Genomic DNA, 144,179 nt, shown 5'->3' on the forward strand with positions numbered 1-144,179 from the left:
TACACTTCTGCCTCCCCTCCACCGAGCGATTCAGCAAGAAATCGCGGAGGTCATTCCTGAATACCACCAGCCGCCTCCAGTGCCTGCGCCACTAAGCTACGCGCGAGCTGTAGCCAGGCCGCCCCCAGCGATTCCTGTGGCTGGCCCGCGAAGTTACGCCGAAGCCGTCGTCGGACCCCAGGCCTTCGAAGCGGCTGTGCCACCCACATACGTCGACGTCGTCCCCAGGACCCGACTGCTGCCCACAATGCACTCATATCAGCAGCCGCCTCGTCCATCCCGTTCTGCGACATGGATGGGACCCGTAAACCGCTGGCGCACTTCCGACAATCGCCCCATCTGCTTTGCGTGCGGTTGCGCCGGTCACGTCGCACGCTACTACAATCGCCTGCAGCCGCCTCGGGTCGCATCAACCCTCACCAGCCCCTCAAGCCGCCCTTATAATGACCAAGCGCCGCCTATGTCACCGACGTCCCACCCCGCACCGTCTACCCACCGTTCACCGTTTCCACCAGCTGTTAGGTTGCCAGGCGGCTCCCTTTTCGTAACCGGGGTAATTGTAGAGAAGCATTGGAACGCTGTAATGGGCAGTCCTCTCGAGCGCCTTCTAGTGGGTTGCCCTCTTCACCTCTTCTCGGAGAGCACGCCCCTCGTGCTCGTGCTCGTGAGAGTCTGCGCTCTGTGGTGACTGTCGTCGTTGTGCATCATCGCCGTCAATCCCGCCGTCAATAAACGCCTTTACAATTATAAAAATAGGATGCTTTGGAAAATGTTTGTTATATCTGGATGCAGTTTCAAAGGATTGCATAGGAAAATAATAGGAATGGGTTGCATAGGAAAGTGCACCAAAATATGGTCGTTACAACCAATTGTTATATCTGGGATCGTTATAAGTGGGTTTGACTGTCAACACTTATAACAAAGAATATACATAAACACACAGTGATTGCACTTCACGTCAAGTGGGACATTTGAAATAATGCATGTATAAGCTATATGTAAGAAATAAAACAAAACTGCACTCGTGCATTCAGACGTACCTGGGCAGCAGAGAGGCCACTGGGAAACGCACCAGGCACTGCCTGGCTCTGTGAAAATGAATCTCTGGACAAGCCGCGGTCACCAAACACATCTGGTGAACGCTTTCGCGGCGGCCCACTTCCCCACTGTTCTCGCAGTGGAGACCGTGGCCGGTGTGGAGAATGACGTGGTGACCGGCGTGGAGACCGACGAGGTGACCGACGTGGAGAACGGCGTGGAGATCGGCGCGGTGACCTTCGGCGCAAGGGAGGCAGTGGTGAGCATGACCGTTTGCGGCTAGGCAGGCCAGGCTGCACATAGATAGCAAAAGCAAATGGAAGTAGTTGCACAGGTGGCCCTACTTAACCTGGAGGAAGGAAGATTTGGGCTTGCCAGTGCCTTATTGCAAAGAACACAAACGAACACATTGTGGGAATCCATTTCACTTGAAACAGTTGGCCAGTAACTGCATAACCCATGCTTTGCTGTGGCAAGCATTGTGCGACTTAGTGCAAACTGCCTGCAATTTTTTATTGAAACAAAGTGTAATCAGCATTCATTGCTTTGAGTCATAAGAGTACACATGTAAGTGTTTGTGTGCTACATTAAAATCACCAACCCCGACAAACGGTATGTATGCGTTTCTCTTCTTTAATCTACGCAAACTGTCTGAAAGTTTTCAGTGTCACTGTCCTGGGTTGATATAGACTGAAATCAGCAGAGTGTAACAATGGGCGAGTTGGCGCATAGCTTAACAAAAGACTTGAGGCGCGAACCGAACAAGCAAAAATGGTGCCCTATCCTTTCCCTCGTTCTGTCTGTGCCACAAGTTTTTTGTTAACATAGACAATCGCCTGTGGCACCCCTGAATACCACGGGCCGTGGTAAGCGGCTATGCAGTACACATGACTGAGGAAAAGGGTTTCATGACATATGAGACAGGCATGTCATGTTATCCATGTCCTAACCTGTCAGTCCTGTTCGTCATACTAGAACAAGGGGGAGTGCTCGGAACGAGCTTTGAAACATGAAGCCAAAGCAGGGTCACGCCGCTTGTGGCGTTGCAACCAGTAGCTGGCAATATGTTGTCATTTAGGAGCCGCGTGTCACTCTACCAAAGTGGTGCAGAGGTAGAATGCCCGCTTGCCACTCAAAAGACCGATGTTCCAGTTGCGGCCAAGGTGGTTTTTTTTATAACTTGTTATGTCTTATTGCTTTTCTTTTTTCGTTTCTTGAAAATCACTTCAGTTGCTACGCACTGCCAGAAAAAGCAATGCAAAATGTCAAGGAAAATGAAACAAGTTTAACAGTGAACGTAAGTATTCATAGTGCCACCGCACGGCATTCAAGAGAAACATAACAGTATGGCCTCCAACATTTTTTTTCAAATACGAGACTCAGGCGCATGTCTATTTCTACAACAAAATCCAAGAAGCCTTGCTCAACTTTTGTGACCACAGAAAAATCGGTTGTTTTTGGGTAGTCCAGTACATTTTTTTTTTACTGCAACAGAAATTAATAGATGCTAAAGTATAGGGTATCATGACGCTAAAGTTTAGGGCATCAAATAATAGAGGGAGAATTGGTCATTCCAACAGTATTAATTTCAAACAACAGATTTATTTCAAATGTTATAAAAAAATTCTCAAAACAAAGAAAAATGCAAAAAAAATACACAAAAACATCAATGCTACTCTGCACAAGGTAAACAAAAAAATCGAAATATACATTTTGATCATAAGGCCCTTATAGAATAATACTGCTAATATATACATATGCAATAATATAAGCACTCGTGTCTATCATGCCACTGCGCGAAGCAGTTCATTGACGCGGTGAAACAAAGGTTGATTGCACATGTTTTGCAGAAAAGATTTTTTTCCTGCTCAACTTTCCTTTCTTCGTAGCATAGTTCGCAGTTCTGGTATTTCTCAGTTTTTTGTGGTTGGTACTGGGGACCCCGATGCGCCTTCCCGTGTATAGGCACCGGGCGGCCGTCGTAAGGCGCCAGCTACACCTCTCCCGAAAAGCGCCCCAAGCGGCGGCAGGGACAGCACTGGCATGTGAAGCAGACGACGCGGAGCAGGCTCTGCTACTTTCGGCACGTATTCGAAGAGAAGCGCGGCGTTTCTTTTCGACCAATTCGAAGCTGTATGCTGTTGCGCTTGTTGCCGAGAGGCAAAGAGAAGCGGCAGCAACAGTGTTCTTTTGAACAATGCACTAAGCGCTCGACTCTCGGACATGTGTTCAGACAACGAGGCCCATCGTCGGGCTTCAGGCAGACTCCTGCGCAGTCAATTGCGGTCGTGGACGCGTTTAATGGCCGCCAACCAAGTGATCTAGAAAGAATGACACGGTGTCCCTCTCATGTCCACACCGATGAGCACTGTCGGAACATCAAACGAGTCAGCTTCTTTGCGTGGTGCGTTTGTTTTCGTTCGGAGACGGACCAGAGTGGGCCTCCTCCCTTTCGGGACTGCAAATGAGGCAGGCCCGAGTGGCGACACGATGTAAAATAAGCATCTTTGCATCCTAACTGCCGAACTCGCTGTTCCTCATTATTGTCTGGAGGGTCCCTGGCGCAGAGGCGAGTCCTGACAGCGCAAGTGCACCCATGGCGCTGCCAGTTTTTTTGCGCTGCAGTTTCAAAGACTTGACCAGCTGGCGTACGCGTTTTCGTGCGTGTGCTCTAGAGAAGGGTCTCCGCTTGCATGAAGCAGGTCACGTGCACGACATCACGGAATATAAAGGCGACAACGAGTGCAAATAGCGTTGCAAGTGCGCCCCGCAGACGAAGCTTAACGCGATAAGCTACGATGTGTAGCTTGATGTAAGTAGCACCATTTCTATTTTTTAAATGCAAAGCATTTCTTAACGAACCCTAGACACTTTGAGCGTTTCTATCTAGGTATCTGTTTATCTAGCCACCTACGTCTGTGTGCTCTCGTGATCGCCTCCTTAACTTGGTGTAGACCAAAATTGGCATGGGAGGGCAAGCGGAATTTCACGAATATGACTGTCTGCTCATGACATGAATAAAGTGAAAATCCTGTCAGGTACGTCGTCAAACCCTTTCCTCCAGACACGTGTGGCACATACCCGTTTACCACGGGCATCGGTGTATGGGTATGCGCCACAGGTAATTGACAGTTTATATCTACCCAGGAACGGCGAGAACAGACATTGGTAATTAAAATGCGAGAGCGTTAAGAAAAACCGACAACGTCAGCATTGACCCCAAATGCAGAGAATAAAAATCAGGATCCCAGCAGGAATTGAACCCAATGGTTCTGCGTGGCAGTCAGGTATTCTACCACAGAGCCACGCCAGGTCTAGAACCTGCTTTGGAAAAACACCCTTTGCAGGCGTAATGTCGGTGCAACGTCAGTTGTGGTTGTGGTGCTGGCTATCTAATTTTATAACAAAGCAATAAACACTACATATGTACTCCTATGATACAGGCGTCATGTCAGGTTAACGTCTGTGGTTCCAGTGTTTGCCCTGCTTTTATAGCAGTGTAATAAATGGTACATTTGTATTCCTATATGATTCAGCAAGCTATATTCAAGCGTTTCTCGACCCCGGAGGAATACGCAAACGAATGTTACGTATGATGTTCACATAATCGCACCGTAAAGCGCACTTCACTGCGAAAATACTGACGTATGTGCTGTAACGTGGGTGCTGACGTAACGTCAGACCATAAGTTACCCTTTGAACGCCAGCGTAGTCGACGTGCCTGGTAAGACCACGATGTGTACACAACTACTGCACTTACAAAAACACGTAGATCAACATCATAACGCTTGGCTCAACACCAAAAAAAAGAAGCAGAGAACTACTCGCTGACTGATTCGCATGAAACCGATTCCCACAAGGCGTGGGATCTGCCGAATATTTAATACCTTGTTATTCTGTCTACACGTTAACATTGCCTCCCAACATTTGAAAAGGATACCCTACGTCTCCTATTCGATTTTCGGCTTTCTTTACGCAATGCTTGGCCGATCGCACATGTTGTTCCTCCGTTGTACATCGTGCAAAACTACTGTTCCCGTTTTGCATTCCTTTTCTTTTCGATGCGTCGCCGATTCTAATATTTCAACAGCTATCTTCAGTCTATGTACTTCATGTAGCTTGACGCAATGAGGGCCGTCGTTGGCGGCCGGTGCGTGGTCAAGGCCGTCGGCGACGGCGATTGCCGACGGGAACCGATGGAACTGGATGTACTCACCAGCTTTATCCATGTTTGCATAGCTGTTTGTGCAGCCTGCAGCTCAGCCTGTCTGCTCGGGCTTGGTTCCAGAGGCCTTTCGGCAGCGCAGGACACAAGCGACGAGAGCACAATGAAGCGTAGCCAACATCCAGCACCGCGTCCCCGCAGCAAGCGCCTGCTCCTTTCCGGCACTCACATGCCATTAGTTGTGCGCCTCCACCGAAAGAGGCGCCAAGACCCGCCCCGCGCCCTGTGCCTATATGTTGAAATGAATTGTGTACCCTATTCTGAATCTCCTCATTTGACCCCGTTGTCCCTCCTGTACTGCCGAATACCAGACTGATGCCCCTATCAGATGGCCACCACCGAATTCCGTTAAACCCCATGAATGTGCAACTCCATTAGAGAGTTCGACATGGATGGAGTTGTGCCCATGTCACACAGCAACTTTACGAGCTTTGGACAGACGCCGCAAGGGGTCCATTAGGTGCTGCTGCACCTAAGTCTGCATGCAACATTTCGTGTTTAATCATGCCGAAAATATTCTCAATTGCATGTGTGATTATAAAAACCATAATTTAATCGCATAGAAACAAAAATGTCTTGGCTTTTATCACAGAAACGTGCACCTGCAAGCACTTTGGCAGTAATGTTGACAGGTGTGCTGGTAACACTGCATGTTTGTTTTGCTACGCGTTTTCTCTAGTGCGCTGATTGTCAAACACATTGAAACTTCTCGCTTTGAAGTTGTGCTACCCCTTAGATCACGTTGTCCTTTCCAATATTGGATGAGCACAGGTCTCACCTTCAGCCCACGAAGCCCTTGCTGCCGATGGGTCACACAACAGTTTGCACGTACTGCCGGCACTGCCATTGTTGACGAAGAAGTAAGAAAATCTGTGTCACTCAATGCTATGGCTTTTGGTAGTGTTGAAGTAGTATAAAGAGCACCGCAAGAAGAAGGGAGCGAGATGCACAGATGTAAACACAACGGCGTGCATGAACACGGAGACACTTCTTCAAAATGGTGACACGACGGCTTTTTGCGAGGCATGGTGTGGAGATTACGTCCACTTGTACAAGTATTTTCTTTTCGTTAAATACATGTTATGAATGGATTACGCAGTGAAAGAACTTTACTAGTGAAAATTGTGTTGACTGCAGCTGTTTTGTGTGCAATTTTTCCCGTAACTACTGATTACTAGGGACGAGAGTACTCCTTTCCGCTGCTAACGGAGATCACTGAACTCCCTTTGTGAAACGCTCCGTTTAATCTCCTTAGTGTAAGGGAGACCGTGTGACACGGACTGCATCTCTCTTGGTGTAATGACGAGGGAGTTAAACGGAGTTTGCGGGTGCCCGTGTGACAGGAGTATGGCCTTTAGGTTTCAACCTTCGTTCATCCACCGAAAGGTTCTGACCAGTTGAAAAAATAGTGCAGATGAGTCGTTCATGGGTTGCAGTAGAGAAGACGCAGTGAAACTTTTCGCGGAATGTGACGGTCACCTTCTCCAGACCAGAGACACTCAAGAAGGCCTGGAAATATGTGTCGTTGACTCCAACAGCAATGCAGGTGCGAGACTTGGACGATTGCATCTCCTCCTCAGTGACCTCCATCTGTCCCTCTCATTGTGCGTTGGGTTTTCGAAAATATGCATCCACGCATACTTATTTGTGTGACGACTTCTGCTGTGAGAAACAACACTGCGAGAAGCCACCATGCGGCACTCCGGAGCGCTAGATCAAGGTTCCGTCTGTGCAGTCTTCGCGGACAGAACTCCGCTCTTTCTGCAGCCGGCACGCCAAAGGCTCCTGCACTAACGAAGTTGACACCTTACAGGTAAGAGCTGTGACGTTTAGTATGCACCGTATACATTTACATCAACGCACTGCAGAAATAAAACAGCCTGAGGAGAGTGCGAAACTTACCGGCAGATACCTGCCGGTGTTCCGGGGTGGTTTGATGCACTACCGCCACCCGTACTGAAGTCTGACGTATTGAAATCATATTCCGTGTCTGTGCTGCTACCATCATCTAGACATTCCCACTCAGATTCATCGGAATCCGTAGAAATTGTTTTCGTAGAGCACCCGCGAGCGACGTCGATATTATAACCAAAACCACGAGCACTCACGTCCCCGACTGCGAAGGAGCTTTAAAAATCCCCCCGCGGCGGAAAAAAGAAACTCAAAAGCGAAGCACATAAAATACTTCCTCTTTTACCCTTTGGAATGCGTTAGCTGTCCAGAAGCACTCAGAGAGTGCTGAAATTTGAACTTGAAGTCATCGATAAGATACTATCGATGGTAATTGAAAGTGTTAAAATTTGTCAGAATGAAAGGTTAATGTTTGAGAACGTCTAAAATGTCAATATTATCAGTAGCAGAGCTCTAGTAATTGAGAAATTAAGGTAAATATAGGATACTATACACGCCACCAGTGAGACATTTTGGAATGAGGCCGATGATGTCAAGAGTCCCGAGTACAAATTATCACTATTATTCGAGCTACTCATGATAAAAAAAGAACATTCCGAGCATTGCAAGCCGTAATAAAATGCTGCTTGTGCGTTTCTGTTTGATTCATGGAAAAAAGAACTTGATGTTAAAGTGAAGAACGGCGCGGGTTGTGCAAAGGTTCCATTTTAGCAGGGTTGCGCTCTGTTCGACATATTTGCACAGCGCTAAGTGAACGAAGACGTATGAAAGGGCACAACATGCGTCATACGACCTTGTTCACTTAGCGCTGTGCAAATATGTTGATTATGAATCACCAACTAGCCCATGCTGCCGCTCTATCGCGCTCAGCTCGCGCGGTCGTGCCTCAGTGGTAGTTTCATTATCGTGTACTGCTGCATGTGACTTGCATGCTCATGAAAGTAGCTCTAGCAGGAAGTTTGACAAAATGCCGTGTCCATGTGATGTTGTGCAGTGTGCCCTTCAGAGCAGAAACCACAGTGTTGGCTGCCAGGCAGTAAAGGTGGGCAACGTTGGGCAAGGCATATGCTACATCAGGAGGACTTTTCAGGCGCACGATTTGAAGTGCACTATGCTGTACATTAGTGCACTTCAAATCTTTAAATCGTCAAATCTTTAAAGGGGCACTGACACCTTTTTTTGAAGGTGAGTTTACTCTGCCACGCATATCTCCTGTATGCAGAGATGGCTCTGACCAAGTGTGAAGCTCAGAAAATGCTGACAAGATATTTTAATTTGACATTAAAGTCAATTTTTCCATGGCGCACCCACAGACATCGACACTAGCGTGACGTCCGGCTACAGTACAAATTCTGGTGACTTCACGCAGCAGTTTGGCTAGTTGTGATGACGTCAGGTACCAAAACTTCCAAGATGTCCGCTTGTGCGTCATCAAAACTTCCAAAATGGCCGCTTGTGTGTCACCAACAGAGTCACGGTGTGGAGCGGCCGTAGAAACGTCACTATATATTGTGCGAGCACGTGACGAGAAGCTCATACCGTGTTGTTACGTCATGGTACAGTAGGAACCGAAACTAGCTTTTAAAAACATACTGTAATCACTTTTTCAGGCCGCACTCGCGCTTAGAACTACCTTTTCTAGGGTCTTGAGGGCTTGACCCTTCATTTGACGCAAAAAAAACTACAACTGAAAGTATTCGTGTCAGTACCCCTTTAATGGTATGCGTTAGTGCAGAGAACAAGGTATTGTGTGCACCCACATAACACCCACATAACGCCTTGTTCTCGTTCAAGATGTAAGACATGTAAACACCTTCAAGATGACGTTATAGTTAAACACATCGTAGGTGATTTCATCACTTCCGGTGCTTTTAAACGGGCCCCATGTAGAAGAAACAAACTCAAGAAGTGTATGTATGCACAAGCCTGACTGCCACGACGACTTGTTAAACAATAATTCTCAGATTTTGACTAAAAAACGGCATGTATCCAAGACTGGTATTCACGAAAATCTCAGAGGCTCCATGTTTCATGTTTTTGTAGAATCCTGTATGGTGGCGCTACAAATATTTACATTCACTTTCAAGCTTGTTTTATTTTACTTGAGATTTTGCACTACTTTTTCTTCCGGTGCATAGCAAGTGAAGCGAGTGTTTAGAAACGAAAAAAGGAAAGCAATACAACTGCAAGTAACACTAACTAATGGCGTATTTGGATGGTCATTTTCAAGCGCTCTAGAGGGCTCTGAAAAGTGGCCGCATGTTCGGGTGGTAGATGTCGAGCTCTCGGACTACATTCGGATGGTTCTTTCAGAGCGTCAGCCTCTGACTCGGAGCGCACCCAACCACTCCCGACTTCGAGGTGAGAGCATTGGCAAGATCTGGCTGAGAGGACATGCGACGTCACACTATATAGACGCCATGGTTGCCGCGGTTGTTGACAGGTGACAGCCCCACTGCACGTTTATTTAACATTTACACCTGCTGGAGTTTCGAAGCGAAACATTGTTCGAAACGTCGTGCGGGTTTGTTGGATTGTGTCTGTGCCGTTTTCATGCATTCAACAAGGCTTAAGGGGAGATGCTACTCGAAAAATGGCCTTTTTTGTGAAAATTGTCACTTTTGACATTTCACTTGTAAAATTATGTTTGGTCATTAAACTTTTATTTCGCCAAGTATCAAGGCTCAATTCAGATTAGAAATTGGTGAAAAATCTATTTTAATCAGGCAATGTCACTCTGGCCTCAGCCACAGCAGGTGCTGAGGCCACAGTGTATGGTAAGTTGATGTGGTAAAGGGGAAAGCATGAACCACGTGGCGAAGCACCATGGCACGGCACTTCGTAAACTGCCATTACCACCTCCCTGTGAAGATAAGTTGAAAGATGATGCAACACAAGAGCTGCAAAATATTTACGAAATTGCAATAACCATCCACATTAAATGTCCAGGAAATGTATCTTGCCATGCGAGCATCCTACTTTAATTCTAGTAACATGGCAGGAAGTCGCCAATTCTGTTCAGGAGTGACTTCCTGGTGTAAGCACGGGCGTGCCAGAGCTCTTTGGGAGTGCGTAACAGATTACACTCTAATCTTGACCAACAAACAGGTGTTGCCTGCACATCCAATATATAAGCACCTCACAGTTGAAAAGCTCTTGGTTCACTGTCTACAAGGAACGATGCAAGGTGTTGTGGACTTGCTCAACAGCAAGGTCTGGCTTCTGTGTCCAAAGACAACGCTCCCATCCTGTACAGCTGTGGAAGCTGCAACAATGGCTACCTAGTTCTTCAATAAGGGATATTCAAACTTTGAGCACATCCTTCAAGAGCTTGATATACTGCCACCTGAAGAACTTGTCACCCTGGGCCACTCACATGACCAGAGGCGAATCAAAATAGAGTCTGTCTGCATGCAAAACAGCCGAGGCATGGGCTCATCACTGCCACATGGTGAAGAGAGTGCACCTTTATGGCTAAATTAAGGGCTGGGAAATATTAACATATGGAGCCGGATGTTTTTAAGTGCGCTCGCTGTTTAGAGTGTGGATTGTTCTATGCTCTCACAAAGTTTCATGCTAATCGCACTGTATATTGATGAATACACACATTCATAACTTTCAAATGCATTTTTCTCAATTTCCATTCTGAGGCAATTCTGACATGTTGTGCACGAACTTTCATGCACTTAAAATAGTTCTATCATAACAAAATTTTGCACAAAGCTTCTTCAGCCACTCTAAAATACAGATATCTATATGAAGTAGCACTATACATTACATATTTTTGGTTTCATAACTTGATATGCTGATAGGGGAGATGTAAAATATACATTTGGTACCTTCGATTTTTTTTTAAAAAGGTAGCAAGTTAAGCAGACATTTGAGGTACTTTTCAGTACTGTACTGCTCATGTGCAGCAAAATGAGCTATTTTTGGATTCTCTGTGAAAATTTTTAATAAGCTAAAAAGTGTGCACAAAACAACCAATATTTTGTTGTCAATGTTGTAGTAACTCTGGAACTATTACAGTTATCAGAAAACTAATTACAGTTTTGAAATCAGCATCACAAACTCTACTGTTACCTAAAATTTCAAAGTTCTAAGTCAAGAAATAAAAAAAAATCGTTTTCGAGTAGCATCTCCCCTTAACAGCATCACGTCGAAGTGGACGCGGCTACATAGGTGCAAGAATCATCAGTGCTGCTTTTACAGCACCTCGCAACCCATGGCCCTAAAGGTAGCAGCTTGGATGACAACGATTTCTGTATTGATGCAAACAAGTTTGCGGAGCTGTCGCTGCATTGGGTTACTTCAGAGCTGGACTTGCTATTTGTGGACGTCGCGCGCGATTGTTTGCTTACACGGTGGCTTTCCGCGTTGTCCGCGCATGGCGCTGCTCTGAGATCATTGATGCATTCGGTTGGTACACTGTGCCTCCCGCTCAGATTGCGAGCTGCGCTCGGATCTGCCGACTTTGAGCCAGAGGACCAGAGCCTCAACCGAATATACCATTAAAAAAAAATCCGGCAGATCCCACGCACTGTGGGAATCGATGTTATGCGAAGCAGCCAGCAAAGAGCTGCATACATCGCCTTGTTTGTCTTTGAGCCAAATGAAATCATTCATGCCATGGCATCTAGTTCACCATACAGTAAAAGCTCGTTAATTTGACACCCGTTAATTCGGAAATTCGGATAATTCGGACGGCTCTATTGGTCCCGGCCAAAGTGCATGTTAATCTATGGGACCAAACCTTCGTTAATTCGTCAGAATTGGGCTCCGCACCGCTTAATTCGGACAAATTCTGACGGCTGCCGCTACAAAAATGTATGGTAAAGCAGCGCTGGCACCACTGGGGCGAAACCGAAACTTGAGTGACATCGCCATCGTCATCAACTAGTGGGGGCGATCGCAGCGTCACCGAACGTCGGCGTCGTCTTCGCTCCACTGCGCCTCCGATGCCATTTTCCCTTGTGTCGTGTCGGCACCGTCTCTTCTTGCAGAGTTCTTGTTTTTTCCCGTTGTGACCGTGTTTACATGTGAGGCCCGAGCATGCGGCAGTAGCCGACGGTGGCATCGACGAGGTGTCAGCCGAGTCCACCGACGGTGACTGCCCGACCTTCGATGCTGTCCTTCCCACAGATATGACCCTTCAGGACTACATCGCGATTGATGATTGTGTCGCCACGACTGGTCTCCTGCCCGATCAAGAAATTATTAATGATGTCGCGACCTCATCGCACCTCACGGGAAGTCTCGGAGGCGCTTTTGATATTAGAGGGCGTTTGCCTGAGCACTTCCGACAGTTTGCGTGCTGTTGGCCATTTGGAAAAGTTAAGAAAAATTGTAATGTAAGCCGGAATCTGCGTGAAAACGCAGACGACCATTACAAAATACTTCAGCAAATAAAGGTATGCTTCTCCAACTTGATTTTAATGTTGTTTTTCCTGTTCATTCGTTAATTCGGCATTCGGTTAATTCGGACATTTTCTCCGGTCCCGTGAAATCCGAATTAACGAGCTTTTACTGTATATCGCATGTCTGCCATGCACGCATGCATGCACAATCTGGTATATACGATGCTTATGAAACGTATATTCTGGTATATACAATGCATGACCTGTCATTTATGTTCACGCACTCGTGTCATGCCATACACTTTTTGGTATATATCCAGTTAACAAAACGGCTGGAAGCGCACCATGATAGTGTCATGTAAATCATACCGTACATGACGCGCATATAACATGATTCGCATGTCAGGACCTGTCATTTATGTTCGTTACAGTCACATCGCACAATACCAATTTTTGGTGTATATCTAGGGTATATCAAACGAGTGAAACGGCCGCGAATGCACAATGAGCGTGGCATCTAAATCATGACATACATAACATGCATGTCATGGTTTTCATGTTACCTCTCATTTACGTTCGTCGTAGAGTCGCGTCGCGCATTACCAATTTTGGTGTATATCAAGCTAGCGAAACGGCCGCAAATGCACCATGAGCGTGGCATGTAAATCATGACATGCATGTCATTGTTTTCGTGTTACCAACTGTTATGTTCTTCATACAGTCACATCGCGCAATACCAATTTTGGTGTATATCAAGCGAACGAAACTGCCGCGAGCGCACCATGAAAGTGTCATGTAGATCATGTCGTACATGACTTGCATGTCATGATTTTCATGTTACCACCTCTCATTTACGTTCGTCATACAGTCGCGTCGCACAACACCAATTTTGGTGTATATCAAGCTCGCGAAACGGCCGCGAATGCACCATGAGCGTGGCATGTAAATCATGACATACATGACATGGTTTTCATGTTACCACCTGTTATTCATGTTCTTCACACAGTCACATCACGCAATACCAATTTCGGTGTATATCAATCTAGCAAAACGGCCACGAGTGCGCCATGAGCATGACATGTAAATCATGTCGTACATGTCATGATTTTCATGGTACCACCTCTCATTTACGTTCGTCATACAATCGCGTCCCGCAATACCCATTTTGGTGTGTATCAAGCTAGCGAAACGGCCGCAAATGCACCATGAGCGTGGCATGTAAATCATGACATACAAGTCATGGTTTTCATGTTGCCACCTGTTATTCACGTTCTTCATACAATCACATCGCACAACACCAATTTTTGTGTATATCAACCTAGCGAAAGGGCCGCGAGTGCTGCATGAGCGTGGCATGTAAATCATGTCGTACATGACATGCATGTCGTGATTTTCATGTTACCATGTGTCAGTTATGTACGTCATATAGAAATGTCTCGTCATACCATTTTTCTTATATATCCATTCATTTAAACGGCCGCTAGCGCCCCGAGACCATGTCATGTACATCATGCTGCCCATGACATGCGTGTCATGATTTGCACGTTGGGACTTGTCAATATGTTCGTCAGGAACGCTTGTCATGTCGTACCAATTTTGGTATATATGAACTTAACGGAACAGACGCAAGAGCCCCACGGCAGTGGAATGTAAATCATGCTGTTCATGACATGCGTGTCATGATTTTCATGTTCTGACCTGTCATTTATGTTCGTAATACGGTCATGTTATGCCATACCGATTTTGGTATACATCCGATTAACGAAATGGCCAGGAGAGCACAAAGTCGTAGGCAGCTAGATAGACAGATAGATACGCTCAAAGTTGCAGAAGTTCGCTAAGAAATGCTTCGCATTTAAAAAAGACAGGAAACACAATTACAGCTGCAACTCGAACCTGGGTCTTTTGTGTGGGAGGTGGGCATTCTAGCTCTGCATCACTTTGGTAGAGCTGCATGCAGCTCTTAAATAACCACATACTGCAGGCTACTGATCGCAATGCCACAAGCAGCTTGACCCTCTTTGGGCTTCACTTTCCAAGAATTGTTGGTGTGGCTGTTCCGTGCACTCCCCCTCGTACACTGTAGTCATACCCTTGCATGCCAATTTCAATATATACCAAGTGAAGGAGATGACGACGAGAGTGCCCAGAGAGAGAGAGAGAGAGAAAGAAATCCTCAAAGTGCCTTTGCTTCGCTTAGAAATGTCTTGTACTTAAAACAGGGACTAAGATTAATGTTACCACTGCACTGTAGTTGTTGCCTTGGCCCATGTGGTACTTGAGTATGTGTGCATTGTTTTCTTTCTGCAGAGCTAGCTGGCACTTTCAAGTTCCCCAACTGATCCACAATTCTCCCTAATTTCTTTTTACATACATGACCCCCAAAGTTTTCGCATTGGGCAACAATTTTCAACGGAAACAACCTCTGTAGCATCGTGTGGTTTCCTCCAACAAAGAAGCCCTGCATGGAATTGCCATACACGGTCCACAAGGAACAGAGTTGCCCCTTGCTGCACTCTTCCGTGTAGGAATGTCACGTCTTGAGACTTTATTACAACCACAGGAACAACACTAACGAATGTCAGAATAAATTGTGTTGTCTACTACAGTCACTTATGTGGATATTTGGATGCTAATAATTCATACAGTTCTGCGCCAGTAGTGGCCCCATAGACTTAAAGGCCAACTCCGGCGATTTTTCGAGGTCAATGGATCTCAATGAAATTCGCTGGGTACGTTCCTTTGCAAGTTTCCGTCATTTATGCCAAATTACAGGCTTGAGACATGCACAGATTGTTTGCAAATGAATTTTAAAGATTGTCTGCAAACGCCCTCCTGGCTTCCACAATTATTGGCAACATTGCGTCTGTGACGTCAGTGTTGGGAAGGCGGCGGAATTGATGCAGCCGAGGGCACCGCTAACTTCGGCCGCTACAGCGAGCGTCTGCTGTGCACAAGGCGACAGACAGCGTTGGTTTGGCCGGTGCTTCGCTGGTCGTCCCGGCTGTCACAGTTTTCATACTCCGCGCCGGCGTGACCGGCATGCCTTGCCAGACTTCCGGTTCGTTCGTAACAACGTCTACGTCATACGTAGACAGTACACTCAGTTGGGTTTCGGTTTCGGTATTGCACTTTTTTGCTTATTTAAAATTATTCTCTAATTTACCAAGTATTTCTGCTAGAGGTGTGCACGGGCTCCGGGTAGCCCGAAAGCCCGAGCCCGACCCGGCCCGCGGGCCGGGCTCGGGCGGGCCGACGTATTTTCACCCTCGGGCCCGGGCCGGGCCTCGGCTACTTGCAGTTTTATCGGGCCGGGCTCGGGCCCGGCGCAAAGCCCGACTCAAGCCCGAAATGTAGAGAATGAGCGGAATTGTTTTCTAGCACACATGCAGCGCCTTTTCAGCGAACGCCCTTTACCGCTCTTCTTTTCCATCGCTACTTAAACAAAAGGGGAGCAGGTAAACCACTGCCCCTGTTGCAACCCCGACAAACAGAGAAGTAACACCACTTGAGCTAGTGACAGCGCCACGCGACTGTTCGCGTTAGATTTAAGGCCAAATCCCATATGAGTGAAATGCACCGACAGCGACGAGGGACCCAACGTTGATCGCCTTCGTGCAAGCTGACGCGCTGACGCTTGCATGGGCATACCCCACACACGTGACGGCTTTGGCGAGCGGTCCTCCATTGTCCGCTGGCATGAGGCCGTCTACTTGTATAGCAAAAGTGCCGCGCTGTCGCAGGTATCAGGGCGTAGCCAGAAATTTTTTTTCGGGGGGGGGGAGGGTTCAACCATACTTTATGTATGTTCGTGCGTGCGTTTGTATGTGCGCGTGTATATATACGCAAGCAAAACTGAAAAAAATTTCGGGGGGGGGGGGGGGGTTGAACCCCCCTCCCCCCTGGCTATGCCCCTGGCAGGTATGCAATGAAAATAAATATTTGTTGCATTTTGGTACGTAAAACGTTTACCATTGTCTCGCAGTATTTTTATGTGCACGTGCATAATTATTACGTTATTTGTTGGTGTACAGCTGATGTGCTAGTACCGTCGCTGATGTACCTTCGGTTCGGGTGTTTTGTGATTTCTGGGTGATGAGAGATGGTTTCCAATGTGAAAAAACCGAGCGTATCGCGCGAGTTCGACTACGCGATACATCACGGAACGGCCCGCATGCGAACCTTCAAAAGCCGGGCCGGGTCGGGCCGGGCCCGGGATGGTGTTTTAGTACGTCGGGCCGGGACGGGCGGGCTCGCAGCCCTTTGCCGTCGGGCTCAGGCGGGCCTTCGACCAAAGTCAGCGGGCCCGGGCCGGGCTCGGGCTCGGAAATACGGCCTGTGCACAGCTCTAATTTCTGTTATTGGGCCGTGACAGGAGCGCCTCAGGAACAGAAAGGCGCCACTACTTGACACGGTCAAAATATCGCCGGAATTGGCTTTAAAGGCCAACTGAGGCATAAAGGAATCTGAGCGTACTGTCTTTGCGTGACGTATAAGTTGACAAAAACTGGAAATCGTGCAATCCCGGCAGCTGTAGTATGAAAGCTGCGGAAAGCGGCTAAGAGCAGGCGCTCAGGAAAAGTGGACACTGTCGCCACAGTCGTACCATGTCTGTGACTGACGACTAGCCATGTGCACAAGTCCTTGGAGCTGTCGCAACGACAGCTGCGATACGACACAGTGCAGGCCAACTAAAATCGCCACTCCTCTTCGATTATGTGGAAGACACCTGTTTAGTTCTTTGCTTGCCTGACTGCGCATTCCCGCCAGATGGTGCACATGTCCGGGCAGCTCAAGTTCGTGGGGCCACGATTGGGTAAAATGCTATCGCTGAGAAATTTGCGGGCTAACTAAAGCTTCTTAATTTTGCTATGGGAATGCACAAGTTTGGCAATAACGGCGTTCCACAACGCATTGGTAGGGCCAAAGAATTTTAATATAAGCCAAGTACGAGTCACCTTTCGCACCAACGACTTGATTAGGTTATGCTGTTTCACACGACACGTAGCTCACCGTATTCTGATAGGCCCAGTCACAGTGCACCCTGTATACATTACGGAAGGTTTCCGTACCGTAGTGTTAACGCATGTGCACTCTTTAGCCGGTATGGTATTACGACCTTTCCGTGCGGTAAACTGGCTTGCTAGCTAAAACACTCTAATTAAAAGACGCAAGGTAATCCTTAGGCGAGTGTTCGGAATGCCAAGGTGTAAGCCAAAGTGTTTCGTGACAGCCAACGGGGAATCGGGTGCCGCCCGCAACGCAACACCACTTGCCACCCATCGCATGCACACCCAAGGAACTGAAATTCGCACGCCCAGCCAACGAAGCACTGGCCAAACAACACGATTGTTGCCTTGCAGATAGCCAGACGTTGAGTGGCCCCTCGATTCAGTCCCTTCCACTTTGCCAAAAATGACGTCATGCACACAATGTTGCCAATAATTCAAGGAAGCAAGGTGGGGAGGCGGGGCAATCAACAAAAATTCATTTGTAATGAATCTGCGTATCTCTAGCTTGTAATTTGGCAAGAATGACGGCAGCATGAAAAGGACGTACCCAGTGAATTTTATTGACATCCATTGAGCTCGAAAAATCGTCGGAGTTGGCCTTAATGTAAAAGAAAATTGAAACTTGAGACGTTAATGCAGCTTGCCTAGCAATATTCATAATCGTGACCAGTTGCTAATTTCCCCATGAATTAAAACATAAATTTTAGTTTTCATCATCGCCAACAGTGTTTACAACAGTGGACTCTGAGTACATATGGAACAAGTGCTTCTGACAAGATTGCCGTATTTATTCGATCTAAGCCGATGTTTTTTTTTTTTTGGAAAACGATGTGCGAAAGTGTGTGTGGGGGAGGGAGGGTCGACTTAGATTCAAGCACAATGATTAAGTTTTTTTTTTTCTGGCCTTTCGAATTTCGGGGGTCGGCTTAGAATCGGGGCCGGCCTAGATTTGAGTAAATACGGTGGTTTCGTACTTGTTTTCTGCACCCTTGTTCATCTTTCAGTAAATGGAACATTTGGCTGGTCCCTTCAGGTTCTGTTTGAGTGTACTGTAATTGAGCTGCAGGCTGCTCCCAAAACAAGCTAAGCCAGTCAGTTCAAAGCTAAATTTGTGCGACTTGTCAGATGAGTTTTTTTTTACACGTCCAGCACTAGTCAATTACATGTTAAACAGCGACACACACTATTGTCAACTATGTACTCAATGTGTGCACACAATGAGGGTGGATAATGCCTGCTGCAAAGGAATATCCAATTACTTCTTGGCAATTTGCAGTTACATTTCTGGGAACCAAATTACAGTTCATGTATTTAACCGTTGCAGTGATGCCTTTTCCTTCAACTTGGTGCTGCTCTTATCCATTGTTCCTGCTGATAATGCAAACACAGTGTTGCTATGACCACTGATGAAGCGCGAAAAGCGTTAAAGGGACACTAAAGGCAAATAACAATTTATGTCTGAGTGAAAGCTCAATGTATGACAACATCTAAAACGGTAATATTATCAACAGCAGTGCCCTACTTACCGAGAAATTAAGCTAAATGTATCACACGATGAGTGCCATGAGCGGGACATTTTGAAAATTATCGCGATGACGTGAGAGAATCTGACTACAATTAATCACTCATAATCAAACGTGTTGCAATAAAAAAAGAACCTTCCGTGCATCAAGAGAAGTAATAAAATGCTGCTTGTTCGTTTCTGTTTGATTAATGGAAAAAAGAACCTCTTTGGCGTTGCCATCGGAACGGCGCGCGGGGTTGAAAGGTTCTGTTTTTGCCGAACTGCGCTTCACCCGGCGCCCTGCTTCCCTCACGCGGTCGCGTCTCAGTGGTAGTTTCGGGATCGCGTACTGCCGCGTGTGTTTTGCGTGCTCGTGAAGTTGCTCTGACAGAAAGTTCGACAAAATTCCGTATGCATGTGATGTTACCGATGCCCGAATGGTGCATGCTGCCAGTGCACGCTGCTACGCAGTGAAGGCGGGCAACGTTGGGCACGGCAACAGCGACATTAGAAAAACCACTTTCAGGCGGGTGATCTGAAGTGCGCTAACGCGATGCGGACCACTAAAACGCGATTTTATTTCAAAATAGGCACTTCCTTGGCACAAAGTAGCCCTACGAGGTTTCTGGACCGCTATTTCCACAATCAACGTCAACTTAATATTGTCTTTAGTGCCCATTTAAAAGAACAGCATCAGACAATGCATCCCTGGAAAACTGCACTCACACTGTTTTGGCCAGGAACCACTTCTCCATGCCCTCCTCGAAAAATGCCGCCCTATCCTTTCTCGCGATTTCCTATTGCATTTTGGAATCATTTATCCGTTTCTGCACTATAGCCACCCGCTTTCCCAAAATTTGTATTGTTACCCACTATTTGTTTTTGTGCCCACTTCAATGAGGACTCGAATATATAAGTGGTTGAATAAAAAGCATAAAATTCCACCCCGACACTCAGTAATCTGGCCTTTGGGGAGCGCCCCCAGCAGCTTCTTGTGCAGCTCTCCTTTGATTAGGAACCACATATGCTGCCTACAGGAAGCAACTGTAGGTGGACGTATTTTATTTAACTGAAACCGAAATGTGTAGCACCATAATGGCGACACAAGCTGCAGCATGGTTACATTTGTTTCCATGCACAGCATGCAATTACTCTGTTGCACTTGTTCTGAAGAAAGAAAAGACTGGGAAAGCAACATCAACCCTCCCACAACAGGGAGTGTTCATCTTTGATGGATCGTCTAACCAGCAGTGGCACGACATCATGGAGCAAACCGAGTCCAAGCAGAGAGCATCATCCTAGGATGGCAGCCAGCCTCTCAAATTTTGGGTGGGCACTGCGACAGGATATTTTCACCAATTACCAAAGCAGATTTCTCCAACCACTTGTGGCTGCTGCCTCCTGGGACTTACAGGCACAGGCACATCTGTGTGCTACTCCAACAGTTTTGCCTCTGCCTGCTATCAGTGGCTGAGAGTGGAGGTATTGCCAGAGCATGAGGGGCAGTGCAGTGGCATTCTTTTCAAGCGCAAAGTTCGTCCCAGAACTCCACTACCTGAGGGTTGGCCTTAAATAGCGAACAGTGGCCATTTCTTCAGGACGTACCGATAACTGATGGAAGATTCTCTTTTGGGCTTTCTGGCATGTCTTTTTTTATGATGGCAGCACGCTACCACTGTGCTTGATCGAAATTGACATTAAGGCCAACTCCGGCGATTTTTTGGCCATGTCGAAGTAATGGTGCTTTTATGTTCCTGAGACGCTCCTGTTACGGGCCCGATAGCAGAAATACTCGGCAAATTGGAGAATAATTTTAAATAAGCAAAAAAGCGCAACACCAAAACCGAAACCCAACCAAGTGTACTGTCTACGTATGACGTAGCGTTACGAACGAACCGGAAGTCGTGCAAGGCATGCTGGCCACGCAGGAGTATGAAAACTGTGACAGTCGGGACGACCAGCGAAGTGCCGGCCAAACCAGCGTTGTCTGTCGCCTTGTGCACAGCAGACGCTTGCTGTAGCGGCCGAAGCGCCGAAGTTAGCGGTGCCCTCGGCTGCGTCACTTACGCCGCCTTCCCATACTGACGTCACAGATGCAATGTTGCCAATAATTGTGGGAAGCCAGGAGGGCGTCTGCAGACAATATTTAAAATTCATTTGCAAGCAATCTGCGCATGTCTCAAGCCTGTAATTTGGCATAATGACGGAAACGGCAAAGGAACGTACCCAGCGAATTTCATTGAGATCCATCGACCTCAAAAAATCGCTGGAGTTGGCCTTTAAGTCACACATACTTCCAGCAGTTGCTGAAGCGTCACAAATGAAAAAGAATTGAGCAGCAAAAAAAAAGTGACACTTGCATAATGATACCAATTTCACAGTTTTCTCTACATTCTCTACTAATGAATATGGACCATAACTCCAGTGAAATATCGGAAAGAAATGCGAAGAGGCATAACTGACGGCAATTAATGAGGCACAGTGTTCCCCGATATCACACCCCATGAGAACCCACAGCCAGGCGATGCGTCCGAGAGGCAAAGTGCTGCTCCGAGAGGCAGGAGAAAAGAACACCACTTAGTCACCCCACTTTGAGGAGAAAAGCACAAAGACCATGCAGCATTGCCTGTGACCACACTTGTACAAGTTGCAGAAAATAAGTAATGAAGTCGAGGCTTTGACAGAAGCCCGTGGTTGGGAAGTAACATGAAAGAATAAAAGAAAGACACCAACCATGAAATAAAGTACAGAAAAAGACGTTTTGGTTCCCCTGGCGGAAGCCTTGTTCACAATCCTGAAACGTCTTTTTCCGTACTTTATTTCATGGTCGGTGTCCTTCTTTACTCTATCAGAAATAAGTAACCGGTTACAATTACAGTTACTTCCTCTAAAATGTCATTGATTACAGTGGTCAATTACAGCCTCAGTAAAGTAACTGAGCAATTACAGAAATGCAATAGATTACTTTCGCGTTACTTTCCTTCAAATTTTATTGCCATAACACAATAACACAAGTTCACTCAAACTACAACGAACTACCGTAAAATTCCGAGCAAGTGCCCCCTCAACTTCACTAGCAATTTCAAATATCCGCGCCGTTTCAGGAAAGCCCCCCCCCCCACGCTCCATGAAAACGCGCCCAGGCAGCAGTGGCCTGCCACATCCAGTTGACAAAAAAGTTTCCGTGGATTTTTCTACAAATATTGTTGTTTTTCGTGGTCCTGACATGCTTTACGTGCCTGCGGGCGCACGAGCATCCTGCAGCCTGCTGACGTGTATTGGAATAAGCCGTTGAAGTCCACCTTGCGGCATTTGTGGGAGCAGTATATGCGTGAGGAAGCACGAACACCGAAAGGAAATTTGAAGAAGCCGTCGTGGCAACATGTGCTCGATTTTGTTGCCGAGGCGTGGGCCGCTGTACCAGAGGAGACGGTGGCACGGTCCTTCAAGGGATGCGGCATTAGTAATGCGCTCGATGGCTCGGAGGACGGCGACCTGCACAACGGACTGGCCGATGTTGGAGCTGTGGTGCCAGCAGAAGACAGCGGTGGACTTCAAGCGGAATGCTGCGACCTGTTTTTTGCAACTGACTCGGAGGAGAACTTGCGTTTGGCCTAGTTGGTGCTTACTGTTTGACATTTTGACCGCACAAAAAGACAAGGACAGAGGGAGGTACGACGGGCGGTCCGTGTCGTCGTACCTCCCTCTGTCCTTGTCTTTTTTGTGCGGTCAAAGTGACTCGGAGGAGTCTTTCGATGGTTTGAAAGCGATTAAAAGCTACAACAAATCCTGGGCCTAAATAAAGTTCGCTGTAATAAAATTTTAAACCATGCGCACTGCGTTTTTTTTCTGGCGCGAAATTTGCCGCCATCATGAATTTCGTGCCGTTCTGAGATAGCGACCCCCCCCACCACTTTGCAGAAATTTTGACTTCGTTGGGGGGGGGGGGGGGGGTGCTTGCTCGGAATTTTATGGTACTGTGGTTTTGAGCACTGCACGGGCCGATTTTTCCGGCCTGGGCCCGGCCCGGCCCGAAAACGCCATGCTCCGGCCCGCCCGAGCCCGGCCCGGTGTTCTTAAATGTGGCCCGTACCCGGCCCGGGCCCGAAAGGTTTGGGCCCGGCCCGGCCCGTTTCAGCTAGTTATGCCTTGAGCATAAAGGAGGCACTGTCCAACCTTCGGTTATTGTGAAGATACCTGCCGCACACAAGATATTTTCTAGAGATTGTTTAGGAACTTCTTTCAGTGTCACGACTTTCACTGGTGCTGTGTATACTTTCGGTTAATTACGCCCGTAACACTCTTGCGAAATAATTGCAGGGCAATATAAAATATAATTGGAGTCATAGCTGGCTGTTTCATGTACGCACGCAGTGCTAAGCACGCAATCTTATTTTTGCATTTCAAAAAACTACTACAAAATATACCTCCATAAACTGAAAAAAAAAACATGGCAGACATTTTTAGTTTAAGTTTTACATCAATTGCATACGAGCTAGGGCTGTTGAGTAAAAGTAGCAAGTTTGTAAACTTCATCTATTGCACAATGCAATGAACAAAATAACGTGCTCTAGCTGCTTCTGGTAGGAATACACCAGGCTGGGCAGCGTTACATAAATCAAAGCTGTCGTGTTGACTCCTTGGCAGGCAACTGCACCCAACGTACACAACGTTTTCGTGTTCAAAACAAGAACGTTCTTTGTCCCACCCTACTTCCCCGAGTCACCGCCACCGCAGTGCCATATCTGTCAAAGCGAGGCACACCCGTTAGAGAGCGAGCCACCGTCCTCGCTGTTCCCTGAAGATGGCTGTCTCGTCGTCTTCGTGTGACCGCCTTCGATCTTTGAAAATGTTACACCTTAAAGCGAGACCGGACTAAGGGCTTCCAAAACAACTATTAGAGCGCCGAAGTGAACCAGCCGGCGGCCTCTTTAGCGATCCCCGTCGACGTGACGCGTCGGGTGTCCGGAGCGTGATTATACAGATACGTATGATATCCGGGCCTAATACGGGCCTGGCTCAGGCCCGAGCCCTACCCGAGCCGAAGATCACGGGCCCGAGCCCGGCCCGATCCAACAATCCCTTACCCGGCCCGGCCCGGCCCGCGGGCCGGGCTTGGGCTTTCGGGCCGGCCCGGGCCCGTGCAGTGCTCTACTGTGGTTTGCATGGTAGAGAGAAGACTGGAGGTTTGCTCCGTGATTGCTTGGAGGCTTACTATGGCTTCTATGATAGTGTTCCACGTCATTAACTTTCAACAGGAGTTGTATTTCAAAGTTGTCGTCGCTGATTTTTGCACATTTCTTCGCTAAGAGGTCAGCTGCTACACTGAACACTCTCTCAATCCGTGCGCTGGAGGGATGGGTGGTATTATAAGGTAGGAACACCCTGTGCACCAGCTCGTACAGTGCTTCAATGCTAGTGTTCATGTCCTCTATTAAGCGTTGCACCTCGCTGTTGCTGGCGCTTGGGTAAGGTGTTGCAGGTGAGACTAAGGAAAGGCTAAAAAAGTAGGCTCTGTAGAAACACCCTGTCTGACCTACAGAGCAGTCGCATATTTTTCGGGACGAGGACAGCCATAGAAGACTGGTTACAACTTGATTTTGGAGGAAAAAAGTAACTGATTACTGGTAATCAGTTACAAGAAAATTAACTCAATTACCCAAAACATTTCAAAAAAGTAATCGATCAAATTGCAAAATTACAAGAAAATTTAATTGATTACTTGTAACGCACTATGTACAACTCTGCCTGTGACAAAAACAAAAGCATCTATAGCATTTGTTCAGCCACCAAAGCGCTCTTGAGTGCTCAATGATGCACCAAAATTGGCAGCAGTTAAATCCACCTACATTAAGTGGTAAAAAACAAGCTTCTCTTCAATGCAAGAACTGCATATACAGTTCTGACTATTTAAAGGGGTCATGAAGCACTCCTCGGGCTTGGCGTGAAAACACCCTGGAATGAGTCGGACTCTTCCCAGGAATATACAGCCGAAAGAATTTTTCGAAAAGCTTAAAGAGACCGACAACTGGCCAGAACGGGTGATTAGATCCTGGTGGAAATGAAAAGGCCGTGAATATAGTCACAGATTCCAGAATACTTTTCGCGATCTGAGTAGGATTTATATTTTTAAATCGCATTTAAAAGTAACAAAAACCGGCATGTCGTGCAGCCTAGCGCGAGCGCCATGAACCAGACGTATGCAGTCTTAAGCACTTTGTTGTACGTAGTCTAATGCTTTTACACGCACCAGAACGAGGGCTGAAAATTTGAATATGTATGTTATTGTCAATTCCCGTTTGTTTCTAAGGTAAAGAAGTAAAGCATGATGCGGCGCTGCTTTCGTGGCTTCCAGTGAAACGGAGGCTGCGGCGCATGCGCGCGGCGTCCGGCGGCATTTCCCACGTAGCTCGACTCTCGTCTGCTCTCGTCGTATCAGACTTTTGAAGAGTAGCACGCGAGTTTGCGCTGCTGTTCGCAAAATGCCATCGACTTACTGATCTGTGGAGGATAGCTACCACTTCATGAACAGCACTGCTGGTGTATCCTACCGCTTGTTTCTTTTTCGAAGGCTTAGCTTAGCTTGGCTTGACTAAAATGTGATAAAGCGACCTGTGTACGGCCAAAGTACTTCTATAAGAAGCCCCAGAAGAACGCTATAACTATTGTAAAATAATTTAATAGGCTAGAAAGCAGTAGTCGCGGCACCGCAGGCTTACAAACGTAACATTGCCTTTTTATACTTAGGGCATAACTTGTCACCACTGCTGGCGTATAATCGCTATCGCGCTCACCTCTCACTGTTTGCAGCATGTGATATTAAGACTGCATAATCGCTGCAGATCGAAAACCTCTGATTACAAATGTTTCACGGCGTTCTCCGCGTTACCACTCCGTGATTAGAAGCTCTGACCGGTAAGCTTCCCATTGCACTCAAGAAAACGGGTACCACAAAATTGGTTGTCGGTCCCTTTAAGAAGGACCGGAGATATAGCGATCGCAATATTACCCTCTCAACTCCCTCTCAACTCGCTTCATTCCGGAGGAGAGAGGGAGCGCCGTTCGAGGAGCCCCGCCCAGCGCCATACGTCCCCTCGCTTCAATGTTTGTGGTTTCCTTTCCGCGTAACCTGGCGGTGTTGACGGCTGCTGCTGGAAACTAATAGTTCCAGTCGGCTGCTTCTCGCACCGCGGCGCGGTCTATTGCATCTGCGTTGTAAGCGCTGACGCGATCTATTTGCATTGATACTATAGTTACTTCGCTTATGTCGTTTTTCCATCAAATCAAAATTAAACTAAAAGGAAAAGCCGGCAAGCCCTCAATGCAGCCGATTGGGACGTCATGTAGTACACTCAGTATACGCTTTCAGATAACGAACTGGCCAAGGCGGCCTGCCTCAAGGCGAAATAAAATCCTGTGCAGAGAAAATGCGATGCGAAGAAAAAAAAACGCGATTATTTTTAAGCGGCCGCTGTGAACGGGAGGAAACGAGATAAAATGCCCTTCGACCTTCGGACGGCTGCAGCCGGCCTGCCCGTGGGCGAGAGCGAGGAATCAGACAATCACACGTGTCGGAATACAAGCGAGGTTTGAAAAAGTGTCGCGACGTATGCGTGCGCAAAGGGGGAAAAAAAGCAAACGCGAAAGAAACGCGAGTCGTTTTAGCTGGCCCCAGCAGCATGCGGAATGCCTAAGCAAAGCCGTCATGGGAATACCTCGGCCTTGTGAACGTCGCTTCTGAACTGCCCAGCTGTGTCAGCCGTATGTGCGCCTTTTGTGCCTGCTCTCGCCGCTGGACGTGAAATGCGTGGTTTGACGACAGTGCAATATGCCTTATTACCGTGGGTTTTACTGTGGGTGGGATATGGTGCGACAATGTCCCAGCGACTCAAGCGAGCCTGCCGCTGTGTATACTACTACCAAACAGATGATGGGCATGCTGCGCTCACGGTACCATTGGGAACACAATGGTAAGTATGTGGCGAAGCAATTGGTACTGTTTAACGGTTGCGCTCCAGCGGCTCTGAGTGGGTCGTCCTCTTCTGAACGCCACTCGTGCTCGGAGCCCGTGCTTTTGCCTTGACTTTCGCCATAGCGCATTGTCGCCGAGTGCCGCCCAATAAACAGCTTAACAAATTGGTGGAGGTGCTTATGTTTCCTCTGTTCGTGCGTCCTTATCGTCGCGTGAAAAGTGCAATGAAAAATCGAAAAAGAAAGAAAGAAAAGTCATTAAGCTCACATAGCGACGACGTGTAATGCGTGTTTAGAAACTCTGTGAATATAGCACATGCTTCACACGGCCAGCCAATCGATGCACGAGAGCGCCTTGAAAAAAGATGTTCGTACAACATAATTTCCTTCCTTGCAATAAAGCATAAATGAAGCAGAGTGTTTTCAAAGAGTAATACTAAAGCAAAAAAAAAAAGCCGCTATTATCACACCATTATGTAATAAAATGTGCACTGAGGCCAAATTTGTTTTCTGTTTATGCTGTATTCATGCTTGATTTGCTTGTCTTGATCCTCTGTCTCGATGTCAATTTGTGCGCGTTGACATGTGGCATAATCGTCACATAATTATGACCATAAGATGAAACATAATTATGGCCATAGATGTGACAGACATCCGCAAAGTGACAGTGTGTGTTGTGAAGAACATGCATTTTATGGTATTGTCACCATTAGTCACATATCAGCACTGGAACTTGCCAGGGTTACACATGCATATTTATAGCCTTCAGGAGATGTATTAGTTATGCAAGGCTATTTTAATTACATTGATATAAGTCAGCTGAAAGTCACTTGAACCTGCTGAACCACCTTGTTGAATCACCTTGTTGAATCACCGTGTTTCTTCCTCTCGTTATTTTGTTTTGAATTATGTTGCCATAGTGTTTATCATCTGTACACAGTATTCTCACTGCTGACACAATTTGTCTTCTTCTGTCCTCATTACAAGTATGCTGTTAATTTTGTGCCATGAATCAATACCAAAGTTGCCCAATATTCAGTCCTAAACAGAGCAGCTGCAGTTGATCAAGAACCTAGTGTCCAACGTGTTTAAATACAAAAAGTGAACCTCACTAAAATTCATGCCCCTTTACACTATAATGCTAACATGATTGACATTGAAATCTACCCGAATGGTGGTACACAGGACAAGAGTAACACTTCTGGTGTTGTTTCGCATTTCTTTACCTTCGTGTATTTTTCACCCTGTGTACTTGAAAAGCTGACAAGGAACTACACAGCAGCCTCACAATTTTCCATTTGTTTCAGGTTTTATTAAAAGGTCTGCAATAAGTATAGTGAAGTGCGAGTCCTTGGCGAGAATTCATTTTTATGGACACAGAAAGCTTAATGAACTTCTTTTTTGTATCATTTTCAGGAAGACATTTCTGGCAAAGCAGCAAGTGTTGCTCGCCCACTGCTTGTGTACGAGACAGTGTATTGTGGGAACACTCCACTGTGCCTCACTGTACACTATCTCGAACATTTCTTACATCTTACAGCATTTGGACAAATACTGGGATTGATGCAGAGTGTTATGCATGATACTGCGTGCAACCTTTCCAGTAGCATGTGCATTTGAAAATTTCACACTGTTCAAAATGACACTTAATGGAACCGGCTTTATTCAGCAAATTTTATCCTAAAATGGACAGTTGGGCAAGTTGATGCGTATTCATAGTTAAAGAAAGTGCGGGAAAAACCCCCACAGCACAGAGAAATGAGAATGAAAGGCACAGGATGATGCGCTACTAGCAACTGAAGTTTAATGCAAACCACAAAAAGATATACACACAGTATGAAAAACTACAAAATTAAAGAATCACACAGTCGCAGAAAGAGTAAAAACATGTCTAAAAAAGCCAAGCACTTGTTAAACTTCAGTTGCTAGTACTGCGTCATCCTGTCCCCTTCATTTCTACGTGTGTTTTGGTTTTGTTTTCCCGCTTTCTTTTACTGTGAACTTAAGTCCTGACTGCTTTACAACCTCTATAAGTGCGTGGTCAAATTTATTCAACCTCATGGCATATCAAGTCCTAGGATCCAATGTGCCAAGCCATCAGCCACTATTTATAGGAAAGTTTTCATTTTGGGCACATAATTGCCGAACTTCAAGTTGATCTCGAAGCCATAATGCTGGGCTTAATTTTCAATGTGGTAATTATGCATAAGCCATGAAGTGAGGAATTAAATATGAAGTTGCAGATGGCACTAGCTGGCATGGGTATATTGTAAACATAGATGTACTAATTATGCATAATAGAAGTATTGGTACATTGTAGTCATGTGATAACGCCGACAAGTTCCTAAGCATAATTCCAGAAATTTACGTTAGTTTTCAGATATCTGTGAGCAAATATGTGCATCTATATATGAAGGCCGCGTTGTCATTTTGTGGGCATTGCTGAATGCTTTTATAAATTGGGGTAAGTGAATCTACAATCAATTTTAGACTTTTCTGCAGGAAACTCAACTGTATGATCATGTGCGGCATGTTTTGATGCCATAGTGCAAACTAATGCAATAAAATACTAGAACATGCCTATCTGCATGGTTGCGTATTTCTCAAAAGTAAAGCTAGCCTTACTGTACTATTTTAGTTGCCTTCATGTGTAGGCTGACACCAAGTTCCTTGTGCATCCCATTTCTTTGGATTGTGCTTAGATACTGTCACAGTGAAGTGCACATATCAATAGGCATCATGAGGAGGTTTTACACACTACTTTCATCTTGCTTTACTGCTGTGAATTATATATAGCTTGGGCTGCACTGTATATGTTGTTCCATGTGTTCAGTATTGGGTGCAGGTTCTGTGCACAAAATGGAAATATGCATATACTTACACTGACATGCAGCTCGCGGCAGAAATTACTAAAATTGCCCCACAGCATACGCCCATGGAATGCAGATACGTTCGGCCAAGTGAAGATACCTCTGTCACGCTGGTATCCACGAATTTCGGGCAAGCGAAGCATTCTCGATATATGGAGAAGCACCCAAGAGGGCACACGTTTATCATTTTTATAATGGCACGACACGACGAACCGAAGAATTCGGAGCCGAAGGTGTTCACTTCGGCCAGCATGACGCCCCACAAATTATGTAGCTTAAACACTTGTTCTTTGAAGACGACTGTAAGCAAAAGTACTCTCAGTGAGTTGACAGTGGAATTCAGGTTGTATTATTTCAACCTTACCGCTGAATCCATCTTCGGGATATCTTTGACGTGAAGTGTATTATCCAAAGGTTAAATGATCGTGCGCATTCTCTGTCATAGAATAATAGTGTTAAAACCCTCAGCTATAATCCAACCCTCATTGTTCACGAGGGACTGCTCTCGGCCTGTTAATTAAGAACTTGCTTGCAACTCAGTCTGTGCACGCACTGATCAAGTCAGCACGACATCCGTGGCATTAGAACTCAACGCCACACACAACTTTTGTAAGATTTGAGGCCAGTTATGGTATTCAAAACTAATCGAAACAAGCGAGGCACAAGAGGCTGCGATACTGAAAAGGCAGTGTGGCCAAATTTAGGTTACGCTCGAAGGTGGGCGGGCGCTGAGTTCAGCAGAGGACAGTTGGCCTCTACCGAAAGTGGGTCATCTCTTTGAAAACTCGCAACAAAGTTTTTCCATATTTCAGCCTGTTTATTTAACTACAACAACTATTGTACACAGTGTCAACGGGAACAAGCGCATCTGATCCAAACACTGCTTTTGATTTATGTCGGCTATTGGCCAATAAGCATGTTATGTCTCTTGCGACGTGAACAGGCAAATCCAAGACGTCAATGGGCAGACGCCCGCCCACTGACGAGAGTGAGAACCGGCCTCTGTTTGAAAAGAAGGTGCCTGAGGAAACGGCAACTTCGCGCTCCGCTTGTGGCCTTTACGCGGCGCGCACGACTGTAATATTTGGCAGAACAGTTCATAGCTGTGTCGGCTTTCCGCAGGATGTGTTTTTTCAACAAGCCCAAGGGGTGCTTCATGACCCCTTTAAAACACAGTTGCTGTAGAGTGCACAGAGTCCCTTACAAGTCATCTTCTTTCCTTCTACACTGCAATGTGTGTTTTTTTACAACACATCACTAGTAATGGCGCAGGAACCAAATGGCACAACACCTCTGCATCATTTGTGTGTTGTGTGTGTGGGGGTGGGGGGGGGGGAGGGGAGGGTTCAGAACACCCCCCCCCCATTAGTACCGTATTTTCTGGTGTATAATATGCACCTTTCTTCCGATTTTTGCTCGTGCATCTCATACAAAGGTGCGCCTTGTATACGCAAAAAGTCGTGATTCTGTGAGACCAATATGTCCTTATTTTTATTCTAAAAAATTTACTCCAACTTAACGCAACAAAAATATAGCCAAATTACATAGATGTTTTACCACCTATGCAGGTGGCATGCTCAGTATACACTGGCATGGCACTACCTGAGTGGAGGTCGCCCAGTCCACTGTTAGTCCCATATGTCTCTGTAAATGTCCGGTAGGGGGCCGCAGTTGTTATTGCAAGCCGATCTGCCGCGACGGATGAACCAAAATTCCAGGAGTATTCTTTGCCCCCACCTTTGTTCCCGAGCCAGCATCGTCGTACTGTTGAAGTCGAAGGTATGCCCTGTTGTCTAGCAGTGTTCGACGAGCTCTGTCTTGGAACGCGTGGCATGGGTGGAATTCGTGACGTTTCCTTTGTGTTCTTTGAGCCCCATTGATCGTTTCCTGCCTGTTTCGCCGATGTAAGTAGCGTCACAATCTCTGCATTGTACGTTGTAGACGACCCTGCTTTCATCGTTCGCAGATGTGTGGTCTTTAGGCTTAGCGAACACGTGTTCCAAGGTGCAATGAGGCCTAAAACAGTTTCTATGCCCAGTGGCCACAAGGCTCTCTGAACAGAGTCGGGTATACCTTGAACGTAAGAAACAGACACAATGGACGTCGTCTTTTCTCGTGGTGCGCTCCTTGTTCCTCTTCGCATGCGCTTCTGGGTGTCGTTAATAAACGTCCTGGGTTAATGCCATCATTCAGTGCACCAACCACGTTTTCCAATTCATGTGGCCCACCTGCTGATTAAAGCACACCGCATCACAACGTGACAAGAAGGTCCTCACGACGGACCGTTTGTGTTCGGTCGGGTGATGAGATTCAAAGGACAAAAAACTTCCCGTGTCACATTGCTTCCGGTACACTGTCATTTCCACCCTGCCATTATCAGCCCTACGTACAAGCACATCCAAAAAAAAGGCAAGACATTGTCTTTCTCTGTTTTGCACGTGAAATGAACGGCGCAGTGTATGCTGTTTGATTATGATGATGATATATAATGTTTATTGGCGAAAGGGCCGTGTGATGGCCAAAGAGCACCACGACAAGATAGCGAAAGTGAACAATGGTTGTGTTAAGTGGCTGTATAGGGGCCTAACATTCCTCGCGCTAAAGGCGGTAAAACATATAGGTAATAAAGTCATGGGAGTGATGTGAAACATACGCATAGAGAATGAATGCCAAATGGTCGTCATGATAAAAGAATTAGGATATGGTGTGAGCACGAATACCTCCTCAAGGCCTTTGAGGCCAAAGGCGGGGAGAGGCAGGTGCTTCTCTAATGTATCTCCCGTAGCAACAACCTCTTTTCAGAGGTCGTGCTACGGACTGCCTGGGTGTGTGATGTCAAAGCTATGGACTTCTTTTAAAAACGCGAACAGTGACTGGTGTTTAAAAACCGGTTCCCTACCGATGAACATTGATGGGTGAAGTGGTAATTGTTGTCGGCAGGGTAGTAAAAAGTACTCTTTTTTTAAGCATGTCCAGTTCATTACAATGGATTAAAATGTGAAGCACTCACCGTGCTTCACCACATCTCTACACAAAGGTGGATCGCCGCAAGACAAAAGATATGAGTGTGTACTGTATGTGTGTTCTGTTCTTAGCCTGGTAAGTGTAACTTCTGTGTGGCGTGACTTTGATGTCGGCGGCCAATTACCAAAATGCGGTTTGATAACGTGTAGCTTATTTTGTGTATGCCTATCCCATGTGCTTTGCCAAAAGGCCCTGAGCTTTTTTTTGAGGAAAGGTTTCAGGTCTAGTGCAGGGATATTCATGGATGTATTTTGACTCTTTTTCGTGGGCGGATGCAGCTAGCTGGTCCACCAACACGTTTCCTTGTATCTCGCGGTGCCCTGGCACACAGCACACTACGACATGTTGTTTATGTGAGTAGATCCTGCATAAAAGAGAGTATAGCAACACGAGGACAGGGAGTTGAAAATAGAATAGTGGGGCATAGTCTTGGGGGTAGGGGCAGGGAGGAAATGAAAAGGAGAACGAAGAGGGGATTCGGAGCTAGCCTTCGTGAAGTAAAGACGTATTCCTGATCTACGACCACGGGTCCTCGTTATTTACATTTTTTGGTGCCGTGAAACCTGAGAACTGGTCAGTGCTGGACAACGATGTCTTCGACCGAGCGTCTTCGGAAGGTGCGTGGAAATGTCAGGGCCAGTGTCTCCCAGAATATTACGCTACTGACAGGACTGCTGCAGAACCCTGACACCAAGGCGCGCGAGGTCAACAGGCAAGTCGCCGTTTTGAAGGCTATGGAAACTGAGCTCCGCCAGCTAGACAAGGACGTTCTCGACCTCACGGAAGATGAAGCTATTGAAGCCGAAGTCGAGGGTGCAACGGACTACCACGATAAGAGTCTGTACGCGATAGCTGACGCACAGTTCTTCTTGTCTCAGCGAGAACGGTCGACTCATCTCAGCGAACCATCTAGGAGTGGACCCAATGGCGACCGGGTAGCAGCCACCCAGAGCAACATCGGATCTGCTGAGGCGCCGCAAGGACCAGTCAGTATGCCACGTTACCGGTCTGTCGCACTTCTGACGCTTCAAGTCCCGACGTATGCCGGTGATTTACGTCAGTGGCGAGAATTCTGGGACCACTACAGCGCCACCATTCACAAGAATAGCGAGTTGCCACCGATCGAGAAATTCAAGTATTTACTGACATACCTGACGGGAGCAGCCAAGCGAGCGATCAAAGGCATCAGGCTGGCCGACAACAACTACGACATTGCTGTGAAGACATTGAAAGAGCGCTTCGGTCGACAAGAACTTCTGGTGAACGAGCACATCGAGCAGCTTCTTGCACTGTCCCCGGTAAGGAGTTCCAAGGAAGTGGAGAAGCTTCGGATGTTGCATGACGCCGTGCGTTTCCACGTAAGTGCGCTCGAAGGCCTGGGTGTACCACCTGATCAGTACACTGTGGTGCTTAATCGCGTCCTGATGAGGTGCTTGCCAGAAGACTTGGCTATATTGTACCGACAAAAGAAGAAAGAGGAGAGCACCCAGGATGGTGATGCATCAGCTCAGCACACAACCCCTGAAGCAAGAATGCACAAGGCGACTGACATTTTGTCTTTTTTGAAAATCCAGGTCGAAGTGCGCGAAGAAGGAAAGCAAGCAGCGCCGTCGTCGCATCCTTGCCACTCGACCATGGTACCTGATGACATGAATTCGCTGACAAGATCTGTACATGCCATTCCATCAGCATCTGCGCTGGTTGCGACGGAGCCCCTACAGCAGCGCACTCTGTCTTGCGTACTGTGCAACAGCAGAGCTCACAGCCTCACAGAATGCACTGCCGAAATGTCTGTCGAAGAGAAAAAAGCCAGGCTGCGCAACTCTCGTTGCTGCTACAGGTGCGGAACACGCAATCACGTCGCGCAATTTTGCTGAGTTTCCCGGAATCTCACGTGTAACAAGTGCCGACGCCGACACCTAACGGTCCTCTGCGAATTGTCATGCGCTGTCGCAATGACCGCTTCTCCAAGAACGACTGAGCAGCTGGTTACGTCTGGCACTACTCCACCAACAGTAACCACGGCCTCAACTGGCGAAATGGGAGCCAAGTCAGTGCTGCTTCAGACAGGTCGTGTTTGGGCGGACAGCAGACCACGACGACTCCTGGTGCGTGTGATGCTGGACAACGGCAGCCAGCGTTCGTTTATCTGCACCGACGTTGCAAAGAGATTGCGGTGTAGAGCCCTTGGCATCAAAGAGCTATCATTGGTGACGTTCGGAAATGCAAAGCTGCGGCATCAATTGCGCTGTCCACGCGTTTCTGTCACGTTGTGTGGACGATTCAACGACAGCACCGTTACATTGGAAGCAGCGAAGTGACTTATATAACGTTCGTGCCCTCCCCCTCAGAGGATGTTGAAAATAGAATAGGGGCATAGTCTTGGGGGTAGGGGCAGGGAGGAAACGAAAAGGAGAACGAAGAGGGGATTCGGAGCTAGCCTTCGTGAAGTAAAGCCGTGTTCCTGATCTACGACCACGGGTCCTCGTTATTTACACAGGGTTTGTGTTTTTTTTCAGTTTTTAAAGCATTTCCCACGCTTAGGGAATCTGTGTATATTAGAGCACTGCACGGGCCAGATTTTACGGCCCGGGCCCGGCCCGGGCCCGCTTTATGAAGCCCGAGCCCAGCCCGGCCCGTGGTTCCAAGCGCGGGCCCGGCCCGGGCCCGGGCGTACATGACAGAACCCAGCGCGAGCCCGGCCCGGGCCCGTCGTTCCAAGCCCGGGCCCGGCCCGGTCCCAGGCGTTCATTAAAACTAATCCAGGGCGCGCTTCATGACCAGGCCCGACCCGGGCCCGCTAGAGGATATTAGTTGATGATGATTATTAATGATGCCGTGCGCTTTGTAGCGGCGATCGGACAAAAATCCGCTGTGTACATGCATCGAAATGTTGCTTTGCCCACGGTGGTAGCTCAGCGGTTAAGCTGTTTCGCTGTTATGTCCAAGGACGCGAGTGCGATTCCCGCAGCCACGGCGGCCGCAATTTGGTGGGGGCGAAATGCAAGAACACCCGTGTATATCTTATCTTTAGGTGCACGTTAGAGAACTCAAGGTTGTCGAAATTGATCCTCGTAATCATATCGTGGTTTTGGCACGTAATACCAAGGAATATAAATGAAATGTATTGTATGTGTCAACCTCGAATAAAAGACCAAAATCTTTATGCCTCCCATGGGAACAACCGTGATCTGGACCATTGTTAGTGCTGTTGATATATATATATATACGTGTAACTTCAGCTTGGCACAGTATACCTTAGACCATGGAATGCATAACATTCGCGTGTGCTCGAAGGCCCGACTTACGCCTTTTAATGAGCAGGTCCGAGTCCGGCCCGCAGCCTCAAGCCCGGGCCCGGCCCAGGCCCGCGGCTTCAAGCCCGGGCCCGGCCCGGGCCCACACTTTCAAGCCCGAGCCCAGCCCGGGCCCGCCGGAAAACGCTTCGGATGGCCCGGCCCGGCCCGCGGGCCGGGCCGGGCCCGGGCTTTCGGGCTGGCCGGGCCCGTGCAGTGCTCTAGTGTATATCACTGCCTTTTGTAGTTTTAATGTTTATGTTTAACGGCGCAAGTATGGCGTAAGCTTCCGCTGTGAAGATACTTGAATTAGGGTGCAGAATACCAGAATCGGAAAAAGATGGACCAACGGCTGCGTAAGACACGAAGTATCGGACTTTGAGACGTCTATAAAGAATTCTGGACAAGTGTATTTGTGCTGGAGTTCGAAGAAATGTGTACGGATATGCGCAAGTGGCGCGTACTTGGATACTTCCAGGAAAGAAACATCACAATCTATAAGCTGCCACTGTCATGGTGGGAGATGTGGAGCAGGAGCCATTAGACAGTGTTCGAGAAGTGGCACACCCGTTTCTTCAGCTAGGCCACTCACACGAAGTGAGTAGGGCTGTCTCATCGAAGGTAGGTTGTGAAAAAGTTCAGAACTGGACAAATCATTTTATTGTATGTGTGAGAGATTTTCAGCGTTTGCGTTCACCTTGAGGAAATATACAAAAGATCGGTAAGATCTCTGGAGGTGCAACGACCACTCATTCGATTCAACGTAAAGGCTTTCTACAGGGCTAGTACAAAAGGCACCCGTAGAAAGACGAATGCCCAAATGGTGGACTAGGTCAAGCATCTTCAAGGTGTCGCAGAGTGATAGATTATCGCCTTGTAATCTAGGCGCGTGCATACAAGGCTTTTATAAAGGTTCATCAGGCACTTCCTGTCACTACCCCCATAGTGTGCGACAACACTTTTAGATATTCATAGTTTTTATGCACTTGTTTTTTATGTAGTTAATGTGGTGGTATAAACGTAAGTTTTGTGTCTAGAATTAGCCCTAGGAACTTGTGCTCCGTTTTTACTGACAGACGCTGACCATGTAGGTCAATGTCTGGATCGGGATGAAGGCCTCTCTTTCTGGAGAATAGGACGCAAGTGCTTTTTTGTGCATTCAGTGTAAACCCATTCTCGTCTGCCCATTTAGAGACCTTGTTCAAGCCCAGCTGGACCTGCTGCTCAAACATTGAAAGGTTGCCTGATTTATAACCGATCTGCACGTCGTCCACATATGTGCAATAAAACATGTTCCGCGGAATGCACAGACATAGCGAATTCATTTTTTATAATATGAAGTGTGCAACTCAGGACACCACCTAGCAGCACTCCAGTTTCCTGGACAAATATTCTGGACAAGACATTACCCACTCGAACACGGAACGTGTGATTGGACAAATAGCTTTCGATTACAGTCAGCATCTTTCCTCGGACACGTAAGTGTGAGAGGTCTTGCAGTATGCCAAAGTGCCATGTGGCGTCGGCCTTTTCCATATCGAGGAACACCAAAAGAAAGAATTGATTGTGGACACAAGCGTCGCGAATTTGTGCCTCAATACGGATAAGGTGGTCAGAGGGAGATCTACCCTCTCGAAAACCGCACTGGTATGGGTCATGTGATTTGTTTCCTTCGAGGAAATGTATAAGTCGGCGGTTTATCATCTTTTCAAAAAAGTTTACACGGGCAGCTTGTTAGTGTAATGGGCCTGTAGCTCGTAACGGAGGATGGGTCCTTGCCCTGTTTTAGGATCGGGGCTTGCTTCCAGGCCAAGGGGATCTCGCCGGAAAATCAAGCAGCATTATACAGGGAAAGGAGGGCTTTTTGTGTTTCAGATGGCAGGTGTTTCAACATTTCATATACAACACGGTCGGAGCCTGGGGCGGAATTATTGCAGCAGTTAAGCAATGCTTGTAGCTCAGCAATGTAGAAAGGCTCATTGTATGCTTCGTGTTTTGTGGATTTGCGCTCTAGTTTCTGTTTTTCGATTCTTGTTTTGTATCTTTGGAAAGCTTCACTGTAGTGCGACGCTCGACACCTGTTCGAAGTGTGCACCTAGGAAGTTCGCCTGGTCTTCCAAGCTGTCACCTTGTGTGTTTACTAGAGGAATGTGTGCTTGTCGGCCTGCTACCCTGCTAACCATGTTCCAGACTTTGGCCTCCTGTGTATATGAATTAATGCCCGATAAAAACTACCAACTTTTTCTTCTTGCCTGTCGGCGCGTTCTCCTGCCTTGGGACTTTATGTTCTTAAAGCTGTCCAGATTCTCGGCTGTAGGAGATTCCCGAAGCAGCCTCCATGCTTTATTTCGTTTTTTGCGTGCATTTCTACACTCGGTGTTCCACCACGGCACACGTCTTTTGCCGGGCAGTCCAGATGTTTGTGGGATACATTTAATTGCAACATCAATCAAAAAAGCAGTAAAGTATTCTACAGCTTCATCCATGCTTAAAGCACACATGTCGGTCCAACTTAAGAGAGCCATTTTACGAAACTGTTCCCTATTTGCTTTGTCGATTTGCCATTTGGGAACCTGTGGAGGACATTCATTCACTATTGGTGTGCTCAGAACTATTGGAAAGTGGTCGCTTCCATAAGGGTTTTTAACGACTTTCCATTTGAGTAGAGGTACAAGTGATGGAGATGTAATGGTGAGATCTGTGGACGAGTAGGTATTGTAAGCGAGGTTATAATATGTTAGCTCTTTCTGATTCAAGAGGCATGTGCCAGAAGAGAAAAGGAATTGTTCGATTGGTCGTCCTTGCGCATCACAGCGAGAGTAACCCCATAGTCTGCTATGTGCATTGAAGTCCCCAACGACCAGATAAGGTTCTGGTAGCTCATCCATTAAGGACTGGAATTCATGTTTTTGCAGGTGGTAGTGTGTGGAGGTTTGTAAAGAGAGCAAATGGTGACAAGTTTGTTCAAAAGAACCACTCGAACAGCCACTGCCTCAAGGGACGTTTGGAGAGGTAAGTGTGTACATCCTATTCCTTGACCAACTACAATGCAACACCACCGGATGACGCCATGGCGTCATCCCGGTTCTTTCGGAAAATGATGTAACTGCGTAGAAAGTTTGTGTGTTTGGATATTAAGTGTGTTTCTTGTACACACAGCACTTTTGGTGAATGTTTGTGTAAAAGTTCTTGGATATCGTCGAGGTTTTTAAGCAGTCCTCTGACGTTCCATTGTATAATTTGTGTTTCTATATTTGAAGAAAAGTAGTGCTGTGTGTACGAAAGGAAGTGGCTGTTGTTTTAGAAGTAAGTTGGAGCTCAAGTAACAGGGCCATCCTCGGGCCCCGTTATCGGCTTTTTCGTTTTCTTTGCGCGCTCCAAGTAGCTACGCCGCTCTTTTGGTACCAGGGGTACCGGAGTTGTGTCTATTGCCTCGTTTGAGACACTGGATGCCTGCATGTGCGAGCTGGTTCGTTTTTCCGACCTCGCCTGGCGAGGCGCGGTCGTTTGACCCGACGACCCTGGAGTCGCCGAGGTCAGTGGCTTGGTAGGTGGAGCAGTCTTGACTGCTGCCACCACGGGGGCAGCCGCCACGGCCGGTGGCTCACTTTGAGTGGGCCGAGACAGTGGCGGTGGCCGATGCAGCGCTGCCCCCTGACGCACCGCATCAGCATACGTTGAACCATGAAAGGCCGAACACCTTCTTCGCGCTTCTTTAAATGAAATGTTTTCATGGACCTTCATGATATGATGTCTTTTTCCTTTTTCCAGTTTCGGCATGATCGTGAATACGCAGCGTGGTCACCGTCGCAGTTCACACAGTGTGGAGTTTTATTGCAGGTGTCCGAGGCATGGCCTTGGACACCGCATTTTGCGCAGGTAGGTCGACCACGGCAGCTCTGAGAGCCATGGCCAAATCTTTGGCACTGAAAGCATCGGCGAGGGTTTGGGATGTACGGTCTGATGGTCGTCTTTGTGTATCCAGTTTCTATGTTTTGTGGTAGTTCGCTTGTGACAAAGGTAAGTATCAAGTGTTTTGTGGGGATTTCCTGGTTGTTCCTTCGGATGACAATTCGCTTTACATTGGTCACGTTCTGGTCCTTCCAACCTTCGAGGAGTTCGGTCTCAGTAAGGTCAAGGAGATCTGCGTCCGAGACGACTCTGTGGGCAGAGTTCATGGATCGGTGTGGTGTTACGGTAATAGGAATGTCGCCAAAAGTTTGGAGGTACTTCAGTTTGTCAAATTGTATTTTGTCACGGAGTTCGATAAGGAGGTCTCCACTAGCCATTTTAGTTACCTTATAGCCAGCACCTAAGCTGTCTGTTAGTGTTCTGGATACAACGAAAAGGGACACGGTCCTAGCTGGTTTGTCAGACTTCTCACTGTGTACAACATGATAGTGGGGAATACTTCTTTTGGTCGGCTGAAAAAGCTGAGTTCTTCGGTGCGTACGCGCTTTGAAGCGGCACGATCATTTAGTAATGGAAACGCTCTATGCACGATAGTGGAATATGATTCAGAAGCGATGGCGGCCACCCACCACGGAGCCCAACATGGGGACGCTACAAGAATGGTGCTGAAAACATGCAGACGCCAGTCGTACAGCGCTACTATAACCCAATGCACATAGACCAAAGTTGGCTATTTGCACAAGGTTAACCCAAGCCACCTATGAAAATTGGGAAGTAACTGAAGGGAATAGGAGACAGGACAGCGCCGAAAGAAGATAGGAAAGTGAAAGATCAGAGAGGGGGATAGGAGAAGGTGACCACCGATTTCCCTTGGGTGGGTCAGCCCAGGGGTGCCGTCTACGTGAAGCAGGGGCCAAAGGGCTGTGTTGCCTCTGCCGGGGGGCCTTAAAGGTCCAAACACCCAGCGTCGGCTCAACCCCCAGGATCCCCTTTTCCCCGGACACGGCAAAGCCACGCACGTGGCGTGGGAGGGTGTCGAAACTCCCCCTTTAGCTCGGGTCCGTGGTGTCGCTACACACCAAACGCCTGTTTGCGCAGACGCCCCTACGGGGGTGTATGCTGTTTAGCACCTCGTGGAAAGCCTCCAGATTTGCCCTTTTCAGGATAACAAACGTGTCATCCACATACCTACAGTACATTTTCACCTGAAAGGGCAGTGAGTCCAGCACAAACGTTTCGACGTGCTCCATCACTACGTTTGCCACGGTAACGGAAAAAGGCCATCCCATAGGGAACCCTTCAATTTGATGGTAAATTGCGTTGGCGAAACTGAAATAGGTTCGCTTCAAGCAAAACCGCAGCAAACTTATGATCTCCTCCACCGACATGGATGTACGACTTTCTAAATTCCGATCTTCTTCCAAACAAGCCTCCGCCACTTCAATGGCCAAGACGACAGGGACATTTAAAAAAAGGAAACAACATCAAAATACATCCACATCGTCATCATCAAGATGCTACATGCACACATCAGTTACAAGTAGATGAGTTCTTAACTGACCTGGTATTGTCCTCGGTTAGCGGCCTCAGCAATCCAACCAAACATCTTCAACAAGTTGTAAGTTGGTGACCCAATAAACAACACTAGGACGGAGAGGACAACCGTCTTTGTGCACCTTGGGCAGCCCATAGATCGTTACAGTGGCCCCATCCGAAGAAAATAGTCAGTGTACAACGTTTGATCGATGCTTCCTTTGTTGCGCAGTGCCCGTAATTGTTCAACCAGCTGTTCTGGCTTCGCTGTCGGATCAGGGTTCAGCTTCACAAAGTGCAAGGGATCGTTCAAGATGTTGTACATTTTCTCTTCATAACCCCCTCGGTCTAGCAACACCGTGCCTTTGCCCTTGTCAGCAGAAAGGATGACGATGGAGTTATCAGACTTGAGGTCACCGAGCGCAGCACGTTCCCCAGTGGTAAGGTTCGTGTGAGAGCTTTTGGCATTCGCCAGGACACCCACAATTCGGTTATGAGCCAAGTTCACGCCAGTTGTGTCCTGAATGTGCCGCAACTTCTCCTCCACCTTCTCGATGATGTCACGTTTCGGCACTCTCCGAGGGGCCATCGCGAAGTTCAGGCCTTTTGATAGTAGACTGATGTGGTTGTCCGACAGATGTCTTTAGGAAAGGTTATGCAAATAATATCTGGGGTTTAACGTCCCAAAACCACCATATGATTATGAGAGACGCCGTAGTGGAGGGCTCCGGAAATTTAGACCACCTGGGGTTCTTTAACGTGCACCTAAATCTAAGTACACGGGCCTCAAACATTTTCGCCTCCACCGAAAATGCAGCCGCCGCGGCCGGGATTCGATCCCGCGACCTTCGGGTCAGCAGTCGAGCGCCATAACCACTAGACCACCGTGGCGGGGCAGGAAAGGTTATGCAAAGATTTGAAACTGTTACGTTCCGGCTGACAATGATGTAACAATCGGGCAAGCTTCTAGCGATGGACTTCAGTGCATTTGCCCCTTTCCAAATCTTCAGCTTGTTTGTGTGCCTTGATAATGTCATGGAAGTCATTGGGATGGAGCTTTGAGCGCAGACAGGTTTCCACCGAATACATGCGACGTCTTACTTGCTGTATTTGTTGCCTGTTGTCCTGGATTCGGGCTTTCAGGCAGTTGCGGCTCAAGTCCCGTGCGAGCTTGGGCCATACGGGGTGTTCACGAGAGATTTCAGAATCATGAACTCGCCTATGTGACTTATGCAGGGATGCAACAGCCGAAATAGGATTTGGAGCAATTTTTGGAGCAGCAAAGTGTTGCTTTTGGAGCATAAAAATCCAAATTTGGAGCAGGTTACAAAAAAAAAACTGAATTTTTTAGCCCGAAATCCCAAATTTGGAACAGTATAACAAAGAAGGCTTACTTTTAGAAAAGGAAACAAAATATGTAAAAACCATTCAACATCAGCTAGTTCATGCACAGTGCACATGAACACTACTATTTCAATAAAATCAGTGTGTTGAGCCACCCCACAGTGCGAACAATGACTAAGTCCACATTAGCATTTGCAGGACCTGTAAAATAATTCGACAGGCCCTGCAAATGCTAATGTGGACCTGCGAACCTGGCAACCTGGAAATTTGGGAGATTTGTAAAGCAGAAGCAAGTGGGGGTAGCGAAAAAAGAAAACTGGCATATGCTTTTGTCTATTGTTCCTCAAGGCCGCAGGAATGCCATACACAGCAGCTCCAAATGATTGCCAATAATTTTTTAGACGTCAGCGATCACTAGTACTCGTAAATACACGGCGCGTGCACGAAGTAAGGTAATTAAGGAACAAAATGTGCCGTGTCCCTGACAGCTATTACCAAACAGCCCCTTCTAAATCTCAGAATGCTTTTCCGTAGGACACCAATGTATTGTGGCAAAAGTGGCTTAAAAATGTTCTGCACGCAATAAAACAAGCATCAGGAAATTTGAGAACTACTGTCCTTTTCTACTGCGATAGCAACTATATGGACACTCTCGACGAGTTTTTGCCGTCATCTCCCGTATAAAGTCCAAATTGATAACATATCCCTGTGCATAGTATGTTCTACCGTGGGTAAAAGCGTGTGAGTGCGTGCGACGACGAACTCGGCTGAAGCAGATATCAAACGAGCCAGCCCACCTCCGTCGCTCGGAGGGCACATGCGGTAACACCACTCCGCTCGGGAAGCCTGCCATTGAAGCATAGAGCAAACGCCCCGCCCGTCTTGAACAAGCATGAAAAACGCGAGAGGGGGCGGGGGGGGGGGGGGGTGGCTGTTGCTCAAGTAGCAACTTTGAACTTTGATTCTAAGGCCGCTGGCCGCGCACTATCTCAGCAGCCATCAACGGCGCTCGTATATCCTGCTACGTGCTGCATTCAATGAAGACACTGTGCAGAAAGAGCGTCTTTCCCTGGAGCGGCCGTATTCCCTTACACCAACGTTTTGTAGTTACGTGAGATCGGATACAAAGAGGTTGCTGCCAGCGTCACTTCGTATAACATTACAATTTGTTGCTATAACATTCATTGCCTCGTCCTTGCGGTGGAACTTGACCTTTCTTTTTTCCTTTCGCGAGGGGTTAGGGTTAGAGTCTGTATTGGATGATGATGCCCACACTGCAGATGACCAACGCGGCCTCCATTTCTCGCTCAAATTTGTGCAACTGAACAAACTTTAGCTGGTCGGGCATTTTGGCGCAGCGTGGCACAATTTTAACCAATTTCACGGTTTTGTGCTCAGCTTGGTGCAAGAATAAGGAATTGTATCAAATTGGCGCAATTGGCACAGGTCTTGCATCCCTGCTTATGAGACGGTGGTTGTCGAGGTGTTTGAATTACCGCTTGCCGACGCTGACGTTTACGTTCGGCTTCCCGAGCCTTCTCTGCTGCTCCGCGGCGGTGGCGCGGCCGCTGCAACTAGCGCCTACGTTTACGTTGTTCATGGGCGTTTCGCACACCATTGCACAGAAAGAGAATGACGGAAGCACAGCGACACTGCTTTCGCAGCCTCGCAGCTTCAAGATTCACTTGCCGGCGTTGCTGTTTACGTCAGCTTCGCGAGCATCCATAGCGACGTTGCAAAGGAAAGTGCACGCTTGCCGGCGTTGCCGTTTACATTCACTCGACTTGCTGCGCACCAGCAGGAAAGAAGGAGGGAGACGGAAAGAGCACAGTTTCCTGCGCTCTTTCCTGTCTCCTCTTTCTTTCCTGCTGGTTGCGCAGCAAGTCGAGTTTACGATATGAACAAACTAGTCTGCAAAGAAGTATTTACGTTCAGCTTCGCCAGGTCCATAGGCGACGTCGCGAAGGAGAGTGCACGCTTGCCGGCTTGCCGTTTACGTTCCCTCGACTTGCGCTCTCCAGCGCTCCTAGTGGGGTCGTCCTCTTCTAAATGCCGCTCGCGCTCAGAGCCCGTGCTTTTGCCTTGACTGTCGCCATAGCGCATTGTCGCCGAGTGCCGTCCAATAAACATCTCAACAGTAGTAAAATCAAGCAAAATCCTAAAAAAGAACCTAACAGTTTCTTATAAATAAAAATTATGCATTGTATTAAACGTAGCTCACAGACATACAAAATAAGTGCACCGGAGTACTTTCCGGTTAAAAATGTTCGTGCTGTAACACTTAGAACTTTTCAGCGTGTGATAGTCTTTGAAGCATGGCTCGCCGCGCACGCTTTTCAGATGTCGCTCCTTGATCGTCATCGGAGTCTGAACTCGTCAAAAAATCCTCGTCTGACAAACTGAAATCCAATGAATCAGATTCTTATTCGGCACTTGGGGAATAGTCCGCATTGGAAGAATCGCTGCTCGACTCACCGGCAGCAGAGCAACCGGTGCGCTTCCATAGCGTGCGAACTACGTCAGTGAGCGCATGGAAGAAAACTCTATGGTTGTGCGCCCGTCCGGAAAGCAAAACGAGTGAAAAAGCTACAGTAATACTTCGTCTTATCGCTGACAAGACATAGTTAGTTTTTCCGAGACCCCAAAACAGGAAACGCAATCACGGTGGCATCTTTTGTGTAATTTAGCTCTGCACGGAAACAGAGTAATCGCGCCCCGGGCAGCAATAAACTAGAGTAACAAGCGGTCACCCTTTGGAAGATTAGAAACCAAACAGCCATCAGCTTCGCGAGCACAAGAAGCAAAAACCACCCGAAGGACGAAACTGAAACCAGCCAGACCGCGTGCGTGCGTTCTGATGCCCAATTGAAAGCCCCGCGCCTCTTTGGAAAGCAAAAAAAGACGGAGACACCGGCGCATGAAAAAAATTCCACATATTCCCGAAGCGTGGCAGCACATTCCAAGCAAGAGAAATGATCAAAAAGGCGCGCGCTTAAACCAGCTGCACCGCGAACGCGCTCGGATGGGCAAGCGATAGCCGCGCGCCATTTTGGGAGGCAAAAAAGAAATACAACGGAGAGACATTGGCGCATGAAAAAAATTACACGTATTCCCGAAGCATGGCAGCACATGCAAAGCAAGAGAAATGATCAAAAAAGGCGTGCACTTTAAACCAGCTGCACCGCGAACGCGCTCGGATGGGCAAGCGATAGCCGGCGCGCCATTTTGGGAGGCAAAAAAGAATACAACAGAGAGACATTGGCGCATGAAAAAAATTACACGTATTCCCGAAGCATGGCAGCACATGCAAAGCAAGAGAAATGATCAAAAAAGGCGTGCACTTTAAACCAGCTGCACCGCGAACGCGCTCGGATGGGCAAGCGATAGCCGGCGCGCCATTTTGGGAGGCAAAAAAGAAATACAACGGAGAGACATTGGCGCATGAAAAAATTACACGTATTCCCGAAGCATGGCAGCACATGCAAAGCAAGAGAAATGATCAAAAAAGACGCGCACTTTAAACCAGCTGCACCGCGAACGCGCTCGGATGGAAGCGATAGCCGGCGCGCCATTTTGGGAGGCAAAAAAGAAATACAACGGAGAGACATTGGCGCATGAAAAAAATTACACGTATTCCCGAAGTGTGGCACCACAGGCCAAGCAAGAGAAATGATCGAAAAAGGCGCGCGTTTTAAATATAAACGCTATGTCGTACATGTACGGCGAAAACCCTCAAGGGGTTAAAGGGGCGATGACACCCAATTTTCCATGATAATCTGTGTTATGTGGGCTAATCCTTGTGTATTCACAAACAAGGTGGCGCAATTTTAGCGGATTTCGTTGAGCACTTAATTTATAAAGAAATATTTTGACAAACACCGGGCAGCCTGCGAGTCGGGAAACACTGGCACACTCGTGAGCCGTGACGTAACAAGAAGATGGCTGTACGAGCGCCTGCATTCCGGCGAACGATATTGTTCTGTGGTCAGCTGCACGTGAAATCAAGATATTTTACCTTTCTTCACTTCGGCACTGAAATTGAACAATTTGCAGCGGATGAAACTTTGGTAGAAGACGACAGCTCCGCTCATCGCACCATGGAAAAATGGCGGTCACCGGCGGTAGGCGGGGTTTACAGCTGGTACTTCCAGGGCTTGTTTTGCACAGGAATATTCTTTTACGGCCTACTTTTCACATCTGTATAGGCATAATAGGCCCTCTACTTCTAGTTTTCGCTGAAAACCAAAATTTTATGGGTGGCCGTGTCATGGCCCTTTTAAATGAAGCATTAACCCATGAAACTGAGGCAATAAAAAAAAGGGGCACCACTTTGTTTCATTGTAACGTTGTGGTGCCCACAATACCAGTTACAATGCCAAAAGTACCCCTTCGTTATCATCATCATCATCAGTTCCCATGTGAGACGTCGCTGCAGTCCAGCAGTAGTCGCAGCTTCCGGCTCCCGGTCACCATTTACGTTTCGTATGTGTGTGTGTAGGTGTTAACCATGTAGTGCGATCATTGTTTATATGTTCCTGCCAAGCCTCATAACGCTGTAGAGGCAACGCCAAAGATGTGCTTCAAGGCACTTATAACACTGCGTAAAAGTGTTACTTGAAGGCTGACAATGGCAACCCAGCTTTGCTGCCAACCGAGGCGGAAGAACTTTTGGCAGTGCACCGGAGGACGTGGCTTCGAATCCAGTGAAATAAATATTACTTTTCTGTGCTGCGCTTTAAGACAGCGTTATTTGCAAGTTTTATTCTGCTACTTACAGATATTCAGTCCGTGCGTGACTACGCATTTTGCAACAAATGTACTCTGCGCACGTCGTCGTGTTTTATCATGCTGACAGAGTTAAAAGATAGATGCGTCTTATACAGAGGTGCATCTTATATATCATTTTTTCCCGCAAAATTCGTAAAACGTAGGGAGTGCGTCTTATACAAAGGTGCGACTTATACACCCGAAAATATGGTACTGACAAGGGATCTGAGAACCCCCCCTCACTAAAATGTAGGGTTGTGACAAGTTGGCGAAAAATAAATTTCAATTAATGTAGAGGCACCCATGCATGTCATAGACTAATTTATGCAAGTCTGGCTACGCTAGTTGAATCTTGCATTTTTTGTATAAAGTGTTATTTAAAGCACTCTTCTTTTGCAAAATCTTTATTTTCATTTTACTTAGCTTTGCAAGGCCCCTGCCACACCAGACCATCAAGTGTGTTCAGAAACGGTCCCTTGATGTGACATTTACTTTAAATGGTGGTTCAGCGGATATTATCACATATATTACAATTGGTGGTGCTTCGCTTCACGGAGAGCTATTTTACATCAGATACCGTCAAGCACAGTGGCAGAGCACAAGAGTTTCTTGCTCAAGTCTGCATCATAAATTGAGCAAAGAAAAAAAAAACAATACCTTGAAGAATTACTTTGCCCAATTGCGATGTCTGAAATAAGCTATCTTTCTCTCTCCACCTTTGCAAAGATCACTCATCGGCGGACTGACCATAATGTGATGCAGAGTGCTTGCATAAAACACGCAGAGAACCGTGTACTAAAGGTCGCCAGATTTTCCCACATTGTTGCAGGTGCGAGCTCATGTGCCTTCAGTCTCAGTCATCATAGTGCAGTCCAGCACTCACCTCGGTGTACTCCAGATGCGAGTGCAGCACCATGTTACAGGTGTGGCAACTGTACGTCCCAGGAGGAGATGCCCTCGGCCCTGGAAAAACAAGGCACCAAGATGCCTCAGCAGAACCCAGTTACAACATAAGACTTGTGCACAGAGTGAACTGAATGAAATTCTCTTAGAAATAGATCTGTGAGACACACTAACAGTGATGCGACAGACCAAAGCCACTTCAGTGCAGCTTTTGGAGCAGCATAACAACCTCAGTGATGATACCGAGGACTTCTGATTTGGAGCAATTTTTGGAGCAGCAGAATTCTCATTTTGAAGCACTCTGGAACAGAAAAAATTTGCATCTTGGAGCACTTTGGAGCAGGTAATATCACATCCTGCGGTACACTGGAGAAGCAACTTGCATTTACCTTCAAGCACCTGAATGATTATTATGGGGCTCTTATGAAGAGTCAGAAATATTTTGATCCATCGCAAATATAATGGAGAAAATCATCTCAGGAGCACTCCGTATCTCACTCAATAGTGCAAAAATAAGGGCGTCATGCAGTTAAGTATTCTGGAATAACCTCTTCAGTGATTATTTTCAACATTGGCAAACAAACAGAATACTGGATCAATAAAATTGTACTATATGAACCAACACTCTAAATACATCTATGTGGTTATCAGCAGACGTGGTAGACAAACACCATGACGTATAACAGTGCCTCAATGTCAAAGAGTCACAATGTCTCTAATGCATTCCCTTAAGCAGACTCCAAGGTGAAAGTCAAGTTCTTGTTCTTCTTCTCAATTGATTGTATTGCTGGGCGCAACATCCGATCCCTTAACTAGGCTCAGAAAGCCAACCTCTTCCAACACTCTTTTCCCTCTCTCTGTGCTGTAGCAAGAGCATTCTCGCAGTGCTTCCAGACTATCGTTTGCACATGCGCAGGGTTGCCTGGACGATGGAGATCCGCTTTAAATCAAGTTTCCGTGAAAGTGCCTTCAACGGGGGACTACATGATGAACAAGCTTTGTTCTTGTACAACAAAGCTGAATATGTAGCTAGGACATTCTGTTTGCACGCAGAAAACAAACCTAGTGCCCTCTAGGAAGCAGTGAAAAAGCCAGCAGGGTCTCTTATGCATTCACCTAAGATGACGAAAGCTTTTTCTTCTCACTCGATGCATCTGAAAGCACCTCACCTGTTTTTGTACTGCCTCCATGGATACAGCATACTTGAGGAAAAGTTTCAATGCGTTCCCACCCTTCACGTGTTCTTCCTTGGATGGGAAGCAAGGAAAATTTTATATTATTCCATACATCTATTGCTGGCGTTCCCAGATTTCATTCCGCAATGTCCACAAACAGAAGTGACAGACATTTAACGGCACATGTGTTGTTGTTAGTGAACATTGCTTTAATTACGTGCCATGCGATGCTTGAAACGAGCTAGCAGCTACATTTCTGGAACAGACGACGTCCACCAATGAATCGTCGCTACACTTTCTCGCTGCCAATTGGCCTAGATGTCACGAGCCTCTGCAGAGAGCGCATTTTGCCATTGCAACGACTTGCACAACAGAAGCTGCGTCGGCACCGTGCATGGCGTCGTGGCTTACTCGGGACGCACGTGCGAGCGCTGTTTATTCAGCGGAATGAAAATTTGGTCTGTGGTTGCGACTTTGGCAGCCCCAATATCAAGCTGCACATGTTTTGACGCACCGGCGGTGCGATTGCCGGTGATAGATGCCCCAAACCCGAGACTGGCGCAGTTTGGCGCAATTTTCGTCGATATTGTCAGGAATGCGCAGAAAATCTAATTTGGTGCACTTTGGTGCAGGAGTGGAATCACTGCAAACTTGTGTAGTAATTACCAAGCAAACATTTTCAAACACAAATATTTGTTTTTAAGTTCGACACCAGTTTACAACATGTTCAACAAACTCGATTTATGCGCAAATACAAGCATCTTACTTCAAATACCTTAAAAGATTAAATTAACTTTCTGCTTTTTGTTTTTCTGATGACTGCTTTAACTTTCTTTAGAGCCATGGCCTCAGGGCACCTAGCATTTTCCTAGAATCCATCTCATATTTGCGAATGAATATAACTTTATCCGTTCTCTGATGATTCAGTTCCAGTACTGGAAGCACAACCTATGTAAATTTCTCATGCATTCTTTTACTATGCATAGGAGCAATTTTGATGGCGTTCATGCTTTCAGAACAACCTAGGGCTTCGCTGTGAGGTCAAGTGTTGGCTGTTTCGTTTTCTGGAGACAACTGTGTGGCGTAATCGTGCAGATGTAATCGTGTTTACGTTTTGTCATGCCGCCCCTACCGGGGCAGTGCCCTGCGCATGCGTGCCATACAGGCACATGTATATATTCGAGAGCAAATAAAGAGATGGGGCGTTTCCCGTTCGTGTTCAACACTGTGTCGTTCGTCACGGAAACCCGACATGGTGTCAGAAGTGTAGCGCACTGCGTTTCGAGCCATGGCGAGTGCAGAAAATGCGGGTTTCTGCCAGCCCTTTCCGGTACAGCCGCCAACAAGCTTCAACTTTGACAAGGTGTCAGAGTGGCCGGCGTGGGTACAAGACTTCGATGATTATCGATTTGCTTCCGGCCTTAGTGAGCGCACTGGGGGCCCAGGTATGTACACTGATGTATACGATGGGAAGACAGGCTCGCAACATATTCCGGACCTTTGAATTATCAGAAGAACAGTCAAAGGACTACGAACTCGTGAAGAAACGCTTTGACGCATACTTCATTGCCACACGGAATCTGGTCTACGAAAGTGCGTGCTTCCATCGTCGCCACCAAGCTGCAGTGAATCGGTGGACCAGTACGTGGACGCTCTACATACGCTGGCAGATAGGTGCGACTATGGCGAGGAAAGAGAGGATGATCCTCGACCGTTTCGTCGTTGGACTGCGGGACACCAAGCTGTCCGAGGCCCTTCAATGGATGCAGCACTGAATCTGAAAACCGCACTGTCGAGGGCAAGAACGAAAGAAGCGGTACAACAACAAACAACAGGAACTTCATAGCAGTGCGTACCACCAAGCAACCGGCGTTGAGGTCGACGCAGTTCATCAACGAGAAGCTCGGGGGCGGGCAGAGGACCAACGGGTCAACAGAGACGTCCGAAAGTGTGCGGCGTGTGGCAGAGCCCGTCATTGGAAGTCATCGTGTCCTGCAAAAGGTGCAATCTGCTACGGGTGCCAACGACGGGGACACTTCGCTGCGGGTGCCCACAAAGGCAGGACTTCACGAATGCAGAAGCAAGTACCTCCGAGGTAGGCCTGTGCACTTCGAGTGAGCAGTTAGACCGAAAGAGTGTAATACTTTGTTGGGACTTTAGCTGGTACGTTTGCAAGAGCTCGCTTTGTTCAAGTCGCTATTGACGGGATGACTGTGCTGCTAAAGTCGACACAGGAGCAGAGGTAAACGTTGTTCCAGCATCCTTCTCTGGTGTACCGAAAGATCTTGAGCAGTCTAACGTAATTTTGAAGGGACCGGGCAGTGAAGTGTTAGACGTAAAGGGAAAATTCACTGCCAAACATTCTGTGGAGACGATGTCAGGTTAGGCAGGATATTTTTGTCGTCAACTCGGCGAGTAATGTAATTTATGCTTGCCAGCAATAGAAGCTTTAGGAATAGTGAAATTTGTAGACGAGGCCTCAGTCCATCAAGCTGTGCAAACGCGCTTCCCTTCTTTGTTCCGCAGTTAGGTAACATGAAAGGAGAATAATATTAGTCTCAAAGAAGACGCAGTGCCCTATGCCATTCACACCGCTCGTCGTATACCCATCCCGCTGAGGGATGGCGTGAAATGCGAGCTACAGGAAATGGAAAAAAACGGAGTCATTCGTAAAGTGGAAGGGCCGACCGAGTGGTGTGCTGGCATAGTGCCCGTCTTGAAGCCTTCCGAGCAAGTTCGCATCTGTGTCGATCTCACGCAGTTGAATAAGAGGTGAAACGTGAGCGGTTTGTGCTCCCACTGTTGATGAGACACTTGGGCTGCTTAGCGGAGCAATGGTGTTTTCTAAACTTGACGCGAACTCGGGATTCCATCAGGTAAAGCTAAGCAAGAGCTGTCAGCTACTGACAACATTTATCACTCCTTTTGGACGTTATTGCTTTGAGCGTCTGCCGTTTGGAATAACATCTGCTCCTGAGTATTTTCAAAGGCAGATGTGTGAAATCCTTGATGGAGTGCCGGGTGTCGTAAACCTAATGGACGATGTACTAGTCTTTGGTTCGGCTCAGAAAGAGCATGATGAGCGACTGTTCCAGATTTGAACAGATTGGCAGAAGCCGGCGTAACCTTGAATCAGGAAAAATGTCAGTCAGTGTAAAAGAGCTTTGTTTTTTGGGATGCCGAGTGAGTAAAGATGGCATACGGCGGACCCAGCTAAAGTTGGGGCGATCAGTGATATGAAGCCACCGAAAAGCGTAAGTGACATGCGCAGATTCCTGGCCTCGCAAATCATTGCTCGCGGTTTATCCCAGACTTAGCAGATAACCACCGCGGTTACGTCAGTTTGCTGCAAAGGAACAAGGAGTGGATTTGGGCCGCACTCAGCAGATGGCCTTGACAGCGTAAAGCAGGCTATCTGTTCAGATAGGGTATGGCAAAGTTTGATCCGCGTAATCAAAATATTCTTTCTGCGGACGCTCTTCGTACTGTTTAGGAGCAGTTCTGCTTCAGGTACAACCAAAGAAAGACGGCCAGTTGTGTTTGTTTCCAGATCATTGACACCAACAGAAATGCGCTATGCGCAAATTGAAAGGAGACTCTAGCTCTAACCTGGGCGGCCGAACGTCTTGAAAGTTACGTGCGTGGGCTGCACATAACGCTAGAAACGGATCACAAACCACTAGTCACATTGCTAGGAAAGACCCCGCTTGATCTGTTACCGCCGCGTATTCAACGATTTCGAATGCGTCTGATGCGATTCAGTTTCGAGGTGGTTTGTTCCAGGAAAAAACTTGGAAATTGCTGACGCACTTTCTAGAGCGCCTACACGAGAGAAAAAAGTACGGACGTCCTTTCTGTAGAGGAGGTCAACGCGTTTGTTTCGGGGGTGTTGTCAGAGTTGAGCGAGTGGACCAGTTTCAATGGTAGCCGAAGAGCAGGCAGCAAAGGACGAGACCTGCCGTACGCTGTGCCGTTATTCGTGAAGGATGGCCGGGCCTAACTTCGATGTCAAACGTATTGGATTGGCAGGATCGTGCAACTCTGAGCGTGTGCAAAGGAGTGCTCATGCATGGCACGCGTCGTTGTGCCGCACTCGCTCCAGAAAGAATGTTAAGTCTGCTTCACGAGGCCTCAGGGTATGCGAGGTGCAGGGCGAGAGCAAGAGAATCGTTTGGTGGCCTGGTTTGAGCTCTCAACTTGCTACCGTGGTTGGCAATTGCTGCGTTTGTTCGCAGTTTAGAGACCAGCCGAGTGAACCTATGATCCCCACCCAGACACCTAATCGACCATTGCAAAGGGCCGCAGCAGATATCTTCCACCTCCATGGCGGAACTATTGCTTTTAGTGGACTATCATCACGGTTTCCAGAGATGTTTGCTGACATCTCTTACGCCACCAGCGGTTAGTCACATCAAAGATGTCTTTGCAAGGCACGGTATTCCGGAAGTGCTGGTAACAGACAACGGTCCTCAATTCGTTAGTGAGGAATTTAAGGAGTTCGCGAGGGCTTATGGATTCAAGCGAGTGGGTGTAGCCCGAGGTACCCGCAGGCAAATGGAGAGGTAGAACAAATGGTGAAAACAGTAAAAGGGCTACTCTTAAAGTCTCATGATCCCTTTGGCTCTGTTAGCCTACAGGGACACCCCGGGACTACTAGCAGAACACAGCAGCGGAGCTGCTCATGGGACGGCGGCTTCGTACCACCCTGCCTCCACCCAGACAGGTTGATTCCAAAGACGCCCAACCTGAAAGAGGTGCGGAAAAGGATGCGGTTGTCCGGGACAAGCAGAGACAAAATACGATCGCCGCCACGCGTCCGCCACCTTGTCCCATTGGCACCGGGGGATACTGTCTGGGTCAAGGACTGCAGACGGGAAGGCGTCATCTGTCGGCACGCTAACGGCCACGGTCGTATGTTGTCAGTTTGGGGAGCGGCCTCCAGATCGAACGCAACCGGAAATTGCTAGTCAAGCAAGCGCCAAGCAGAGTCCCAGAATCTTACGAGCCGTCGTACGACTTTCCCCCTAGCCTGGGAAACCCACTTGCTAGCAGCCAGCCCAACTCCAAGCCCTCCAAGTGATCGCACAGACGATCGGAGTAACGTTCCGTTGCACAGGTCGCAGGCGAATACGTCACCCGCTTCGGTAGAATGTAAGGAAAGGAACCAGACCGTTATGGTATTTTCTGAATGTAGGTGTGTAGGTACCTTTTGATTTGCGCGGCTCTTTTCATTCTGTTCTGTTATTTTGAATGCAACAACAAATGCTTCTTACGGTGGTTTTTAAGTTCTTCTGTTTAAAAAGGGGAGATGTGGCGTATCATGCAGATGTAAGTGTTTTACGTTTTGTCATGCCGCCCTACCGGGGCAGTGCCCTGCGCATGCGTGCCATACAGGCACATGTATAATTCGAGAGCAAATAAGAGATGGGGCGTTTCCGTTCGTGTCAACACGGTGTCTTCGTCACGGAAACCGACAAATTGCTCAGATCCTGGTTCATGGACGGTTAGTCAAATGCAGGGTTTAATAATTGACCCTTTGTGCCCGAAATCTAATTTGCACACCATGAAGCTAATGGATGGGAGGCTTCGTATTTAACTTCGGCAAGTTCTCCACGCGAACGGTTACTGCAGTTGGAAACTGAACCAAGATATAGGGATGCTGGGCACTCAGCAAAATCCCAGTCTACTGCAGTGTGTGGAATTGTTGATTCCATGGTCAGACTTACTTTAAGCACCCTGCATGAACTTTTATAGAAGTATATTACAACAAATCGTACAATTTTTTTTAAAACAAGCAAACTATAATGAAATGGTCTATTCAAGCACATAACGCACTTCTCATTGTAGCTAATGGAATCAAACAGCTGGTCTCTAGCTTGGTCCACACAGTTAGAAGCTATTTACTAAAGTAATATGTGATCTCGCAGTTTGGGCTAGCAGTAGTAGAAAACTTACCGTATGGGCCAGTCTGAATTGTTTGGCAGCGTTGTGCCGAGGAAACTACTTTCCAACTGCATAGCAGTAACAGTATGCTCCCATGACCTTCGAAATTTAGTGGTTAAAGTATGGTTGGCAAGAGCATTGGTCTTCTTTTTCTCCAAAAGACTGCGAAAACGTCGTCTTTGGTGCATGTTCAGCACAAACTATTGAGCTTTTTGCAAAAGTGTACCAGAATGCAGCAGGTTTCAGCTCTTCGCACAGTTTGGCACAATTTGCGCAGCAATCACACCACTGCACTAATAGCATTTACAGCAAGCAAAATATTCACTATCGAATTGTACACCTCCATAAAACGAATACCTTTGTACAAGTGTCACAGGTATCCCAGCCGCTGCGGCCACATTTTGATGGATGTGAAATGCTAGAGGCCCGTGTACTTGGATATGGGGGGTGAGGAGTCGCCCTTAATCGTGTGCGCCTCTCTTGCGTGCTAGACAGGATAATGCCGGCACCACACCATACGTTTGGCTCTCAGCGCTCTATGAAAACACCACATGGAAGCAGTGTTGCCTACCGAGTTTCAGAAAATACCCTACGTCACAGTAAAAATTACCCCACTGCGCCCTACACAACATTTTTTATTACCTTACATTTTACCCTACGCCTCAAACTAGCCCAGTGTAACAATAATAAAGTACAGACTATACTTCACTGTATGGCATGCAGACAAGTGGCAGCGCTGAAGTCGGTAGCGACTTCAGCCGTTTGGAAATTAGTTTCGAAGAGAGGCTAAGGAACAGAAGACAGCAGATGAGAAGAGAAAGTGTTCCGGTATTTGTATGGGAAGAGCTCACAGCTGAAAGAACTAGGAGACTCATCAGCAAGTATACGGCTGGCAGCGAAAGTGACATGATAAAGAGCGTTAAGAGAAACATCATGGAGGCGGATGTATTGGATAGCAGCGATGGAAAGAAAACCGGCTCTGAGTAACTACCGAAAGGGTAAAGACGAAATAAGCACGGATAGATTTTACAATGATTCAAGGGGAAGCGCTTCGTTGTTTGAAGCGAGGTCGGGTTGCCTTAGAAGACGTAGTCGTCAAGTGAGCATGTTTTAATATAATGTGGAGATTACACTCGCGTGTATGCTAGGGCACTTGCCTGCATGAACCCTTGGGTTTTAGGGACAACATAGGAAAGCTAAATAGGTCGGAGATAGAAATATGTGAAAGATGACTGCAGGATTGGTGGTGGAAAAGCGGGCAGAATGCAAAAAAAAACAGGAAAAACAAGGTTAACCTGCGATAAGGCCAGTGCTAGGCAGTTATATACTATCTTAGGTACTCTTCGGTATCTTGTATCTGTATAATGATATGTCTGGCAAGACGTGTATCAGTATCTATTTCCGATACATTCAAGAATGTATCGTGTAAATTAAAACACGGAAGACTGCTGTTGCAACACCACCGTGCGAAGCATAAACGTTGATTGAACTCTGCTTCTCAAGCTGCTACTACTGCCACTAAGCCACCAGAATAAAACTACAGTGAAACCTCGTTAATACGTACCCGCTTTAAGCGTACTAACGGTTAAAACGTAGTTGTGACGAATCCCCGACCGAGTCTCATAGAGCCTAATGCATTTGCTGACCGCTTAAGCCATACTGCTTCGTCCTACGCCTACCGGTTAGTGTGCACCCTGTGTACCGCGATAACATTTTGTGCCATAAAATTTCACCGCGCCGCTGAACTTCCCGGCGCCACAATGTGCCGCCAAAGGTTTCCCATCTTTTCGAGAAGTGCGTAGATCGGTCAATCACTGATTCCGACTTCCGCGCGACTGCGGCGGTGCCTCTGCGGGTAAGCATCGGGAAAGAACGAAGGTGAGGCGGCGGCCACCGACGAACGCGCCAGCATGACTTATCGCCGACAACCTCATCACAATAAGTATCTTCTGATCATAGGTGTGCGCACGGGGGGGGGGGAGGGGGGGGGCTGCCCCCCTAATCACCTAAGGGTGGGGGCGCAAAATCTTCCCCGTACATTGACCCTTCTAGTCACATAAGTGGGGGGGGGGGGGGAAGGGTGCAAAATCTGCCCAATACATTGACCTAGTAGGGTGGGGGGGCGTTGCAACCTTTGGCCCCCCTGATGGGGAACCCTGCGCACGCCTATGCTTCTGATATCTGCTTGGGCACACTGCACGCTTTTAATAAGCGACAACCTCAACACGCTGGGCCGCCGATCGCTGCCGCCTCGTTGTGTGGGACCGTGTTCAAGCGCGCGCCGCTCGCTGTTGCGGAGTTGAGCATTGCTGGTCGCAGGCGACGAGAAACCTCTTTGCATTGATGCTATCACGCTAAACGCACACGTACGGTACGGCAAGTGTAGCGCTGTTGTAACCATACTGCACACTTTTATTGGGCGACCACCCAAACGCGCTTCCGTCTGCTGCCAGGACCGCTAGAGCGTCGAGGAGTGCGCATCGCATGCAGGAAGTTCGTCATCGCCACGTTAACCGAACAAACTACTCGCCGCATCTGTGCACGCTCTGGAGCAAAGTGGGTACGAACAACACTCCCACGACAAATGCGCGCATGCACTCCAGCAAGTGGCCCAGCAGTGACAGCGTGAGCCGAGAAGGCGACACGCAGCCGTACCGCGTTTCACTGGAAATGTGTCAGTTTTCGTTTAGTTGCAGATCGCGGTACAGATGCACACACATATATGTCGGAAAGCCGACACTGTCCGTTCTGTTGCTATGTCGGTCACTAAGTATACCGGACCTTTGAAGTTCCGAAAAGCTCCTTGGCGTCGGCACCGCGCACTATCGGCACTGTCGGGCGGTCGTGCGAGAGTGAGTGAGTGAATAAACTTTATTACGAGATCCGGCATGTTTGTGGTCCGGGCTAGACCGCACAGGTAGATACCAGGAGACCTTGTCTCCCTATAGCCTCCCTGGACTGCTGGATAGCCCATCTTTGGTCTTCGACCTCCGAGCTGAGCAGCACTAGCCGCCACCGCTCCCGGAGGGCCTCAGGAGAACTTGTTGATACGTTGGGGCATTCCCACAGTATATGTTTATACGAAGCCCTTTCTGTTGTGCATAGTTTGCATTTGTTGTCCGGGTATAAGTGGGATAGCTCCTGTGGAGGTGCACAGTGTTTGGGTAGGAGTTGTCTGTAGCTGTCGGTATTCAGATGCTTGCTTCCTGTCTAGACTCGGGTGAGGTGCGGGGAAGACGCACCTCGTCTCTCTGTAGTGTTGCGTGTATTCTGTGTAGCATGTAAATCTGTCTTTGTGTGGTACGTCGGCGCTGCCAGGGATGTTCACCGAGGGGTCCGTTCGGGTTGCGCAGGGGTTTACCAGGATCTTTTCTCCACTATGGCAAAAAGAAAGAAAAGGCTTTGCAGTAGGTAGTTTAGGCAGCATTTGCTGTGGCACTGTATTTCTTTGCCGGTGGCGATGGCGTATGTGAGGAGATGCAAATTTTTACTTGGTGGTTAATGCGTACTACCGTTTAGTACGTAGTTATGCAGCGTTCTCGGCAGGTACGCATTAACGAGGTTCCACTGTAAAGACAGTGACAATATTTTACCTTTCCGCCAGACAGACAGACAGACAGACAAAGAACTTTATTCAGGTCCTGAGGAACTGCGTTGTAACGCCCCTTTTAGGGGGAATCCGTAGCAGTCGCGGGCCGCTCCCACGTAGGGACCGGAAGCCCGAAGTTGAACCAAAAGGTCGCCGCTGTTAAGGGCTTGCTCCCAGTCCTCTTCTTTGTTGAACTCTGCGTCACGTAACGCAGGACATTCCAGAGTTTTCCAGCTAAGGCTCGCAGATGAGCTCTGAGCGTCCCTATTGGTGGAGCAAAGTCACGTGGGGGCACTTGATGTCGTCTTGACAGACAAATGTGCGAACGTCTACGCCCAGCCGACCTTTTGTTTTCTTGGTTTCTTTTTTCTTTTTAGTAGTGTCAGTGCCCTGGCACTTGGCTCTTAGCCGCTGTCCTATGTGGCGAACACGAATGCGTCCTTCGCACAAATTCCGATGCCGCTGTAGCATCATTACCGAAGTTTCTCTTGCGTTGTGCTTCGTTACGAAGTCTGAATAATGCAAGAAAACAGGTTGCATTGTGTCTTGCGGCTTTCACACATCGGCGATTTGAAGGACCTCGCGGATGCAACTTCGACTTACATGCAGCGAGACTGACTTATATCCGAATAAGATTTTAACACCTACAGCACCGCAGGTACTGATGCGGATCTAACAGAGCAAGCATTCACCTAAGAGATACTATCTTGGAGTACGTCTCGGTTTCTTTTATTTACTGAGTTTTTAATTTCATAATTGATTGTTAGGACAAGTTCTTACTAAGCTGTCCTCCTTTTCAATCCCATACGTTACTTATGTCTTTGTATTGTTTTTTTTCCGGGTCTGCTTACTGCAATATTTCTTTAAAGTGCTGCAAAGGTAAGCTCTCTGCTTTATTCTTACTTTTAGCTGTCTGCGTCATTTCTGCTACTGCTTGTCCACGTTGGTAGAACAGTGGTTATGGTGCTCGGTTGCTGACCCGAAGGTCGTGGGTTTGATCCTGTCTGTGCAGTCGCATTTCGATGAAGGCGAAATGCTAGAGGCCCGTGTACTGTACGATGCCAGTGCACGTTAAAGAACACCAGATGGTCGAAATTTCCAGAGCTCTCTACAGTGGCGTCCCTCATAGTGATATCGCGGTTTTGGGACATAAAACCCCAAATATATTATTATATGCTATTATATGCTACTGTTTACAGACTTATATTTACTTATGTTTACTGTTATGTCAATGGTACGTTGAGAACAAATATATAAGTTGCACGTGCCTGGAGTATACAGTAAAAATTTCTGCCTACTATTTAGTAAAATAGCAAAATTGAGTTTGCATTACAACAACGTAAATTATTAGGAGCCATCTTAAAGATGTCAGCAAAGGAATCAGATAAACACTGTTATACAACATGTTCCATTTTTCTCATGAGCATCCCAACGAGCTTTTACCCTATTTTACATGGGCACTGCATTTTCTGTGGTCTTACTTTAAATGCCTAATTGTCATAGCTATCACAGGTTACCCGCCACAGTAGTCTAGTGGTTATGGTGCTTGACTGCCAAGCCGTAGGTTGCAGCGGCCACATTTCGATGGAGGCCAAATGCTAGAGGCCCGTGTGCTTAGATTTATGCTTTAGAACACCAGATGGTCGAAATTTTTGGGGCCCTCCACTGAGGCATTTATCATAATAATATCGTGGTTTTGGGACGTATCATGCAGCAATTATGATTAGCTCTTGGGGTACCGCCTGTATCGTGTTTCTATACTTATTCAATGTGTCTGATACGGAACCGCTTTTCTATTTTACTTAGATATAGCTTTTGCTTTTCCTTTTTTAGTCTTCCCTAAATTCTTTTATGGTTACTAATCACCACGTAATCGTAGTTATAAGCGGCATTATAGTCTGAATAGTGGTGGTGTCCTGCAACGCCTTGTGCAACCATACAATACGTCTGACACGTTCTGCGCTGCACATGTTCTCCCTTGAAGAAAAATTGCAGAAAGATTGCACATTACTGAGTACGTCCCTAATGAACGCTTTTTCACCGACAGATAAGTAGTAAATGAAAAGTCACTGCAGTTTTATGTCCTGTACGTAAACACGATGCGTCGCAAAGAATGTCGCTACCAGCGTTTACTGATGTACACCTGTCCAGTGATTCAGTGTTGCGAAAACCGTGATACACTTCTGGAAAGGTATTTACACCAATGTGTGGAGGCTTCTTATTGAAGTTCTTGTGATTAGATGGCAACCCGCTAGCTGGTCGGCAAGCAGTGTAGCGACTCCAACCAATTAAAAAAGCGACAAGCAAAAACTGCTATCAGCGAAGACTATTAGCCCGAGAACGAACACTGGCGGCGCGGCAGTCGCGGCGATGTGACGTCACGGCAAGGACTCGCTTGCTCCGCGGCGCAGATCGCCTTTTTCTGCGCCCGCCGCGTACCCGCTTTTCACGATACGGTGGTGATTACTGCTCATTCTTGCGATGCAATACTCCCAAGGGAGAAGGTGGAAGTTTACACTACTAGCGAAAGTTTAGTAAGCTGTAGAAAGTTTGGATAATATAGCTTACAATGGGCGAATTCCCGCCCGAACGGAAGCTTCACCGTGAAAATGGTGATGCACGAGAGCAAGACATTCGTTGTTTTCACGCGGACTCCAAGACATCGGTGCTAAAAAATTTACGCTAATGGTTCTAACTTCATTACAACTTGGTGTAGACTCGACCCACGGTTAGAACACGCGTCCCGAAGATTACAAATTAAATTAGGACGTTTTCAATTCACTGACTACATTGCGGCTTATCGTACAAGTTATTTATGCCTTTACATACATAACTTACAAATTCTAGGTGATTCTAGGTGATCTGACAGAACTGCGCTTTCTGCTACAGAAGACTTTAGATGAATCTGTATCGTAAAGAAGCACTTAATACATCTGGGAAATTAAACAAAATAATACTGCCACGCACACAGTAGTTTCGGAAGTTCTGAGGTGTTAGCATACTTGGATTATGTAAACATTTCTTCTCAACACTCGTCATGTGGCCGTATACCCTGATTTGCATGAACTGCTGGTCCGATCAAACGCCGGGTCACGAGCGGTAGTGTTAAATTCTCGTGCGAGCACCGTTGATAACAATCGTCTGCAAAACAAACGCCTAAAAGTCGAAATGAGCGTTTGAACTGTTTCGATGGCACTCTCAGTGACGTAACCCACGTATTATTTGTACGTCGTTCGCCTTAATGAGTCAATTAATGGTCTCGCACGTCATGTCACAAAGGTTCATTACGCTCAGGGTTATATCAAATGCAAAAAAAAATTAATTTTGAGCTGGCTATCTAAACTAGTACTTATACAAGTGTAACAGCGCCGTTGCTACGATGCTGCATGAAGACACAATCTGACAGCAATAAGGAGTTTCTGCAATTAACCTCAACTTTTTATGTTATGAAATGAAGCCCCGAAATTATTGTGAGAAAAACGTGAAACTAAACAACATGATGAGTGAGCGAGTACACAAAAAAACAAACACAACAACTGCGGCAGTATTCTCGGGCGAGCGCTTTCGAGATTTTGCGAAGCTCAATACTGCATGCGCTTTCGTAATCGTGCGCGAGGCTTGGCACACCGGCAAGACCGCTGTCCACTGATCGCGGATGCGTCCGATGCAAATAACACTTGTGGAGGCGAAGCCATCATATTTTTTAAAGGAATCACCGTGAACAACGCAACCTAATAATGTGAATAAGGTGTCTTGGGTGTGAAGACCACGACATGATTGTGAGGGACGCTGCAGATTAATTTTGACCGCCTCGAATTCTTTAACGTGCTCCTGTATCTAAGCCGAGGAATGTTGCTTTTAAGTCCCGTCGGAATGCGGCTGCTGTGGTCGGGAATCAGGCCCATCCCTGAAGTTGGCAGCGCGACACAACAAGCCTCATCACCCCTTTCAAAGCGTGCACGACGGCGCACGGGCACCGTTGGGGACTGTGAAGAAAAAATACGTATAACTTTTGTCGTTTTACTAGGAACCTTATCGATGCTGTTTTCGCCATTCATCTGAAGCTTGAGACAGGCAAAAAGCGAACGTAAACAGCGGAACAGCGCACGAAGCAAGCGCGTGATATGCCGGCGCGTCACGGCGGGCGTCGAAGAGTCCTTGCCGTGACGTCATCCACGCCGCCCGCCAGGCGGCGCCACCCCAACTTCTCGGGGCTAATAAAGAGCTGTCATGTTAGGCAGATAGAGCAACAATCCCAATAAGTTGTTTCGGAATGAAACTAATATACCTTGAGCAAGAAGTACAAAAATTTTGAGATACTAACAGACATTTCGTTCACATGAAACAGAATTGGTCGCAGTTAATAAATTTTCAAGTGAACATTTCTGTGCATAGACGTCTAATGTTACATAATTCTATATAGATATACAATAACAAATTTGCAAATTTATCGAAGTATCTTAGGATATAATTGGAATGTATCGTATCGGATACAATCAGTGTTGTGGTATCTTGTATCTGTATCCTAAATACTTTGTGCCTAAGTATTTTGTATCGTATCGTGATACAATTTCAAAGTACAGTCAGCCAAATCTTTAACTATCGTGCGCGAGCGCGACTTTTTTGTGCGTCAGGCCGTACGACGGAGCCAAGTTGCAAACAGGGCAAGAGTAAACGCATGCCCACGAAGCGCGCTCAGCTGGGCCCATCCTTTCCTTCGCTGTTCCTTCGTGGGAACTTCACCCTGCATTAACTCAGTTCAGACGAACAGGCAGCGCACCTTACTCGTATCTTATATTCCGAAGATCAGCAAGCGACCGAGAAAATGAAATCCGCAGACCTCACACGTCCGCGCATATGAGATAAGCTATGTAGATTGTTCATTTGTTATCTAGCACGCACGTCTTTCCAGTCCGGCCGTGATCTGGCGATGCAAAGGCTTTTTTTTTATTATTATTATTTACAAGTACCTTACAGGCTCCACGGGGAGCATTGAGTAAGGGGAGCATCACAAAAAGAAATGTAGAAGAAAGCAATACATGGGTATGAACACTTCAACAGTAACGTACCTGCGAGACGATTAAACAAATTGACTTACATGGCAAAATAATACTAAAAATAACACGAACTACTTGCTAAAAGCTTAATAATACGAAAACAATATTCAGAAAAAATAAAAATATAGGACACCAACTATGAACTAACAGAACAATACTAAGAAAGCAATATTCAGCGAGAGAAATGAAAAATAACATTCATTGTTGCAATAAGAGTGGCACGGAAGTCGCGTCAAAAAAAAAAAAAAAAAATCACTTGTGCACTCATAGAAACAAGCAAACAAACTAAAAAGGATTGTAACCGAAGCAATGCTAAAAATTAAGAGAAATACAATCTAGATACCGAGAAACTTCCAGTAAAATGCAAAAGAAATGCGTAGCACAGAGTTTGGTACATTCTTCACAAAAAAAAAAAAACATGACACGATATGGCTCGATGTACAATGTGATGATTGTGAATATTTGTTACGATGAATACTGTAGGGCCAAGAGTTGCCTAAATTTATCCTTATCTGCTTGCGCAACAGTGTCGTTTGAAAGCGAGTTCCATAAGCGAATGCCTCGTGGCAAAGCCGAGAAATTAAATGCGCGAGTGTTTCCATAGATGCGATTGTAGCTTAATTCGTTGTGAAGACGTCGTGATGTGCAGGACGCACATACCAATGGCAAGTTTGATGGCTTTTTTTGGTAAACATATCTATGCAGCAAGGACAAGAGTGCCATGTCACGTCGATTACTTAGCGATTGAAGGGAAAGGTTGATTTTTATCTGCGTTATGCTTGACTGATAGTTGTAATCGCGGGAGATAAATCGACTAGCTCGATTTTGGACAGCTTCTAACATGCGGATTAAGTATTCTTGATAAGGAGACCATATGGGAGACGCGAATTCAAGCTGCAGACGTACAAATGTTAGAAACGCGAGCTTGCGGATGTCAGATGGACAGTTACGCAAGTTGCGGCGAATATACCCAAGAGATTTGGAAGCGTTTGCGCATATGGTTGTGACATGAAAGGTCCAGGAAAGGCTTGGTGTAAGATTAACACCTAGATATTGTATACCGATGCCTGAGACACTAGGTTTGTATTTATGTAATACAAAAAGCTATGATTTGAATTTTTACGCGAGAATGTCATTATTTTACATTTAGATGAGTTGAGTCTCATTTGCCAGGCATCACACCAATCGGTAACGAGCTGAAGGTCATGCTGTAGAATGAGGTGATCATCAGGGCTCTCAATGGGTCGGTATATTATGGAATCGTCGGCAAATACACGCATGCAGGATGAAATTTTACCAGGTAGATCATTGATGAAAATGAGAAAAAGCAAGGGTCCTAGCACACTACCCTGTGGTACACCGGAGGTGACATATATAAGGCATGATGTATAATCATTTACGATTGTGAATTGCTGACGGTTTGTTAGAAAGTTTCGGATCCAAGAGAGTGTCAAGCTGTCTAATTTAAGAACTGATAATTTGGAAATTACATGACAATGAGCTACGCGGTCGAAGGCTTTGGAGAAATCAAGAAATATGCAATCTGTCTGGAGGCTATGATCGATGTCAAAATGTATGTCTGTAGTGAATTCGAGCAACTGAGTTTCACAAGAAAAGCCTTTTCTAAAACCATGCTGATTAGCAAAGAAAAAATTATTGCACTCCAGATGGGTATATACATGAGAAGCAATGACATGTTCAAGCATACTCTCGCATACTCTCGCTTACTCTCGCCCTGTTTGCAACTTGGCTCCTTCGTACGGTGCTGACGCACAAAAAAGTCGGCGCTCACACACGATAGATTTGGCCGACTGTAAATTTGCCCAGCCCTGGATAAGGCGTAGAAAAAGTAGGGCTGCAAATTTATAAGGTTTTTTTACAGGCACAGAACCTTAATTTAGCTGGACAAGATTATGCCGTAATGTAATAATCAATCAATCAAACGTTTATTTAACATGCCCAGGAACAACTGCAAGGTCTTTGTACTGGCGCACGAAAAAAAAAAAAAAAAGGGCCAACATTCATAATAAAATATCACGGATAAAAACGTTATAAAATTGCACATATACAACTATGCGCAGGCAGAAAAAAAAACATGTCAACAGGGGGGTCCTGTTAATAACTCCTCAGGATCCAATAAAGTTCGTTGTCTGTCTGTATGAGGCTATGTAAGTACACTGCAAAGCTCGGAGCAGAACAACGACTGGGAGCTGTGAAAAACGAGCTCTAAAAAGTAAGCATTGTAAAGACATTGTATCCTGCCAATGGTAGAATGTTCACAGAGGCATGCGGTTACATGAAAAGGTCTACAGTCGAATCCCGCTATAACGAATACCGCTACAACGAAATTTCCGCCACAACGAATAATTTTCGATTCCCCGTCAGCCGCCCATAGAAAACAATGCGAAAAATGTCTCGTCACAACGAATACTTTTTCTGGGTATTTCCGCTTGAACGAAGTTTTCGCAAGTGCCACCACATAAGGAAAAGGAGCTTGCCTAGGATTGCCGCGAAATTCCGCTAGAAACTCGACCATTTCTCGTTGCCAGAGCCGTGCGGCCGCATCGCAAGACCCGTGTCTCATCGGAGACATGCTTTCTGCCACCTCACGCACATCGCGGTAAATTTTTCGCCACTGAGATGCTTGGCGACAGATCGTCCATCCGCCATGATGCTGCCGGCGGGTTTGATGCGCGTGCGGGCCGCGGAAGAATCGTTGATGAACTCCCGCCATTGTTTCGACGTAGCACTCAAAACAAAACTGCTGCTCGTCGTCACAAGCCCTGCGATCGTGAATGATATCCATGGGTTTTGAAGGCACACGCGCCGCCAGCGCGCACCTAGTCCAAGCGTAACTGCATTCTGCCGCAACCGCTGTGAATACAAATGCGGTTGTGTCGACGCGATCACGGGGGACCACGAAAGTACGCGCGCATCCATCGAACGTACGCGCACTGACTCAATGCAATGCTGCGGCCAAAACCACGGTAGACGCGATCACAGATAGCAACGACGCAGTTCTGAAGGCACACGCACGGCCAGCGCGCACAGATTGAAAACGGAACTACCATCGCTACCGTTTGCCGGAAGCGCTGCGCAGAAAACCACGGCAGAGACCGCTGTCGCTATCGTCGCGATTATCGATAGCGAATATGCTGAAGTACGCAGCTAACACACCGGAAGAAAGATTAAAGGCAACAAAGTCGTAAAACGGCACGAAGCGTTTCGACTTTCCTTTCTCTCGCTTATGACTGTAGTGCGGAGCTTCGGCCCTTCGATTTCACTTAGCCTCTACCGAACTTTGGCACGCTCCTTCGCGGCGCTACGCGCTCGGCAGGCTTCGAGGGTAGCCTGCATATAGTATTTGCTCGTGTATAACCCACGTGTATAACTCGCCTATTGACGCAAAGCCGCCTTCATTGCGTTGCCGTGAAGCCAACTTGCGCAACGAAATTCGCGTATAACCCGCACCCGAGTTTAGCGCTAAATTTTCTGTATATTTGTGCGTATTATACGCGAGAAAATACATTCACACGGTGTGCGGCCAAGTGCGTCCGAGTTAGCGACAGTTAAATGCAAAGGACAATGCATGCGCTTGCCGGGACCAAAGGACGAGTCATGATCATCAGATCTTCCTAACTTTTGTGGTCTATAGATGAAATTCGCTGCAACGAAATTCCGCGACAAGGAACTTTTTCGCGCGTCCTGTCAATTTCGTTGTAGCGGGATTTGACTGTATTCTCTCTGGTCAGCTTACGTGGAATTCGGAAATTAAGACAGTTGAGCAGTACAGGGCAGGATATGATACCATGCACAAGCTTGTAAAGAAATAAAGATCAGCGCGATTTCGTCGGCAGCAAAGTGATGGCAATGATAATAATCCAGCAGCGTTAGAACGAGATCCAGAGTCATTCTAGCGAAACGATGGTTGTAAATGCTTAGGAATTTTTTCTGAACTCGCTCAATGGCGTTGCTGCTGGAATTAGGAATGCCATTCTAGATCACAGATGCATACTCAAGTTGAGGAAGACATAGCGCGGTGTACAATTTTCGGAAGGGCATAGGAGAACGGAATTCTAGACATTCTGCAAACACAGCCTAGGGTGCAAAGACCCCGCAAAGCAACACGCTTAGCGTGAGCAGAAAAGTGTAAAGTGCTATCAAAAAGAACACCTAGATCATTGATCTCACATACCTTACACAACGACACAGAATTGACAGAATATAAAAATGGTAAACTAGATGTTTTTCGAGTGAAACTCATTACCTTGGTTTTTGAAATATTTCGGGAGAGGTTATTGCTCCTACACCATTCAGAAAAAGAACACAAATCAGACTGCAGCAAGCAACAATCGATAACTGAATGAATTTCCTTAAATATCTTTAAGTCATCGGCATACAAAAGGAAAGAATTCCGAATGACAGAAGAAACATCATTAACATAAATTAAAAAGAGGAGTGGGCCCAGTACCGACCCTTGAGGAACCCCACGAGTAGCTTTGTACAAAGAGGACGTTTGGCCATTAACGGCAACATAACATGATCTATCAAGAAGATAGCTATGGAGGAGATGTACAATTGAAGAATCAACATCAAAGTGTGCAAGTTTATCCACAAGCAGCGAATGGCTGACAACGTCAAGAGCTTTGCTAAGGTCACAGTAAATAGCATCAACCTGACCTCTCTGCGAAATAGGCGTGGAGACTTGCATCATGAAACTGGCAAGATTAGTGACAGTTGAACGGCCAGCGAGAAACCCATGATGATTCACAATCAGTGAATTTTTTACATCAAAAGAGAATATTTTGTGAAGAGCAAGCTCAAAGATTTTGGATGCGGCACAAAGAAGGGAAATAGGGCGGTAGTTCGAGACGTCACTTTTACAGGCAGACTTAAACACTGGGAAAACACGAGCAGTTTTCCACATGCTAGGAAAATTTGAAGCATGCAGACACTTATTAAATATGGTAGTCAATGCAGGTACAAGTATACTGCCATAGGCTTTTAGTAGGGCAGAGGGGATGCCATCTGGGCCAGCTGAAAAGGATGGTTTCAAGCGCTTAATGCATTCTGAAATGGAATCTTCATCTAGCGACACAGCATCAGCTGTGCCAACTGCCTTAACCTGTCGACCGTTACTAGCTACAGAGGCTGGAGACTTATAGAGAGATGAAAAATGCATGGCAAAACAGTCAGCAACAGCTTGAACTTCTACTACATTTCAGTATCCTGAAGGACTCGCCACTTTTGCTCAACCGCTTGCGCACATACTTCCAAAACTCAGCTGGCCTGTCAGACGTGCTTTTTTCTAAAAATGAAATATATAGACTGTGATCCCGTTTATAAAGGCGTTTACAAAGAGTACGAAAACGACAGAATTCTTTCTTCAAATGAGTTCATGGAGAACATTTATACTTCCTGTGTGCACGATCTTTATGTTTCAGTGCACTTATAAGTTCTGATGAGAACCAGGAGGGATATTTACAATGATTAGGTGTATACTGGGGAATGAACTTGCGCATGCTGGTCAAGATAAGTTCTGTAAACTGATCGACTTGATCATCGACATTGGGTTTGTCAGTTACCAGTGACCAATCTGTGGTGGACAAGTCATAGTACAAGCCAATGTAGTCACCTCGCTTGAAGGCAAATCTGGGCGTTTTGTCGATTCTTCTGGGAAAGCTTGGTTTTTCTGGTGAAATACAGAGTGTTAGTTTGTGTTTGAGAATTACTATTATAATAATAATAGTAATTAAAATATTATTAATAATAATAAAATCTTGACCTTAGTGGAGCATGGGTCACTGCCCCGCTATAAAAGGCCTCCTATGTTTTACTTTTGTCATGATGCAGAACAAGAAGTATGCAACTTGCAAAAAAACTAATTATATATTTGAAATCAGAATAGAAATATCTACAAATGGCTCAAGTTTCATTGCTCAAGGATGAATATTAAAAAACAAAAAAAGGGTCTTCGACCCGCATTTCCCCTTAAGCTAGTACCAGCATATGCCGTGAACATGATTCCTACAGTGCCCTTTCTATTCCTGGGAAGTTGCCCATATCTACAGCATCAAAACGCACATATACCATAGCTTAGGTCTTTGTGAATGATGTTAGAAGGTGAAGCAGTCTATGAGGCGAACATGTGGCATCATGCAATGCGAAGGCAATGAAATATCACACAACAACGTTCACTGGACTAGTTCTCCAAACAACGGCCATTGACAAGGACCCACACGATCTAGGCATTGCAGTGAAAACAAACAAGTTATTGCAGCAAGTAGCTGCAAAGCGGGGTAAAGACAAGGTGCACAGACCACAATAATAAGTTTTGATGAGCAGCACTTTTGGTAAGAACGCTGCAACAATTTTGGTGGCAAAATCTCATATACAGCAAAACATCATTAATTCGAGCTCGGTTATTTCGAAATCCCGCTTAATTCAAAGATTCATGAGGTCCCATATTTTGCAATGTAAATATGAGTGGATAAATTGAAGCGACGGTAAGCACCAGCTTGGTTGATTCAAAAACTTTGGGTGCAATGTGCCAATTCCCGATCCCGGTTTCACCGCAAATCCGAAGAAATGACAGCCCTTAGGAGCCACAAGGCAATGCAGTGTAGCGATACTAATGAGTGTCAGGTAAAGCGGTCTCGTTGTCAGCTGGAATGTGTGCCTGCGGAAAAGAAGACGTGCTTCACTGCAACACAGCAGTGGCGCGCGAGCAGCATGTTGCATAGGGGAGCGCGGATTTGGTTAGAAAAGTAAAGGTGTGCAAATATTCAAACTTTCGAATATTTTCAAATAGTGTTTGCTATTCGATTCACACCGAAATTTTACTATTTGATGTATTCGAACTTCCGGAAAATAAATAAACGATTTATAATTACGGAAAATAAATATAACGACGATAAATCGGCATGCAGCGTGCTTGGTCTTTCATTTCGGGGTGCCGACATGCGAAACTGCTAGCCGCTTCCACCGATGCTCCGAGCGGTCGCTGCGCGACGAGCTTGCCGGGGGTGCGCTGCCGATGCGTAAAATGCCCATCCACGGTTCTGAGGAGCCAGCACACGATGCAGTTCGTTGCTTGTGACGAAACACATTGCGGCTTCTTCGCTTTCGCATGTCCGCTAGCGCGATGTTCTTGCCCGCAAAGTTCGGATTCGTCTCGTACACCGGCACTGTGAGCGGAGTTAGGCCTAGCCACGACTCCGAGCAGTAAGCTCGGTTGCGATGTGCGTGGCCGCGGTACCCGATGTTTCAAAGTGCATCATGCTCGATTGCGAGTACGAAGAGTCGTCCTGCGATGGTCTTTGTCACGATGTGCAAAATGCTGATAAGCAGAACAGTTTGTCCGAGACGCATGTCTGCAGTGCGCGCGACGAGCGCGGCACACTATCGTAATCTGATGCTGCCGCTTTTAGCTGCCAAACTAAAATGTAATTATATTCAAAATGATCGTCGACCTGTGAACACAGAACGAATGCGAACGCGTCACTAGGTAGTGCGATTTTAGACAGCCATGACCTTGCGACATGTAGCAGCAGACGATGCTATCCAGGAGCGAGGATTGGACCAATGGCGAGGCGTGCTGGAGTAACATGGCAGACGCAGCCAATGGAAGGCCTCGAAACGAACTTCAAATATTTACTTACTGAATGCATTTTTCTGAATGGAGGACCTAGCTGAAGTGGGAAATTTGAAGACAGTGAAATGCTCTTTCCAACGAGCTAAAGATGGCGTTGCCTGGTCACGCCGTTGCGGAGCTATAATTTTTTTTAATGCAGAGTTTCTCTTTTTTCTGCGATTTCCACAGTAAGTTTCGCCACCTCTGCAAGCAGAACAAATTTTTACCACACTTCTACGCAGTTTTCAGTGACGATATTTTGGAATCGGAAAAAGAACTACAAAACTGAAAATGTGATTATGGAAAATCGTTTTTTTTTCATGATACAAAAGCCGTATCCCCCCTTATGAATAAATCTGTTTTTTGACCCATGTTTGTGACTTGTAATTGTTCCTGTCTCATAAGAAAATACTTAGGGATTCTCTGCAGCTTTTTTTCTGTAATTTCGCTTCGAAGTATTCGAAAAATACTTGAGAAATATTCGAAAATTATTTGAAAACTATTCTATTTGATTCGCACTCAATCTTTATGATTCGAATTCGCTTTGCACCCAAAATTTTGCTATTCGCACAGCTCTATTAGGAAGAAAGACCACAGGACAGAAAAGACGTTCGTGTGGTCTTTCTTCCTAACCAAATCCGCGCTGCGCTATGCAAGATGTCGAACCAACTAGCCCAACAAGTGACCATTTTGGGGCAGCATGTTGCATGTTTCTCGTAACATCAGCACATCATGATTTACCCATTCTTTCTGGGAAAAGAAAAAATAATAAAGGACGGTCTGACGGAATTCGCGATATATGCAAACCTCCGATTGGCAGTTGCTCTGGGAAAATGCGTACTTACACTGCTGTCGAAGTTTTTGCCTGCAACGCCCCCCCCCCCCTACTTAGAAAACTGAGTTTGAAAACTTCAATGATAATGTTTTCCAGCCAGAACACATCGCGAATTCCGTCGCCTCAGCCTCTTTCTGGTAAAATAGTTTTTTATTTTACCAGAAAGAATGGGCGAATGGTCACATCCTGACGCGCTGACGCTGCGAGAAGCAGGTGATATGGTGCCCGTGTGTCACCACTGTCTTGCAGTAAAGCACCTTTTCTTTTACACAGGTGCGCATTTGAGCTGACCACAAGACTGTCTTTTTTTTTTGCGCTGGCAGCAGCGAGGCCTGCGGTTTCGCTGGATTTGTGGTGAAATTGGGACTGGGTATTGCTGGATCACGTAGCGCTTGGAGCCACAAACTAGCAGGCAGAGCAAATGATCGTCTCTGATTAGTTCCAGTAATTAAAATTTCCTTGCATCCTGCTTTTGTATGTTTCGTTAATTAGAAAACCAGCTTAATTAGAAGATTTTTCACAGTCCCAATGACTGAATTTCCAGGTTTGACTGTATAACGCAGAAGGCATAGCACCTTTCTGACAAGAATACATTCAGGTCCATAGAAAACAAATAAGGTTGGGATGGGCCAACCTGAACTTGGGAGTCAACCTCATCTTGGAGTTGATACAGAGGTGGGCAACACATGGGCCAGATTGCAGCAGCAAAATGTCCTTAGCCGGCCAGCGTGCATGGCTGAGCGTCTCAGTGAACACATTCTGTTACCCACAAAACATCACAGCCACTCGCCGAAGCAGAAATCTTCATCGCGTAAGTGCTGGCTGCTCGTGCGTGTTGCAGCCAATGGCTGTTCACCATTATTTCTAAGTTCCAAAATCCAAGCTTCCCGCAGCTTCTTACCCTGATGACATGTGTGAAGGCTGACACCGGGCTCTATTGCGGACATCTTGCATTGCTGCACCGAGCACTGGCTTACCATGTAAAACACCTTCAAGATAGCGACCGCATAATGCAGTGCCCAAGTGATGTCAAGCGCACAGCCCAAGCGGAGAAACCTCCCCATTTTATCAGAATTATAGTGCAGGTGGCATTCTAAAAATTTGTCTTCAGCGCGCGACAGTGCTACCGAAGCAGATGACGCCCCACTTATCCTGCCTAGCACGTCACGACGACGGTGGCGCCAGCTTTCTCAGTAGTACGCCTCGCGCCAAATAGGTGCACGTAAAAGAATACCAGCTGGTAAGAATTTCCGGAGCCTGCCGCTACAGCATCCCTCACAATCACAACGTGGTTTTGGGAAGTAAAATTCCACCAATTATTGTTATTCAAGTGTCACGGGAGTGCACATTCAGGAGCACTCCTTAATGTTCCAAAATTGTTGCATCGTACCTCTGTCCTGGAGCGAGACCTCGACCGCCTGGAGCCTCGGGAGGACTCGCTGTGGATTTCGGGCCTTCTGCGCACTGGTGGAGAAATCGTCGCACGTATCTGCGTGGTGGAGAGATCCGACGTGCATCGTGCTTTGGGTCCCTCTGGCTTGCAGCTGGCCTCAGCCTTGGCCCCTGTCCAGCCCTGGCTCGGCCTCGGGAATGACTCCGGCTGCGGCTTCGCGACGATCGTCTTCGTCGGTCTGAGCGGTCGCTAGAATCGCCCTCCTTGGAGTCCTTTGTGCCTTTCCCCTTTCTGGTCTTTGGTGGTGCTACTAGACTCTGTCTTTGGCTCAGCTTTGGCTTCAATGTCTGTCGAGGCCCCTTTAGCTTCAGGAGCCGCACCGTTACCACTGAACAGTGGCATCCTCGTTGTTTTCTCAGTGCCGTCCACTGCACCAGAGGCGGCAGCTGGTACTTCTCCAATGTTTTCCACTTGAGAGCTGCCTTCAGCCTGGTCACCTTCAGTTGTGTCTTCTTAGTGGCTTGCCTGCGAAACTGGCTTTCCCGAGCCCTTGGTATCGCTTTTGCCTTTTCTGTCATCTTTGTGGCCATCCGAAGTGCTTCGATCGGACAGTTTTGGACGATGCGCCGTCTCGGGAGCCACTGTGGCTGCCACGACCTGCACTGTGGCCATGGTCATTCTTTTGCAAGTTCGGTCCTTGGAAGTGGTGTGGCCCTTCCGGTCTCTTGAGCTGCTTCGACCCTTCCGAGAGTCACTACGGGAGTGGTCCCTCGAATGCCGATCTCTTGTGCTGTCCATCTCTTGCCTGCACAAGGAGAGAGAGAGAAAGCTATATTTACAAAAGTGTGAGAAAAACAACACATGCTGCATTTAAGAATGCAGGCCACCAATAATGTGACGGACAATCAGGGCACCGACAATAAGGACATGCTCTACGGCACACCAGTGGCCCCATAAACTTAACGTACAGGTGCGATCAAAAGTGTGCAGACCACGGGATCGCGTGGCAGAATGCATCGACGCGCCAGCTAGCGACGAGACACGACGAGACACCTGCTGCAAGGGCGCATGCGCGTCCCGTTATCATTGGATTCTCATGTCGCTCTGTTGGACGCGGTTACGGCGCTCGTACCCAAAACGACAACTGGGTGTCGCTTTCTTTGCTCCATCGAATCTGTGTCATTCTTTTACGTAGCAGCTGCGACGGGGCCGGTTCAACACCGGCTCGCGTGTTATGACACCGGTTGATTAGGATAAGTAAGCATAGCGAGCATCGCACAACCTGACGAAGCCAAACGCACAAAATTAAATTTTCTCAGGCCAGCTTGCCTTTGTCGGGCTAATCCAAGTTGCACTTAAATGAGCTTAGTTAAGTCGCAGTTAATGTAGCCGAAATTAATCAAATGTAGTCGAGCACTTTATGACCTAAATAAGTGAGGTGTAAGTAGGTTTAGTTAAGCCCAGTCCAGTGGGTTTTCATGTGAAGCGAAGTTAAGCTTAGACGAGCCCAGATGAGTCGAAATAAGTATAGCCAAATCTAATTAGGCAAAATTGATCATGCTCATCCTTAACCTAGCCGTGCAAAATTAGCCTATACAAGGCAAACCTTATCGTGGCCAATTAATCTAGGTCGACTTCCCCATGAGCCCACAGAAGTCAGGCCGGAAGATATAATTACTCTTACCGACTCCATACTAATTAGGATAAATTAGTCTAATTAGTGTAATTTTGTGAACACTAATTATGACTAAATATTAGTCTGAAATGCAGCTAGAGTATCCTCTATACTGGAATTTCACGTGGCATAATTAAGCTAAATATGCATAACTAATCTAATTAGGCAAACACCAAGGTAATTATAAAAACTCTGATTAAGCTTGGTTGGTCATAGCATCATCAAACCAATTGGAATATGATTAGCTTTAATTAGGCAACATCTTATTATAACACAAATAATTAACGTAATTGAAATCGAATTCTCATGAGCTCAGAGAATCCAAGCTCAGCATGATGCTGATTACTCCTGACCGAGTCGAGTCTCATTTACCTAAATATAAATCTAAGTAGCCTTAACTATATTTATAAATTACTGAATAATGTGCGTGACATCAAAGCCCACCCGAAGTACTCGAGTTTGATGTCGCAGAATTATGCAAATTACGCCTAGTTACGCCTAATTGATAAACACCTTTACTCTCAAAAGCGTCCTATGGAGCAACAGATGTCTATATTAGGCGGATCGAGCCGTGATTTGCATAATTCTGCGACATCGAGCTCGAGTACTTCGGGTGGGCTTTGATGTCACGCACATTATTCAGTAATATTTATAAATAATGTTAAGGCTAATTAGATTTATATTTAGGTAAATGAGACTCGACTCGGTCAGGAGTAATCAGCATCATGCTGAGCTTGGATTCTCTGAGCTCATGAGAATTCGATTTCAATTACGTTAATTATTTGTGTTATAATAAGATGTTGCCTAATTAAAGCTAATCATATTCCAATTGGTTTGATGATGCTATGACCAACCAAGCTTAATCAGAGTTTTTATATTTACCTTGGTGTTTGCCTAATAGATTAGTTATGCATATTTAGCTTAATTATGCCACGTGAAATTCCAGTATAGAGGATACTCTAGCTGCATTTCAGACTAATATTTAGTCATAATTAGTGTTCACAAAAATTAGCACTAATTAGACGTAATTTATCCTAATTAGTATGGAGTCGGTAAAGAGTAATTAGTATCTTCCTGGCCTTGACTTCTGTGGGCTCATGGGGAAGTCGACCTAGATTAATTGGCCACGATAAGGTTTGCCTTGTATAGGCTAATTTTGCACGGCTAGGTTAAGGATGAGCATGATCAATTTTGCCTAATTAGATTTGGCTATACTTATTTCGACTCATCTGGGCTCGTCTAAGCTTAACTTCGCTTCACATGAAAACACCAAGCTGGACTGGGCTTAACTAAACCTACTTACACCTCACTTATTTAGGTCATAAAGTGCTCGACTACATTTGATTAATTTCGGCTACATTAACTGCGACTTAACTAAGCTAATTTAAGTGCAACTTGGATTAGCCCGACAAAGGCAAGCTGTCCTGAGAAATTTAATTTTGTGCGTTTGGCTTCGTCAGGTTGTGCGATGCTCGCTATGCTTACTTATCCTAATCAACCGGCGTCAATAACAACGCGAGCCGGTGTTGAACCGGCCCCGTCGCAGCCGCTACGTAAAAGAATGACACAGATTCGATGGAGCAAAGAAAGCGACACCCAGTTGTCGTTTTGGGTATGAGCGCCGTAACCGCGTCCAACAGAGCGACATGAGAAGCCAAGTGATAAGACGGGACGCGCATGCGCCCTTGCAGCAGGTGTCTCGTCGTGTCTCGTCGCTAGCTGGCGCGTCGATGCATTCTGCCACGCGATCCCGTGGTCTGCACACTTTTGATCGCACCTGTACATATGGATTATTAATATTTTGGCCGAAGTAGAGTGTGCCATGCGATATTCTCAACTCCACATTCACTGCATGCACACATTGGTCAAAGGGTCAAACGAAATAGCAATACTTTAGTCGTGACGTGTCAATGGCAGCTCTTAAACAAAACTTCCCAAAAATCTATCTATAGAATGCGTTGCTGGGCGAGTTGGTGCATTGTCTGAAAATAAAAGCAGAGCGCAAAAACAGATGGGACACAAGAGACATGAAGACACAAGAGCGCCCGTCCCGTCTTCATGTCTCTTGTGTCCCGTTTTTTTGCGCTCTGCTTTTATTTTCAATCTATCTATAGTTAGACACAACTTATGGCCCGGTCACACTAGTGGCAAGCCTGCCATAACGGCACGGTACCATAGAAGATTGGCCACTGCTGCTCGCAGGAGAGCTGTCCAAGGTGCACGGCAAAAGCTTCACCAACGAGGCAATCACGTGACACGATCCAATCTTGCACACACTGTGCATGAATGTGAGACAGCGAGATTTCGCACATCTGTGCATCAGCCGGGCAACCAATCGTCTCCGCAGAGTCTTGGATAGTGAATCTGGCATTGATTGCTGGAACCATGCCTGACGACATCCAAACTGCTCACGTGAAAACCGAGAGGAAAAAGCAAGCAGCTTGACGGGTCTCACAGGAGAAGCAGACAATGCAAAAAGCAGACGATGTGGCGCGCCAATGTAGCCATGGCAACCACTCCTCTATTGCGAATTGGCCATGTCCCTTTATGGCTGCTGGAAAGTATCACTAAAATGGGTCTCGGAAGCATTCTCCGAGTGGCAAAGAACAGCTGACGTGCGCATGTGAAACCACTTGCACGAGGCAGCCTGAGAACAGCAAACGACGCAACGCAAGCCGCCGTGCTGCTAGCGTGACTGGGTTATTAAGAAGCCAGGAGAGGCCCCGTCTACATGACCGAAGATCAGCCGCCGACTGCCGTCCGGCTCACGACGTCAGTCTGGAGTGCGCACTCATCGGTGCAGGCCCACAGTCATGCCACTGTGGAGGAGGAAATGCCGCTGACTTGTACCCAACTCCAGTCGCTACCCAAAGCTCCCAGCAAGTCACTAGGCTGTCGAATGTACTGCATTTATCGTGTCAGAAAGTAAGGACGTCTTTTCCTTCACATACATAGTGTACAATCTTCTTTACAATCACAGTTCGTACAAATTTCAGAATATGAATTTTATGTGGTCTCGGCTAAGGCCCATTAGCCTACAATGTGCAAGAGAACAGTTGTTGTGCACCCATTTTCACCTCGCAGATGCGAACATGTGTTAAGTGCGGTATGCACTCTGCGCCGTTGGTTTGGCTGGTTGTCAGCATCACCCAACAACTGTGAGACGTAAACTCCAGGATGGTGCACGCCAATCTTGAGGCTCTAATGCACCTTTGTGTGCCTACGCTTTTAGATTACAATTGGTGTTGGCAGCGCACGTTTCTCTTTTTTTTATGGGCGCTGACATGTGCTGCTGCGCTCAAAGCTGCATGTTAATGTTCTATGTTAATACTTTCATAGTCAATGACGTACATGTATCTCCCCCGTTAACACATTACGGGAATACATAGAATATTTCTTCAGCCGATCTCTTTGTCTTTTTATGCTCTACTACAGCGGTACACCTGCTATTGCTTACGCATTGGTCGAGTGTGGGTGTGCGGCAGCTAGTATTGGTTTCGTCCTTCGGGTGGTTCCCACTTATTGCGCCGTAAAACTGATGGCTGTCTGTTTTGAATCTCTCAATTATTGCTCCCCAGGGCAAAATTACGCCCGTTTCCGTGCAGGTGCTGCCTTACACAAACGATGCCGCCGTGGTTGTGTTTCCTGTTTTGGGGTCGCTTCAGTCTCGATGGCCAAAGGATTATTATAGGTTTCTCACCCTGTCTCCTTCCTTCCTTCACTTGTTCCTGCTTTCCAGACGCATGCACAACGATACATTTCTTCAGTGCGCTGGCGCTATGCAAGTGCGAGCTGGTTGTTCGGTTGCAAGTGAGTCGAGCGACAATTTCTCCCAATCACTGCTCGACTGCTGAATCAGAATCTGACCCATTGGATGTCAGCCCATCATACGAGGAGTTACTTACGAGTTCAGACTCAGATTATGAAGAACAAGTGGCACCTCAAAAGTGTGCGTGACTTGACAATGCTGACTGGATCAAAGGTGACTTTTCTACTTTGTGTTCCCATTTGACGCCACTTCGTGCACTTATTTTTGTATGTCTGTCAACTATGCTTATTGCAACGCATCATTTTTAAAGACGTATAATCTTTCTTGGAATTTATCTTGCTGTTACTCATGAATAAACCATGTGTACATAACACAAACTACAGTCTATCCTGGATATATCGAACTCGAAGGGGATCGCGAAATAGTTCGATATATCGAGAATTCGAAATACAAAATATGCGTATTTAAGGCTTAAATTAAAGCGCTGCAGGCCTTGATACAGTTTACGGAAATCGAAAAAAGTGCGAACATGACAATTCGCTCACATATCTAAGAATAAGGCGACAACTTGTTCTTTTGCAAGTTGCCGCACTTTATTTCGCACGAAAATAGTCCCCAAACTTGTCTTGCTTCTTGCGCGCTGTGAGTTCATCAAGTCATTGTCAATATCACTGAAGCTTTCCAAATAAGCAAATTCAACACCTTCGGCCACAACAGCGGTGATCAACGCTGAACATCGATGCTAGCTCTGTACTGCACGGGTCCATTTCCGCAGCACCGGCAACGTCAGCTACGATATCGGCAGCGATGCAGTCAGAAACAGCTACGTCATATCTGCATCGATAAAGTCGTTCACTGTGCTCCCGTCCGATATGGCGCCCGGAAACATAATAAGTCGCAAAATTCACTGGCGTACCGTATGCCGTAGTCGGCGGTCATGATGCACCCAAAAGTCGTCACATGGCACCAAGGCCCGCAAGGAAACGGTGCACAACGGTGCTTTGCTTGACATCGCTCCAAGCACCGGTCATCATTTTATCGCTACGAGCGGGACAATGTTTAGTTCGACTCCCTAATGACGATTTATCAAGAACGAAGCAAGAAGTACCCTAGTCTACATGCCGCAAGAGACAACGCTGCACAAATAAACATTTCTCCACCGTCGACACGTTGGTGATAGCGATGGCGCTTGCGGCTTTGTAGAAGGCAGCTGAGGCAGCCACTGCTTTGGCAGGAAATGTGAAAAAAAGCGTATCCTCTGAGATGTGCGTTTTAAAACCGAAAACACCAAAAATACGTCACGAGGTTGTGCATCTCGAAGGCCATGCTTTTCGGACCCGCATGCCATCATGGGCGAACAAACAAGGAAGTGAATGCAAACAGTACAACAAGGCTGCCGAGTCACTTCGCATTCTCATTGTGGTGCCCTCGGCAATCAGCCTCTTTGAAAAACATAACTATGCCCGGGCGTAGTTATGTTTCACCCGCTTTCCATATTTGTGTTTGGTGCGGAACTTCTTGATGACACGACCCATAGCTGTAGGCAGTCGACAATACCAAGACAAAATGGCGCACGCTCACGCGCGTCTCGGCGGTGAAGCAGACGCCGGAAACGCCGCTTGGCCAATCGTATGCCTAGATTTTGTCACATGCCCCAAGCAGCCAATAGAATCGCGCGCTTGTACTTCTCGATGACGCGTTTTTGCTAGAAAACCAATGAGCAAGGCGAGCCAGCGGTGGCGGGAAATTGAAGATGAAGAACGGCTCTTCCAAACGAGATCAAGATGGCCACGATAGGCCGTGTGTACCGGCAGCGGTTCTGCGCGGAAAGAGCGCGATTTTAGTGTCAATTGCGCTCAGACACACCTCATATTGGTGTTACAAATTGATTTTACAGCGGAAAATAATGAAAATAGAAGCCAGAAACTTAGCAGATTTTGCAAAAATAGATACAGATCCGAAAATGTCAGCTTCAAAAAGTCGATTTTTTTGCGATTTTCGGCCTTCTAAGACCCGTGTCCCCCCTTAAAAGAGCCAGCCGACGAAGATGAGAGAAAACTCGAGGCTGCGGTGCACGAGTTCAAAGAGTTGGTGCTTGAACACCTCCCTGCTTCAAATCACCTGCTCAACAGAATCAGAACTAGCATCCAGACAGACAAAACACTCTCCAAGGTAGCCACTTTCTGCACAACGTCTTGGCCAAGGGTGCATGGGCTGTCCCCTGACCTGAAATGCTATGTCAAGGTGGCGAGTGAAATTTCACTCGTTGACGGTCTGCTCTTCAAAGGTGACAGAATAATCATCCCACCAGACATGAGGGTCGAAGTTCTCGAAAAACTCCATTCAGGCCACTTGGGCACAACAAGGTGTCGAGCAAGGGCAAGAGAAAGTGTATGGTGGCCAAGCATAGGGAAGCATATCAAAGGCTTCGTGGACAGATGTCCAACCTGTCAGGAGCACAGAAAGCCAGGAACCGAGCCCCTGCTTCTAACTCCATTGCCCGCCCTTGGGAAACTGCCGGCATCGATCTCTTCATACTGGGGGAAGGAGTATGTCGTGGTAATGGATTACTATTCCCGATTTATCGAGCTGGAGAGAGAACAACTACAAAAGACATCGCCCAAGTCCTGGAACCAATATTTGCACGATTTGGTGTTCCGACGACAATACGCACAGACAATGGCCTGCAGTTCACTTCTGTGAATTGAAGGAACTGGTGCAGCGCTGGGGAGCCACACACATGACCTCAAGCTCTTACTATGCGCAGAGCAACGGTATGGCTGAGAGAGCCGTGCAGACAGCAAAGCAGCTTCTGAGGAAGACCTCGAACATAAACGAATCCCTGCTTGCCTACAGAGCCTCACCTGGCGTGGAAGGGTTTTCACCGGGAGAACTACTAATGGGCCGTCGCCTAAACACCACAATACCAACCACTCCGAGAATGCTAGCCCCAAAGTGGGATGACAGTGAGTTCAGAAAAAGAACGAAGCCTATAGAGTGCAAGTAAAAGCAACATACGACACCCGGCACAAGGCACAGGGCCGAGGACGCTTATCACCCGGCACAGCTGTACGCATCTTCACTGGAGCTGCATCACATGGCATGGTGACACAGTCAGCGCCGAAACCAAGGGCCTACATTGTGCAAACTGACAGAGGGCCTGCAAGACGCATGGCAAGGCACCTGCAACCTCTGCGAGGGGTGAGCTCCACAAGGAGTGGGCGTGTTTGCAGGAAACCAGACCGCCTGGACTTGTAGGACTCAATCCTTTAAGAAAGGGGGGTGTCGTGGGCACCTCCGATAGCAGCGCCCCAAGCGGCAACGAAGTGAAGCGGACGGATTGGCGGGAAGAACCGCAGATCGGCACAGCCATCACTGCCATTATGGCGATTGCGTAGCATGTACTAATAAACAGTTATCTCGTTACCCTGGTTGCCGTTACTCCAATCCCGGCCACAGCTATGACACTTGACAAGGTTGCACGCTGTTGCAACAGAAAAGAAAGCACAAGGAAATCACACTGGAAGTGAAGAAGAGCCTTTTAAAGGATCACAGTGACAGTCAAAAAGTGCCTGTCCTCACGGTCAAGTACGGACTGTCACAGTCTCAACAATCATCCACTTCGCTACCAAGCTGACTGAGAGTGGGTTCAATGGCACGGACAGTGGGAACCGCAAGACTTTGACAGGGCGCCCACAAAGAAGACACCTTGTTCGAATGGTTCTTGGGCGCTCGTGAGCATGCCCATCAGTGGGCCAATTCTGGCCGCGATGGCAAAGCAGTTCCCCTACATACTTCACGAGACCGACTTTGAGCCAGGTGGCAGCTGGATACAACAATTTAAGGGGAGGCACAAGATCGTGTACAAGGCCATCACGGGCGAGGCAGCATCACTCGACATGGAGGCAAAACGCCGTGGGAAGGTGAGACGCTGCCAAGCATCTCTGAAAAGTATGTTCACCATGATGTCTACAACTCACCTCGAAGAGTCATGCTGTCAAGGGAGACCCGTGCAAGGGTGGGAGGAACAGTAAGCTGCCCGTCTTCTGGTGCAGCAACATGGACGGCAGCGACAAGTGTCTGGCTTTCGTGATTGCCAAGTCAAACCCGCGCTGCAAGAATCCCGGCGCAGTACCACCACAATGGGAAAGCGTGGATGATGTGGGCACTGTTTCAAAAGTGGTTGAACGAGCACATAGAGCGGCAAACAGGACGGTGGCACTTGCCCTAGACAATTGCAGTGCACACCATTCTATGCCGGCGGACACGACAAGCGAGGGAGTGTTCTTCCTTCCGCCAAACACCACAGCAGGATTGCAGCCCATGGATATCGGCGTGATCGTTAACTTCAAGTTGCTGTATCGCCGCCGCGTCCTGGAGAGGTTTCTGCCGAATGTGGGCAACGCCGCACAGGGTGGCCAGGAACCAGACCTGAAGATAACACTGCTGATGGCCGTGCAATTTATCTTCAGAGCATGGTGTGGAGTCCGCGCCTCCATGGCGCGCAAAACTGTTTCAGGCAGGCGGGCTTCGTTTGACGATTTCGCAAGGAGGAAGCGATGCCACCAGAGGCATGCGAAGCGCCCGACAACAAAGGGGTGCCGGAGTGGTTGCCGGTGCTTAACGAAGATGCGTCGGGTCTGAACGACTTTCTTCGTGCAGACGTGGAAATGTCAGAGTGCCTCAGTGATGAGGCGATCGTTGCGCATATACATGCTGCGGCCAGCGGTGAGAGTGACGACTCTGACGACACGGTCGAGCAGCCTACCCAGGTGCTGTCATCGCAGGAGGCCCAACAGGTGACACAGTCCCTCCGGGACTTTGTTTTCGCGAAGGACCTCCCACTCAGCTACATGGAGCACCTAGATGCTCTTGAGAAAGATGTGCGCCACAAGCTGACAGACTATGGCTTTTCTGCAAACAAGTACATACTAGTTGCACTACCTTATTGCATGCAAATAAAATTTTGATCTCTCTTGTCTTTTTTTTCTCAACCCGCTTATAACAATTATTTTTGGAGCAGCAAAATGTTGCTTTTAGAGCACAAAAATCCAAATTTGGAGCAGGTTGCGAAAAAAACCTGAATTTTTTAGCCCGAAATCCCAAATTTGGAGCAGTATAACAAGAAGGCTTACTTTTAGAAAAGAAAGCAAAAATACGTAAAAACAATTCAACAACAGCTAGTTCATGCACAGTGCACGTGAGCACTGCTATTTCAATAAAAGCAGTGTGTTGAGCCATCCCATAGTGTGAACAATGACTAAATCAGTGTGAGCAATGACTAAGTCAGTGCAAACAATGACTAAGTCAGTGCAAACAATGACTAAGTCCACATTAGCATTTGCAGGACCTGTAAAATAATTCGACAGGCCCTGCAAATGCTAATGTGGACCTGCGAACCTGGCAACCTGGAAATTTGGGAGATTTGTAAAGCAGAAGCAAGTGGGGGTAGCGAAAAAAGAAAACTGGCATATGCTTTTGTCTATTGTTCCTCAAGGCCGCAGGAATGCCATACACAGCAGCTCCAAATGATTGCCAATAATTTTTTAGACGTCAGCGATCATACTAGTACTCGTAAATACACGGCGCGTGCACGAATGAGTAATTAAGGAACAAAATGTGCCGTGTCCCTGACAGCTATTACCAACAGCCCCTTCTAAATCTCAGAATGCTTTTCCGTAGGACCCAATGTATTGTGGCAAAAGTGGCTTAAAATGTTCTGCACGCAATAAAACAAGCATCAGGAAATTTGAGAACTACTGTCCTTTTCTACTGCGATAGCAACTATATGGACACTCTCGACGAGTTTTTGCCGTCATCTCCCGTATAAAGTCCAAATTGATAACATATCCCTGTGCATAGTATGTTCTACCGTGGGTAAAAGCGTGTGAGTGCGTGCGACGAACTCGGCTGAAGCAGATATCAAACGAGCCAGCCCACCTCCGTCGCTCGGAGGGCACATGCGGTAAACACCACTCCGCTCGGGAAGCCTGCCATTGAAGCATAGAGCAAACGCCCCGCCCGTCTTGAACAAGCATGAAAGACGCGAGAGGGGGCGGGGGGGGGGGGGGTGGCTGTTGCTCAAGTAGCAACTTTGAACTTTGATTCTAAGGCCGCTGGCGCGCGCACTATCTCAGCAGCCATCAACGGGCGGCTCGTATATCCTGCTACGTGCTGCACTCTCAATGAGAAGACACTGTGCAGAAAGAGCGTCTTTCCCTGGAGCGGCCGTATTCCCTTACACCAACGTTTTGTAGTTACGTGAGATCGGATACAAAAGAGGTTGCTGCCAGCGTCACTTCGTATAACATTACAATTTGTTGCTAACATTCATTGCCTCGTCCTTGCGGTGGAACTGACCTTTCTTTTTTCCTTTCGCGAGGGGTTAGGGTTAGAGTCTGTATTGGATGATGATGCCCACACTGCAGATGACCAACGCGGCCTCCATTTCTCGCTCAAATTTGCGCAACTGAGAAAATTTTAAGCTGGTCGGGCATTTTGGCGCAATTTTAACAAATTGCACAGTTTTGGCTCAGCTTGGCGCAAAAATAAGGAATTGTATCAAATTGGCGCAATTGGCGCAGCTGTTGCATTCCTGGACAATGTGCAGTTTTGAGTTTGTAGGAGCCAGCTCGCGATCTCGAAATGCAGCTTCAACCCATTTCCTGTTTAAATGCAACCTTTTTACTGTCGTGAAAGTATAGAAACGGAACATAATAAAACAAGTAAAAACAGAAAATCCGTACTTTCGATAAAACTTGCATTTTTCAAGTATAGTATGTCCCCTTAAAGATTTTGAACAAAACTTTTGCTGCCGAGATTTTCAGCCGAACTGAAAGCTTGGGTGATGAAATTAGTTAACACCACCTTTCTTTCTGAAAGAAACTAGAGGAAGATCATGAACTCGATGCTTTTTTCACAAACTGCCGCATCTACCGGCCACGTCGTGAACCAGGAGAGGTGATGTCCCCGGAAATGCCAGCCAGCTCTGCTTCCTCTATAGTTCCTAGAACCAGTACGAATGGGTGGGACACCTCTCTTTGTGGAAGGGGGAGAGTGGCCGGACTAGAAAGCGTGCACCCTACACGCTTGACGTCACGACTGCACACTGGCGTGCAGTCGCCGCATGCTCACAATCCTCTAAAGCCATCTGTTCAAAAATATGTGAAATAGACTCTGTTTATTGGAACAGTCCCATTTTCAGAGTCAAATTTATATGTTTTCATCATTTGCTATTTCTGTTCAGCCTCCATTTAAGATACACATGGAAAGCATCGTACTGGATACAATAATTGTGGCAATATCTTGTACCTGGATCTTGCCAGAGTACATTGTATCGTCTCAGGATAAAATTGCAAAGTGTTTTTGCCCCGTACAGTATAATGTGGCGCCAATGTTTCAGTCAGCACTCTTGAGTTTTCAGAGCTTGCACGAAGAGCTCAGACAATGTCACCCTAAGAATCGTGTGTTTCATAAGCTCACCTTTTCGGCTGGTCTGCTTGGTTGGGCTTGAGGCGCCAGAATGTGTACATCTGCCCGCATCCTTGGAACCCCTGGCAGCACCTCCAGCCTACAAACCACAACAGTACTTGTATGCAGTTCCAATATTTTGCAAATCTCTCCCAGTGAACCTTCTCTAGACTGCTACTTGGTGAAAATGTTCCAAGTAACCAAGCGAAACATAAGCTACAGTCAATTCCTCTACCCACTACTCTAATATTTTGAAGCGTATAAAAGTTGTTTCATTAACGAGGCTGCAATATTTTATCTGAGCAAACTGAGACGATACATGGCCTCTATCAGGAATGGATCCATTGAGGCAACTTGTATTCGTAAGGGAAAACAGCAATGGCCTCAGAGCACATGGCGAAGCACCAGTCGGGAAGTTATTCAGAGAGCGCAGAACTTACACATCTGTGCCTGGCTTTGGCTTTCCTCGCCTGGCCAATTCTTCAACCTTGGCTTGATGACCCTTGAAGTGCTGCACCAAAGCAAAAAATTGATGGCGAGACAAGGCAGAACTGACACACAACAAAAGTCACAACATATGTAAATGCTTTTCTAAAAAAGATAGAGCTTTTTCTTTAAATATTTCTGGAACTGTTTTCAGAAAGAATTACGTTTTATCTGTTGTATAAAAGTTGCAGACAATTCTCCAATGCCAAAACAAGTGCAGTTTTCAAGACATGTTGGGCTGGTTGCTTCATTATTGCAAAAAATGGTTACAATGCAACACAATCTGAAGAACTCATGCTTCCTGGCTTGAATTCTTTGTGTTGTAACCATTTTGCACAAATGCAATTTTATGGCACTTACGATTATTTTTTTCTTGTGAAATAAAATACTAATGTAATTTTTGATGGGCATGCATTGATAGCCATATTCAAATATTCTTCAGTGTATATATATATAATAATATATATATATATATATATATATATATATATATACTGAAGATTATTTCGAATATATATATATATATACACACTGTTTTATTGTATTCAGTTTCTCTACTTTCAAGACAATAAAAATCAAGGTTGCCTTTAAACAGGAAATTGGTTAAAGCCGCCTTTCAAGATCACGAGCTGGCTCTTAGAAACTGAAAACTGCACATTGTCTACACTTCATTTCACCAATATAAAGGGACATAATCAAGGAATGTCAGAAACACCAACCCATTCGCAACAATCTGTCCAGGGAGTAACGGGAGGCTTTGCGCAGCTTAAGTGACAGCCAGAGTATCATTTCAAGCTGGCCAATAAGGGTGGCGCCATGGTTGTACTTAACAGGACTGACAAGTTTGTGCAACATAACCGATAGCCTGGCAACGTATATGTTGCCGTACTTGTCAATAAAAACAAACGCCTCAACTACTTTTTGCGCTGTCCTATCTTTATGCCGGAGAGCACCTTGGTTGACGCAGCAACGGTTACATCTGCAAGTTTTACAATGCAAGCACAAATTTGATGAAGCTGAGCCTTCAGTGATGCCTGTGATCCATTGAACGATTATTCAAACACCTCCGGTTTGGCCGATATAGCACTTTCCGCAAAACAAGGCTTTCCCCATTCAACCACCCCTCCCGGTAGTTAGTCACATTGCACTCCACTTCTTACCTTTATCCACTACTGCGCAAACGCGACCCAAGTATTCCTAGACGGAAGGCCACCTTAACACCCAGACGGTTTCCCACCTTTTTACGGTGAGAGAACGCATGGAGATATGGAATGCAGGTAATGGGATTTTTTATCCCTAGCCACCATGTTGCCAACAGCTTCCTTCCTGCTTAAGTTTAATCAATAACCTTTCATTAAGAGAGGCCAAATTTCTTTGGGAAAATTTGATAGCCTTAGCCTGTTGAGCTCGTCATCAAAAGCCTCCGACATTTGATGCGGGCAAGACTTGCGCAATGCAAATTTTAATCAGGATGTGGCGATACCATTCCTCACTAGTCGTGTACAACTACAGCTGGAGTGACAAGCGTGAAATCAAGAATGGGCTTAACTGACCGAGGGCAAGCAACATGTGTGCTCTGCCCAATCTGATTTCAAATCCAAAAAAACTGCATACAGTCTTCTTTAGGGACCTCAAAAGTGAATTTCAAACCTCGCCCCTTTTCTAAGAAGATTTTGAGCACATTTACCCTAGAAATCATGCAACTGTTCTTCTCAACGAAGACAAGAAAGCCATCCACATAACGCATTATCTTAAGTGCTACACATCCCAAGCCCACTTCCAGGTCACGATCAATCCTACTTATGCATACCTCACTCAGTATAGGCGCAACCCGGAGCCAATACATACCCCCGATTTCTGCCTTTACACTCCACCTTTCCATTCAACCAGAGTCGAGCTTAAATACACCGACAACAGCTCCAAGAAGGCCGCTACAGAGACGCCACAGTCGTTCTGGAACCTTTGTTCGTCATTGTCTTCCTGTACGCAGTCTCTCACACTTTTCATCAAGATCATGCTCCAACGAGTAGAAAAGATCCTCCACATCTATGCTAAACACAGACATGGGTCCGAGGGTTCCTGTCCTCAGGAACTGGACGACTTCATCCGAGTTCTTCACGCGGAAGGGATCTCGAATGCACAGAGAAGAGAGGTGCTTTTGCAGGAAGCCAGGCACTGCCAAGTTCCTCACTCTGATACACTTACCCTAAAGGGGTTACCCTCTTTATGGGTCTTAACAGTGAAGAAAAGGCTCAGTAAATTTCCTACCTCACCTCGCACAGCTGTTCCAGTAGAAAGATGGCTTCTTCTTCATGTTTTTCCCCAACCCTCTTGAGGTTCTTCTCCACAGCATCCATCCCTTTCTCAGAAAAGGTGCTCTCATGCGGGACAATGAAGCTCCCCGCCGGCAACCAAAGGCCTGATGCCACTGGAAGTCATGCAGTCCACCAGAGAAAGTACCTTGCACTTCCTTCCCCACCTTTCATTGAGCGCAGTCACAACCCTTGCTCCTTCAGCAACGCACCTTCCCCTTTCATCTTCAGGTATCCTTCCAGTGATAGAACGTGCCACAGCAAAAATTTCTGGATGCCCAAGGGTTGGCTCAAAGAAAAATTTAGGACCCAATCCTAAAGTCTTCAGATGGGCTTAGCTGGGGAAAAACAGCGCAGTAAAGGACAAGGACGCAGGAACACAGTAGACTGGACGAGCGCTCGCCCAGTCTACTGTGTTCCTGCGTCCTCGTCCTTTACTGCGCTGTTTACCCCAGCTAAGCATGTACCAACTCGCCCAAATCAAAGTCTTGCTTCAGATGGGGTTCCGGCAAGACGATACTATCCAAGTATACTATACTTTGGCACAAGCTCCTTGAGCTTTCTTCTTTTTCGGAAGCGTGGGCCGTAAAGTGTTCCAAAGAAATTCCGTAATGTGGAACCTTGTGGCAAACCAACTGCAGTAAGCTGGCGAGTTACAGCTACGTGCCACGACACCGCCGTGGCTCCGAAGACAGTCTTCATATAGCCTCGCTTGTCTCCACCACTCCGACTTGCATATGCGTTTGGCATGGCCTGGCTACGGTTCAAACCAACTGCACAACCTCTGGACGTCTTCACGGCAAGCCCCACCCTCAAATGCCACGAGGCAGTTCTAGCTCGGCACACGTGCCACCAAAACAGCAGGGTTAGAAAAGGGCAGGTTAAAACAAAAAAGCCTATGCAACTAGTAATATAACGTAGAAGGACTGCGCGAAAATAAACTGGGACAAGAAGACACACGCACAAGTGCAGACTAGCAACTGGCAGTTTATTGAAGAAACACAATTTATTCACAAGTATGGAAACATGTGCATTGCCAGGCCATTGGTTACGTTGCACAAACTAGAGATAGATTATCTAACTGCCAACCTCTAATCGCTCACGTGGTTTTTGTATCCATTCTTTATAACTATGTTTCTTCAATAAACTTCCGGTTCCTAGTCTGCGCTTAGGCTTGTCTTACTTGTCCAAGTTTTTCGAGCAGTTCTTCATAGTCAGAGATTGTATGAACTCATCACTAAATGCACGTATTTATTTCTACAGCGTTTATTAGTTTGTTGTATTTATTTGTACAGTCGTTTTTTGTGTGCAAGATTTACTGTAGTTATTGCATTCCAGTTGCCACATGCTGTTGTCTCTTCTATTGTGGCAAAATTAATTAACCTTTCTTGTGCAAATTCCTTATTTAGCGCATGTTCTCGTTTGCACAGCATATTAACATTATTGTTTTCCCTTCTTTTTCCAAAGTTCCATTGGTGTTTCATTGAACTATCCATTGCATGATGTACATCACCCCTTATGTAACACCCCTATCAATGGAGCCTTTAAGGAAAAATAAACTGAACTGAATTGCACAACCTTTCAAAATTCATTTCTGATTTCAACTCCCTGCACCCTTCGATAACATTTATGCACACACACTCGCAGGAGAGTGTTCATTTTCTTGTCACTGTATCGGTCAGTGGCACCAACAACCAACAGTATCTGCATTTCTGCAGTAGTTACCCCCATCAGTGCAAGACAGGTGTCCCCTACTCTCAAGCCCACAGACACAGAAGAATTGGCTCTGGAATGGCATAATTTGACACCCACGCACAGGAATTGAGAGCAGCCTTCTTGTATCAAAAGTACCCAGAAAAAAATCATTGAGCATGCTCGCTCTTCGGACCAAGAAGAAAAGGACTGAAATAAAGGCAGCACGACAGGGGCAAATCTAATCCTTGTGTACTCCGCCTCTGTGCTAAGCCGCCACTTCAACATACTTAAACAGAGTAGTCGACTCTCTGCCATTTTTCAAACCCTGCCCAAGGTGGTTTACTGCAGAAATAAAAACCTGACTGAGACTTACTTGCTGGTAAGGGCAAAAATGCACAAATCACCATTAGTGCTGTAGACCACGCGGAAACCTCGTTGCAGGGTGTGCACACACGTGGTGACGAAAATACAGTCAAAGCCTCCTATTCAGACTTTGCGTATAAAATTAAGGAAGACCTTAATTGTGACTCGGCCAATGTGGTATACAAATTTCACTGTGAATTGTGCAAACGGGAATATACTGGACAGACAGAAACCGTGTTCAGTTTGCGTTTCAACAATTAAAGGACACTCATGAAAGGCCTCCCTAATTTGCCGTTCTCCAAACATTAATCTGCCTGGTCACTCTTTGGAGCACATAAGCGTTATACTTTTACAACCCGACTTTCAGAACACACGGGAGCACGAACAGCAGGACTGATATTTGATAAACAAATTCAAATCACTCTCCCACACAATCAACGAGAGTCCTGGGTGACTGACGTGCCTCTGTGACCAATTGTAGCACCCAGAAAAGGAATTTATAATTAATTTATACATATGCAGGTTTGGACACACGGGACAACAATAAACAATCGAGTGCATGAAAACAGTCAACGTCCGATTTTTCGGACTCCCTAGGGACCGCGAAATTGTCCGAAAAATCGGGCAGCCCGAAAAAACAAATTCATGCTTTTTTATTCTGCTCAAGCGGTCAAATCACCCCAACCATGTCCAAAATAGCTTTAATGCCTCCCAGTACACTTATCAGGCATTTTGGTGGGTGCCCAGGCTCTCGCAAATACATTCGGTACCTGCCGCCAACCCCGCCTAACTATGCCAACTGCCACTTACTTGCAAATTTGCGTCTCGTGATGAGCGCCGCTGATACCAGCAAAGCGCGGGATAGGTTACGGCTCTCTCGCATGGAACGTTTAGAAACGATGGCGCGGAACACAAGGACTGTTGCGGAAGAGCAAACGTCTCGTCCAGCTTTCCCCGATGCGCGTGCGCACACATCGCCGAATCTCCGCCGATGTGCAATTTGCTGCCGTGTGAAGCCGATTGTTTCTAGTTGTGTGCAGCACATCGTCAACTAAGGTGACGCTGTCACTGTACTGCTGCTGTATCGTACGCATGCATTTGTCATGAAAGTGTTCATGATGCCCACTCTGTTCCTGACCGCACACAGGCGCGGCAATGGCGAGCTCGTTTCATTCATGAAGGCAACACGTCTGTGCGGCGCACTTAGCGGTCTCTCACAAAAAGGCAGCATGAAAGGCGGCGCGGCGCGTTTGGGTTCCCGCGTATTAAATGTGTGCAGTATGCATGCAACTGCGCTGGGCCACATGCACTACCGAGCAGTTAACTGAAGATGCTTATCGTAAGGGTTGTCAGTGATTAAGCCGTGCTGGTGCGTTTGCCACCTGCTGCCATCATGCCTCCGTGCATTTCCGCTGCTTATCCGTAAAGACATCGCCGCACAGAACCGTGATAGCGGCCCCTTAGAATTTCTGGTCAGCTTCAGCCCATACCACTTCGGCATTGTGGCAAAGCTGACTTTCGGACTCTGCTACTGTCGCAAAAAGATCGACTTGCGGAAGCGCTGGTTCGAACCTACGAGATGATAGACACGGCAGAGGTGGGGGGCTTCAATTATTGCCTTTCAGACCTGCAATTTGGGCAGAAAGTCCGAAAAATCGGACGCTGAAGAGTTTCAGCGTACGAAATTTCGGACGTTCTTATACATTGACATCTATGGGGCTGGTGACAGGGCCGCGAAAGCATCCGAATTTTCGAGCATGTCCGGAAAATCAGGCGTCCGAAAAACCGGCAGTTAACTGTAATACCCATAGGGGCAGTTCTTCCGCTACCTATAGTATTTGCATGGTCACCATATTTGAACGAATGGTGATGTTTTAGTAGTAATGTTTAAGCTTAAATGTGCTAATGCTAAAATGACGACATAGCGTATTTTTACACTGACAAAAGTAGTATTCAAGAAGACTAAGCAGTTTTGCCACGGTCTGAAGCGCTCGTGAATATGGAGGAAGCTAAGATTTGTTTAATGGAGAACAAAACCCTCTAGATCTGCTGGTATTAGTTGGAACAGTGCACCGCTCGGGCACATTGTGCCTTGCATCGAATACGGAACACTGGGCCGCACTGCTCGTCAGCACTCACGCTTGTCAAGTGCGCCTCGCAAGCATGGATGGGGTGAGGATAACTTTCTGTGCTCGCCTGTCGGCACGTATGCAATGTCTTCCTTGACGTAAAGGCTATTTACGTGTGTCAGGTACTGAACTGCTCGTGAGATAAAGATCAGGCTGTGCATAGATATTCGCCACTTTGTGGGGGTATCAATGGGAACCAACGCGCAGGGGTTGTGCTTCAGTATGTGCTGGGATAATGCATTTTTTTGTACACTAACTTATGCCTCGGTTTGTAGTAGGCGCGTTGCTTATGAATGTACCGTGCTTGTAATCAGCCAAGCCATTTTAAAAATACTGCTTTATTGTTAAATTCGAGGCCCTGACTTACTAATGTTTGAAGTTTGAAAAACAACATGTAGACGAAAACGCGCTCTATTTTTGGAAAAAGACGTAATTCCATTCCCGTTCCATTGCGTGCAGAAGGCGCTTAATTCCATTCCCATTGCATTCCTCCAAGCGTTGTCCCCATTCCATTCCGGGGTCGCGAAAATGTGGAATGATTTCGGAGTCATTTCAATTCTGGAGTGGCAACTCCGCAACACTGGTTGGAAGCATTAAACCACACACTTTGCGCTATTAGCATTGTGTGATGACTGGTTTTTACTCTTCTGCCACACTATATTACATATGTTAACACGATTCCTTGCCTGACATGACGCTGTGTGGAGTGTTTTTGCGAAGTAGTTACAAGCACCACCGTGGCCCTCTCGTGGAAGACCCGACTGCCATGCAGAGGGCGCGGGTTAAAATCGCATCCGACCCTAAAAATTGTTTCTCATTTAATTTTTTTTCTTATTTCACGCGATAGCGATCATGGACACCCGCGGCGGCGGACAACTATAGCGCCAAAATCAGCTGTTATCTCATAAAAAATTTCGCTGTAACAAGCTTCAGCGCCGACAATGCCCTCTCCACTTTGGCCTGTGTGACAGGCGCGCAAAAGTCCCTTGTGTTAATAATAATAATATCTGGAGTTTAACGTCCCAAAACCACGATATGATTATGCGGGACGCCGTAGTGGAGGGCGCACTTGCGTTAATACAGTAGAACCCCGCTGTTACGTTCCTCACTGCTGCGTTTTCCCGGCTGTTACGTCGTTTTCCGCCGGTCCCGGCATAGCTCCCATAGGATACAATGTATTGGGAACCCCGCTGTTACGTCGTAACTGTCGGACCGTTCCCGTAGATACGTCGCGAAGTGCGCTCGGAGCCGACCGAGTGACTACCAAAGAGAGTGGCCATGGTGCATTTTCACGCAGTTTGGCCTCGTTTGACCGTAATATAGCCGCATGAGGCGCAAGCAACAGAATCTTTCAATTGATGCAAACAAAAGCATGGCCTTCGAGATTCAAATTGCAAAGATGGCGTCTATGACGTAACTGCTCGCGAAAGCAAGGCCTTCGAGATTGGCATTTACTATTGACAAAAGCATAGCCTCTGAGATTTGTATTGCACAAACATGGCGTGAATGACGTAACTGCTTGCGAAAGCAAGGCCTTCGAGATTGGCATTCACTTCTGCCATCGCGTTGGCGTAGACTCATCATCATCGTTATTTGTCGGAGAACGGGAGGAGTTCGAGCTGGTTGGAGCTCGCGTGGTCGTGCGTGCGGTTCGCGTCGGACTCGCCGCGCCGGTCGTGATTGCGTGTGCTTAGTCTTTCATGCCTACAGCTGTTGGTGTTAAAAAAATCACATACGTTGATTACATTTCTGTTGATGAGGCCGTCCTAAGCTCCGCGTTTCTATCCATCGACTAGATCGCGGCTGAGCGCGCCAATTTTCGTGCTACTCGTAAGAATTGAAATGAAATTCTGTACCACTAAATATTTTGCCGTTTTTCCTGTTTTTCGGCTCTTACGTTTCCCGTCTTACGTTTATTCCTACGGTCCCTTCAAAACGTATCAGCGGGGTTCTACTGTATAAACATATCTGGTTGCCACTGTTTTCGTTTTTCGCACAATTTCAACAAATCTTTGCTTTGGAATTCCTGCTGAGGTATGCGCCAATACTGTACTGAGATATGCTCACATTGCACGAGCTCAGTTGTTCCGGATTGCGAATTTTAACACGAAAGTGTTTTATGCCGGGTCCACCAAGACTTCAGTGACATATTTCCGTCATGGAAATGACGTTGAAAGAATTACACGATCAATGGCAAGAGAGAAAAGATTCCGTCAACGGGCATCGAACCACACGTTGCTCGGTGATCCGCAACAACAGATGCCTGGCACGCTATCCACTGCCCCACGGTCAGACTCTAGAGGCTTTACAAACGCGCTCTTTTATATCTACCACTCTCCCGGTCGGCAGGGTAGCGTTGCCCTCTGGGAGTGGTAAGGTAAAGTAATTCGTCATTACTGTGGCCTCCGTGATTATCACCTGCAACGCCTTACGTGTCCGTCCCATTCGGCGCGTTTTCAATAGAAGTTCAATTTCGTCAATGCCTTAACACCGCGAGGTGGCGAACCTCAGCCCAAGTGTCGTAAAAACGTTGGCCTCGCTCATAGCATTGCTCTAATTCAAACCAAAAATAGCTCTGCAACGCGTGCCTGCCTCACCTGGCTGTAACACCGTGTTCCCCGCTCACGCGCTCACCCCAAGAAAAATTGCAGCCGGGCTACCGGGCGGCACGATGCACTTTGCGTTTCCCTCTAATCCGGCCGCGGTGTTCAATCACATTTTAACATGCCACGGGATGGCGACCAAGTTCTGCGTCCAATATGCGACGCTCTTCTGGCTATCACACCTCGTTCTCTAATTACGCTTTCACCGTTAACTACTACAGCTACCATAAGGGTTTGTTTAACCATTTAACATGAACGTTAGTCGTCGGGATGGAGATGCACCAGCACCATCAAAGTGGGGGCATACACGTTAAACAGTGCCATTAGCTGCCAGGCATCAATATACATTGTGCAAACTCTCTTATATCAATGTACAGTAAAAATTCAATTACTTCTGTAAGGGCACGCTTTACTTTCGTGGTATTCCGATTCCTATGACGGAGGGATCAACCATGTTTTTTTTCGTGAACCGAAAAACGATTGAAAAAATTTCGGTTTCACTCCGGAACGAAATAATATAAAGTTTTGGTTATGTTTTCGTTTCGGTCAAAAATATCGTTTTTTTTTTTCGTTTCTGGTTTTCGTTCCGTTCCGACACAGTGGTGAGGAGTGTGGAGTACATCAACTCAAAAAATGATTCCTTTGGTGACTTCTTTTGGAGAGTCTTGGATACACTTACCAAGAAGGCACCAGCTTTGTTGGTTGCCAACAACACTGCAGTGAATTTACTGCAGAGTTGATTCACGTCTACACTGTAACTAGGATGCATTTCTTTGCAAGACAAAAGTGTCAAGACAATGGCAGTGCCATCTAAGCACAGAGAGAAAGAAAAAAGTCTAAGCTTGTATGATATTCAAATGCTCGGGACAAGTCTGCTTATAAAGATACATATTTCTTTTCATAAGTTAATGCCACTATACTTGTGAACAAGTGTGTGATCATGGCAAGTGTTCTTGTGTCAATATATTGATGTTTTCCTATTTCTTTCCACGAAATTTGCATTTTCTGTTTCAATGATCCTATATATTATCTACTGACAGACATCCAGAAATCTGAACACTTGAAAAGAAGAAAGTGCACTGGTATATGTGATCTGAAGAGAGAAATCACGTCGTTTCAGTGGGATTTTCAACGAGGGTCTTAGGTCTAACCGTACAACAAAAGCTCAATTTCAACTTGCTTTAGGGCACGGCACGCTGAGGTGCTTATCGCTGCGCAAAGTTTATGTGCACAGCGTCGAAGATTCCATGCTAAGACTCAGGAAAACGGCTTTTAAATAACTACCAGCAGGAAACAGACGAATCGCAGCTTTTACCGAGGCTTCGTTGAGACGTAGCTCATACAACTGAGCTCCAAATTTTGCTGCTAGTATCTGAAACAAGAAATTACAGGGCAGCGAAACGGCTCTTTAATCGACAAGTGCACGCCTAGCACCACGCTTACGCGAGCTACAGTTTTTAATGGGGTACCGGAAAGACATAGCTTACGTATCTAGGCCCGACGTTATACTCCTCGTGCCTAAAACAAGAAGTTGCGCTGCAGGGCTCTTTGTTCACCTGAAACCGTCGTGTAAACGCCGCACACCGCGCCTAGCTGTGGCAGAGAACCCTCGTTTGCTTGGCGCAAAGTTCGACTGCAGCGCCGCGGTGGCAGGAACTGCAGCCTGCCGCCTGCTCCCTGTAGGCCAAGCGGGGAGTTCGGAAATTGAAAAGTATCTATAAACGTTGGACCCACCAACCGAAATGTTTGACAGTATTTTCCGGTGTATAAGATGCACCTTTCTTCAGATATTTTTGCTGGTGCGCCTTATACAACGGTACGCCTTAAATATGCAAAAAGTTATGCGATTCTGCGAGACCAATATGTCGATATTTCATTCGCGAGTGAGATAAACTGAGCGCAAGAGCATTCGTAAGAATATATCTAACCTTGTTATGACAATGAAGTGGGTGTGGTATTAGATGTCGGCTACTTGCTATTCAAGCAGTGTGGTGGCCACGGAGACCGCAACAAAGCCACCACTGTGCTGTTCCAATTGTTTGTTCTTAAACGAAGCATTAAGCCCACGGAACTGAGGCAATAAATTAAAAGGGAGCTGCTAGCCCCCTCTTAAGCCCCAGGTGATGGCGATCCTCTTTTTGGCTAAAGGGTTCAGTTAAGGAGGGGGATGTGGGGTTGCACACGCAACCCATTGTCTTCAACGCGGCGGCACCTCGGCTGCGTGCTACGTTTGCACGTGCAGTGGCGAGGGGGTTGCATGGGAGAGGGCATTGTGCCGCTCCCGCAGCCCTTTGCGCCCTGCTCCCTGGCCGAAGTCGAGATGCCCCGTTTTACCTCCTTGCCTTTTTCTGGAGAGGCTCCTCTCCAGAGCCCAAGGAATGCGCGCCGCTTTCTTGGGGAGCTCCTCGTCTTTCAACTCGAGCAGCGGTGACGACCACACCACAGCTCGATCGAGTCGGGAGCCACCCGCCATCCTCACCCCCTGCGCAACGCCCGGTCTATTGTGAGGTGACATATGGCCTCAGGGCCGGACTGCGAAGCCACGAGTGGAGTACGAGCCTTACCACTCTCAATCTCGTGTGCTTCCCATTTTGTTGTTTTGACGTTGTCGTGCGGAACTTTTCCGCCGCTTTGTTCCTACCTTATATTTTGTTGCATTGCTGGTGCTCTTGGCACAACAAACTGTGTCAGGCAAAGAACTCGTCTCTGTTACCACTGGCCTGAAACCCGCCGTGGTCGCGACTCAACACGAACCACGAGTTAGGGGTCCAGCTCTGACTGTTAGGGCTGCTGCGTAGCGCTAGTAGCGAGTAACTACACTCCTCTAGTGCGTGGTGCGATCCAAAGACGGGACAGTGTCGCACGCGCGATCTGTTTGTTACAAAGTAACCCCTATATTTGGCACCTAACGTGGGGACAGGGGCCTCATCCCTCTGGTCGCTGAAAACCGAGCTTTTACACAGACTGGGGTGTCGCGTCAAGTTCAGTGCGTCTGTGTACATTCGTGTCTCTTTCTTCTTCATCTCTCTCTTTCATCCACCCGCCGCTTTCTTGAGAGTTTCCTGCTTGTCATCGTTCGAGCGTAAATTACCCTAGGCCTGGTCTCTGTTGAGGTAACGTGTACGGAAAGAGGCAAGTGCCACTTTTCAAGAAGTATTGGGCACTCACTTCAAAGCTTCTGTTGCGAAGCGCGGACGAGGAAAGGAGTGCTGAAAGTTTCCGCCGAGATACAACATTCATTTTTGGTGGCGGGAGTTCGTTGGATAACCTGAGACCTTCGTCATGCCGTTCCGGTGAGACTGACCCCCCGCTCTGCCTTTGATTCAGCGATTCGGTGAGTCTAATGAATTTTCTCTGAGCCCCTACGCGTTTCTAGCCTAATTCTGTAATAGTTGACGCACTATTTCGCGCCCCGTGTTGCTGCTGGTCACGATTTCGGCACATGCCAGCAAAAGGGCGAGAATGGCGAAACAACCGCCAAGCGGACAAAGACGGGTCATAAAACGAGCCCGGTCTGCGAACAGGCGAGCGCCTCAGGCACCCCCCCGTTGCGTGCGCAGAAGGGGACGCATCTCTGCAACCCCGTGACGATGACGCGAAGGCCGTCCTGATGAAAAGCCGGCCACAAGACAAACCATCCCCATCTGGGCTCTGGATTTGTCTATTTCTTTTTGTTTTTTGTAGTGGCCCGAAGAGCTGCGAACAAACCGTGGAGTGACCCAGTTGTATATATTGTAAACAGTTTCTTCGTTTGTCACTGGTGATGCGACGGCCTCCGGGAGGTGATGCGCCGGGACGTGCTGGTATTGCACGGGTGCGACGCTGTAACATTGCTGGTATTGCAACGAGTGTGTGGGGTTCGAAGCAGCGTCGGGCGCTGCTGGCCCAAAGGGTAGGAGGGAAGGGTTCAGTTCGCATGGTCCAGAAGAGCTCGGCCCAAGTTTGCATGCCACCTCTTTTACCGCTTTCGGCGACCGAGGCGTGTAAACAGATGGGTAAACCCCGGCGCAGAGGTACGAGGTGTTGCACCACTGCATTTGTTATATTTTATTGGCCTGTCTTGAGAGTGGTAATGCTTACATTAAGGTTAATTCGCTCTGGGATTTGGCGCGGCATAGTTTGAATGTTCGTCTATCGCCGTCACCTCCACGTCTGTCCATTTCGTAGACAGCACGTTGTGGACGTCCATTTCGGTCGGTGTCGCGAATGGGCAGTGTGCGTCCATGGGAGGATTATCCACTAGTGTCGAGGTCATACGTCAATGCGCTAGTGAGGACCACGCTTACTATATGAATGAACTGATCAGACAGAGAAACAATGACAGAGACCGGCTGTACAGATGCTATGCACATTAATTTGACTTACCGTATTTACACTTGTAGGCAGACCGATTTTATCAAAGTTTGAAGTCTGAAGTTGGGGGTCGACTTACAATCAAAACTAGTTTCGATTCTAAGGTCGACTTTCTAACTTTCTAAAAATCCCTGCATAGTGCCGCAAAGCTAGCTTTTCTGCATAGCTTCGAAGCACTGCCGTGAAGCCAGCTTTGCACACCGGAATTCGAGATAGTTTTCTTCAGCGACATCGAAATAAATTTCCTTAATGAAATGCTCTCGCATTTTAATTTTCTCTTGATGTGTGATTTTAGGGGGGTCGACCTACATTCGAGTCGACTTACAATCGTGTAAATATGGTATGATAGCGGACAATGTCTCCTCTAATTCACTTCTCGTCGTTATACCGGCAGGCTTTGGATTTCCACATTCGGCTAGTGGCTTCCTTGCAGGCAACCTCTCTTTCCTTGGCTTTTCCTATTCTTCGCCCTTCGTGCGGTGTTTAGGTCCTCTTGAACGCCCAACTATTGCTTTTATGGTGTTTGTTTGAATATGTTTCGCTATTTTATATTCTATAGTTCTTTTGTGTACAGTCAAACTCCGCTACAACGAACTCCGCTACAACGAAAATCCCGCTTCAACGAAGGTTTTTCGATTCCCCGCCCGCATCCCATAGGCCTCAATGTATTAAAACTCCCTCCACAACGAACCACTTTTTTATTGTTCTCCCAGTTCAACGAAATTTTACCGGGACACAAGTCACTCGATCTGACTCGGACTGAACCACTCTAAGTAATTTTAATAAGTTCTAACAATGTAAATTATATAGTAGCAACATTTCTCATGGTAAAAAACGGCGCGCAAAAAAGGTACACATGACAGCGGTTGTCCTGTGCATTTGTCCACTTTGTTTTTTCCCCGAGTTGTTTCTAACGGAGAATTCCTATCAGCTGACTCGCATTCAGATTCTACATTAAACATTCTCCTCGTTTTCTGACAGCTAAAACGGTCGCAAATGCACCAAAGCCGCATGTAATCCGCCGAATGCTGCAAAGCCAGGGGTATCTACCATAGCCATGGGGGACGCCATCGTTGGTGCTTGATGACGATGCCAACGATGCTGCGCAACATTCTCTGACAGCCAGCGGCTTGGCCGACCGAAGCCTAGCCGAATCCCTATGTTGGATATTGGCTGCTGGCTCGGCCATCTTTGCGTGTGCCTTTTTTTACACGTGTTTAGTGGGCGAGCACCAAGCCGACCAAGCGAACCCAGCAGCGTTAGTCCTCGCCCAGTTAGCTCGCTGGTCCTGCACGCTTCGCTTCGTCAGCTACGACCCGTGCTTTTTTTCTCGATCTCGTCTATGGTTGCCAGGGCCTATGGCGGCGCCACAGAGCAAGAAACAGAAGTTTCTTTCGCTCGAGCAAAAGGCAGAAATCATCGCCGCGGCAGCAGCCAGACGGAAAAAGGGACTCATCGCGGAAGAGTACGGTACCTCGCCAAGTTCGCTGTCGACGATACTGAAGTCCGAAGCGAGTATTTCAAAGGCACTAGCGTCGGGCACATCTGCTCAACGCAAGAAGACGACCCAGCCAGCCCACGTAGAGCTTGACAAGGCAGTGTATGCCTTGTCATACGGTGCACAATCGCGAGGCAGTGCCTCGCGATTGTGCACTGTATGTTTCTTTCAAGTGTCCGTATGTGTATTCCGTTTCTTCTGCTCTGGGGTGCGAGATCGCGGGAGCGCTGGCCGAAGGGTAGGTTGGCTCTCCAAACCTGTTTCTTTGTTTGTTTGTTTTATAGGTGTGCCATTTGCGGCCACTAATCGACATATTTTGTAACTTGTATTAGCTAATTGGTGTCCTGTAATTATGTTACGTACGATTGGCTGTATCGAATTATTGACCTCTTTGTACTAAAATCCCAGCAATAAACCACTCATTTGGAGAGTGTCGCCTAGGGTCTCCCTCGCTGAGCGCGACGGCTCGCCGTCCCTTTGCGGTGACGGGCCGAGTTCTCACGCGCAGCAGTGCGAACAGTGCACAGCGCGAGACGAACGAGGACGCGGCACCTTGCGTGAAGCTCGCAGTGCTCGAACCCGCAGTGATGTTTGGCGCGTACGGCTAAGAGTATATAGTGAGGACCGTGCCCGCCGGGAGTTGGCGGTAAACGCAACGAATAACTTAAGTAAAACCAATTGACGAACACCACACCGTGCAGTGCTATTGTCGTTTATGTTCCTGCCAAGCCACATAACGCCATAGAGGCAACGCCAAAGATGTGCTTCAAGGCGCTTACAACGCTAGGTAAAAGAGTTACTCAGAGGCCAACAACTGCAACCCAGCTTTGCTGCCAACCGAGGCGGAAGATGTGGCTTCAAATTCAGTGAAATAAATACAGCATAGACCGCTTATAACGTATAGTAAAACCTCGGTAATTTGTACTCGTTAATTGGGAATCCCGGATAATTTGTATTATTTGCGCGGTCCCAAATTTTTACATGTCAATTTAACCGGATAATTGGTGCGGCCAGTCTGCGACTTCCCGGTTAATTGGCACACTTGGCCGCGACTTCCAAGATATGCAAAGGGTGTTGCGAATCTCGGAGGCTGTAACTAAAACATGCATTTTTTTTTTGATGTACGGATCTCGAAGGCCATGTTTTTTTTTACCGGAAATACGTCGTAGACGCCATGTTTTAGCAATTGCCAGGCGGCGATGCGTGCGGTTGCGATCATGATCATCATCTCAACAGCGATGTTAGCCACTCTAGCGAAGTGAATGTTTTGTGGAGTCTTTGTGCCATTTGGATGTCGGCTGGCGAGCATTGTGCGATTCGGTGCGACTGCTCCATTTGTCTCCTGTCTCCGCTTGAGTGTCTTCCCTGTGAATTAGTTGATTGAGGTGTGCTTGGAAGGAAGATGCCGAAGTACAAGAGCTTGTCCCTGCACGAAAAGGTGTGCTTAATTGAAGAGGCCAGCAAGTCGACGGCGTCGAAAACGGCTCTCGCCGAAAAGCACCACGTGCCTCTGTCAACGCTGTGCAACATCATCAAGAATAAGGAGAAAATTCTTGATGCTTACAGCAAGACGCACTCGTCAACGTACACGAGTACGCCCGCCTACGTACGCCGACGTTGAAGCAGCTCTGATCGACCGGCTGCAGAAAGCCAACGCAGCACACCTTCCTGTGAATGGGACCATATTGCGTGAGAAGGCCAACCAGCTGGCGCTGCAACTTGGACATTCTGAGTTTAAATGCAGCAATGGATGGTTTTGCCGATTTAAGGAGCGCAACAACCTGACATTCGTGACTGTTTGTGGCGAGAGTGGCAGCGCGGATCAGTCTGTTGTCGACGGCTGGAAGCAGCACACCTTGGCTCCACTACTCGCCAAGTACGAAGCAGCAGATGTTTACAACCTTGATGAAGCTGCTCTGTTCTACAAAATGTTGCCTACGAAGACGTTCGCTTTGAAGGAGGCAGACATTAAGGGGCGGAAACAGAACAAAGATAGAATCACTGTTTTGTTTGGTGCAAGCATGTGCGGTGAGCACAAGCTGCCACTACTTGTTATTGGGAAGACAGAAAAGCCTCGTTGTTTCAAAAATGCACGACTGCCATCCAAGGATGACCTGATCTATAAAAACAACAAGAAAGCTTGGATGACGGCTGCACTCTTTGAAGAATACGTGCGGCACCTTGACCGCAAGTTTGCGGCCGCAGGGCGCAGCGTTTTGTTCGTCGTCGATAATTGCCCAGCTCACGGCGACATTCAGAACCTGCAGGCAATCAGGCTGGTCTTTCTACCCCCACGTCGCTATTGCAGCCGATGGACCAGGGCGTCATACACCATACCAGGAAAATATATCGCTACAATCTGTTGAAGCGAATGCTCCTTTGCTATGACAACGGAAAGGAGTTAACATTGACCTCCTCGGTGGTATTTGCCTCATTGTTCACGCATGGAGGCAGCTGGAGGCCACCGTTATTCGACGGTGTTTTGAGCACGCCGGTTTTGTGAAAGAAGAGGCAACCTCCGCTGAGTTTGCTGTCACCGCTGTCACTTGCCCGTTTGATGAAGAAGGGGAGACTCTCTGCGCTCGATATGAGGCTTTGCACGCGGACGAGGAGTGCACTCCAATCGGATTCTCCGAGTACGCAAACGTCGAGTGCACAGTGCAGACGTGTTACGCCGACATCGACAGCGAGATAGCTGCGAGATCGACCGATTCGGCCTCTAATGTTGACAGCGATGACGAGCCCTCCCGAGCACCCCTTTGGCGGATGTCATCGATGCCTTGAGTGTTGTGCGCAGCTTCGTCGAGTGCAACGGCGGCGAGGCTGAGATGCTGCGCCTCATTGACAGGCTGGAAAATATGACTTTCAGTGCTGGGAACTACCGAACGCGTCAGTCACGTATGGAGGAATTTTTCCAAGTAGGCTGACTTGCCACAATAGAGTGTGACTTCCGTACATCACGTTTTCTGGCTGATTTCTTTGATTTCGCGTTGTTTTCGGATAATTGGGAATCCCGCTTAATTGGGATATTTTTCTCGGTCCCGAGGCCTTCGAATTAACGAGGTTTTACTGCAAGTCGACGGTGTCACGAATATCCACACTATAAGCGGTACTGCACTATGACCAAACAACATTCTTGAAAGGTTGCACATGTGCAAAACATGACCAACAGCAGGCGCGCGATTACAACTAGTATCGAGGTATGCGACTGGGACTTAAGTTTGCATCTGCTTACATTTGAAAACGTTGAACGGTTAGCGTCCACGGACCTGCGGTTCCGACATAACGAACGCGGAAAAAATGCGCCGTCATGGGAAGTCGCTGCGGTATCGCTGCGCATGCGCGATGTCGAAAACGGTGGCGACCACAAACACCACACTAGTGTTTCACACACACCACGTTTTCGTAAAGATGTAAGTCACCCCTTCTAAATGCACAACTGCAAAATGTTTCATTGATTCGGCAGCAAACCGAACTTCTGTAGTCCGCGGCCACCGACATGGCAGCTAGCGCTTGTTAGGCCTAGCGTGCGCGTTGCAACTTGGCATGCCGTCATGAGAAGCTTGCCCTAGACAACACGGAGATCGGGCGTAGAAGAGATCGCACTCGCGAGCTAAACCAAGGGCATCACACGTGAACAAAGTTTCGGTTTGCAGTCAGGAGAACAGCCACGGCAACTATCCTGAAAAAGTATTTCAAGTTTGTAAGTCCGCCTGTTGGTGACAAAGGCGAAAGCGCAATCGCATCTCAAAGCATTGTTACTTGCGAAGGAATCGAGGTTGCACGCGCGATATCTGCACTCTACAATGAAGCAACTATTTTCCCGACGGATACAAACAGCGGTAACGTGCTCTTGATGCGGACGCGGGCGCCTGTACGTAGCGGAGCGCGCATGTCAAGTGGAGCGCACATGTCAAGCGGAGGCGCATGTCAAGCAGCCGAAGTAAAGGGCGAGACAGACGGTACGATTTTCCATGCGATGCGACATCCGACACGACGGTGGGGAAACCGGAATGGTGACCTTTCATAGCATCGGACAGCCCCTATTCCCTCTCCCCCACTGCTGCGTCGGACACCGCATCGCATGGAAAATCGTACTGTCTGTCTCGGCCTTAAAGGGGGCAAAGGCTTCTCTGTCGACCATGCAACCGCTCCCTCCTCACACCACGCACCCGCGCCGGGCTGCTGCCCCCCATCGCCATCCCTTTTTTCCTTTTTTTCTCCCCCCGCTCCTGTTCGTTCGTTCCGCGTCCCCTCCTCCTTTGTAACGCCGTCGCCGCTCTCTGTCCCACCGACACATCTCCGCTGAGAAGCATGCTCACTCCCTCGCATCTCTGAGAACGTTCCGGCAGCCGCATTATAACCGGTCTTTCATCTCGGGGGACTGCACAATAAGCGGTATGCGTATACATGGAGTTCTATGGGAGGGTAAACGGGAGTCATAAAAAACCGCATTATAGCCGGTACTGCACTGAAAGCGGTTAGGTTAGAAATGGTCTGAGCTGTACTTTCCTTTAAAGAATTCTATAAAAAGGCCACAGGAAGCGTGATTGATGTCTCAATTTGCACTAACGCCGCGCATGGAGGATTTTATTATTCTGCTACATTGATGACTGATTCTGTGCGATGAAGACAGCAGCTATCTATAGAGTTTCATTGCACTCCAAAATTGAAGTAAACACTCATACATGTCAAGCATCAAGAGGCCTTCATGAGAAAAAGAGCCATTTCAACAGTCTCCTTCATTAACACAAGGCCAACTAATGTCAAAAGATACTTCATTTCCTGTTACTTGACTGCATCACCAAAGCCTCACTAAAAGAACTGTAGTTGACAGATCATAAAGGCTGTGCACAGATTCTGCGAATGGCAGCCACACACATCTCACAAGCCTAATAAGTAGAACGCTGGGCTGTTCATCCCAAGCCAACACTCTTCAAGTGTGCTTGTACTGTCGTCGTCAGCAACTGGTGAAATGTGTGTCAGGTAACACTGACCTCCCCGTCAGTTTGCCTCGTCCACATGAGCGGGGCATAGAGTTTCCTAAAATGACCTAGAGGGAACTCTGGCGCTGCGATCGTTCAGCCACCAGGGAATGATGGGTAGTACACGGATTTGCCTAGTCTTCGTGCTTGTGGGCTTCGAACGCACTTGTGGCTTTGTTTATTGCTATGTTTTGGTTTTCTTTCGGATAAAAGGGATCGTTGTGAACTTCGTGACCAGATTTGAATCGGTGAGCCTAAAGAAGTTAAAGGGTGAAGTGAAACTGCTGATTTTTGCTGAACTTCGTTTTGCCACAAAGCGGATGCAGGGACGCGGAGCCAAACGGAGCCGAAAGAACGAAGTTTAGACAAATCCGTGTACTACCCATGATTCCCATGCTGGCTGAAGCGCGATGCATTGCAGCTCCCATAGACACTAGCGCCAGAGTTCCCTCTAGTAAGTATTGTAGGAAACTCTATGGAGCGGGGGTCTTCTGTGGGGAATTTCCCCACCAGCTGAAGTCATCACACCTTTATCCCGCGTGGATTTTTGCCCCATGCGAATTAAGCCACGCACCCACAGCTGTTGTCCCGACTTATTATCAAGAGAGCATGCACAGTTTGTTGACAGAGTTGCACAGCATCCAGAGGTGTGGAAAGTGTGTTGGGCGGGCCTTAACTGTCCAAACAGCTGGCTTTGAGCCCACGTATGGTTTAAACACCACCACCACTGCAAATACTTTCTTGGCCTTCATTTGAAAGTCTCTGTCTGTCTGGGAACGGACTGACTCACCCTCTCGAGCTCGTCATTGCCATGAGTGGGCACCGAGGTTTCGCTGACGTCGCAGCGGTACAACTCGTGGCTGGCCTCATTCTGCTGTCCACTGCCTGCTCAGCAACAAGAGAGACACCTGATCAAGCCCAGTTGCACAGCTTCTACAGAAAACACTGCACTTGTCATTTACCATCCACTGTAAAAACTGACACTGATCATTTTTATACGGGGATGATACACAGCAACAGTGGAGATAGCCACGCAAAGGATAAACGCAAAAACACGCACAAGAAATGGCATCAACTCACGATACAGAGTTTATTCATGCAAGAAAGTTTGCCAACATTCTTAGGCTCTATTCGTGCTTGGCAGCCTATCTTTTGATGCCCTATATGTGTCTTCAATGTACCTAGAACCAACGTTAAAAATAAAGTGGTACACCTTACACAAGTGACACCTTTGGTGCAATTGCTTCCAGTCAGTTGGGCTTTGAAGTCTAGTTATCTAGTCAACTTTCATCTATGTTGACATGTCTGCTAAACACTAAGGTGGCCCACAAAAATATAAGACGGGAAACAGTTATGAGGGAGAAGTATATATACTGAAACCTCCATACAACAAAACAGATATAACGAAGTAAGATGAATAGTCTTGCAATACATATAGTGTTAGAAATATACGCTTAGTATAAAGAATTTTTGGATATAACGAAGCTATTTTCGTGTAAGATGCAACTTCGTTATAACAAGCTATGAGTGTATTAACGTTCCCCAGAGAAAGTTTATTGGTCTTTAACTGAGAAATATTTCTGAAATTCAGTCCCATATATTGTTAAGTATATTGCTATAACCATACTAAACATACATGTTTAGTCAAAAGTGCACACTTCCGTGTTGCCGGAAGTATATGTACATGCAGCTGCCCACCTGTGAAGTGGCGCAGTGAGCACAATTCACTTTCATTAGCATAAAAACCACCTAGCCCTTTGAGGGTTTAAATGTACATGTACAGAATAGCGGTACGTTTAAAACGGGCGCCTTCTTGATCATTTCTGCATGTGCTGCCACACTTCGGGAATATGTGGAATCTTTTTCATGCGCCAATGTCTATGCGTTGTTTTTTGCTTCGCAAAGCGGCGCGCCTGCGGTGCGGCTGGTTTAAAACGCCCGCCTTTTTCAATAATTTCTCTTGCTTGGAATGTGTTGCCACGCTTCGGGAATACACGGAATTTTTTTCATGCGCCGATATCTTTCCGTTGTTTTTTTTTTTTTTTTTTTTCTTGCCAAAGCGGCGTGGCATCTTTCACTTGCACAGCAGGACGCGCACAATAGGTGCAGCTGATTTCGGTTTCGCCCTTCAGGTGGTTATCGCTTGTCGCGCCCACAATGCTGATGGTTTTCTGGTTTCTAATCTCCAAAGGGTGACCACTTGCGACTCTCTCGTTTATTGCTTTCTGGGGTGGGATTACATCTGTTTCTGTGCGGCGCTAAATTACACAAACGGCGACACCATGGTTGCGTTTCCTGTTTTGAGGAGCACAAACATTTTTACCGGAAAAGTACTCTAATGCGCTAATTTGTATGTCTGGGAGCTATGTATAATACAATGCATAATTTTATTCATAAAAATCGTATAAGTGTTTTTTTTTTTTAGGATTTTGCTTGATGTTGATACGAATAAGCCATGTAACAACAAAAAGATAAATCTGAGAATTTATTTCAGCAATAAAAAAAACACATTTTTGGACTGCATTTCGCGAAAAGTTCGACCCTCAAAGGGTTAAAAGATATGCCACACAGTCACTATAAAATCAGTGAAAAGAGAGAAATGGTTGGTTAATATTGTTCATTGGCAAGTCTACTGAGCATGTTTCAATAGTGCTATGATGTGCGTTTACTATCCTTCCAACTACTCAGGACATTTTCTCCAACTACATTAATCACACAGCCTCATTAGCAGCTTGCTTTAAATCCAGTTTTGTTGTTGACCACATTGTTGTGCGGTTCCAGCTATGGTGAGCCAACTGGTTAATGCGTTCAAAAAGTACTGACACAAAAATGTTACCTTCTTTTTCTCATGCAATAAACAGCTAACAACCCACTTATCATGGCTGGAAGCCTCGTTTGCTTGAGCGTGTGACAGTTAATTATTTGGGAACAATTTTATAACGGCCAGTCACAGTTTCGGTTGAAAGTGAGAGGCAGGACCCGGCAGTGTTTTCACGTAAACATAGCTGGGCACACAAAAGCGTGTGTACATGAGCACCACGTTGACAACCCTTTTTGACAAAATCAGCCTGTGTGCCGCTATAATCCTCTCTGGGATGTTGTCAATATGCGTGACCCACAATGCACTGAGCACGCATCCTGTGTACCAAGTCCATCAAGGAGGTGCTCCCTGTTTGTTGAAAGGTCTGTTAGGAGAGCCCCTGCAAGGAGCACGCAGCCAACACAAACTCATGATACAGAGTGTTGCTTACATTCAAACAAGTTGGTGTCAATGTTGCGAGGTAGTGTGTCTCATGTGCACTTGCGCAACACGCACTTTAAATTGATTTTAAATATGTACTAGGCTATATTAGCGGTTAATATTTAATAGATGGTGCATATGTGTCCACACAAATCTATCCCAAAAGTCATCTTGCCCTCAAAATTTTGTATCAATACTTCTTTAACAATCGCTTATGTGAGCATAATTACAATGTCAAGAATGTGGCTGGTGGTTTTCTAGTAATGCAATGCAAGATGTGTGGCTGTGTTCTGCTCTTCTTCGAGTGCAGAATTGTTGACAAATAGAAATCAGCTCACAAGAGAGATTGTCCAAGTGCAAGAAATGAAAAGATGAGTGAAATATGCGTAAGTGTGCAGTCCATTGCACTGACAACAAGAATTTGATTTCCTGGGTATGACACCATTTTGCAAGTATACTAATGCTTAGTGGCTTGAGACTTTTGTGCACTGATGTGATCAGGGTTATGAGATGCTATTAGCCACAGGATCAGAGAAATAAATTTGTTGGACGTAGTGCCTGTGTGTGGTTTGTGTGCTTTTTTTTTCATCATGTTTTTCTTGTGCTTTAACCTTTCTTAAAAATGTATGACCACCTGGGTGCAGAGAAGTGCTTTTGGAACAAGGACAGAGCTCTCTACTGCTAGGTCTATGCAGGCACTTTGTGTAAAACAATCGTGGCACTCTTCACATCATCGTCATGCTCACGCTTCTTGCAGAATCACATTCTACTGTTTGTTACACATTTGCAAAATGTAAAGTGACCAACAAAACAAAACTGCATTTAAAACTATGTAGTCAAAAAAATGATTTATCCAGGATCACAAAGGTCCTGCAGTGCATCTCGCAACAGAAAGTTGCCAGTCATTATCTATCTTGTCCCGAGTTGTGGAAGAATAGAAAACACATATCGCAGCACTACTGAATCATGCTCAATGAACTTGCCAATGACCAATATTTACCAACTTACTTGCCTCTTTTCCCTGGTTTTAAATGGTCCTTATGCTCACTGTACCACTTCACAGGCTGCTGCATATACGTACACTTCCAGTAACATGGAAGTGTGCATTTATTGACCTTGACTAAAGGGCCAGTAAACAAGGATTTTGAGAATAAGTGCCGTAATAAGGAAGTTACAGGGTACAGAACAACCCGCTTCAGCTTGGCGTTCCCACCCTGCTCGGCGCAGCGAAGAGAGCTGGGCAGAGGCCGTGTGACTCGCCCACTGCGGCAACATAACGTGAAATCAGAAATTATATTATCGGTGTGCAGCCAACAACCGAGCAAGGCTTCCTCTTGTGTCGCTAGTGTCAGAGAGCATGGTGTACAGTTACTGTAGTATGTGCCTCTTGGGGAACATACACAGTGACTACAGAACTCTAGCATATACACTAACTCTAGCGCCATACGAGAGGTGCGAGGCACTGGTGAGGTAAATAAGTAAGCCTTCCCCTGGCGGTAAACTCGCCTCTTGATCTCGGAGGCTTTAGTTCTGGCGATACCAGTAGTCCCGTCCCCTACCAGAACGGCCGACGGCAGCACAGGAAAACGAAATGCGAACTGTGCAGCAAAAACTGCATACCCGGCAAGGCCAAGGCACCCTTTCATAGTGCAGAGGACCAATCGACCAAGTTGACGCTACGTAGTGTTTCCCATGGGCAACATTACATCACTTCGCAGGCACAGAGGACTGTGTGGCGCGCAGTGCTGTGATATTGCCACCTTTTGCACAATTAGAGAGCTTGCTTGGGAGGTGTAAAAAATAAAAGTCGAGAGCCCGTTTATTTAAGGATTTAAATTGTCTCCTGGTGATCACTCTTTCATTCCTCATCACACAAACCACCATCCGCACAGCCATGGATTGTATTTAACACCAACATATTATCAGACCAAGTCGATGCGTCAACCAAATAATGCAATGGAAGATTACATTTCAAAAACTTTTTCACAGTAAAAAGCAAACTACGTCAATTAAGCTTTCTGAAACGAAAGTTATATAGCTCTCAATCATATCTGTTTTTCGCTCACTTTTTTTGTGGACCACCTTACTGTGTTACAGACGTGTAACATAGGCCAAAGGGGGTGCTCGAGCCGATGTTTCGACAAGTGGACTTGTCTTCTTCCAGGCTGGAACTGATTTCCTTAGCTATCGTGTGTGTATGCTTCGTGCACTCTCCAGAGTGGGAGGGGCAGGGGGTTTCACTGAATGATTGTCAGTGGAAGCACGTGGCATTTTAACAATAGCAGGTTCGAAATTCTGGAAGAAGGGCTTAAACTCTCGTTGGTTTTCGTTGTGTATGTACCATACCAAATCGATTCAAGAGCCCCCTTAGAAATGCCAATACCTGCTGGCTGGAATGTATTGAACTGTGAATAGGTATGACTGTATATTTTCTGTCCCTTCGGGACCGGAAGTTTTGCTGCAGTAGTACGTCGGCTCGAGCACCCACCCCCGGTTTACGGATTTTTTCATCGCAAGCTTCCATCTTCCACTTCCTGCCGTTTTTTTTTTGGATAGGCCAAAGTGGCATTTTTGCTAAGTTTTTCTTTTAGAACCTACGCACATAAACTGACACTTAGAACATTGGTACGTTCCTAGGCCACGCACTAACTATGCTTTTGAGGAATCCTGTTATTGCTTGCCAAATACACTAAATAATTTCAAAGTTACTTGTGAAAATGTGCGCACACTTTCTAAACTTCTATTTGAATATACTTCGTTAGTATGTCCGCAGTGATATTTCTCTCTTTGTACAGTCAAAACTTGTTAATACATACCCGTTTTAACATACTAACGGTTAAAATGAAGTTGTAGAGACGAATCCCCGACCGAGTCTCATAGAGCACAGTGCATTCACCTTAAGGCTTAAGCCACAGTGGTTCTTCCTATGCCGACCGGTTGTGCATACCCCGCAATAACTTTTTGTGCCAGAAAAGTTCACTGCGCCGCTGAACTTGCCGATGCCACAATGTGCCGCAAAGATTTTCAGTCTTTTCGAGGAATGCAGATCAATCGATCAATGATTTGTTTTCTGCGCTTGTGCAGCGATGCCTTTGCGGGTAATCATCGAGGAAGAAAAAGGAAAGGTGGTGGCCACCAGCAAACATGCCAGCATGGCTTATTGCCAACAACGTTTATCACAACAGGCAGCTTTAGAATAGTGTACGCAAAGCTTTGCGTTAGTAGAGAGGTTTAGCAAGTTACGGAAGGTACGCAAATACAGTAAGGCAGTACGGTAGCGTTCCTCCTTTCCCGCTGGTTGTGCTTTTGTCGCTCCCCGTTCCAGTGGCAGTGTGTACCCCAAACGACAGGTGTCTCGTTAACATGCATAGGCTGATGGGCAACAATGAGGCGTGACAACCCCACAGGAATTTCTTAGAAATCTTTTGTGGTGTTGGGGTGCCTTCGCCGGCAAAAGGTCGACGCCCCTGGAAAGGAGAGCGGTACCGTCATACGGTAGTGTTTTGCGTACTGTACGGTAGTGTATTTGCGTACTGTATTCGTATCTAGCTAAAACTCTAGCGTTTGTCACTACTGTGCATGCCCTGTACGCTATGCTCTTGCGGGCCCCCCGTTAGGCGACGGAAATAACATTTCGCTCCCACCGAAATACACTGCCATACGCGGAGTCAAACCCACGACCTCGATCTTAGCAGCGCGACCAAGTCCTCAATACCTTTTACTGTCATGAAGCTTCCGCGAAAGTTGATATAGGACAGGAGCAGCCACTAGGGGCGCCCTTGCCCGTGGGGGCAGCGGTGCGGAGCCGGCGCTGCAGTTCTACGGCACGCATCGGAACTGAAAACGTCATTAAAGTGCCCGTTAACGTTGATTATATCTTCAGAGTATATTACTTTCAGGTCATTCGGGGAAGCTCCAATGCAGTGCAATTTAGTGTCGAATGAGGCCTTGGAGCACGAAAACTTCGGCAACAAACGCATGCTGCCTCTGCTGTGCGATGTACTACCTCCTATAAAAAGCAGTTTCTTCCGTTTTTGAAGAACTAGTGGAAATCTGGGTGATACAGAGTCCTTCAAAAGCTCTGGCGGATCTTTATGCCTTGCGGAGTACCGTGGCTGCAACTGTTGAACGCGCATCAAATCTTTCAGTCTATACACCCGCATTTGTATACGAAATAACTTACATAGCCTCATATTTATCGAAGCAACAGTCAGTTTGAATGAATCAGTGCTTTGAATTTAGCAATTGACGAGCACCAAGAAATACTTTATCCGGCTTTTCCCTGGTTTTGTGTGTTTTTCTTTGCGTTGGTTTATCACTACGGCGCCGTGCCGCGTTAAGTTCGTCCGCTCATGCAATACTGTGTAGATTTCGCAGTGCTTCTTACTGTTTTTAAGGCGGAAGCCTTAGATGCCTCATTAAATGTGAAAATTGACCAGCTGCGCCGGCGGCGTCCCCACGTCGGCGGCGTCAACACCAGTAATGCAAATATCACCATCACGTGATGACGCCACCGTGACTCACAGTCGCCAAAATTTGTGATGTCATCATGACGTCACGTAATGTGGGCGTCACACGATGACGTCACTACATGACATAGTCGCTTTGCATTGCCTTCGTGATCGGTCTAATGATCACACTGGCAGTGCAAAACAGGCAAAGCCACCTTAGGTGTGGACAGCTTTCGGAGGGGGGCAGGGGAGGATCAATACATCGTCTGAACAAAAAGATGCCCTTAACCATTCGATTAGTCTAAGGCGAATGCTTAAGGGACCCTGTGAGTTTATTCCACTCTTCAGTTGCGACTTCCACTAAATTATTTTTCTTTTTTTTCCCGCATTTGTAAGCACCTCGGTCTTCACCTGGTGTTGATTACATGTACAATTAGCGTGTCAGAACCAGGCTTGGTTTGCATGTTGATTAGGAATTCTTTATTGCTTCAACAAATTCAAACACTATGATACCAGCACTCGCAACCAAATCTTTTTTATTTAGTTGAGATGTTTACTCTGATAGACATGCACAGCACATACCTTGTGTGTATCTTTAACGTTTTTGTTGTGCAGGCGGGCGGCTTTGGACGTTGTTGCACTCGACAAATACGCCGGAAGGCCGTCGAAAATCCTCGGCACAGCGTCCGGCAAAAGTTTCGGAACATTGCGTTGCAACGTCACAACACCACCTCCGACTAGCCATTGGTGCACCCGAACAGTGTAACTCTCATTGAAGTGCTCATCGACACGCAAGTGCTGGTAGTGAAATGTGAAACCACCGTTTTCTCGTCGTGGTATGGCGCGCTTCCACATTTCTCGCCGTTTGCTCTCTCTAGGATGCCACAGCACCGACACCTTTTTGTCATTTACCTTGTATCCTGATCGAATCCAGCGTACGCAGCAGGTACGCGCCGTCCTTTCCGACCCTCAGGCACAACACACTAGGCACAATACAGGACGTAAGGTGAAAACTGTGTGCTGACTTGCCAAGATATTTTGCACTGACACCGGTAGCCACCTTCGCTGCCGTCTGCCCGATGGCAACAGATTGGACGCAGCGCTGCGCCGTGGCTGCCGCTTGCAGCGTACAAAGCTCCCCCTAGAGTTACGTCAAAGCTTCATGACCAGTAAAAGTATTGAAGGACTCTGGCGCGATCCCTCAGCCTGCTAAGCAATCACGGCATGTTGCATGCAAGGCCAATATAAAGGTTCAGTGCAAACATGCAGCTTAATTATGTTTACATTGAGCCATGATGGGAAATGTACCGCCATCGGCTGAATAAAACACTTGTATACTCACGATACAGTATTTAAACTGTGGTGAATTAAGCTAATGTGCTTCGCTGCTGTCATATTGCAAATGGCTTACTCAAAAAGCCAGTACGCAATCTTGAAACGTACAGTGGCTGTCTATTTGTTGTAGCGTCAGTTCACAAACGCACTTCCCTTTCAAATGAGCACGGCCATCGCATTTCTCCCTGTTAATAGTTGGCAATACTCTGTATGACAAAAATTACTTCAAGGTGACAAGACCATGAAAGCATCGCTTGGTGCGGCCAACTGTCATAATCCACTCTAGACGCCTCTGCTCCTCAGACTGCTTGTATAAGCGGTAGAACTTGACGGGCAGTTTTTGGCTCTTCGTCATTTTTAAACTTTTGTGTCAGTTCGTAATGCAGCAGGGCTGTGTGGTGGAAGGGTTCGAGCCGAGGCGGCCGAGGAGGCAGGCTGAAGCCGAGGGCCACAAAGTACAAACACACGCTCCGAGTCCCCCGCAGAAGTGCCCCCGTTTATTGACAGTACACCCTTTTCTACTACATCCTATAGAGGGCGCCTCATATTCAATTTGGCACTCATGCCCTCTACATCCAGCTTTTTGGGAAAGTAATAGAAAGCAACCCCTCGCTCTCAGGTAAGCAACCTAATAACAAATGTCTCCTGGCACGCACTACAAGTTCAGCCACACCGGTGGACTAACACAACATCCAGACCGAGTGCGCACAACTGACACAGGCGGTTTTGAGGGAGTAGCTGGGGCAACCGGTGGCGATGTAACAGTTAGAGGAGTAAATGCCTTGGGAGTTGGACTGCTGCACACAGGCTCTGGGTGAGTTGGAGTCTGTGGCAGGCTTTCGGATCCTTGTGTCCGTAGACTGGAGCTGCTGAGGTCTGACCCCCTGATGACGGAGACTGCTGTGGAACCAGATGTCTCCGGTTGCGGACGAGAGCACCTGCATTCGTCTGGACTACGTAGGAGCGTGGACGCTGCGCTGGGCTAAGAACAGTGCCAATGCAATCTGTGTCGTGAATCCACACTCTCTCTGCCTCCTCCAGGGGCCGCAAATCTTGTGCAGCATGTCGACGGTTAAAATCTTGACGCTGGCGACGTCGTTGGGCAGTGTCACGCCGGTGGAAGTCGGCAGCGTTAGGCGGTTCTAGAAGCAACGCGGCCGTTGGGACCGGAAGGCGAGTCCTGAGGCTGCGCACCATGAGCAGCTGAGCAGGGCTGTACCCAGTCACGCCTGGTGCATTGCGGTATGCCAAGAGGGCCCAAGGCCAGTCCGGAGACTTCTTGAAGAGTTCCGCACCATACGCTCGACTTCCCCATTAGACTGCGGGCACCTGGGACTGCTGGTGACATGGGAGAAGCCGTAGCTCTGGGCGAAGACACGAAGACAAAAATTAGACCCATTATCGCTGACGAGGGTCTCTGGGATTCCATGCCTTGCAAAGACACTTTTGATGATGATCACCACTGTAGACGTTGTCGAGCGAAGGGACAGCACTTCTGGGTACCTCGAGTAGTAATCTACGAGGAGTCGGCTCCTTCGTGATGAAAGATGTCCACCCCGACTCGCTCCCAGGGGCGGCTAGGCGTCGCGGTAGGCCAGTGGCTCTGCTCGCTGGACCCGCGTGGTGGCACAGTTGGGACAGTTCTCCACCATGCTCTTGACCTGGCTCCCCATGGTTGGCCACCAGACAGCTCCCCTGGCAATGGCACGACAGGGGTTCACTCTGAGGTGTCCGTCATGGATGAGGGAAAGGACGTGCTTCCGCAAAGAAGCGGGCACCAGCAGGCGTCCACCACAGAGGAGAAGGCCGTCACCAATACTGAATTCGGCCCTGAGCCCTGAAGTGAGCCATGCTGAGAGGCAGATTCTCTTTCCTAGGCTACCCTTGCTCACAGTATGACTTGAATTGCACACACTCCCCATCCCATCTGCAGCCTGGTGAGCTCGGAAGTCGTCGAGGAGGACTGCAAATGTGGGAGGGACAGCACGGAGTGCTTCTTGAACGTACAGCTCCACCTTGTCAAGAGCTGGAGTCGCTGGCAGCTGGACGACTGGGTCCCTTGAAAGTGCATCTGCGGTGGCTAGCTCTTTCCCAGGAACGTACTTGACGTCAAACTGGTACTGGAGAAGGCGGATGCGGAAGCGTGGATTCATGGTGGCATGAGATCGAGATCCGCGGTTCCTAGGAGCTTTACTAACGGCTTATGGTCGGTCTTCAGGGTGAAACGAAGACCCCGAAGACACTCGTCGAATCGGTTGATGGCCCAAGTGGCAGCCAGTGCCTCTTTTTCGATCTGGCTGTACCTCCATTCCGTTTCAGTCAGCGCTCGAGAGGCGTATGCAACTGGTCGGCGCTCCCCTGATGGCTGGTCTTGAAGAAGAACAGCACCCAGCCCAAAGGAACTGGTATCTGTGGAGACTGTCGTCAACAGTGCAGCGTTATACCTTGCGAGGCAGATGTCTGAGGACAGCATGCTCTTGAGCTTTTCAAATGCTGAAGCTTGTGCTGGCCCCCATGTCCAGGCTGCAGTCTTGTTCAGGAGACTTCTGATTGGTGAAGTTGTTTGAGAGAGGCCCGGGAGGAAGTGACCAACATGGCTGAGCATACTGAGAAAGCATTGGACACCATGAACATCCTGAGGAGCTGGCATGCACTGAATGGCGGCCACTTTCTCTGGATTCGGTGTGATGCCATTGGCACCGACGACAATGCCAAGGAATCGCATGCTGGACAGGCCGAAGGTGCACTTGGCAGCGTTGAGGGTGACTCCCACTTGTTGGAGGCGACCGAGGACTGCCTGGAGGCGTTGGTCGTGTTCTTCTGTGGTGCGGCCAAACACAAGGATGTCGTCCATAAGGCTAACAACACCGGCCAACCCTTCCAGCAGGCGAGACATTTGGCGCCGAAAGTATTCCGGGGCCAATGTTAGCCGCATGGGAGGCGGCAGTAGCAATACCTGCCAAACGGAGCGATGAAAGTCGTGTACTTCTGGGAGTCGCGCGCCAGGCATACTTGGTGGAAGCCTGAAGTTACGTCCAACTTCGAAAAAACGCGTGCATCACCGAGAAGTCTGAGGGTTTGGTCAACGGTCGGGAGTATGTGGCATTCACGCAGAACGACTTGGTTGAGTTTTGTCAGATGAATGCACAGGCGGTAACGCCCCGCTGGCTTCGGGACAACGACAAGTCCCGCGCCAGTCCGTCAGTTCGTCGATGTGCCGGATCATGCCCTCCTGCTCTATCTTGTCAAGCTCCTTTTTGACTACGTCTCGTAGCGGTATCAGGATACGCCGGGCTGTGCTGAGGGCATACGGTACCGCATCAGGCTTGATACGTATCGTGTACTCTTCCAGAAACGTGCCCAGGCCAGTGAAAAGGGCTGGAGTGACTTCACGAGGGACTTCACGAGGTGGTGCTTCTGGCAGGGCTGGTGTGACGGCGCCGACAAACTTGACGACCCGAGGGCAACGATAGCGGATAACCGAGAAGTGGCTGCTCTTGTCCCGCAACAATGTAGAGGCGCTCGTTGACTTGCCTGCCTCTCCAAGATAGCGCCACGTCGAAGGTGCCGAGAAGCTTCAGGGCTTCTTTCCCGTGTCCAAAAAGTTCTTCGCCACCGGCTTATCGAGGACGGCTGGGCAGCCGTGAAACGTGCGCAGAACCACCGAGACGTCGGCACCAGAGTCCACTTCGAAGACGAAAGGGTGCCTGTTGACTTGCACCTCAACGTACCGCCCGTTGCGAGCCACCACCACGATGGAGTGGAACTCCACGGATCCAAGGCGCTTCCTTGAGCGACATACAACCGCGAAGTGGCCTCGCTTCTTGCAGTGGTTACAGACCGCTTTGGCTGCTGGACAGTCAGACCGTCGGAAACTCGTGACCGCAAAATTGGCACTGCCCACTTTGGCCTAGGCCGCTTTCGAAGCCTCGCCGGCTCTGTTGCTCGTGTGCGAAACGTCGGGCCGGTCACGTGACGCAAAGTTGGCAAAGTTGCCAGAGTCCCGTCTGTTGCGTCGTCCGCGTGCACGCTGCGCGGGTTTACGCGAAGCCGCCACGTCTACGTGAGCTGCTGTAGGCGGCTGCCCAGCGGTGAGGGACAGGCCTTGTTTTTCGCGTTCGGCGTCTTCGTGCTGACGAGCTTGCACGAGTGCGTCTCCAGGGAAAGGTTTGGAGTGCGGCAGAGCTTGTCTGAAAGGTGAGAGTCGGCCAAACCCACGACGAAACGGTTGCGAACAAGACGTTCTTCAACGGCAGGTGACGGGTAGTTACACTTGCGTACCATGTTCTGAAGGGCCGTGAAGAAACCGTCGACAGTTTCAGCTGGCTGTAGGGTCCACTTAAACCGAGAGCTCTCGTACACCTCGTTTACGGGGTGCACGAAGTAGCTTGTGAGCCGCTGGGTGACTTCCGCGTAGGACTTGTAGGCTTCTTCGTCGGACATGAGTGAACTGAGGACGATGCGTGCCCGGGGACCCATACAGTAAGGAGAGTCCTAACCCTAGTCTCGTCCGGGGCTGCGTGCATGCCGGTGGCAAAGGCATAGTCCTCAAATTGCTGTAACCAGGGCAGCCACTCGCCGGCATCGTCGAACGAGAACGGAGCCGGACTCCGAAGACTGGCGGCAGCGAGAGCAGGAACTGGAGCGTCATTGTTATCCATGTCGAGTGGCGAGACCAGGCATCCCACTTCTGACACCATATGGTAGGAGGTTTCGAGCCGATGCGGCCGAGGAGGCAGGCTGAAGCTCGAGGGCCGCGGAGTAAAAACACACGCTCCGAGTCCCCAGCAGAAGTGCCCCCGTTTATTGGCAGTACACCCTTTTCTACTACATCCTATAGAGGGCGCCTCATATTCAATTTGGCACTCGTGCCCTCTACAGGCTGCATGGCTGTTTTCCAGGATGACGAAGGAACGGCACCCGTAGCGAGAAAAATGCAAGATAAAAGCTCCAAAAGCACGTTTTTCGTGCACACAACCGGAAAACCAAGCAAGCGCGACCAGTCATTCAAACCTCTCTCCGCTGGGGCAGCAGACAGTGCTGCACATACTTGAGCGTGGGAGGCCTAGAAGTATCTTCAGCTATCTGCTCGTGCACGCGTGTGGCGTAGCGCTACTTTCAGCCTACTGTACGTTTTAAATAGGCAACAATGCGAACGCCACCGATCACAGCCACCTTGTTGTGCGGCACCGTGTTCACACACACAGCTTTGTAAAAACAAAAGCAGCTTGCTGTTGCAAAGTTCAGCATTGCCAGTTGCGGGTGCCGCGAAACCTCGCTGCATTGATGGTATCACGCTAAACGCATGCGTAGGGTGCCGCAAGCGTAGTGCTACTGCCACCATACTGCATGCTTTTATTAGGCGATAACTCAAACGCACATCGCTTAGGAAGCTCGTCATCGCCGCGTAAACCCAATGAGCTACACGTCGCACCTATGCACGGTCTGGAGTGGAGTGGGTACGAAAAACACTTCCACGGCAAATGCACGCGTGCGGTACAGCAAGTGGCTCGGCAGTGATGATGTGAGCCGAGTAGGCAACGTACTGCCCGCAACTAGCCAGGAGACGATCGGCTCTACGCGGCCCTACTGCATTTCAATGAAACTGTGTCAGTTTTCACTTAGTAGAAAATCTTGGTACAGCGCGTACACGTGTATCGAGGAAAGCCGATACCATCCATGCCAGTCGCTGCATATCCCAGACTGTGTAACAGTTTCGAAATGCTCCTTGGCGTCGCCACAGCGAGCTATTGGACAGTGGCGCATGGGAGTGCCAAAATCTTTCCGCACTTTGGCAAAAATAAAGAAACACCTTTGTGGTGGCTATTCTACGCAGTACTTGCTATGGCACTGTACTTATTTCTTTGTTGGCAGAAATGGCACTTGCCAGGAGATGCAAAGTCGTACTTGGTGGTGAATGCGTACTACCGTTTAGTGTGCAGTATGCCGTGTTCCTGGCAGGTATGTATTAACGAGGTTTCACTGTATAATTTTTTTTTTAATGTATAGCATGTGTATTCCTCGCTTGAACTGTCTTGAAATTTATTTCGCTTTTGCCATCTTGTTGCCATAGTGAACCTGGGGACGTCAAGCTGTTTCATGCAGCTTTTTTGCCCCCCCAACCAGTTACTGTGAAACTGTTTGTGGTAAGAAATAAACTCAAACTCGCTGTACATTGGTGAAACTACAATTTATAAACAATACATTTTAGGGAAAGTTCTGTAAAAAAAATTAAGGTTTTTTCTCTACAACTGTCTTTTGTAAAGATTCCAAAGAGTGCCACAATTTGCTAAAGTTTACCTCAGTGTGAGGGAGTTTAAAAACATAAAGCTATTTTGTGACTGTCTTATTGCAAGCGTACAATGTTAACACAATGCAAAAATGCAAACGCCGAAGGAATGCATGAAACAGCCTTTTTTTTCGCACCTGGTTTTCCATTTTTCCATGAAATTCAAATAGCTCTCACGTGCCCAAAAAACTCTTGCCATTTAAAGTATTATGGGAAAACAATGAACATATGCATGTATTTTTTTTGCAATTTTTTAGAGAAATACATTGTGACTGAGTGGCAGGCACGGTTATGACAAATGGTGTGGAATAACCCCACCACAATGCCCTTTTCTTGGACCATATTTTCTGTAAGCGCAAAGGACACGTAACACAATCGAAGGACACAGGACAAGCGCTACTTTCAACTAAGGTTTTAATGGGCGGCACACCAAATATATAGGTGTAGCCACCAGAAGGGAAAGGCAGAAAACATAGACAACATAAAAATATCAATTGTACAAAAAGAGATACATGCTATCGCAGGGCAGGGTCCAATCGTGCTAACACGTGTCAAGAACATATGCGCAAGCAAGGGCCTTAGTCAAGAAAACTTAACAGACATCGCACCGATATCATCAACAGAAGAAGTGCCAAGGCGCGCACTACGTGATTGCACCATGCACACAGTCCAAAAAGTGAACCTCCTTGCTTGTCAAGGTAATCGACGGAGCGCTAAAAGCAATTAAATGATGAGCGTGGAAGAGTGGCAGTGATTCCTACATGCACCATAAGGCACACAACCTAAAAAGGATCGGTGAACGAGTAGTAGTCAAAGTTGTAATGTCGGCACCTGAGAGGTTATCTTGGCTATGCCCTGCCACCTCGCCGGTGAAGAAGCCAAGAAAAGTGTGCGCAATCAACCATCGAAACAAGTTTGTGGACTGCTCGGAGGGTGTCGTATACAGAATTCCGCTCTCCTGTGGCCGAGTTTATGTAGGGCAGACTGAGCGGTGTATTAATGTACGTCTAAGTGAGCACCCCAATAAGGTGCGTAAAGGGGCGGATGGGCATCTCGCAGCGCACTGTCGAGAATGTGGGTGTGAACCATTTCTGGATAACACCGTGGTGTTGTACCGGGACTCGGACATTGATTCCAGATTAATCATCGAGGCCGCTGAAATGAAGAGGGATGATTTAATTGCTGTTAGTGCTCCGTCGATTACCTTGACAAGCAAGGAGGTTCACTTTTTGGACTGTGTGCATGGTGCAGTCACGTAGTGCGCGCCTTGGCACTTCTTCTGTTGATGATATCGGTGCGATGTCTGTTAAGTTTTTCTTGACTAAGGCCCTTGCTTGCGCATATGTTCTTGACACGTGTTAGCACGATTGGACCCTGCCCTGCGATAGCATGTATCTCTTTTTGTACAATTGTTATTTTTATGTTGTCTATGTTTTCTGCCTTTCCCTTCTGGTGGCTACACCTATATATTTGGTGTGCCGCCCATTAAAACCTTAGTTGAAATGTCCTGTGTCCTTCGATTGTGTCCTTTGGGCTTACCGAAAATATGGATCAGTGCCTTCTTTTCCTGGAGACTGTACAAACAGTGCAACTCACTTGAATTCGCCTCACTCGTGTCTGGCTGCTTGTCCACTCCCCTCTGGTCCTGGTTTCAGAAAATGTAGCCCAACAGAAGGTTAAAAACAAAGAAAAAAAAATACCACACACCTTGTACACCCTTTATCCCGACATGCAAGAAGCACTTGCAGTTTATGGCAACAAAGGCTGCTCATTCGTAATACACAGTGCTGACACTCTCTGCCACAATGTTTAACCGATATTGTGGGGGATGAAAAAAAAAAAAAAGAAGCAAGTTATGTGCTGCTCCTCTAGCAAGAAACTGAGCCAGCATTACATGACACAGTTCAAGTGAACTCTTGTGTTTTCCAAAGTGTACCACGAGTTGACCAAGATTGTTCCATGAGCTAGGGACAGCTTGAGCATATCCACACCACAAAACACTGTTTTCAGCACAACCCTGTTCGCAGGGAAGAGGGCACAGCTAATAAGCCACTTCAAAGCGAACAGTGTCCACGAAAACTCCAGAAAACACAACAGGGCACAGTTTGCAGCAGCAGACGATGGAGAGGACACTGTGGCCAGAAGACACGCACTGCTTGCTATCCTGCGCACAACTACTGCTGCCTTCCAGGTGTACAGAACTCGGAAGACACGTTAACTTGAACCGAGGTTTATGGAAGCATTTCCTGTGCCCCGTCACAGATGGCACCAAGAGTCAATGATGCGGTCAGCGATGGTTCCCAATGGTCGACAAAAAGTTGCCTCGGAGATCTTTTTGTTTCTTCAATGTCCCAAATTGGAAAGCTTGATTTGAGAAGGCGGCTTGACTATGGTTGGCCAGCATGTGGGCATTTTCTGCACTTCCCAATCTGGTGCAGTATGTGCACTTTCAAGCTGGTTAACAGGCACTGTCCATGGAGTGAAGACGGCACAGGTGAACACGTGAATAAGAGGTGACGAAGGCTAAGGAGGGCACTTGATAAAGGCTGCAGCAATTGCGAGATGGCTTGGCAGTGGCCAGCACTGACGGCTAGCAGAGCACCTGGGTGAGAAACTTGGCGATCGTGGACTGTCCTATGGGTTCAGTGTGATCAGCAAACAGCAGCCTCACAAAAGCAGCTCACTATGTTTGGTGTCACACTTGCGTACTTAGAATAAGGCACTCAGATGGAAGGAGGTCACCTTCATCTTGTATCTCTTCAGCAATCCACAATGAGTAAGGAATCCTTCACAGTGACTTCATGACCCCAATTGTTCCTTGCCCTCTCAAGCAGGTGTGTCGCGCACTTGAATTGTTCGGCTAAGAGAGCATAGTTGCCACTCTTCAACACATTGGAAACACAAGTCTGTCGCAAGAAAAACCTCGAACAAGACGTAAAAATGCAAGAATGCAAATAATAACCACATTTTGTAACAAACACAGCTTTACGACTCTTAACTGCAATCACTGGATTCCTGAACTTTTAGAGCAGGCATACAAACCCCTACGTGCTACTTACTAACGTTCTTTTTATTTGATAGCATGGAGTGTGTACGGAATCTGCCATTACATGTCAGTACACAAAACATCGTATAGCGGAACAACTTATTCTAGAATATTGACTACTGACAAGTCAGCACCCGGCTGTCTTAGCACAGCTGGCCTTAAAACAGGTCCAGCAAAGAAGATTACAGTGGCACACTAGCAAATACACCGTGATTTGTGTGAACAGAGTGAGGGGCAGTCCACATAATTTTCTAATGAGCAGCTTCTGCAGGGTAAGCGTGGATTTAGATTAACACTATGGGCAAGTGGGCAGGGCAATTTGGTTTTCAATGTGCACATACTCTGAGAAAGTAACAGGCGGCTGTGACATTGCAATTAAACAGGAGGCTGCCAACAAATGGCTCAACGGGTGACGCTTGCAGCCCTCAGAAAACCCGCCCTTACCCGAGACACGTGAGTGGCAAGCTTTACCTTCCCCTCATCGGTGGTGGGCGCCTGCTGACTTCCGGTGGCAGGCTGCTGGAGCGACTGGAGCAAGCTTTCCACTTTGGCTGTTGGAAACAAAAGCAGGAGATCCATCAGCACCTGGCGGTTGTCCGAGCGGGAAGGGGCAGTCGCAGCACGTGGCAGCCGCGGCAGAATCGGCTTGCTCCCCACCGCGTACCAAGCCTACGTCCAGGAAAGGCACCCACGAAACCCAAAGGGCCGTGGAGCTTATTTCCAGGAAAAGGCACCTCTCGGAATGCAGCTCGCGAGGCGTTTCCCTCTTTCGGCGTCTTCCTCGTTGCTGCCCCAACGGCTCCAGGACGGTCCTCCCCGAGGCCAATCCCATTACCCGTTAATGCAAGTTAAACCTCAGCGTTGCGTCTTGCCTCCCCGAGGCCTAAGATGCCGCTTCTCCGTTCTTGTTGGCAAACGGTGCCGCAGACGCCATGGCCAACTCGAACAGCGTGCAGTGACCACCGGAAGGCATCCGGCTATGTGGGAGCCCCTGCTATGCAAGATGAAAGCATCTGGCCTCTCTGGCCAGTAAAAATGATGTGATGATGGCTCAGTTTTATTTTATTTCGTTTCCTCAGAGAGACAAAATCCCTGCTCACCCTTTGGCATGGTAGGTACATGAACAACATCGTCTTGCAGCCTTCTGCGAGACAATTAGAATCGCGAGAGGACAAAGAACACCGGGAAGGACAAAGGGAACATTAGAGCAAGATATCAGCAATGTATTAGTGGATGGCATTGGTACAAGCTATGTGACATCAGACACTCTGCGGAACAGCTTGCTTCCAATGTGTGGTGCAATAAATGAAGGAGAGAGAACACATGGGTTCGTCATTTACTGCTGAATGGTGATGGCAAGTGCAAACAGCATAGTTGGCTCCCTATAACATTGACGGAGAAAAGATATCACTGAGAACTCACTATCGAAGGTTTAAACACAATGACGCATTTATGAAAAAAGACCCCAATCTGAGAATTTGGAAATTTTCATTGACTGCTTTGAAGGATCAAAACCAGCTGCAAGGAAACCAGATGCATTAATGCAATAAAGAAAGCCAGCAGTGCCTACGAATGAGACGACCCTGAGAGGTTCAGGTGCAAAACACTTCAAAAACATGAAATTCGTGAAACGATAAAGCCCGCATGCACTTTCACGTGGCATCAAGCATATTATCAGACATCTGTGAAGAAGGCAGAAAAAAAAAAAGCAACAAATTACTTAAACTTGTGACTCAATGACCGATCCCTTGCAACGGCCCACTTCCAGAATATGGACGAAGGGACTCGAGCAACAGGGAAATATGAAATGCTTTGCTGCATGGCAACCTCTAGCATACACAAATGTTGCTCACATACCACATGGATGAAGAGCCATCACTGAAGCAAGGACAATGGCTATCCTGTACTACTGACGAGAGAAAACTGTCCTTTACGATAAGAGCACCTCAAATGTCTCATTAACCCCCCCTCCCCACACCACCAAAAAAAAAGGCTTTGTGGCCCAAAAGGACCCCTGACAGCAAAATTTTTGTTGGTGACTTTTTTACTGTAATTTGTAGCTTTGTGTCTGGTAATCCCCAAGTTAAATCGTACAAGCTCTAGCGTATCGTATAACTAATTCTAGCGTCGTTAATTGTGACCATTTTAGCGTCGCTTCAAAACGCCCGCCTAAAAACCACAAGAAACTAGCGCCCCATGCGGGGGAGCGTCGAAGACCACATGCACTCAAGCTGTGGTGACGCTGAAAGCGCGAGGGGTGCGGAACAATAGGCCTCGCCGGGTGCCAGTCGTCGTATTGTGCACGTGCGCCCCGCAAACCTTCTGTGACGTCCACAATACTTGCTTTACTCGTAGAACGTCACGCGGGGCCTCTATCTACGTCATACCAGGATGTCGCGAGGTGCAGCCAACTCAAGTGAGCACTCACGCCTACTTTAAAACCAAATTAAGATATCTTAAAGGCAACGTTCGTCACTAATAATCGGTCAGATGTGCCCCCGTATACAGGAAAGTCAAACAACACAAACATCTCGAGGTTTCAATTTTGGTGTCAGGGGCCCTTTAAATAAACACAATGTATCATCTTGGTGAGGTATTCCTGTCAAATTTGTCAACAAAACAGCAATGGTCTTGTAGAGAATAACTACAGTAAAGCCTTGTTGATTCGGCCCCTATTAATTCAATTATTAATTCAGACACACCGTCTGGTCCCGTCAAAAATGTACATAAACCTATGATAGGAAACTCGTTCGTTCAGACAGTTCGTGGAGCTCACAGGCCTATAATGCACATCAAATCGGGCGGCTCTAGGAGATGACCAATTCACACAGCCAGTGATGGCGTTGACAGCGTCTCCTAATAGCACGCGCCGATCACAAGGCAACAAGTCAAGGTCGCCATGTTTACTTATATCTGTGGGGGTGCTATCACCCCCTGTAAAGTCATTTTCGCCTCATGGCACCCGCGTGATGTAGTTCACTTAAACGCCCCCGAGTGAGAGATGGTGCTGTGCTCCCGAGGTGGAGTGCCTGGCCGGAGCAAGGTTATGCCGGCGCATGAGGATGAGCACTCTATTTTGGGGCCTGGCTCGCAAGTTGGTGGTCGTCTCTCGCAGGAGGTCCATGGGTACGATTACACGGCTTTGTCTCACAGACCGTGGCGAGTCTAACGTTGGAAACGCCGCATTCACGGTACACTGCATGTGTTATGTTGTTAGTGTGTGTTATGTTCCGTGTGTCTTATTGGCATTATATTGGTTTGTTTGGCATGTTACTTCAGTTATTGATCAGATTTGGCTGGCGAGCTCACCGTTATGTAAAAGCTGTTAATAAATGTCTACATGTTTGTTGCACTACGGCGTGTACTGTGTCTATTCCGAGGGCGGCTCTGTCGAGCACTGGCTGCCCAACGTGGAGCTCTTGGAACGTCGGACGCCAGTTTTCGTGGCCCGGGGCAACCTTCGTTTGAGCCGGGTTAGATTAGACCTAGGGGGGATTTGGATCGCTAGTGTCGGCGGCATACTTTCTTGGGGGTGAGGTGACCATTTGCTGTGGCATGTTTCAACTTGTTGGCATGCTAAGAGTTTTTTTTTTTTTTGTCAGCAAGTCATTTTCTTTAGAACCTCGTTGAGTTGTGTGCGAGAGCCACGTCGTCCGCATCCTGGGAGAGCAAGGCCTAGAGCCCATGGTTTGTAAGCAAGCCCGAAGCGAGTAAGTACGGAATCCTCGTAGGTGGTATGGGTTTTCTGTAGATAGTTGCTTTTTGACTCTGGGAGTCGCGGCTCAGGGAGCCGGGGGGCCAGAGGCCATGGGTGTGGTGCTGTCTGGTATTACGGCTTGACACCAATGCTGTTTCTACACTGCCAGTAAACGGGAGGCGCCAATCGCTCAATAAGCTGCTCCATGCAGCGAGCAGAGTAGGACCATCTCACAGAGCTGATGTCTCCTCGCCACTGCCTCTTCTGCACCTTTTCTGGGTGCTGGTTGGATGCTGGTTGTTGCTGAGCGACTCACGCCTAAGGCCATGTGGAGCTGCCTGTCACACGTGGGACACAACCAGGTGAATCGTGGCGTTGAGGTGTTGCCTTTTTGCTTCCCTCATTCTAGGTTGTGTTGCCCGAATGAAGAAAAGCGACCTTTGTTCACTTGAACTTGCCACCTAAGTCGCCGCCGATATCTTTGCTAGACGTACTGACCATCAACCACATGGACGATGCGCCCGTAGCTTCCTTCCCAGTGTCTTACTGCACCGCTCTATCGAGCACGCTTGGAGTGTACGCAGCGAGAGTGATGTCACCCGCAACTGGCTGTCTTCTGCACATCGTCTTTGCCGCTGGTCAGGAATGCAGTTGAGGCATCTCGGGCAATGGACATTCCCGTGACCAGCGCAGCTGCCTTCAGACCGGCACCCTCGTGAATCCTGCTCGCAACCAGAAGACGTGTCGGCGCAAGCGACGCTTTCTCGCACCGACTGCCACGTTGCCTTTGCGGGTCCAGGATTGAGGCCAGGTCGTCGAGCCAGTGCAGCGGTGTCGACTAGCAGTGTTGTCGTGGTGCGCAGATATTCCACGGGGACTTTTACGCCACATGCATTGCCTTCTTTTCGTAGAGCATGTGTAGCTGTTCGTTTATTACTCTATTTTTGCCGGGGCACGTGTTCATTTAGGATAGGGGGAACGTGGGGGTGCTATCGCCCTGTGTAAAGTCATTTCCACCTCATGGCGCCAGCACATCGTATTTAGCTGCCAAGCAAGAGATGGCGCTGTGCTCCCGAGGTGGAGTGGTGCTGCTGCCTGGCAGGAGTGAGGTTACGCAGGCGCATGAGGTCTCTCTCTTTTGGGGCCTGGCGCGCGAATCGGCGGTTGTCTCTCATGGGAGGTCTGTGGGTACGATTCCGCAGCTCGGTCTCAGAGACTCCCGTGGCAAGTCCAACGTCAGCGATGCCACATTCGCGGTACGTTGTCTGCGTTATGTTGTTTGTGTGTGTTACGCTCTCTGTAAATGGCAAGGAGGGAAAGACGGAAGCTCGCGATGAAAAAATACGTAATCAGGGGGTGGGTGCTCGAGCCGACGTTTCGACCAATGGGCCTTGTCAAAACGTCGGCTCGAGCACCCATCCCCCAATTACGTATTTTTTCATTATGCTGTGTTTTATTGGAATTATACAGCAGACTCTTGATAATTCAAACTTTCGGTTAATTAAACAAATTTAAATTTTTGGTTGGCCCACTATGTTTTCATTGTATTTTAAAGCTGCTTCAAACTGCCTCACTGCACAAATTTGGTTAATTCAAACTTCCTGCTTGTCCATGTCTGGAAATATCTGCTGCCTTTGTTGCTTCTAGCTGAATATTCACGTTTTTCTGTTACTAACAGGCGCAAATACAGCTGATTGCCTGCCTACAGAACGGCCAAACTAGTCGAACCTTGCGCACCAATAATCTCGTGCTGACCGAGGCAAAAAAAAAAAACTACGGTCCAGCCTTGATCTATGGCATGCCAAACATTTCTTAAGGGGGGACATGGGTCCTGAAATTTTTTTTTTAAATTCTTTGTGGATTGAGATGAAACTTGCGGAGTTTATGCATATTTGTGTGCAGATTTCAAATATGCAATTATTTTTCTAGTATAACATGTAGTTTTTAAAATATAAAACATTTCATATGCTTTTTGGGAGCCCCAGTTTGCCTAAACTGAGAGAGTTACAAAGTAATTAAGCACATCAGAATGACCTGCAATGAGTACAGAGTGCAAGAAAACAAGAATGGATGTTCTAAACCCATTTGAACAAAAGTTATGGCCCGATGAACATTCCAAATTAGTCTACTCTAAGCTGGGATTTCAGCCACAAATATTCAACATGCCACAACTTTTGTTCAAATGGGCTTAGAACATCCATTCTTGTTTTCTTGCACTCTGTACTCATTCCAGGTCATTCTAATGTGCCTAATTACTTTGTAACTCTCTCAGTTTGGGCAAACTGGGGCTCCCAAAATGGCACATGGAATTCAAAACTACACATTGTACTAGGAAACAAATTGCATATTTGAAATCAGCACACAAATATACATAAACTCAGCGAGTTTGATTTAAATTGGTAAAGAATTGTAAAAAAAGTTTTCAGGCGCAGTGTCCCCCCTTAAAGTCACTTTCTCTGCGGTATGCCATGCGAGAAAGCATCCTAAGAATTAGAAGGGGCTAGCAACTGTCGCGGGATGCAACACATTTCGTCCCTCAATTACACACCCGTGCAAGCCTTGTATAATAACAAGTACCAGTATTATCGCTGATGCCTAAAAATTTTACTGGCAATCATGCAGAGCAGTCTATGATGTTGCTGCGGCACTGCGAAACAATATACATCGCAATGTTAGTTGGTCTGTTGCCCTGAGCCATATTTATGAGAACTTCTGATAATTCAAACATCTGATAATTCAAATAAAAACCCGAGGTCCCCTCAAGTTTGAATTATCGAGAGTCGACTGTATTGGGTTATTTGGCATGTCACTTCAGTTATAAGGTTTGGCTGGCAAGCTCGCCACGATGTAAAAGCTGTTAATAAATGTCCACGTGTTCGTTGCACTACGGCGTGTACTGCGTCCGTTGTTCCGAGGGCGGCTCTCTCGAGATCCCACGCTGGTTACAGTAAAAGCTCGTTAATTTGAACTTGTTCCTGGTCCTGGCACCACATGCATTGTTTGATGGCAGCAAATATATTAATTCGGCTACATTTGGCCACGACCTGGTTAATTCAAATCATCTCCGGAATCCACCGAGCACGAAGCTGTTTTCTGGTGAAGCGCCGCAGGTGAGGGACACAAAAGAGTGAAAACGGTGTTTGAGCCCAACTGAAACGAGGTAGTGCAGTCCGCATCACCATCGTCAGAACGTGCCTATTTATGCTCACCACACCACGCTGCTTGCGGGCTCTCAGAAGAACGTGATCACCATCCACTGTTACGTTCGTGACCAAGGCTTCGGTGGTTACGGCAGACTAGTTTCGTTTTCACAGTAAAAGCTGTTACGAAATCACAACAGCTGATTTTGGTGGCATAGTTGTCTGCCGCCGCTGGTGTCCGTAAAAGCTATTGCACACAATGAGAAAGAAATATTCAGGATCGAGTGGGATTCAAACCCACGCCCTCTGTGTGGCAGTTGAGAATTCTACAACAGAGCCACGCCAATGCTTGAATCTCCTTCGCAAAAAGACCCTGTACAGGCATCGTGTCGGGCAAGGAATCCCGTTAACAGATGCAATATGGCGTGGTAGAAAAGTAATACAGTCAAACTCCACTACAACGAAATTCACGGGGATCGCGAAAAATTTCGTTGTAGCGAGAATTTCGTTGACGCGGAAAAAGCAGTAAATAAAGAAAACAGGATATGCACGACACTCTGGGAGCATTTTATTTCCGAAATTTGAAAAAATCGCTTATTTTTACTGTTTGCGCTTTCGCACGAGCAACGGGAGAATGCGCTGCTCAGTCTGCGAGGAGCTGCATGGCGACATCGTCGTCGTGGGCGCCAAGAAAACTACGTAAAACGTCCAAGGAGTCCATGACCTGCGATGCGGTCACTGGCGTCGGGACCGTCGGAACACCATGCCCGACTTCGTCGTCGGATGAATCGGCTGCGGTGGCGCGAGCACTCTTGAGGATCTCGGCATCACTGAGCTACTCGTAGACGATCACGTCCGCGTCGGCATTTACGTAGTCGCTCAATGCTACGTTCTCAGGAACAATGCCGGCTTCCTCGAGAGCTGCCCATGCTGCGGCCATTATCGCGTCTTGCCCCGGTCCAACGTCGTCGGCAGCTTGTCATCGTCACTTGTCTGCACATCTCTTCGGGTCGGTGACAAAACAGTTCTTGACAACTTCACCCGCGTCGACATCCATGCGGCGGCCAACATTTGTACAGCCATGTACAAGTCCACTTTGGTGTCGTGGCCATGCTCGGTGTTCAGCAGGATTCGCTCTATGAGTCTTGACCGGTATGCGTGCTTCACGCTGTTGATCACGCCTTGATCTAAAGGCTGGATCAGCGAAGTGCAGTTGGGCGGGAAAAACTTCAGCTCAACGTTCGTCAGCTTGACGTTGCCGTCCAGGCGATGCGCTGAACAATTGTCCAGCAGCAAGCAAACACGGCGGTCTTGCCTTTTCATCTCATTGTCAAAAGAGACAAGCCAGTCAGTGAAAATGACCCGCGTCATCCACGAACGGCTGTTCACGACGTATTTCACTGGCAGGTTTTTTGTGCCCTTAAAGCACCGCGGCTTGGCGCTCTTGCCGATGACGAGAAGGGGCCACTTGTCGGACCCGTCCATATTTGCACAAAGTAACACGGTGACTCGCTTTTTGCTTTGCTTACCTCCGTGGCACTGTTTTCCTTTCAAGTCGAGCGTCTTTGCTGGCAGTATTTCATAAAAAGCCCGGTCTCGTCCGCATTGTATATGTCGGAGGCAGAGTACTTTTCTACGATGCTAGCAGCATTCGTCGCGATCCACGATGACGCACCGTCAGAGTCTGCCGAAGCGGACTCCCCGCACAGCACTTTTCCGACGATTTCATGGCGCTCTTTGAAGCGGTTCAGCCACCCGGCACTTGCCTTGAAGTTCTCGGTGATGCCTAAAATGCAGGCGTAGTTCAGTGCCTTCTGCTGAATCATACTGCCGCTGATTGGTATGTTCTTAGCCCTCGTTTCAAAACTACACTGCCTTGTCAAGCTCTTCGTGGGCTGGCTGGGTTGTCTTCTTGCGTTGAGCAGATGTGCCCGACGCTAGCGCCTTTGAAATACTCGCTTCGGACTTCAGTATCGCGACAGCGAGCTTGGCGAGATACCATACTCTTCCGCGATGAGTCCCTTTTCTGTCCGGCTGCTGCCGCGGCGATGATTTCCGCCTTTTGCTCAAGCGAAAGAAACTTCCGTTTCTTGCTCTGTGGCGCCGCCATAGGCCCTGGCAACCATAGACGAGATCGAGAAAAAAAAGCACGGGTCGTAGCTGACGAAGCGAAGCGTGCAGGACCAGCGAGCTAACTGGGCGAGGACTAACGCTGCTGGGTTCGCTTGGTCGGCTTGGTGCTCGCCCACTAAACACGTGTAAAAAAAGGCACATGCAAAGATGGCCGAGCCAGCAGCCAATATCCAACATAGGGATTCGGCTAGGCTTCGGTCGGCCAAGCCCGCTGGCTGTCAGAGAATGCTGCGCAGCATCGCTGGCATCGTCATCAAGCACCAACGATGGCGTCCCCCATGGCTATGGTGGATACCCCTGGTTTTGCAGCATTCGGCGGATTACATGCGGCTTTGGTGCGTTTGCGACCATTTTAGCTGTCAGAAAACGAGGAGAATGTTTAATGTAGAATCTGAATGCGAGTCAGCTGATAGGAATTCTCCGTTAGAAACAACTTGGGGGAAAAAACAAAGTGGACAAATGCACAGGACAACCGCTGTCATGTGTACCTTTTTTGCGCGCCGTTTTTTACGATGAGAAATGTTGCTACTATATAATTTACATTGTTAGAACTTATTAAAATTACTTAGAGTGGTTCAGTCCGAGTCAGATCGAGTGACTTGTGTCCCGGGAAAATTTCGTTGAACCGGGAGAACAATAAAAAAGTGGTTCGTTGTGGAGGGAGTTTTAATACATTGAGGCCTATGGGATGCGGGCGGGGAATCGAAAAACCTTCGCTGAAGCGGCATTTTCGTCGTGGCGGAGTTCGTTGTAGCGGAGTTTGACTGTACAACGACCACGTGTCACACAATATGAACTGTGTAAAGAGTGGGTGGTTTAAAGCTTCGTACCCATTAGAAAGGGCTCAGCCACGATTCTTCATCGTCATCAGCCACAGCATCAACAAAGTGTACATAACGCCTCACAGGTGTGCAGCGAGTACTCGCTTCTCCGCAGAATGATGAATAATGGCATAGTGGGCAGAGTTCTTCAATGACACGAAACCCGGACATGCCCGTGGCTGGTTCTGCGGGGGCCTGCAGATTGTCGCACCACCTGGGAGCAGCCACACAAAACACTCGATGGCCGCCCCCTGCATGCGCTCCTCGCAAGTTGCTTAACGAGCGTTTCCTTTTTTGCCGACAGATGACGCGACAATCAGCAGGGCAGACTCCTGTGATTTCGGCCAATGGAGAGTTCAGGTTTTTATGCATGGGGCCTATGGGGAGTTTTGCAACTCGAATGATGTAAAAGCTCCGATAATAGGTAGTTTCCTACATCGCAAAATTATGACGAATTATGGCGTACCGGGTATCTTGCAACAGTACTTGTAGTAGTCGCCCCAAGGTAACTAAATATGGGCTTGAGAAAGGCCTATCCGCTAGATTTCGCTATGACTGTGCTGCGTGTGCCGTGCAGGCCTGGCGTTTTTTACTCGTGCACATGCATGCATGTGTGCCATCGATGAACACGTTGACAGTGACTGCAGTTTTGTCCGCAGCAGCAGCGACAAACCGTAGTTTCGTTTTCGCCACATGCCATCAGAACAACACAGTGATCGAAACTGCGTAGTCGCCATCCCAATTGTGCATCAGCGAGCTAGCTGCAGTTTGCAGCCGCATTTGCAGTTTTCTCATGATTAGGCACGTGTAGACCACAGCACCTTCAGAACTACTCTGGTCACGACACACCGTAGTTTCATTCCAACTCCGTGTGTGTACGCCATGCGCATGCGTTTAGCACTGCGTGGATGCATCACTAACGATGTGGCAAGTGCAGCACTAAGCAGCTTCGTTCTAATTCAGTGAAATGCAGATTGTCACAGAACTTGTGCATGGCTGATGCAGTTGAAGATGAGTGTTTCAATCTTGGTCCGTATGCTGCCATAAAACTCACCTGCTATATTGCAATAGACGAACGATCTGTTGCCGGCCATATTGCTGGTGAAAAAATTCTCGCCACTTGCACATGGTGGTGTTGGTGGCGGTGGTACATAAGGGAGGGGAGCAGAGCATATTTCGAATTAAGACACGGGGGTCTTGTGTCGCGGCCGCACTGTGAAGGATGATGAGAACGGCGGCTTTTACACTGCTCTTATGCAAAACACTAACAGAATTTGCGCACTCGTGCACAAAATAAATGTATATTGATGCAACAGACATTTGTTTATTGTTTCCTGGTAGTACTCTCAATAATTTGTATAACTGGTTAATTGCACATTCTTTCCCTTCCCATGAAAACCAAATTAACGAGGTTTTACTGTATTGGCTACTGTCTGAGGGTCCAAAGGTCAGACAAAGATGAAAAACTTTGAGCTTGGAATGCTATCTCGCCAGGGCCAGCAATTTTTTTTTTTCAGGAGAGGAGGGTTTAAACCACTGTTTATGGTGTTTGTCTGTGTGCACACATATATACACACGCAAAGCTGAAAAATTTTAGGCGGGGGGTGGAGGTGAACACCCTGAGCACCAGTGTATCTTGTCAACGGCACAGGGGCACTTCCCTGATAAATGTGGCCACAGTGGCCTTCAGAAGCTGAAACATACACACACTATCGTGCCTACAGCCAAATGAATCCACTTTGGATCTATCAAACCAGCAGTTCCTAGGAACAGCCAGTGTTTTTTTTACAGAAACGCACACCAAAGTACCTCGTTTATAAGTTTTAGAAAGCACACAAGAAAAAAACATCCAATCAATGGTTCCTAACAGTATTGCAGCTTTGCCCAGAACCTGATGCACTGATAGACATGCACTGTACAGTACAATCTTGCGTAATCAAAAATCCCTGGAACGAAATTGGAACAGCTGCGTGTATTTTGGTAGCGGGTGCTACAACCCTGTATCTCTTTCTCAGCGAATGAAGGTGCTGTTGAATAGAGCATTTTTTTCCCATTTAAGGGGAGACCCTGCTTCTGAAACTTGTTTTTTGTTTTTGAGCATATCATTATGAAACTTTCACAGCTTCTGTATTTTTATGTGCTGATTTCAAACATGCAATTACTGTTCTAATACAATAAACTAGATAGTTTTTGTATTGTCAGGAGCAGGCTTCATTTCTAAACTGTGAGAGTTTACAAGTAAATCAGCATATCACAATAACCTGGAATGAATACTGTATGCAATAAAACAAGAATGGATGTTCTAGGCCCATTTGAACAAAAGATATGATACGTCAAACATTTGGCAAGTGAGCGATGTCGAGCTGGGTCAAACTGGGATCAAGCTGGGAATGTTCAACATACCATAACTTTTGTTCAAGTGGGCCTGGAGCATCCATTCTTATTTTACTGCATACAGCATTAATTCCAGCTTATTGTGATATGCTCATTTGCTTGATAACTCTCACTATTTATAAATAAATCTTGCTCCCAATAATATACAGTCGAGCGCGACTATATCGAACCCGTTTATATCAAATTATCCCGTATATCAAACAATTTCTAAACACGGTAAATTTACATTAAGAATATATAGCAAAAGTTACTGTTACATCGAACGAAAATAGCAACGACAACCGATATATCAAACTCCATGTGCCTCAAAAGTGCCCCAGCAAGTTGGCTTTCCCTCGCGGTGGCGGGGAAAACTGCCGGCGCCACCCTAGAAAAAGTGGTTTAGACCAGTCTGTGCACGGGCGAACACCCCCTGCAAAAAATGATCCTGGCCTGCTTGAAGCGCTTACAGCCAATCAGAGGCCGTCACGTTTTCTCCGAGGCACGGAGGCAGTACAAGTGATTCCATTTTTTCTTTCTTTATGTTTGCGTGCTTGCTGCTGCCTCTTTTCCTCGAGCCCTTATTCAGCGTGGTCCGTGCTGGTGGTGTTGCCTGTGGGCACTCTGTCAACTTTTTTGGCGCGCTGTCGTCATGACTTGTGCAAAGAGGCAGAATTTGCCATTCGCCGCAAAACTCGAAATCATAAATCGAGTCGAGCGCAGTGAGAAGAAGTCCGACGTCGCCGCCGCATAAAAGATCCGTGTCACCGCCGCGTACGGATCGACATTCGACGAGTTCGTCAGTGCGGACGATGATGTCGCCATCATGGGCCAGCTACAAGATGAGGACTACGTTGCAGACGTGGTGCCGACCACGAGCCAAAGCGACAGCAATAAGAAAATTGACGATGGCCCGTTGCCTACATCCTCCGAAGTGATTAGTGCACTTGCGTTGGTCCGGCGCTATTGCGTGAATGTGGAAGGCTGCTCCGACTCGTTGGACAACGTGGAGGCATGCGTGCTGTCGCAAGCAGCGAAGTTGTTGAAACAGACAAAAATCCAGGACTATCTTATTCCAAAGTAAGGCATGCAAGTAAGCTACCATATTAATAAAGTACTTTTCTTATTGGTATGTGCCTTTGTGTCATCAAATCCTATAGCGGGCCTATATCGAATTATGCCATATATTGAACTAACAAATGTTTTTGGCGAGTTCGATATACCCGGGTTCGACTGTACATGAAATATTTGATATTTTGAAAACAGCAAAGTGTACTAGAAAAACAATTGCATATTTGAAATCAGGACGTAAAAATACATAAGCTGCGAAAGTTCCATAAAAATGTACTAGAAAACAAAGAAATATGTCTCCGAAGCAGGGTTCCCCCTTAACACAATTCTCTTGTACAGTCGATCCCGGATATATCGAACTCGGATATATCGAATTATTGGCTATATCGAACAGCTGAGAAATCCCCTGAATTTCCCATGCAAAAGTATGGGGTTGGTGTGCACGTATATCGAACTCCTGCACAGCGAAACATCCGCTATATCGAACGCTGCCCCGCGCCGAAGCACAGAAAGTGCATTTTTCTAACAACTATTGATCATTTTTCAGCCGCGTTCTTGTAAGTTTCAATCCCTCGTCGCGCGCAGGTGACGAAATTGCGTTGCTCTAGTTCGGTGCGCAGCGCTTGTCAGTTCACCGGTATATTGACGCGCGGTCCGCAGGTTTTAACGCATGGGCTAGTGTTTTTCAAAGAGGCTGATTGCTGAGGGTACCAAAATGAGAATTCGAAGTGACTTCGCAGCCTTGTTGTAACGTTTGCATTCCCTTCCTTGTCTCTTCCCGCACGATGGCATGCAGGCCCGCAAAGCATGGCCGTCGAGATCCGCAACTTCGTGACGTATTTTTAATGTTTTCGGTTTTAAAACGCCGATCTCAGAGGCTACGCTTTTTTTCGCATTTCTCGCCATAGTAGCGGCTGCCGTCTGCAAAGCCACAAGTGCCATCGGTATCGCCAACATGTCGACAGTGGAGAAATGTTTCTTCGTGCAGCGTTGTCTCTTGCAGAATGTGTACTTCGCGCTTTGTTCTTGATAAATCGTCATTCAGGAGTCGAACTAAGCATTGTCCCGCTCATAGCGATAAAAATGATGACCGGTGCTTGGAACGACGTCAAGTAAAGCACCGTCGCGCACTGTTTCCTTACGGGCCTTGGTGCCAGGTGACGACATCGGGCGCGTCATGACTGCCGAATACGGCGTACGGTGCGTCAGTGAATTTGCGACTTCGCGTTTCCGGGCGCCGTATCGGACGGCAGCACAGCGAGTGACTTCATCGGTGCAGACAACGACGTAGCTGTTTCTTACTGCATCGACGCCGAGATCATAGCTGACGTTGCCGGTGCTGCGGAAATGGATCCGTGCGGTTTGAAGATGCCAGCCACCGTTGCCACCGCTAAACCCTTTACCGCGCTACAGAGCTCGCATCAGCGTGCGTCGATCACCGCTGTTGTGGCGGAAGGTGCTGAATTTACTTATTTGGAAAGCTTCAGTAATATTGACGATGACTTGATGAATTCACGGCGCGCAAGAAGCAAGACAAGTTGACGGACTTTTTTCATGCGAAATAAAGTGCGCTAACTTGCAAAAGAAGTTCTCGCCTTGTTCTTTAGCATATGTGAGCGAATCGTCATGTTCGCGCTTTTTACGATTTCAGAAAACTGTGTCGAGGCCTGCAGTGCTTTAATTAAAGCCTTACATACGCATATTTCGTATTTCGAATTATTGATATATCGAACTATTTCGCGGTCCCCTTCGAGTTCGATATATCCGGGATCGACTGTATACATGACTTGAGAAGCGTGAAAAGCTGAGCCGGTTAGTTCATGATTAGATGCAAAAACCCAGCGAAAACTCAAGACAAAGATGAAGAAGGAGGCACATTCAAGCACGCACTGTCACCGGACTTACAACCGCTTTATTGACGCATCCATGTATACTTAAACCCCTTATCCTGCGCACACGCTACAAGCTGAAGCCTATCATCTGCCCGATAATCAGCCACACCCTGAAAGAAACAGCCAATCTTTTTCTGTGATATGCACAGAAGGTTCACCAATACAAATGTGCCCATTCTTTTTGATGTGATACGCCTCAAGCAGTTCCCGTTCAATCTTTGATTTTCCCCGCCTAGAGTGCTGGTTTGGTGAAACATTGGCTCGCAACCATTGTATTCCTTCAGATGCAATGCTAGGTTGCTGCCTGTGCCCGATCGTACACTGTGGGCATGCTCTTTTTGGCGTTCATTCAAACACGGCCCAGTTTGGCCGATATAGACGTTCCCGCAAGTCGTGGGGATGAAATAAACTGCCCCCATGCTGCACTTCGTGAAAACAGTTTGGCAGCTAGTTTTGCAGGTGGAACGTATAGGGTTGAAGCACCCACCACCAAACTACACACAGCTGTTCCAATTTCGTACCAGGGATTTTCGTTCACACAAGATTGTACTGTACAGTGCACGTCTATCAGGCGGCGAGCGCAATTCAGTGCTGCCTTTCTACATGGAGCAATCCATTCCGAGTTGCACTGCCTTAGCTCGCTTTTGTCAGCTTTCATTTTGTGTGTGCAGTTGCTGTCAGTCTCCCCTGTGCCATTTCTCAACACATAAAGTGAAAAACCATTCTGTTTGCTGCGCTCATAGATCCTGGAACATGTGTGGGTTTGGAATGCTAGCACGTGCTTGCCCGTGAACGCCAGGGTTGCCGAAGGGCTCATTTGTCTGTCCGAAGCGAGGAGGTGACCCTCATCCTTGGAAGACGCCAGCCGACAGGAGACAAGGCAAGCTTGGTCTAGAGAGGCAGGCCAATTGTTGGCTCTGTTCGGCAGTTTGCACAGTTTTCAGTGTGCAGCTCCCGCAGTCGAAGTTGTAAGACAATACGTGCAGGACATTTCAAAATCTTTTTTGTTGTGCTTATTTGAATATTAAATATAAAACAATAGCTTTAATGGCACGGAGTGGGCCCCCGTGAACATGCTTATGGAAAAATCTTGATGAATTTAAGACTAATTAATTTTGCAATGACAATTAGAATTTAGAATCTAACAAGTGCCGTAACTCAAAAACTACACCAGCTTAAAACCGATTTCGGCAATGATATCAGCATAACAAATCACACTTGCGTGCCAAATTTCATCACTTCATCCCCATAAATGACACATGGTTTTCATTGCAATGTCCCTTAAAAGGGTACCGACACCTTTTTTCGAAGGCGGCTTTGCTCGGCCGTACAAATCTCCTGTATGCAGAGACGGCTCTGAGCGAGTGTGAAGCTCAGCAAACGTTGACGAGATATTTTATTTCGAGATTAGTCAATTTTTCCATGGCGCACCTACCGACATCGACACTAGCTTGACGTCAGGCTGCAGTACTAATTCTGGTGCCTTCACGCAGCAGTCTGGCTAGTTGTGATGACTAGTTGTGAGTTCTGGCTAGTCTGGCTAACTTTCAAGATGGCCACTTATGCGTCATCAACGGAGCCATGGTGCACAGCGGCCGTGGAAATGTCACCATATATTGTGCGAGCACATACCGTGTTGTGACGCCAGGATACAGTAGGAACCGAAACTATCTTTTAAAAACATACTGCAATTACTTTTTCAGGGAGCACTCGCATTTAGCACTACATTTTCTAGGCTCTAGAAGGCTTGGCCTTTCATTTGACACAAAAAAAACCACAACTGAAAATTTTCGTGTCAGCACCCATTTAAGGAACCCTGTGTAGACTGAGCTTGTCAAAGTAGCAACCTTTGGACTGGCACACAATCAAAATCGTATCCATAAGTGGTCTTAAAGGGACACTAAAGGCAAATAACAATGTATGTCAGAGTGAAAGGTCAATGTGTGAGAACGTCTGTGTGAGAACGACGACGTCAGAGAGTCCAGAGTACAATTAGCCACTACTAATCAAACTACTAGTTGCAATAAAAAAAGATCCTTCCGTGCATCACAAGGTGTAATAAAATGCTGCTTGTTCGTTTCTGTTTGATTCATGGAAAAAAGAACCTCTTGGCGCTACCATGGGGAACGGCGCGAGTGGTTCAAAAGTTCCGTTTTCGCCAAGTTGCGCGTCTCAGTGGTAGTTTCGGTATCGCGTACTGCTACGTGTGCTTGGCTCTCGCTATTTTCACCCTGTCGATACTCTACTTCTGCTGCTGCTGGCCAAGCTAAGCTCTGTTACAGTGAACTATACAGTTTCGGAGTGGCCCGTGGCTGCATCTTGGCAAGGTTGATGGCCGCCGTTGCGCAAAAAAACGTAGCTTCGGCGGCCGGGCAGTAAAGGCGGACAACGTTGGGCACGAAAACTGCTACGTCAGAAGGTCTGTTCAGGCGGGCGATTTGAAGTGCGCTAACGCCGTGTGAACCATTAAAACGTGATTTTCTTTCAAAATAAGCATTTCCTTCGTACGAATCAAGCACTACGAGGTTTCTGCAACGTTATTGCAACAATCAACGTCGGCTTAATATGTGCCTTTAGTGTCCCTTTAAAGCCAGGAAAACTCTATCACAGAAGACTAGCAGGAAACTTTACGAAAGGCAAACTCTTTTCTCTCTCTGGTTCAACCATCAAAAAGCCAGTTTTCTTTTTAACATCTGCATATGATACACTAAGGTGCATTTTTATTTTGAAACCGCAAAAATCAGGAGTATGACAATGGCAGGTTCGAGTGAATATGGTAGGTGCTGTGAGGCGCAACGACCCGCAGAGAAAAGAAAGTTGCAGCAGGGCAAAGCAACGAATGCGATAGCAGCACAATGGAATAAAGTAAGGTTACCCTGCCCTCACATGCTTTCACTGGCACATACGATGCAGTGTTACGGATTTCACACAGAACATCGCGGTGACGGCAAGAGTCCATATAATACCAATCACAATAAAAAGAAGAAACGAGTCTGCAATGCCGTTTCCATGTGGCCCGAACAGATGGTCTCTTCTCAAGTGCACACGACTGGCAATCTC

At 47.3% G+C, this 144,179-nt stretch overlaps 2 protein-coding genes across 2 annotated transcripts; one reads left to right on the forward strand and one right to left on the reverse strand.

Annotated features, from left to right (window-relative positions):
* Window positions 1-1,022: 1,022 nt before the first annotated feature.
* On the reverse strand, window positions 1,023-74,870 carry LOC119376937 (serine/arginine repetitive matrix protein 1-like; the record flags this gene model as incomplete). Its single annotated transcript, XM_049411508.1, has 5 exons — window positions 74,290-74,870; window positions 54,544-54,587; window positions 48,648-48,727; window positions 21,548-21,592; window positions 1,023-1,331 (listed from the first exon to the last, which is right to left on the reverse strand). Coding segments are annotated over exons 1-5 (1,059 nt in total), but the record flags the coding sequence as incomplete, so codon positions are not given.
* Window positions 74,871-83,506: 8,636 nt separating this feature from the next.
* On the forward strand, window positions 83,507-84,706 carry LOC119376935 (tigger transposable element-derived protein 6). The gene is made up of 3 exons (XM_037646595.1): window positions 83,507-83,659; window positions 83,724-84,255; window positions 84,399-84,706. The coding sequence occupies exons 1-3, from the start codon at window positions 83,507-83,509 to the stop codon at window positions 84,704-84,706; spliced, it is 993 nt and encodes a 330-aa protein (XP_037502523.1).
* The last annotated feature ends 59,473 nt before the right edge of the window (window positions 84,707-144,179 follow it).

The sequence above is a fragment of the Rhipicephalus sanguineus genome, unplaced genomic scaffold, assembly GCF_013339695.2.
Source record: "Rhipicephalus sanguineus isolate Rsan-2018 unplaced genomic scaffold, BIME_Rsan_1.4 Seq285, whole genome shotgun sequence".
NCBI lineage: Eukaryota > Metazoa > Arthropoda > Arachnida > Ixodida > Ixodidae > Rhipicephalus > Rhipicephalus sanguineus.

Excerpts from the sequence above, each read along its gene's own strand:
- LOC119376935 (XM_037646595.1), top strand. The coding sequence starts at position 83,507 with ATGGCAAAGCAGTTCCCCTACATACTTCACGAGACCGACTTTGAGCCA. Across the intron at positions 83,660-83,723 it reads AGGCAAAACGCCGTGGGAAG|AGTCATGCTGTCAAGGGAGA; the intron begins GTGAGACGCTGC and ends CTCACCTCGAAG. Across the intron at positions 84,256-84,398 it reads GGCGCGCAAAACTGTTTCAG|ACGTGGAAATGTCAGAGTGC; the intron begins GCAGGCGGGCTT and ends TTCTTCGTGCAG.